We start from the raw sequence: 144,179 nt of genomic DNA on the forward strand, positions 1-144,179 counted from the left end.
CGGTGAAGTATAAAAACCAGGATTTGTAGCAAAGAATTGAACCCATGCCTTGTGGGTCTCAGTGACTAACTCATTAACCCTTCCTAACATAAGACTAACTATCCTATGCTTGCTGTGAAAGATTTTCCTATCTGCAACCTCAAGAGTCTTGTCCAACTCCTCTAGAGTAATGGATGCACAAGTAGTTAACAACTCTTGAATCTTTATATGCTTTTCCTCCTCCATAGTTGATAATTTTCTAGCATCTAAGTTGTCATATAATTGTGTCGGTATTTGATTTTCAATTTCCAACAAAGATTTCTTATATATATCCAAATATAATAAAAATACTTCCACAACTTCTCTCTGTTCATCATTATCTAAATGCTCATAATAAAATTGCACATTTTTCAACATACCATCCTTAGTTATTTCATCAACCAATTCGGCACAAGTCTTGGGTAAAATAATAGTTACATTACAAGTGACAAGTGCCAGATCCATTTCATCCATCTTCTTTCTTCTTCCAGTACCAGATGGAGTAGAAGGTGTTTCCTTTGGAGCTCTCTTCTATGCTGGTAACCTGATTGTAACCTTCCTAATTGGTTGCTTCCTAGCTTCCTCCTTAAACACTTCACCTTTCTTCCTTAATACCCTCTTGAATGCTAAGGGTGTGTCATCATCAGATCTAGAGTTTGATGGAATAGGCTCAATAAACATTTCAGGCTCTTTCTGCTTCCTTCCTTTTTTTGGAACATCATCAATTAATGCCTTGATATCCTGTGAAACATGTTCAACAAATTTGCTTGCCTTGCCCTGTTGTTTCTCCCTCTTCTTCTAGTTACCTATTGTTTCTCCCTCTTCTTCTAGTTAAACTCAGTTTCAACCTCTTGCTTTTTCTATTTAGCAGTACCAAAGGATTTCTCAACTTCATTAATAGGTGCATCAATTAACAACTTTTCATAAGCATCTAGAATTTGTGCATCAACTTCATAACCCATCTCTTTAATCCATATCTTGGGGGGCTTGACAACTTCCATCAAAGTTTCATCTTTCTTAGCCATGAAGCATATATCGGTTGAGTATTTCTCAACAATTTTCTTTGGAACCCTCACTCTAGAATTCATATCCTTCTGGAATGCCTTGAAGTAACCCCAAACTTTGTTATCTCACTGACTACCCAATGTAGCAATAGATTGTTTCAGTTGCCTTCCTACCGAGATATCAAATGCCCATTGTCTCTTCCCAAAACTGGGAGTTTCATTAATGAAAATAGCATCAAATAGACAATAAGATTTCCATACCAGAATGTCCCCTTCTTCTCTCCTTTTATCTTCCCTAGGTTAATTAACAATTCATCTAACAACCATCCACAAAGATCTAACTTCTCATTTTCCCTCATCATCTTACGTGTTGCATAAATGCGGGAGCTGGAAACAGAATTCAAATGGCTTGATTGAGTTACCTTGTATCCAATAATCATGCTTCTGAATCTGATATCTTTATCGGTGATAGTGCTAACCCTCATCGATCGTCGGTCTGATGTTGTGTCGGTGAGCTGGTTGATCTGATCATTAGAAACCCTCTTCTCTGGACGTTGTCCAATCTGCGGCAAACCGGTGATGGCCCTGATGGCCTCCTTTGAAATCTTATAAGGTTTGTCCAACCAGATGAATTCTCCATGCACTCTTCTCAAAACATATCTGACAATCTCATCCTCGAATTTGGGGATATCCAAAATGTCGGTAAACCCTAGATCCTCAATATGCTTGTACTCGGGCTTAATCTTTCTAGAATCTCCCATTAACTTGCTCATATACATGTTCTTAATATCATTGGTTCCCAAATCCTCAATGTGGTAATGAATGTAAGCTCTAACATCTTCAACATATACAACTCCTTCCAGAACACGGTAAAAAGCACCAACCGAATCATCCAAGGTGGCTATATGCGGACATCATTTGAAAATTGGCCTAGGACAGTTCTTGACCTCAACAACAGTAGGATTTGCAATAAAAGTTGGTGCAGGGGATGATCTCACTTCCATGATGAAAGATAAATACCTGGGAAACAGTTGTTGGTGAAACCCCTAAAGAACTCTTCTGATCGCTGGTGAAATCACTCAAGAAGATATCGATCGCACTGAATTGCCTTAGACTCGCTCTAAATTGCTCTGAATTGCTCTGAATGCAAAGTGATTAGAAATAAAGTGGATTCAACCTTTTAACCTCCAAGAAACCCTAATTTGTCATTGATATGAATGACTTCTGGTGAAAGATACCATATCTCAGTCGAATATCTACATGTCGGATAAGCATTTCCAATGTCTGGAGCATCTTCCAGAACCTCTTCCTAGGGCATAAGCAGTATTATCATAAATTTTTCCTACCCCTAAGGCATCTACCTCAATTACTGGATGAGCTTCTTGTCAGTGCAGGAGCAATCTCTTATGTCGGTTGAGTAACCTAAGCATTTCCATCTGTTGATTGATCATCTGACTTCCTGACCCATTTCTTGATATGATCTTACTAGATTTCATTGACCTTCTCTTTTCCTTTATCATTTGATTCATCATTGTTAACTAGTGGATTTATGCTTCTACAAAACTTAGCTATGTGTCCAACTTTGTTGCACGCATAGCATGTAACATTGTTATTTTGAATTGCTTTGCTAAAACTGGTATAATTGCTTGACCTGCACTGATTAGCCATATGTCCAAATTTTCCACATGCATAACATTTAACATTCATTTTGCACTTTTGTCTTATGACCATACTTATTGCATTTAGAACATTGACCGGGAGCAGAATTATAGTTTTGATTTTCTCTATTTCTACATTGCCTAACCATGTGACCAAATTTATTACAAACAAAGCATCTACCATTACATTTGTAAGCATTAAGATGCCTTACCGATGCCTTCTGATTTTGATCTTCATTTGCAGCGAGAGCTCTGACCTTGTTCAAATCCAAGTCCACAGGAATCTCCATTCCATCTTTGACTTTTCAATAACTCATCAAGTTGTGCTAAACTAACCTTGATTTTTTCTTTGTACTCACTTGCAACAGTCAGATCATCTCTCAATATTATCATTTGTCTCTCAAGTTCTTGTTCATTACTCTGGGATTTCACTAAATCAGTTCTCAACATATCATTTTCATGAACCAACTGGGTGCATTCTTCAAATTTGTCTTTTAGAGATATAGCAATATTTTCTTCCCTCTTCTTCCAGTCTTCAATCTCCTTTGACATCCTTATAGTTAGGGCTTGCATTTCATTCCTCATGACCATGCTCTCCTGACTCAACTTCTGACATCTTTCATTAAGGGCATCCTTCTCATCATTATCTAGATTTTGCAAAAGTTCCTTCCTCCTAGCTTGAACAGATGACAGCCTCTCCTGTAGGATAAGAATGAATTCCTGAGTAGAATTCAATTCATCTTGTAACTTCAAGTTCTTCATCCTTTCAACATCATAATCTTCAAGTGCTACCTCAAGTTTCTTCTCCAAACTCATATCCATGGATTCTGGATTCGGGATCTTCCTCAAGCTATTAAACTTCCTCTGAGGCACAAAGATCTGATACAAATTGTTGGAATCCAAGAACACTGAGAGGGGGGGTGAATCAATGTTCTACCAGAATGATCAATTTTAACCTTATTAAAACTTGCATTCACCAACAGGTAAACCGGTACATATAAGATTGAAAGGAGTAAAGCAATCAATAATCCAATCACACAAATGAATACCATAACACAGAGAATTATATGTGGAAAACCTCAAAGAGGAAAAACCACGGTGGGATTTGTGACCCACAATATCAATCCACTGGCCATATGAAAAGATATTACAAAATATGGGGTCCTACACTTGCGGGAAGGCCTACATCCTAGAGAACACTGCTCAATCACAAAAAGAGTCTCACTGACTACACAAAAATCCATACTACAATCTGGAGAAATGAGTGAACTGCAATGATAGCATCTTCTATGCCTGAATACAGTTCCGATTAAGCTTTGTTTGTTCTGGTCTGAAACCTTAAACCATTACCAGAATAACCTCTTACATAAATGTCCTCACATACATGATCTCTCTCACATATCTCACATTGCATTCTCCTCTATATCAAAAATGATCTAATCAACTGACCTATATACCCTTACAATTCTTCATGCCTTATGTCGACTTACATAGATAATTACAAAATGAATATACATGTCAGCTTAATTACATATATACATAAATATCAAAATCAATTGTCGATTGTCGGATCTCCCAAAATGATGTCGGCCTTCTATACCATTATCCTGATGAATTCATGTTGGCCTGCAATGCTGGTACCCAAAGAATTCCTCCGATTGGTGAAGATACCTGCCCGTGCCGATGAAGTGTCTGTCGGTAAACAACCAAACCAAAATATGAAAGTCGAAACATGTTGCCATCAATGACATCATATTGAAACCAATCAAATGAGTGTCAATTGCCAACAAAATTTAGCCCCATGGAGAATGACACCCCTCTAGGAAATTAATTGGAAGGTGTGCATGACATTAAAACTATAGATAAGGCACTAAACATACCTAAATAGGAAATGAGTAGGAGACACGCTAAATTAGGGGCACAAAAATGAGGTGTGTTGGTTCCAAATTCAACAAATTCTAAGTTCTAAAGGAATAGCCACTAACTTATCAGCAGACTCAGAAAAGGATTTGGCCAACAAACGAGATTCAGTCACAAGACTGAGATCTCCTACACTTTAGGCTCTGCAAAAACAAGGTGGGTCTCCCTTGCAATGTCTTAATGACCTATAACAACTTTATGCTCAGACATTGAAAACTACAATAGATTATCTCAATGAAAATATACCAAGGAAATATAGATAAACTCCTAGTTTTGGCTATAACCTCAGTTTATCAGCATCTATGCAACCATTGGGACTAGTTTCTCTACACTACTACTCCTAAAGCAGAAATAAAAGGTTTTGAGAAGGTTTGGGACCAACTGAACTAGAACATGCAAAGCATTGACCAGTGCCAAAGACAGGGCAACAGAGTCACATGAAAAGCCCCCTATGTTATTACATCCAAACATGCTTTGAAGATAAATGTTACTAACTTGTAATAACAAGATCACTGAAACAGTATCACATAATCGTTCTTAACAATCCATTTGAAACATAAACATCCCATTGTATTCATGAAAGTATTTACTCTATCTCTTAGATAGACAACAATCATAGAAAATACAACTCAAAATAGCAAGTGTGCTTGAAGATTGAAAATAATCCTTGATCATTTTAGTCAAAGAAATTTACATTCCAGAATGGAGACAATCACCTGATACAGTAAAACTATGAGACATTTTCAAAGCACAAAAACTTCACAACATAGGCTAGCTCCCATATCTCTAAACCTAAACTAAAACACTTAACAATCTTTTTACAATGCTTATGTCTACCTTATCAGAAAATTAGGGTTGGAACCCCTCAAAATGAGGAGAAAATTGAATAAATAGACAATAGAGACAACCTAAATGAAACCCTAGAATGCATAAAAAAATGACACATGTCTCTATCTCTTTTGTCTTCAAATTCAAATCTACATCTTCCTCCTCCGAAAATGGGTCTTCAAATTGCACTCTGAAACTGGAAGTGACTCTTCAAAAATCTGGAAAAATTTGCAGTAGTCACTTGTCACAACCTACACTAAGAATTCGACATCTCAAAAATCTGAAAAAACTTGAGTAGTCACTTGTCACATTCAACTTTGCTCTTAAATAAATTTTTTTCCATATTTGCACCACTGCACCTTGCTGGAAACTCCAAAAATCAGAAGAATATCACCTACAGGCACATGTCAATTCAACTTCCTGCACTTTGACCAATATTGCCATATTTGGCATGTTGTCCACTTTTCCTCTTTGCAACTTACTTTTTCTCTCTTTGCTTGAAAACTAAAAATTACCCCTTTCATGAAAGTCAAAAATTGACTTTTACCCTACAACATCTTTCTGGTCAAAGTAGTAAAAACTCTCTCTTGCTGGAAAATGTTACCCTATTACTTGAACTTTGCCTCTGTGTAAAATAATCCATCTTGCTGGAAATATCTAACTCAACAATATTTCCATATTCTATGAATAATGTTCAAATTCATCAAGAGCATCATATCACTGCAATTTCCTACTCAAAGCATCCATTTGAAATAAATTCCCCTTTATATGCGAACATACTTAGAAAAATAATTTTTACCCCCTTTGTGTGAATAACTCCCAGGTTGAATAAAAAATGCCCTCTTTTGCATGGTTGTAGCTATTCTGGCTCCAAAATGGCATGCCATGATGCGGCTCCCCAAAATCGCATGCCCTTTCATGCCATACAGCACCATACAAATGTTCCAAGACCCACCATCGGGCTTCTGACGTGGAGGCATGTTTCCGTTTGAGGTTGACGGAAAGCAATTGCGCGTGGCTAACATTTGCTGACCACTCTCCCAGTCAAATTTGAATTTCAATTTTAAAACTCCTCTCTCTCTCCCGCCCAAACATAATTTCAAACATATTTTTTGAATTAGACTGCTATTGAATTCCATTTTCATTTTCTGATGCTCAGGTTTAGAGTCAGGGTGAGGGAATTGGGGTTTTCTATTTGTTTGATTTTGTTTGGTGTTGCAGAATTTTTAGATGGAGAAGACAGAAGGAAACCATGGATCGGAGTTTGCTTCTGCAAGGCAGAGTGTTTCTGTGTGCAGATCAACGGTCCAACGATCTGCAGTGAAAAGATCAATGTCTGGTTTTGGTAACGCCTCGTACGATGTTGCAGAGCTTCGAGTCTTTTGGGGGTGAAGAGCTCAACAGTTGAAATGAGACGGAGGTAGCGCTAGTAAGGACCGCAATCATGTTTTGCCATGGAAATCATCTCTCCTTACCATGTTTTGCCAAATCGCAATGCTGTTTCTTTCTTATTTTCCGTTTCCTTGGATATTTCATCGTTGATTTTGGTTCTTTTTTTCTGTTTGCTATGGTTAGCAGCAGCCCTTATCAAATTTTGGAATTAGTCAAATCTCCCTTTCAAGCTGGGAATCGATCCCTTATGGAATCAACTCACTCCAGCCTTTCTCTTCCCACCACGCCTGGCTGGGAATTGTATCGTGGGTTTTCTTGGATTGTTTTGATCAGTGGGTACTAATGTGACCCAGTACCAAATTGTGAAGCTAAGCAAATGTCCACAGACATGCGTACATTTTGGAACGTTGAGGAATCCATTCAGCTGTAGCTATTCTGGCCATATTTTTACAAGATATGGACAAAATACATTTGTAAAAGATATAGAAACCTTCAACCAAATGCGATTGGCAGGTGTAAATCCAGACTTTGCGATCTTTACTATCGTCCTCCTAGCCTGCTCCTAAAATGGGAGCTTTGGAACAAGGCATGGACATGCAAAGCTGAATCAGCTTCATAGAGAATAGACCACAATAGTTGATGTTGTTCATCCTCAAGACAGGTTTGGTTTTGCTGAAATTCCAGCTATGATTTTTTCTTCATTTTTTTCATTTTTACTCATTTAAACTGTAGAAAAAGAAGCCTTGTTTGATACTCTACAATCTCTTTTGAAAGAGACGTTAAATAGTTCAAAATTAATGAAAAATAAGCCTTGTCTCGCTTGTCTTGCAGACCCATTGAAAAGGGGTAAAACAAACAATAAATGGAATGGACAAGCTTAGTTTTGGTGAGAATCCAGTTGCAGCATTCTATTATATTGTTCATTTTTGTTTTGTCATGGTATTCACAATCTCTTTTTAAATAGATGGTTTCATACCCTTGATGGAGATGACCAAAGATTGGATTTTTCTCAACAAGACAAACTACTGAAATAGATGGCTTTACATGCAATATGGATTCAATTGCTGCAAGCTCATCCACAAAGTTTGCATGATATATCCTTCCTTCTTTCTGATCTATAAATTTATAGATTTGAAGAGATTTTGTTACTATAACCTTCTCAACTGTAATTATTTGTAGACAAGCATCTTTCCAGTAGAGTAAGGATTGGATGTGGTTTTTGAATAAGAAAAAATAAAATATATAATTCGTTTGGTTGGTTTAGTTTACTATTGTTAGTTCTACTTTTCTATTTCTATCATATATCATAATAAAAAATGTGTATACAATTTATAAATTTAATAGGTAGATTTGAATTTATCATTTCTAATTTGTATGTTGGAAATTATTATTCAATATGTTTTGTAAATGGATTTTTTAATTGTTTAGTGTGATTTATTTATTTTCGTTTAGACTAATACTAATTTTAAATTGTATGTCAAATTATAATAGTTTTTTCATTATTTTTTAATACATTATTTTAATTACACAAAAATTTGTTAGTCATCTTAATATCTTTTTATCTTAGTTAATATTATAGCCAAATCCTAAAGGATACAACTTTTCCAAAACCTTATGTTAAGAGACTCGATGTAATCTCTTAAAGAAATTAGTGAGCATTTTAAGGTTCAACATTCCAAGACAAGAATAATAGATTAACATAGCTATAATAATCCCCGATGCATGGCATGCGATCATTCCTATCTCTAGATGACATGGATATTAAATGTAGGTCAATCCCATCAAACTAGTTATTATTCCCTCCTATTGACTTGTATTATATAAAGAATTCAAGTTTAAGTGATGATCTTGGGACTATTACTTTTTTGCTTGCATTATGAAACTAACCCCATTAGAAGTAATTCAATGTAGAACAAGTAGTGGTCAAAGCCTTTTGCTTGGTTAAGAAAAATAAGCTATATGGGTCTCTTTATTGATCATACTCATCAAAGATGAATCTTGATATATCTTGCTATTGAGAATAAATTGGAACTACTCCCATATATGCATCCCTATCATATAGGATAAAATTATTCTTTTCTCAACCCATTTTCAATAATTTACGAAGAATACCCTTCTTTTATAATGTTTAATTATATCTAAAATTTAAAATTAAATTGTAGATTTTAATAGATCTTTTGTTATTATAAAATTCTCAACTAAAATTATTTTTATAGGATAGAAGAATGAAAAGTTGCAATTGAATAAAAAAGATTAAGATATACAATTATTTTGGTTTATAATATAAGGTCCTCTAATATATTATGGGCCTAGTTTATAAATAATTTTTGGCTATATTTTTTTTTATATTAGAAGATTAAGATACATAATAGAAAATATGTATATAATTATTAAATCTAATATGTATTGGTTAAGATTTGAATCTATTATTTATAATTTATATGTTAGGTTTATTATTCAATTATTGGTCTATTTTGTGGTTGTCGGGGAAGGCCCCCCAGATAGCTCTCCCAAACTTCCCCTACCCTAACAACAACTTCTAGATAGTTGATAGTGTTGGGTGGGATACTGTTTCTGAGATCGACGAACGTATTATATTGATCTAACAATAAGTGTTTCATCTAAATAAAATATAATTGCTAAGTATTTTAAGGATCAACAATCCAAGGCAATAGCATAGATTTTTTTAGATATGTGAATTCCCTAAATGCATGCATGTGATCCTTCCCATCTCTAGATGGTATGGCTCTAAATGTCAACCATTCCCATTGATCATTACAGTGGTTATTTTTCTTTAATAACGGTATGCATTATATAGATAATTCAAGTTTACATGATAAGCATGGGATTGTCATTAATTTCATTATCATTATTTTGCTTGGGATTTTCACTAATATATAATATATCCCTAAATAGAATAGGCCCTTAAGGTAGGTTAACATCACCAAATTCCCTTTAGAAGAATCTAATCTACACTATATCTCCAAGATTTATTAGTTCACATCATACTCTTCACTTATCCTTGTAATGATATTTACCTCCTTTATGTATACTTCATAATAACATAATGTGGGATTAAATCACTAATCCCACTGTAAGCCTACTCATCACCTAATCTAGTAAATTACAAAAAAAAATTATATGATTTAATATAAACAACTTAAGAGATGTGTGTCAATGTTGGCATCCCTATCCACCTATTAAATTATAATATAATCTCTATAGATGCATTACATTCCATCTCTCTTTAACATGTTTCAACTATCAAACATGGGAGGAAGTCAATAGTAAGACCACTACAATTCATTACAAGTATGATGAAATTCCCTATTATCAAACCATCCATAGGTGATCTTGTAATATTTTTAGCTTGATGATAGAAAGATCTAAAGCTTGATCATTATTTTAACCTCTATTTTATTCTATTATTTCCATAGCTATTCTTTCTTTTCACCTTAAATTTAGTCATTACTTCTATTCAATGTCAATATTTTTTGTAGGTCCATGTTGATTCTATGTTGATCCATAGTGATTTATTTAATTGTTATATTTAGTATCATGCCTCCATGTAGGTTTCTTCTATGAATCTTTGACCTCACAATCATGTGGATGTTTTTATATTGTACCTTTTATATGTCTATAACCCTATTTAATTCATCACCATTTTTTGCAACTTATTTTGTTAGCTCATGAAAGGAAATATTTTTTCAATCTTTATTTTAATTATATGATTCTTGGGTGTACTCTTCATTATGTTCTTAAAATTTCCCTACCTTGAATTTTATTTTGTGTTTACTAAGTGTAATATCCTACAGTATAGTTTTTATTTCCTTCTATACCAAAGCTTCATAATATTCTACACATTAATTTTTGTTGTCCTAATGACTCTAACCAAATATATCTAAGAGAAATAGATCCAATCCATCAATATCTAAAAAGATATAATTTAAATATAAAACATATTTATCTATAAAGAGCTTCGTTTTTGGATTTTTTCTCACCCTTTATTTGGCTATCCTTGATTTATTTTCTTTTATTTATAATTGGTTGGTCATTTTTTTTGCAAATTAATTCATAACTTGTAGGATTCATATAAATAATAATATTTTTCTTTTGAATAAAAGCATGAAATTAAAGAATTAGATTTTCCTTCCTTGAAGCTCAAATTCATGAAATGTTATCCTTTGTCTTTCCTTCCTTCTCATCATCTCATGCTTTTCATCATCCTCCCCATTTTCCTTCTCCTTCTCCATATTCTTCTAATTATTATTATCCTTCTTATCCTCCTCCACCTTCATAATCTCCTTCTCCTTCTCTCATTTCTTTTAGTGCCTATCTATCTATAAAATCTTGTTTAAGTTCACCCTAAAAGGAAATATTAGTAAACCATGACACATACCAATTGTTAGCTTCATCTTTATGAATACAAAGAAAGATAATTTCTATAGAACACTTTAATCATAAAATATTTTATACCAACAAAATAAGAACACTCCATCAAAATAAGGTTTCAAAAAGATCAATATAGCTTTTTTACCACCTAAGAAATGAAAGCATTCATAATCCATTAGAAAAGATCTATCATGGGAATTTACATCATTTATTACTTCCATATAAAATCCAAAGTCTTCATGAGAACTATGTTGAAGGAATACCTAAGTGTACACTAGGTCTAGCCTATTAAAGTTAATTTTATCTCTACTTTAGAAGAATAAAATTGAAAAAAATAGAGAGAAAAGAAATTCCAACTAAATCATGTCTATCATGATACATAGGTGCACCAAAACAAAAATGCTAATACAAAGGCACCCCCTCAATATGAGTTGCATCACATTGATATGTATCTTCATCTTATATTGCAACTCATCCACATCATTGTAACTAGGTCATGATTCATATAAAATTAATAGATCCACTGTCACATGCATTTTTACCAAACTCATGGATAGAAAGTTGTAATATATTACCACTACAAATGTTGAATTTATTTTTCATTTTACACTCAAAATTAAAATTCAATCCTTCAATCCAAGCATGATGTAAGTCTATATGAAATGTCTCTGAAGAAGAGGTAAGGATTTTAGAGTTTTTATCCAATTTAATTCCTTCATAAAAAAATATCCACAATAGAACCACCCTTGTGGATAAGTTCTAGAATGATTTTGCCTTGAGTTCAAAACCTCTTCACAATCAACATTATTAGGGTCAACACATTTAATTAATGAATTTAAAGAATAATCTCAACATCATTTGCACCATGAATAACTAGTATTTCTAACTCATGCTCTACAAATTTACCAAGGTAAGAAGCTTGTTCATTCATAGAAAAACACTTTTCCTTATCAATATTCATATTAGTAAGATTTTTATGTGAAGGTCAAATCTCTAATTTATCATCATAGGAGAAATTACAACTTATAGAAATACAATAAAATAAATTTATCATCACAATCAACAAGAAATATTTAGTTTGAGATCTTCAAATTGAGTGCCTAAACATTTATCTTTAATAACATCATTAAATAAACTAAAAAATCATTGTCCATAATAACATAATCATTTTTAAGTAATCAAAAGTCCACTTCACCCATACGTTTGCAAATTCCCTCAACAAAGTAATGGGAGAGAGACAGACCTAAGAGATGGAGAGAGGGGGAGGAGAGGGAGGGAATGGGAGAGAGATAGACCTAAGAGAGGAGGAGAGTGAGATAGAGAGGTAGAGACTGAGAGGGAGAGACTTGAGAGATAAAGAATTGGAGAGAGAGAGAGAGAGAGAGAGAGAGAGAGAGAGACTTAAGTGAAAAAGAGAAAGGGAGGGGGGGAGGTAGGGAGAGAGTGGGAAAGAGATACACATGATAGAGGAGGAGAGTGAGATAGAGAGATAGAGGCAGAGAGGGAGAGAGACTTAAGAGAGAAAGAATGGGAGAGAGGGAGAGAGAGAGAGAGAGAGAGAGAGAGAGAGAGGGAGGGGGGGAGGTAGGGAGAGAGTGGGAAAAAGATACACTTGACAGAAGGAGGAGAGTGAGATAGAGAGATAGAGGCAGAGAGGGAGAGAGACTTAAGAAAGAAAGAATGGGAGAGAGAGGGAGAGAGAGAGAGAGAGAGAAGATTCATGGAACATTGTTTAGGCACATAGCGTGTTGATGGAAGATTCGACTAACATAGCGTGTTAGTTGCTTTTGCTGATTTGCAGACTGCATGGCTGCCATTTCCTTTTGCCCCGCGAAACAGCAAATTCAACTAACATAGCGTGTTAGTAGATTTCGTTGATTTATGGGTTGCGTGGCCGCCATTTTCTTTTTCCTTGCGAAACCTGTGAATTCGACTAACATGGCATGTTAGTCGGTTTTGCTATTTCACGGACTGCGTGGCCGCCATTTCTTTTTCTTCACGAAACAGCGAATTCGACTAACATAGCGTGTTAGTCGCTTTCGCTGATTTGTGGGCTGCGTGACACAAACAAAGTGACTACATCGGGGAAGCATACGCCGATAAGACCGAAACAACCCAATAAGGAGAGTAAGGTTAGTCAATCGCAGCCGTTCATTGCACCTTACAGCGACAAGTTAGTCAATCGTGTTAGCGACAGGTTAGTCAATTGTGTTAGCGACAGGTTAGTACAGCGTGTTAGCGACAGGTTAGTACAGCATGTTAGCGACAGGTTAGTCAATCACAGGCGTTTATTGCAAAATCGACGGTGTAAAACGCGCGACTAACATGCGTGTTAGTCGATCTGTACTGTCATTTTGGACCTAGAATAGACGCGTTCGGTGCAAGAAGACTCATCAGGATAGCTTACGCTATCAGAGAAACATTTTTAGAGTTGTGTCAATACCCGATGGGAAGAATGCCACAGAGGTTAGATCTATCGGGGAGACTATAACTATCGGAAGCAAGGAAAATACGCTATGCCGACGCCCGATGAAGCAATCGGTGAAAGTTATGCCGATCAAAAATAAAGTTAGGGATGTCATCTGGCTCCAAAACGACAGTACAGATTGACTAACATGCATGTTAGTGAATGGGCTGAAGCTATTTTGGCTCCAAAAAAACCTTTTCGTACAGCGTGATAGCGACGTGTTAGTCAATCGCAGTCGTTTATTGCAAAATCGATGGTGTAAAATGCACGACTAACACGTGTGTTAGTCAATCTGTACTGTTGTTTTGGAGCCAAATAACATCCCTAACTTTATTTTTGATCGGCGTAACTTTCATTGATTGCTTCATCGAGCGTCGGCATAGCGTATTTTCCTTGCTTCCGATAGTTATAGTCTCCCCGATAGATTTGACCTTTGTGCATTCTGCCCATCGGGTATCGGCAGAACTCTAAAAATGTTTCTCCGATAGCGTAAGATATCCCGATGAGTCTGCTTGCACCGAACGCGTCTATTCTAGGTCCAAAATGATAGTACGGATCGACTAACATGCGTGTTAGTCGCGCGTTTTACACCGTCGATTTTGTAATGAACGACTATGATTGACTAACTTGCCGCTAACATGTTGTACTAACTTGTCGCTAACACGATTGACTAACTTGTCGCTAACACGATTGACTAACTTGTCGGTGTAAGGTGCAATGAACGGTTGCGATTGACTAACCTTACTCTCCTTATCGGGTTTTTTCGGTCTTATCAACGTATGCTTCCTCGATGTAGTCACTTCATTTGTGCCACGCAGCCCGTGAATTAGCGAAAGCGACTAACACGCTATGTTAGTCGAATTCGCTGTTTCACGAAGAAAAAGAAATGGCAGCCACGCAGTCAGTGAAACAGCGAAAGCGACTAACACGCCATGTTAGTCAAATTCATAGGTTTCGCAAGGCAAAAGAAAATAGCGGCCAAGCAACCCACGAATCAACGAAATCTACTAACACGCTATGTTAGTCGAATTTGTTGTTTCACGGGGCAAAAGGAAATGGCGGCCACGCAGTCCGCAAATCAACAAAAGCAACTAACACGCTATGTTAGTCGAATCTTCCATCAACATGCTATGTGCCTAAACAATGTTCCATGAATCTTCTCTCTCTCTCTCCCTCTCTCTCCCATTCTTTCTTTCTTAAGTCTCTCTCCCTCTCTGCCTCTATCTCTCTATCTCACTCTCCTCCTTCTGTCAAGTGTATCTTTTTCCCACTCTCCCTACCTCCCCCTTCTCTTTTTCACTTAAGTCTCTCTCTCTCTCTCTCTCTCTCTCTCTCTCTCTCTCTCTCTCCCATTCTTTATCTCTAAAGTCTCTCCCTCTCATCCTCTCTATCTCACTCTCCCCTTCTCTCAGGTGTATCTCTCTCTTATTCTCTCCCTCTCTCCTCCCCCTCCCTCTCTCCCTTTCTCATTAACTCTCTTTCTCACTCTCTCCCTCTCTCCCTCTCTTTGCACCAATTAGGGTGACCTCCAATGGTTAAATTGAGAGACCAAGATCCAAAATCACCAAGAAGGGGAAGTGCACTAACATATTTAAATTGAGACAACCTATGACCCCTTAGGACTCCATATGACATCTTATGTATCGTGACAAGTCATATGGTGTCCTAAGGTCTCATATGGTGTCCTATGACCTCGGAGGACACATGCATGGATCCCTAGGATACCATATGAACCCTAAGAATACCATATGACCTTAGAGAGGGAGAGAGGGGTAGGAGAGCGAGGGAATGGGAGAGAGACACACCTAATAGAGGAGGAGAGTGAGATAGAGAGATAGATACTGAGAGGGAGAGACAAGAGATAAATGAGAGAAAGAGAGATGGAGAGAGAGAGGAGGGGAGACCGAGATAGAGAAAACATAATATTGATGAATCAACACCTTGAGGTTAACATAATTTGTATTCTGATGATGTTTCAAAATCATTGTTGAATTATTATAGATGTATCTTCTTCTTCATCAATAACATACAAAGGTAGCTTATTAAACAAAACAAGCATTATCTCATCATCTTGCTCAATATAACTAGGTAACTCATTAAACAAAACAATCAAAAACTTGTTATCAACACTTTTTCCTAGCTCTTTAACCTATTGTTCTATATCATCATACATATCATTTTATTGCAATAAATTGAATTTTTCTATTTCTACATCATTTGCAGGTGTATTGACAAAAGATAACTTTGTTTCTACCTCAAAAAAGTCTCTCTTTTGTTCAACAAAATATCTCTTTAGATATATAATAGGACCTCTTGGACAAAGGCAAATGATGCTAGGGCATGAAAGTTGATTTGCAAAAGGACTTTGATAAGATTTGGGGATTCCTTGAGGTAGAGACATCTCTTTAAAGGGTTTCTCTTGGGGAATGATGACCTAGTTTTCTACATACATATAACATCTTGCATGTGTTGAAAGCTTCTAAATCTTGGGATTTCAACTTTGGAAGAATCACTTGAAGGTTGAATAGGCTTACCTTGCCCAAAACTTTTAAATTTTTACTTACGAACCTCATCTTTCATAAGATGATCTATTGTAGTTGAGGGAGCTTGTTTGAGGATAGGAATTGAAAGAGTTGATTAAGTCTCCAACCTCTAAAATTGAGCAAGAAAAATCTTCATCTATTTCTCCTTGGTTTTTATCTCACTGCAAGATATTATTCATACTGCTTCGTTTGAGCCTCTAAATATTTCTCATGATGATAGGCTTGATAAGCCCACTCATCCTGTTGCAAATCAAATTCCCTTGATAAGTACACTTATATTCAAGTTCCCAAGGAGTTTGAGCAGGGATGGGTGGGTAGTAAGCATATTGAATATGTTAATAGCTTGTTGTAGAAAGTTTGTCTGGGATAAAACTAGCAGTGTTGTGGGTCTAATATAGATAATATGGTGTAGGAATATTACTCTCACGAAACAGGGTTTGATAAAGTAAAGACATATCTATTCATTCAAAGAGTCAGAGAATCAAAATAAAATAGATTTTCTTTGAAACATACCAACACTTGGACTATTGAACCAATAGATTTGAACTCAGAGTCACTAGGCATGTGAAGATATTGCCTCAAAAGGAAGATATCATTGATATAAATACCAATATCAATAATATATGGAAAATCCTTGGACTGAAACAATCCGAACTACCCCACTTGGTGTGCCAAAAGATGTTGTTACTAAGGATTGTGCCCAAATGCTAAGATGTAAAACTCAGTAATCTTGCACAACATGGGGAGTTTCTCAAGCTATGAGTGACCTAAAACAAGGATGAACCTCCATATTATGAGATACTTCCCTTGGAAAACCTCCTAAAATTATTGCACTTGACAAGAGAAAATGATAGAAAGATTGCTTTTGAATTGAAAACTACTAGCCCTAGGAGGTGATGCACAAAAATTTTGAGATTCTACTTGCTATCCTAAAATCACAATCAACTTCAATGGAGATCAAATTCATTCGCAACTCAAATTAGAAACATGTAGTATATAATTGGTTCATAGGAAAGTTTTAAATTCAATAATTGCTTGAAGTAAAATGATTGTATTCACAACTTCAACTTGTCAAAACACTCAACAAAACATACAACATCTACTAACATGACACTTCTTGCCTTGAAAATGCATAAATGAGACAAAATTGAAGGATCTTTAAACAAACCATAGGAACATCATCATATCATCCATTTATGAGTCAAATAACAAGTTTAGATTCTATTTATTGGTTACATGTTATCTCTATTAGCTACATCTATGGAAAACTATAAAATTTTGTAGGCTAGAGCAAGTGTAGATTATGTCATTCAAAGACTCATTCAAAATAAATAATATTGAACCTTGGGGCACACATTAGTGTGTCCAATTGTGATCAAAGATAAGAAATGATTTTGTGTGTGTGTATGTGTGATAGATTCCATCAGTTTTGATGTTAAACCATTTGTGCATATTTAGGATTAAGATTATATATGCTATATACACAAAAATGTGACTATACATAGACAATTAATGCATGAAGTTAACCAATATAGCTCACATGGACACACAATGAAGTCTCTCCCTGTCATCCTCTCTATCTCACTCTCCCCTTCTCTCAGGTGTATATCTCTCTTATTCTCTCCCTCTCTTCTCCCCCTCCCTCTCATATGGTGTCCTAGGACAACATAAGACACATAATGACACCATATGGTGTCCTAAGGGGTCATAGGACACCATATGACCCTTAGGACACAATATGACCCATAACGACATCTAAGGGGTCATAGGGTGTCCTAAGGGGTCATAGGACAATATATGATCCCTTAGCACACCATAGGACCTATATGATCACTAGGCATGTGAAGATATTGCCTCAAAACTATGAGTTTCTCAAGCCATGAGTGACCTAAAACAAGGATGAACCTCCATATTATGGGATACTTCCCTTGGAAAACCTCCTAAAATTATTGCACTTGAGAAGAGAAAATGATAGAAATATTGATTTTGAATTGAAAACTACTAGCCGTAGGAGGTGATGCACTAAAATTTTGAGATTCTACTTGGTATCCTAAAATCACAATCAACTTCAATGGAGATCGAATTTCATTCGCAACTCAAATTAGTCACATGGACACACAATTTAGTCACAATAAAAGAAAATTAATATAATGAAAGCATACAAAATATTTTTGTCCACCGTGCCTTATCAATGCACCAAGCTACTTCCAAAAGTTGGGGATTTTTTGTGGATTTCTCTTCATAGTAGAATCCTAACGGGTGATAGACTCAAAACTATTGGCATTCCGAGCCCCAATCGCTGTGTTATGTGCTATGCAGATGAAGAATAGGCAAATCATCTTCTATTCAATTGTCCGGTGGTAGAATATTGTTGGAACTGATTCATTGAAAGAATAAATTGGGCTACAGTAAAAAAATGAAAGACTTTTTGACTTCATTCTCTCTTGGCCAACTAGACAGAAGTCAAAGTGGAGTGGTCAATGGATGATTGGACCATCCATAATAGTACGGCACATCTGGAAGGAAAGGAACAAAAGAATTTTCAAAGAAGCATCACTGTCAAATCTCATGCTGGTGGACAAAATAAAAATGGCAATAGAGGAAGTATTAAATGGAAAGAAACTAAAAGGTAGTCCTAAAATATACAATTTCAATCTAAGCCTAAACAAAATCTTACTATAATTACAATCTAAGCCTAAAATTAACTCTAATCCTAGAATTAAACCCTACCTATAATTTGAACTATAATCTAACCATAATTGAACCCTAACCATAAACTAAGCCCTAACCCTAATTGAACCATAATTCTAATCATATTATATCCCAAACCCTAACCCTCAATTACTTATAACCCTAATTTAACCTTAACCCTAATGTAATTGAATCATAACCCTAATTCTAATGTTGATTGAACTCTAATACTAACCCCGACTATAGTTAAACACTTACCATAATCAAACGCTAGCCTTGATAGTATCCCTAATCTAAATTAAATTGAATCCTAACTCTAATTGAACCTTTGGGTTAACATAACCATAACCCTAATTAAACCTTAACTCTAACCTTAAAATCAACCTTTATTGAAGGAGCCTAATCCAAACATCATGCTTCATACTTAAACTTTGACTACATTTGAATCCTAACACTTACTCTAAGAGTAATAAAACCCTAATTAATAAAACCCTAACCATAAATGAAAAATTATGTGTATAACCTTATTGAATACTAATCCTAATCTTAACATTGATTCTAACTGATCACCCACCCTAACCCCACACATTAACCTAGAATAATAACCTTAACCATAACCTAACCTTAACACTAACCTCAATATAGCCTTATCTCTGGCCCTAATATAACCCTAATTGAACCCTAACTATAACTCAACCTTAAACTTATCCCTAATCTTAACCCTAACACTAATCATGATGTAAACCTAACCCTACATACAATCATAACAATAAAAATATCCCTAATCCTAATCCTAACCCTAACCTAATAGTAACCTTGAACCCTAGCCATAGAAACAATCCTTTGTCCTAACCCTAAAGATTAACCCTAACCCTAGCAATAATTCTTTGTCCAAAACCAAAAGCCTAACCCTAACCATAGCCCTAACCATAACCCAAAACATATCCCTATCCCTAACCGTAAACCTATATCTTAACTCTAAACTAATATCTTAGCCCTAAACCCTAACCCTAACCCTAACAATAAAGTAAACCCAAGCCAACCATATACCTAAACATAATCCTTAGCCTCAACCCTAGATGTTAACCCTAACCCTAACTACTATATTAAATCTTATCCTTAACCATAACCAAAATGCTAAATGTAACCCTAACCCCAACCATGATGTAAATGGTAACCGTAACCCTAACTACTGTGTAAACTATAAGCCTAAAATTAACTCTAACCCATACCCTAAACCATAATTCTAACCCTACAAGTTTGAAATCAACAAAGGCCAAGCTACTTGCCAATGGAGCTATGCAAAATAGTAGAGGGCCAACGCTATTCAAAATGTTTGAATGAAAAGCAAATTGCCGCCCTTCTGAGAGTTATAGGTCAACACCCTAAAGACAGAGAGAAGGACATTTTACAAATTGTCTACCACAATGCATATGCTCAAGATCCATATGCAAAATAATTTGGACTTAAAATCAATGACAAGCTTGCTTCAGTAGAAGCTCGAGTTTTGCTTGCACCTTGGCTGAAGTATCATGAAGTATCATTATACTGGAAAAGAAAAAGGATGGAAGCGACAACGTTGTTGTTTGACCTGCAAATGAGAAACAATTGAAGGAGCTTGTAATTTTAGTTGCCATGGTAAGCTCTTATTAGAAGGAAACAAGTAGCACAACTGACATGTGTGAAAGCATCGAGACTAGTGAACTTATTTACCATAGATCATAGGAAGTTGTTCCAAGCACGTTGTGAAAAAGGAAAAGGTCATTGCAAACCATGATTTTCAATCCTTTGCAAGCATCGCTTGTGCAGATAATAACCAATTTCATGTTGTGTGTCTTGATACATCTTCTCCAATATTTTACATGAATGACACATCACACATGATCATAACACTCTTGAAGGATGTAATCGATTTGAAGAAACTCCATACAAATTATAGTGCATTTCGCAACAACCACCCTAACCCTAACCATCGGGTATTGACATAGCGAAAATGGCATTGCTCCGATACTATATGTTTTGCCGATGGAAACATTTGGTAAGAGTTTATTTCTTTCTTTTCCATCAGGTATTGATGTAGCCGAAAAGGCCTTCCCCAATGGACCAAGTTATGCCGATGTAAACTTTTGTTATACCAATGACAAAGCCAAAGGAGAAGACTTCATTGCCATCGGGTATCAGTGTAGGATATAATGTGCTATCCCGAGAAGGTATGCTACCCCGATGGATCCACAGTGAGGTAATATATTTTTAATTTTTGTTTTGCAAAGGGATACTATAACACAAAATTATATTTCTTAGGTTTGCATAAGAAATTGAATAGAGTATTTTATTTTCATAATGATTTTTTACCATTCATGTAAATACCATAGAAAAGGAAAATTATTATTTTAAAAATTATATTTTCCACATTTTATGAACTTTGAATTTTTTTTTTTGAATTAATAAGTGGATTTTAATGTTATGATCTTTTAAGCTTTCATAAATATTTTTACCTTAAAAAATTAATGAGTTGAGTATATATTTTTTGGTAAATTTTATTTATGAATAATCAAAGAATGAGTACATTTTTATTATTTTTCTCTTTTGTTGATTTAGAGAAATAATATTTCCAAATGGATTTGTTACTATTGGAAATTTTCGGAATTTATTAAGTAAAAATTTCTCTAAACATTATTAAATGTAAATAGACAAATTTTGGAGAAATTTTAAAATGATTAGTGTAACTTTTGAAAGATATCTTTGAAAATCATTTGAATGTTAGGGAATCTTATTTATGTAAACATTTGGGCAAATTATTAAATATCTCTGGTGTAATATGAATTTTTGATTACATTGTTTGGTGTGCAGCTCACATATGAAAGTTTGAATTTATTTTTCCTAAGCACAAGTTGAGCAGGGAGTATTTCTCACCACATAATGATCTTTATTTACTTGCAAAAGCACTTTGAAAACAAATCTTATTTGTAGTCTTTAATATAATTATGATAATATTCTAATTGCCTTTGAAGAAGTTATAAAAGAATATATTTTGACAAAGGTGAAATTATATTTATACATAAGTACTTTCAATATGGTGACCTAATAATATTGTCTCTCATCATGTTTTTACCCTAATTTTTTGAATTGAATCCATATTAGGGTAAATATTATTCTTTATTTTATGAATAATGTATTTGAGGATTATATTTTGTTCAAAGAAGAAAATCTATTTTGAAAATTTCTTTTTACCCAAGGTAAAATGATGAATAGCATTTATTAAAATGGATTTTGGTGTTTTGAGGCAATCTTTTCATATGCATATTATTTACCCTAAGTTAATAAATTGAATATGTTCATTATAGTAAATTATTTTTTAATGATTTGATTGATTTTTGCAAGTATATATTCTATTGGAATTGCCCTAAAAGGGTGAAAATGAGTTCTTATCACATGGTTGGAATATTGATTCATGGATGTCATTTCCAAAAGGGAAATATATTCTTATCATATCACACTACCTTATGTTATTATTTGAACGCACATCAAGATGAAACTTATATATGTTATTTACCCTAAATAAGTGCTTTGAATATATATACACTTTGGTGTATTATTGTATTTATGCTACAAAATTGATGAGTTCATATATGATATTTAGAGTTTTAAAGAAAACATATGAATTGTGTATTTATTAGATATAGTTGCATATTTGCATTTAGTGATTTCAATGGAAAGGAAATTATATACAATGTTGAGTTTGTTAGGGTTTATAATTTTGTTTTCCAATAATCTTTGAACATAATTAAATATATATATGACTATTTCTTAGATCAAATTTTAGGACTACATCTAAAATCAGTTTTGTTCATAGATATTACTAAAAGACCTATATGAAATTCTTGTTTTGCCATAACTTTGGCTATCATAAGCCTATGAATTCATTTATAGAAGTCAGTTTAATATAAAATATTTCTCATCTTGACTACATTAACTATCAACAAGAAAAAAATTTAGAACTTGACATTTTTTACCACATTGACTACCTACATATAAAGAAAAAAGGATAGAGAAATAATATAAAAATTTTACCAAAAAACTTATAATTAACTAATAAAAACATAATTTACCATTATATTGATAAGAGATGGCCAAAAATAATAACATAATCAAATATATAGTTGTTGAGCATTCTTTCTTTCCATCGGAAATTAGTTTCTTTCTTTCTGACGTTTTCTCTATCTGGTTCGGGCACATACCACCGGGCCGCACTCTTTCTTTGTTCCTGTTTCCACCTCTGCTACTAATAATGGGGAAATATTAATTTAGTTCGAAAGCTCCCATTTTGTCTTACGAGCGGGAGAAAAGAGTTTGAAAAAATCAAACTTTGAGCAAGATTAGGGATGAGGGAAATGGTCACCAGTAACGGGAGTTTGAAAAAATCAAACTTTGAGTTTGAAAAAATCAAACTTTGAGCAGGATTACGGATGAGGGAAATGGTAACCGGTAACGGCGAAGCGGACAGGTCAGAGGGGCCCACACCAGCCAATCTAAACGGAACGGTCAACCCTTCAAGTGCGTTCGTTAAGCCTCCTGTCAACCGGAAAGGGCAAAATGCCTCCAGATCAACCTGATGGTGGGTCCCAAAATGTGACTTATCGTGTCATGGGAGGGCATGGGAGGGATGTATGTCAATGGATTCCGGATGCATGATGTATGTCAATGGATTCCGGATGAAGAAATTCGATTTGCTTCTAATTTACCCAAGAAATAAGTCCCACCCTTTATGAATTAATATTTATGCATTATGATTTTCACTTTCTGAGCATATCCTTGTCGAAGGGATTCATTAATCTGTAAACACAAAACCCATTGTTCGGTATGAACAATATTCACTGCTTATACACTCCCCACTATTTGTTGCACTTCATGTGCATGCTCTACAATTATGGCCGGGATAGGAAACTGCATTTCTCCGAGGCATTTTCAAACAGGTCGCGTCCCTGGACTTGGCATTCAGCCTACAACTATCCCACATTGCCTTTTGAGTAGAATTTACACAACCATAAATAAGATTTGATCACACGTTTTGGTCCTCTGGGTGGCATAAGCATCGTATTATTCCACAAAAGGCTTCGATACCGCCAAACTATGCTTCATCTCGGACACTTGGTTGAATGATCAACAAGAATTTCAAAAATACATCCATGCGGCTCCATTAATGTTGTCCCACACTCATCAGCCAAACACCCTCATAACAAAGCTTGAGGCAATCCTTAGGGCACCACTCCTTCATTTTCCCATCGCTAGTTTATACATCATGAAACCCTCTCCTCATCGAATCACTCTATAGTGCAAGATAGATTTACTATAAAGGAAACAAAAAGATTCAAAGAATACCCAAATCCGCAGCTTGACACCTGCCATTGCATTCGTTTAATGACTTCCAAAGCTCTCTCATGTATTAATTCGCGCAAATCCTGTGGTCATGGCACCTACGAGATCACGCCATGTCCAGAGTCCAGACACGATGACCTGAATGGAAACCAACACAAAACATATAGTGTCGAGCTCCACATTCGTTGCAAATAACTTATGTATGAATACCAAACCATGCCATTATTGTTGCCTTAAACACTACTTGTTTTTAATTTTTTGCCGTAGACATACAAAGTCACTGCTGCTTGGAGGTGGATGCAAAGCTTCTCTCTATGAAGTCAATACATGGCATCTTCTAAATTGGGGTTCGCTCTCAACCATTCATCATGTAACATAAGCTTATCCATTGTGTTCCTTGGTTCCAGTCATTAGGATTTCGGTTTTGATGAACGCGCTCTCGTAGCCACTACTCGTACAATTTCTTTTACACCCAAATCCCTCATTTGTTCCCGCTTTCACCTTTTCCTTTGCTCAAATTTTATCCCGCACGTTACCATTGGTGACCTATTTTCTGCTGCAAGGGCGTGGGAGGTATTCTCCCTTGCATTCCTTGATGTTCCCTCCGTCTGTTTTGAATGCCTCAACCCTGCCTGCGGGCTGGCGGGAGGGGCTCATTATCTCATCTCTGTTTCCTGGAATCTCACCCCGCAGCGCTTCTCATTGGCCATGGTGATGGTGCGGGATGGCGGGGTCGAGATGCATGTGCATCCTTCCTTGCCACACGATGCGCATTGGATGCCTCCCCTCGAGCCGCATGATGGTAGGGAAGGCTTTCCCCGCCGCTTCTCGCGGGCCCGCAGTTCTCTTTGCTTACCCTCGCATGTCTTGTGGGATGGCAGTCCCTCCCCGCTAGCCCGCATCATTTTCCAGCTGCTCCCACAATGGCGCGGGGTAGAAAGATTCACAAGACCCCCTATTTTTCCCGCTATCACCATCTTATGTTTTTCACTTTACCAGAAAGGTCTCGAACCAGCACCTTTAATATAATAAAATGTTACAAAATAATTTAATATATCTAGATTTTCTATATTTATGCTGACCCATTATTAGCCTCTCCATCTTCACATAGGTGGCAGGGTTTATAAGTCCCTAAAACCACCAATGGGATAATTAGAGCATATATCATCTGCGTATATCATTTGAATTAGCATAGCCAATCCATCCCATTTACGTTAAATCAAATATGATATTATTTAAATCAAGGGGATTTCAATAAGGATTTAAATAATATCATATTTGATTTAACTGGGTCATAGCTTTAGTTGGGCCCGATTAAAAAAAAATTTGTTTCCACGCAACTGAACTTTGAACTGAACATATGACTAATATGATGTGAGAAATCAATTGAACAATCATTATAATTGATGTTTATGCCACTTTGAACTTTTTCTCAAAACATCAGAGTGAGTTCAAAGTTCAGTTGATTTAATAGATCATGTTAGTCATATTAGTCATGTCAGTCATATTGGAGGTCACGAAAAAGTTTCTTAACCATTTATAAATTTATTCGTCATTTTTCAAATGGTAATTGTAGCGTCGTAAATTGTCACCGGGCCAATTTACACCTCACGTTTGTGCCTCTACTTTAGCATGCCCTATCCTCATCTCCTATCTAGGTTCATTTTGTGCCCAAATCTCCAGTTTTGATGCCATGTACACCCATTGATGAACTGCCTAGAGGGGTTTCCTCCCTAGGGCTTAATTGTGGTCCCTTTTTTAGAAGGACCAGGGTGCTCATGCCTTGGTCTTGGACCAAAACACCTAGCACCCTGGTCCCTCTTAGTTGGGCCTAATTTTGAAATGTGGCAAGGGTCCTACCTCTTTTGCGAGAATTCAATTTCATGGTGTTACATGACCATTGGAGGTCAACTTAATCAGTAAATGACCTAGATACCCCCATATAAAGACAGTTGATCAGCCTAATTTCATCTATCTGTTCTAAGTATTCATCCTAAGCATTCTTACAACTGTGAAGCATTCATCATCAAGCATTATTAGAGATCTTCAAGGCTGCATATTCTTCATTCAACCACTGTGAAGAAAAATTACATCATTCTTATGCAAAAATGTGTTTGTGATTAGGGTTTTGTCATGTTCATGCCATTTCATACAACATATGTGATTACATTAAAGAAGCAAAGCATCATCATCAACAATTGTTGATCTGGGGTATATCTTTCCATTATTTATTTCGGTATTTGTATTATTTCATTCAAGGTTAATTCCTAAACCGGGGTTTGACTTGGGCAAACCCATATTCCCAACAATTTCCCCTTTCTTTTTTTGTGTGAAACGGGTACAAAGATGTAATTTTTAGGATCAACATTATTTACAAAGATGAACAGGTTACCTTTTGGATGACAAAAAGTTCAGAGGACCAGAGCGACTGGCATTCTTGTCCCGACAATTCAGGTTGACCTTCTGGGAGTAGATCCGAACACTCACATATTGCTTAGATCCAAGTTTGTGGCTCCGTTTGACGACTGTAGCTCACTGTTTATGCATAATTATTTCAATTTACACACATTTTACCTAATTTCAAAATCTTTAACAAATTTAAATCAAATCAACTCAAGAGAAAGAACAGGCACACCTAAAACCCCTTGAATCTGATAAGAATCTAGATCTATTAGGTTTAGATCTATCAAATTCCTATCTTTCCCTAATGTGATGGTCCCTAAGCAAAATTAGTGGTTTTATTACCTTAGCAGTGGAAACCCAAATTTTCAAGACATCACAGTAATAGGGTATCTTTTTTTTTTTTAAATTAAAAAAAAATAGAAATGACAGAGTACATTTTGCGAGTTTGGAAACATACAGTTGGATTGTAAAGCTAGAAATTTGAGAAAATTTGATTTTAAATGATCATAAAAAAATCATTCCTATTATAAATGAAAGGAATTAAAATGTTCAATCCAATTTAGTAATTGTTAATCTCTATAATAAAAATTGTTGAAACTATACATTTTTTTAATTACAATATTGTTTTTATTTTAAAAGTCCATAAATAATAATACCAAACAAATAAAAAGCCACATACAAGAGAACCATATAAAATTATTAATTAGTAAGTTTCTATAGATACGTGACATTTTATTAATCTTACACATATATAACCAAAGTGTATGTGTTCGCTGCTGAATATTTATAGTATGATCAAATGAATAATTTGTTCATATATATAGCTCTATTGAACAAGACTTTTACATCTTAAAAAATACATTGTATTTGAGATGAATTGATTTTCATGAGCTTCTTTGGACTTGAAAGCCAAAGTTACACCATAAACAATTGTCTTACCTTATGATGCAGAAAAATCAAATCTTGTCTACATGACATTATTAATTAGTAAGAGTTTGAAATAAAATTATTATGAGAATATAATTTTAATAGTAGTTTAATATTAAATTTTTTTATTATAGGCATAATAATTATAGAAATATTGTTTTTCTAATATACATTTTAATATTAAGATGTCATATATACATTTTAATATTAAGATGTCATTTTAACAGATTTGCATTTGAGTATTGTCATAATTTTTAATAGTTTTCAATTATAAATTTTTAAGAAGGAAATTATATTGTATTTTTTTATAACAAATTATTGTATCATTCTTCGTGATCTGTATCATTAGAAAGAGAAGATGTTTTGGATCATACCTAATTTATCATCTAGAAGATGAGCTATTATGATCCATCATCAAAAAGAGGAGATGTTGACATCTCCTTCTCTCAACAATTGATCACACAATATGATTTGAATTATTGACTATAAATTACAACATGTTTTTTTATAAAAAAATTATAACATCCACATATACTATAATTTTTTTTTAATCACACCACTTTAATTTATATTACATTTCATGTTACACTCTCTGCTTATTGCTCATGTTCTACTCTATCCTTCAATGGTGGATTTTTCACCTCATCAACATCCTGCTCCTACTATTGGCGGTCCCGCCAAGGAGATTCCCCCCCTTGTGTTAGTGTTCCAAATGCTAGTGTTGTGTGAATTGTTGTTCATCGTAGGAGGAAAGATCATTCTTCCTCTTCTTCCCAAAATCTTCCTTGAGTTGTGGGTGAAACTTCTACCCACCCTTGATGTGGGTTACTAACAACGCTTATAGTGTGTTGTAAATGAGTTGTTTTTTGCCTTTATTGTTAAAGGTTTGTTCTTGACTAGTTGTATGTAGCCTTCTTGGCTTGCCTTTGTATAGGGTCAACACTCTTGTTTTGTTGTTTTTTTAATAAAAAATATTTTATATAACGCTATAATATGAAATATTTGACACCTATTTTTTGAATGGAAGAGCTTTAGATTTAACATATACCTGGGTATCATTGAAATAATAATTCTACATTGCTATATTTTACATGGTTGATAATTTTCTTGTTTCTCATAGACTTTTTTTTAATCTATGTTCATGATTATTCTACCTCTGAAATAAAAAATTACTCAAATATCTAATTTTATCTAATTTTAAAGTAAAAAGTTTGTGTTTAGTTAATAAGGTCATGGGTTTTAAAATAGAGATTCAAATTTGAAATCTTAAAGCAACATTTAAGCTTGAATTTATAAGTGATGATTAAGACAATAAGTAAATTGAATATATTGAATAAAATTAGATGTTGCTTGAGTGAAGGATGTCCCTCTTCTAGTCTCTACAGTATGGGTTGAGAAAAATTGTCATCTTACCAATTTATAATTTTCTTAATGTCTAAGGAAATCTAATAAGATATATCTATATAAACATAAATCAATTTAGATTTAATAATAATTTTAAGTACATATATTAGGAAATTAACATATTTAACATTTATCATAGAACATAAATGTGAAAAAGAGAGGTACTCAACTCTAGATTAAAAGAAAAATAATTTTAATATGAGATTGAAATATAAATTGCCTTAGAATCAGAAATATTCTCTTTATTTATATGTTGTATTAGATCTAAAATGGTTTATGTACTCTATGAAGGATTGAGTTCTCAAGTATGAATTACTTTTATGTATGCAAAATTCATCACTAACCACAAATTTAAGATTTGATCCAAAATAATGTGAGATTTTGATTTCTATTGCTCCCTCACCCTCTTTCACTCTCCTTCCATCTCTTTTGTCCATATTCCTCCTATCTCTGTCCCCCATCTCCATCTCTCTCTTTCCCCTATGTCTTTCCCATTATATCTATCTCTCTATCACTCCCTCTTTTTATCTATATCTCTCCCTCCCTCCTTATCGCTCATTTTTATATCTCTCTATTTCTCTCCCTCCCTCTATCTATTTATATATGTTTCCCCCTCTCTATCTCTATCTCTATATCCATAGATCTCTCTCTCTCACTCACATAGACACACTCCCTCTATTTGTACCTCCCTATCTCTATCTCTATCTCTATATCTCTATCTTACTCTCACTCACACATACCCCTCTCTCTCTCTCTCTCTCTCTCTCTCTCTCTCTCTCTCTCTCTCTCTCTCTCTCAACCTTTCTCTATATCTCTCTATTTCTCTCCCTCCCTCTATCTATTTATATATGTTTCCCCCTCTCTATCTCTATCTCTATATCCATAGATCTCTCTCTCACTCACATAAACAAACTCCCTCTATTTGGACCTCTCTCTCTCTCTCTCTCTCTCTCTCTCTCTCTCTCTCTCTCTCTCTCTCACTTCCTCTTTCTATATCTATTGAATCCTCTCTCCTCTCTATATTTCTCTCTCCCTCCCCCTATCACTTCCTCTTTCTATATCTATTGAATCCTCTCTCCTCTCTATATTTCTCTCTATTTGTATATCTATTTGTATGTCTCTTTATCTATCTCTTTGTTTGTCTCTCTCAACCTTTCTCTATATCTCCTTATATCTCTACCCTCTATCACTCTATCTCACCATCTAAATATCTCTCTATCTCTTCCTCTTTATCTCTCTATTTCTCTATATTTATCTCTTCCTTCGCCTATCTCTATCTTTCTATGCATTTCTTGCCATTTAATCTCTTTGGCTCTCTATCTCTCTCTCTCTCCCTATCACTATCTCATTCTCTCTCTATTCCTATATATCTTCTTCTCTCTACCTCTCTCTACACATCACTTCCTATCTCTATCTTTCTATCTCCCCCTCTTTCTCACTCTCTTTATATTTATCTGTTCCATCTCCATCTATCCCTCTCTCTTCCTCTCTCTTTATCTCTCCCTCCCCTCCTCTCCAAATCCCTCTCCATCTCCATCTCCTTCTCTAACCCCTATCTCTATCTCCTTAACCCTCTCTCTACCCCTCTCTCTCTCTCTCCTTCCCCCTCTCTATCTATCCCTCTAAATTATATCCCAATTCATCCCTTTCTCTCCCTCTCCCTATTGCAAGCATAACATCAACCTCTTGCTAATGGAGCATGATTACCTTTCTGATTTAGAGGTTTTGTTTTGATCATGTTTGGATTCTTGTAAGTGAATGCACAATTGATTTGTAGCTATCACCTCTCCATTGACATCTTTGTTGTACACAAAAATTATTTGCTAAATGGCCCCAATTGACCTCGTGTAATACACAAATTTATGCAAAAAAAACAAACCACTTTTTTCCTAATTAACCTTTCAGACCTCTTTGGCAAACCCATTGCACCACCAAAATGTAATTGCTAGTTTACTAATATCAGTATAATTATGATTAGAGGCTTACCAGAACCCATGTCTTGGGAGCTAGCTTACTAATATCACTATGATTATGATTATGATTAAAGGCTTATCGGAACTCATATCTTAGAAAAATTCTTTTTCTCTTTCTCCTAAAAAATTGTAGGACATTCTGAAGCAAGAATGTAAAAATTTTGTGCTTATTGGAAAGTAGGGCTGTAATAGTAATGGACCAATTTTATATTTCAATTGTGTAAGTAAATAATTACATCAGTAAATTTTAGATAAAAAAAAATATTATCAAGCCTTGAGTTGATTGGTGCAAAAGAAAATTCCTCAACAGAATAGGTATCCATGGTAATGTGGAATACAGATGAAATTTAAGAGTTTTCACGGTCTGGATTATTTGAACCAGTTTACAAGTTGCAATGAGCTCTGTTGTAGGGGCTACCTGTTAAAATAAAGTGCTATTTCTAGAACCAATCTAAATATAGAAAAGTAAAAATATCTCCAATCTGTCTGTAAAACCCTAGGTTACACTTTTGCACAACCCATCATATTCATGTTGCACCTAATTTCCTTCATGGCAATTAATCCCTTCTTTTACCTGCTAATATCTGGGCAACAACACAACAAAGAAACAAATTAGATGAGGTACATATCATCGAAGTAAAAATAGGAAGAAAAAAATAGAGGCAGCCCTCTGTGAAGGGCATAGCCCTGCCAGAAAATTTGCGGGCCTTAATGTAATCCTTGTTTTTCTTAGCTTGGCTTTGACGACAGAGATCCCTGCTCACACACCCTTCAACGAATAGTAATAAAAAAAATGCATGGTATTTAAAAAAAAAGAGAGAAAACTTCCATAAATTTGTTCGCTCAAATTTAGATTTGTCTGATATCCTTTGTTCAAAACTATATCGGCTTGATACCCTGCAAATAGCTGCCCAACAAATTTTTTCATCCTGGCGTCTAATTAACTTCATCCTTGAGGAAACCATCTGCCCATTATGGTTCAGACGGCCTACATAATCTATCTTGTCACCTAGAATACCTAGGCGTAATAAAAATGAAACTACCACTGTTCCCTCTCTTATGCTGTGCTTATTCAAGGGGAAACAAAAAAATTGAAGTAGAATCGCACTTGGGATGGCCGATCTGCTCAAATAAACTTGCGTGAAAACCTAATAGGAGGACATATTCTGATAATAGAAACAAATCTAATCCAGGAGAGCCAAGGTTTACATTGAGCCTCCAAAAGGCCATTTAAAACATTAACCTTTGCAGAAGTTCGATGGAATAGTGGAGAGGCCATCTTGGAGCGCCTTGCAGGCACGCCAGTGAATATGGGCGCTACCATGCAAGCAAAGTGGCCGCTATGCTTCCTACTAGGCATTGCCACAAGGGGCTTTACCAGAGCATTTCAAACTGTTATATATGACAGTAACCGCCCTTCCATTATGAGCATTTCTAAAGGGGTTTCGTGCAAGTTTTAGGTCTATGCTTCCATATTTTTTGCATACATGTTTACCAGAGCATTTCTAACTTTGGTATATGGAAATAACCGCCCTTCCATTATGGTTGGATGGATGTCTATACCTGTCCCAAAGCTCCTGTTTTGGCACAGGCTGGGATTAGACGGGAAAATGAAAATTGCTGGATTGGAAACATACATATGGAGGTCTGTCTGGACGGGAGAAGCACTTTTGAAATTTTTTACGGGACAGTAGGGCGGATGGAATAACGGTGAGGAAACGGTGAAGATGACGGGTTGAGAGGGCCCCGCACCAGCCATCTAAGCGGTCAACGCTTAAGTTTGCTGTTTAAGCCCTGCGGCATGGAACAGATAATTGATCTTGTGCTTCAATTAAATTAATTCTCTTGTTCGAATTCTATACAGGTTTGCTTTAATTTGATCAATCAGTTGGAAATATTTATCAAAATGGTTTTATTCATTAAGAAACTTCCACTGCTTGTGCTGTTTTTAGATTTAATGGGCATACAGCCTTGTTTATTTTTGTGGAGAAGGAACCTGATATAACTTATTTTACCAATAAAAGAATTAGTTATTCATGATCGATTACCTTGGGTTATTAACCATATATAATAACTCTAACTTTTTCTTCATTATACGAATTAAAATACAATGGAGAAAACATCGAGTTTCCCTTTGACCTCAGTTCTTTCTATCTGATATTTGGAATATGGAATAGAGCAGCGAGATGTATTCTTCAACTCATGAACACCACTTTAGATGACCTCTCAGCTCATATCCATTACTTTTAGACCGACCGATAAGACTGGTTAGTAGCACATACTGAACCATTTTTCTTTGTAGGCCAACCAAGTTAAGACTTGAGAATTGTTTGCTTTGATCCGAGTTGAACCCCTCAGCTTCCTTCTGAAGTGCGTTGAAGTACTACTGTCGCATATGTTTTGTTGGGATCCTCACGCTCTAAGTCAGAAACAATATGCAAGGAGTTCAAGCGCTTCATCCTTTGAGGTTTTGGAGCTTCCAGTTGAATTTCTTCAAGTTCCTGCATCAAACGGGCAAATGACAATTACGACCTCAGAAACAGCAAATTTCTCCGCTTAACCACAGGCATTAGTAAAGAATCGAATTAAAGTAAAGTCTAGATTTGATATAAATAAAAATTTGGGAGTTGTACTCCTAAAGAAATCTTTCCAAATTACTTTTGAGATAAAAACATGGAAATTTATAAAAGTTTCTTTGAGAAGTAACAAGGGAATATAAGTTGATGATTATTTGGACTTTTTAGGATAATAAATAAACTTCCAACGGATTTTTATGCCCTACTTAGAGTAGACTCTTATCATGTTGCTTATATAACATTTTTCGAACATTTCGATGACAAAACAATGTTTTAGACATTTCGTACCTTTATAGCCTTGTTCGAAAATTCTATATAATTAAGAATATGATGGTCTCGAGTCACTGTTGAAGAAAGAACGAGCCTTTCAAATCGACCCTCCACTGGTATTGCAGTTTTAATGCGACATGGCCTTAGAAGACTACACCAACTGTAAATACATCGTCATCATACCAAAATATCAGGAGCTGGCTACGATAATTCCATGCAATGAGTAAAGAGAAGAAAATTGAAAACAATCATGTGTGGAATAATTCTGCCTTAAATGACAAAGTGGGCCGACAAATTATTAACTACCAAAAGAAAGTCATAAGCCAAAACTCCACGAGCACAAAGCATATGGCAAATTGACCCAGAATTTCTGCTTTATAGATTAGGTATAGGTAACTCTAAACGGATGTTATCTGAAAAGATAGAATTGAACAAATGAAGCACATAATACCAACTAGCTTAATGAATATGACAAATTTGAATAAATTTATATGCAGCAATCTACAAGGCACATCACGGTATATCGATTCCCATTCTGGTCCCTAAATAACTTTACAAGAAGAATGTCTAAGGAAAGTAGGTGCCCTGTTATGTCTGCTTTAAGGTGAATAAATTTATGTATATCGATTCCCCTTCTGGTCCCTAAATAACTTTACAAGAAGAATGTCTAAGAAAAGTAGGTGCCCTGTTATGTCTGCTTTAAGGTGAAGAAATTTATATTAATCAAATTGCACTCAGCCCTCGTATAATTTCAAGACATGTAGCACCTAAACAAACTGTATATATAAGCACGAGGACCTTTAAATTTGCTGATGAAATTTATTTTAAAGAGAACTCAGCTTTTCCACTATTAATCTCCCGGGAACACTTAAAGAGAAAAGGAAGTTGATAATTATGAGATATGATACAACAAAATCCTTGGTGAAATTAAATTTCAAATAAAAACATTAAATATTCATCTGATGCTCTAAAATCATAAATAAAGAGGCTAAAAGTCTTCAACTAATTAAAATAATAGCAATGGCTTATCATAAAAACTTATTTGTTCTTAAATGGAAAAGGAAAGCAATGTATTTTTAAAATTCAAGATGATATGTACAAATCAAAATCAGGCTTTTTCTTCACCCCTATGAGCTTCAGCTTGCTGAGATGACCTAATTACATAAACTTACATTATAATATTGTATACACTATAATAAACCAGAAAAATTTAAGTATTGAAACCCACCATATTAATGAAAGTGTAAATTTCTGTCACATCCGCTACCCAATTGTGCTCCAGATATAAGTGCCAAAATTGGAAATACCAAAACAGAGAGATCAATCACTAGCCTCAGTATTCAAATTCTGAAAAGTGCATGGTCAATGTGCCAAGGCTTTTTCATTGTTAAAACCTGCTTGAACTAATCAGAGATGATGTGGGTACTCTATCCATTATAGAATGACCTGACAAGCCATTAGCACTCGAGGTTTTAATTCAGTGAGTGACTAAGTAAACTATATTCAGACCTTGACATGAAAGACTAGCTACTCAGTACTCAGTCAGGACAAAAGTTGAGTTCAATCCCTGCTAGATGCAGCTATGAATTCTGACTGCTAAATTACATTTAGAATTCTGACTGCTAAATTATGTTTAGGCTGGATCAACATGCTAGATGTAGAAATTCCTTAGGAAGTGGCATAAGCTTCAAATTATTGTAAACATGAGAGAATTTGATAGAAGCCAATAGGCAAAACAGTTTATATATATGAAAAGAATGAATAAGACGATAATGAATGAGGTTGATTTGTGTGTATACACATCAAAGTCATTGAAATGTGATGAGACAGACTTGACCCAAAATAATATTACATATTATTATAAGTTGTGATGGACCAATTTGACTCAAAATAACTAAATAATATTACATATTATTATAAGTAGTGATGGACCGATTTGACTCAAAATAACTAAGTTACCAGTTTGGGTATGGGTACGGGGTACGGCAAATTTTTGGGTATGGATACAGGAATATATACATGTGTGTATGTGTATGTGTATGTATATATATGTATATCCACAATTACCAAAAACATGGTTACTTGGGTTTGCTGGATTAGGAGATTCATGGGCTTTCTTATCCTTTCCAATGGACTTCATATTACCTCACTGTACTATTTCAGATTTCCATTTATAATCTGTATAGGTATTTGACAAAAAAAGCCATTGCTGGCGTCTAACCATAAGGCTGAGTAATGGCTTTTAATCCATTATGATGTTCCCAAACAAAGGATAGCAAAGAAAACAAGGCTGGAAGTAATTCTAGGTTCACATATAGAATATTCTGATGGAACAATTCAAGGAGGCACTTTAGTAGTCACAACAGAAAGACCAGGAAGGACCATAGTACTGGATTTGAGACAATTTATGAACAAAGACTAAAGTTCCATTAATAGTATTTTTTTTTTCAGGCAATGAAGTACACTACTGTAATCTAGTTCTGCTTTCATAATTGAGGTGGTCTACAATTCAAGGAGGCACTTTAGTAGACACAACAGAAAGACCAGGAAGGACCTTAGTACTGGATTTAAGACAATTTATGAACCAAGTTCCATTAATAGTAATTTTTTCTTTCAGGCAAGAAAGTACACTACTGTGATCTAGTTCTGCTTTCATAATTGAGGTGGTCTAAGATCATTAAATTATTTCAGGTACGTGGTGAATGCTCAGTACAGAGGGTGTATGTAATCTTCCAAACACTTGGTATTCGACACCTTTGTTTGACTGAGTCAAATAGGAGGTAGATTTATAGAGTCTTGAAACTAAAATCTGCAGGATTGAGAACAAAAATTATGCAGGGGTCCTTCCCAAATACACCCAGGGTACTGCCTAGGCCCCCCAGGTTCCATGTGGGTCCTTCACAAAAGGACCCATAGGGAACCAGGGTATTCTGGTAGTACTTTAGTCGTACCACATCGGGACAATTCCAGTACATATACCTGAGCTTAATCAGCATTAACCAATACCATTGCAAAATAAGATTCAATATTATTATAAGGGGTCTTGAGTCTGACTTGATTTAATATGTGCTATGAAAATTGGAAGTGAAGATTACACAAATTCCAATATCCATCTTTTATGTTGATTGCCAAATTTTTCACAATTATGCTGCTCATCCACCTTGAGGGAGGCTCATGAAGTCCAATGTGCTTATGCAAACTAAGAAATGTATTCTTTGGAAGTGCTTTGGTAAAAATGCCTGTCAGCTGACGCTCAAATGGGACATGCAGATCTAAAACTTATTTTGGACTTTTGAGCATCTACAAGTAGAAGCTCCTTAACCACCTATTGTTCTGTTGCATTAGGGGCAACAGTCTCTTTTGACTGATCAATGAGGATGTCCTCATCGGAATACACAACTTCTAGAGGTGGATATTGCACCATGCAAGTGTCTTCTTCAAATGTTGTAGTTGGAAGACAGAATAGTATGAATTGATCCTCACAAGCAAGCAAACTTTGTTGAAAATGACATCTTTATAAATGAGAGGATATGAATACCAAATCATGTAGTTAATATGCCTTGGATTCTTCACCGTATCCAACTAGAACACATTTGTGACTTTTTATTTCTATCAAATCATAAATTCATTCAGAATGTGGATCAAGTTTCATATCCAAAAACTTGAAGATAAAAGTGTTGAAAATAGTAAGGTGTCCTTTATACCAACTTGCAGGGTCTTACTCCAGTTAGAGCTAATGTTCTGCAAGAAGAACTAAACCAGTTCTATTGCTTAATTAAGATTATAAGGCTTTATATAGAAGGGGTATACATGCATTCATATACACAAGTGCATTGATATTTCCCTGATCAAACTCTCTTTATACAAACACACACATAAATCATACTTACAATCACAATTTTGTCTCTATATAAATTCCAATGAGATACAATACAACATGATAGGACACAACTTTTAGTCATGTCTCTTTTAATTTCCCGCATTATACCTTGTCATGAAGTACTATACAATGTTACAGAACTCTAGAGCTCCTATTCCCCTATTCTAACTTGAGGTAAGCCCATAATGTGTAGCAACGTCTTTAGGGCCCTTGCGATATCCAAAATGCTCTTTTGTCATGTCCCTTATCCCATAGGGTCAACTCTCTCAACACTTAATTATAAAAATGTTTTTAAACACTGTAATAATAATAATAATTTATATATAATAAAGATAATAATATTATTAATTATTTTAATAATAACATTAATTTTCCTTTGGTGGCCGACCTGATTTTGAATTTCCCTTTGGGTGCCAACCCCTTTTCTTGGCCAACCTATCCTTGTTATTCAACTTGGCATTCAGGTATAAATAGAAGTCTTTTTCTCATTCAAGAGCATTGATTTGGAGTTTGCATTGAGAAGACTTTTAAATTCTTAGGAGAACAAGACGCAGGATGAAAACCCCAAGTCTGAAATTCATAGAGGTTTGGATGAAACCCCATTCCTCTCCTTGGTGAATCCATCCAGGGGTAGTAGGCAGCACTGATTCATGGGTGTGATTTCTCCAGGCCACAGCCGTAAGGACTTCACCCATTAAATGTTGGATGTGAACCTGCAGGTCATCCTATAGGGCGACACCTCAATTAATCTGGTTTTCCTCCCATACAAATTTGTCGAGCTGAAGAGCTAGATATTTAGCAATTGAGGTATCATTCTGCTGAGTTGACTTGTAGAGGAAAATCAGGACTGTGGTTGCAACAGAAATTCCATAATTGGTAGTGGTTTAGAGCTATTATAATCAATACAGGCAACCAAATTTCCCTCTTGCAACAACCATATACCTTGGGAAAGTGCCATATAATCTGTATGTATTAAATTATGTTTCACCTTGTTTAATAATCAAGAGTTTACAAAAGTAAACAGTAATCGATGGAACATCAGCTCATTTGTATTGAGGAAGTCATGATGACTTGAAAAGATCCTTATGCACAGTTCCTAAGTTTGTTTCAGTCTAGATCTGATTTTCTGTATTCAGTATTTTGTATTTTTCTCCTTGAAATAGTTCACATTGTTGCTGTAATCTGTTTTATATCAGTAGGGTTTTGGATCAATAATGATGTTGCTTAGGAGTGGATTATAAACAGTTCAGATTTGACAAATTTAAATTGCAGTCATTCATTGTGATAATTGTTGGTGTATAGTAGTATGCCCTAACACTGTTGTACCTTAAGGGCAAATTTGCTATTAGGAAATAAAGTCAGTTCATAACCCAGTTAGAGTTGAAGCTATGTCAGGGATATTACAGTGGTATCAAAGCACCTTTCTTGCCAGCCTATGAGTGTATCGGTATGGTGATGTAGGTTCACGAAAATAGGTGATTTGGAACTTGAGTACTTATGGAGGGAAGCTATGGGTTCAACACCATTATTTCCACTATTCAGAGTCAAACTGCTAGAAAGACAGGAGACAAAATCCCTAAAGGAAGAACGACAACCAGAAGAATCTGCTAAAAGCCTAAAGAAGTAGCAAGATATCACACTGAATATATGAACTTAGGTCCAACCATCTGTCAAGACATGACCTTTGTTGTATATTTTGAGTTTCAAATGAATGGACAAAGGAGAAGAGGATATAGAGAGCAGTCCCCTGGGGAGAATTCTAGAATGAAATGATTGGACCAAGTAAGGTGCCCATTTTAAGCCACCAAAATCTTTGATAAATATCAAGGAATTTCTGATGAAATCAAATCTGTATTTCCTTTTGGTTATTATTTGAGATATCTTGAATGGATAAATCTCAATAAAAGAGACTTTATGACTACATAAGAGGAAGGAGAAAAGAAGAGGAAGAGTCAAAAGTAGCTGAGGAGGATACCAAAGAATAGGAACCAAAAAATTCGCTCTTGGAAGACAGAGAACCCAAGAAGGTGGAATCTGAAACATTGAAGAGTACGCCAGAGCCAAAACCACACAAGGAGGTCAAGAAAGAAGTGGTGATAGTAGAGCAAGAAGAAAGATCAGAGTGATGTCAAACAAGAGGACTCCTCAATGATAGAAGATTGTAAGGTCCAAAATCTACACGACATCGCCCCTAATGAAGAGCATTTACTATGTGTTGAAGATGTATCAATAATCACAAATTATGTCCAAGAGACATCGGCCCAATTTTCAGGTATGGACATAATTGCACCATGTAATGATTATTTATGATGCATGGGAATGATTGGACCATGTGATGATCTGCAAGATACTGGTTATGTTGTTGTGAAAAATGATTTGACTTGGATTGACTCCCATGTAGAGGAATTGCTAGCTGATAAATCCTAATGATGGTGGAGAGATGAAGGTCATACCCTATAGCTTGGGGCATGAGTATCCCTTTCTTCATAATCAAGGACACTAACATTTAGTGGAGTGGGATCCAAGAGACTATGTCTTTGATGGAGCTACTCCCACTATCGACCATAGATCTCCATCCTTTATATGTGGATAGAACAATGGTTAATCTTAATCATAAGCAAGCACAAGTTATGTGGTAATTTGTATTTTGGGGCTAACATGTTGACACATCCTCCCAGTAAGACCTCACAAGTTTATAGGATGCTTGATGAAGGTCTGCAATATGATAGAGAGTTGCCCATGATAGATACTAAAGGACAATGGACACATTCACCAAATTTCCACTTCACTCCACATGAGGACCAAATGGAGATAGTTACCTCGACATATTTGATGATAGAAGGTAAGCAAAATAAGTGCCATTTTGATATTCAAGATTTTGTAAGTAAATTTGGCATGGTATTGTGGGTATTGAGCTACAAGCAAGTTAGTATTTTTATAAAAGATAAGGCACTTAACATCCCTAGCACCATGAAGGCAAGACAATTGATCATTCTTTGGGATGCACAAGAGATGTGCAAAGATTTTTATATCATGGATCTTGGAGAGATCAGCAAAACATGGAGATTGCACGGGGAGCATTTTATTGGAAAGTTCATCAAGAAATTGAAAATCAAAAGCAAAGTGATAGTGCTACTAGGCATCAAAGAGGAAATTCCAAGATGTGTAATGGCAAGGGTAACAGAACATCAATGGGCAGTGATCACCACCACATCCAAAGGTGAGTCATCTTTTGGTGAACATACTTTGCTTATATTGGACCAGCATTGCTTGATGCTTAAATTTTCAAGATTGAGTTGAGGGTACCATTATGAGTTTAGCAGGCATGGTGTTCCCATTAAGAAAGTTAGGGACCATAGGAAGATTTCAAGGAAATATACTTCATTACAGTAATGTGTGGTTTGTCTTGAATATACTCAAGAACACTCTCCTAAGGAGGTTACCCAATGATAGGGATAAGGGTTGACTGCATGATTCTGAACCAAAATGGTGGAAATGGTTTACAACCTTAAACCTGCTGTTCTTGAGGTGTTCAGCCATTACAGTGCACTACTAGCTGATGACCAAGTATTTTCCATCACAAGGTTGCTGATTTTGATGGATTTCAGAGGTGTGCAGCTATTTGTGGGAGGATTTTTGGTCTCTGATCATTTCTTTTAAGGTTCCAAATTGTTGATTTTACTGATTAATGACTACTGTACCAATGTTGTACTGCTGATCTTAATATTTTCAGACTTTGGATTGTTGATTCCAGTCCAATACGCACACAAGCTGATTTCATGAGTGTGGCAGCCCATGGCACAATTAAGGAGGAGCTCTCCTGAATGCAAGGGTAGTACCACATGAGTATGATGTGAAGATTCCAAATCAAGATATTGGTGCAAGGGACTACCAAGTTCCAACAAAGCACAAGGAGGTTGAGCAGTAATGAGCTGCTATCCCCATATGATAGCAGAAGCATTCCCAGGATAGCTAAGAACCCTAATTCCCAGCCTCAACAATGCTGTCATTCCTGCTATCAGCCACCAAATTATGTCATTAGCAATTACACAAGCAGTTTTGCAGGGATTCCCAGCCATGGGAAAGAGTAGATGCCAGTTGGTAAATTCAAATGGAGATTTTTTAGTTTGGGTGTGGCTGCCGATGCTTCTACATTGATCACATTGCTGCTTTTTTGCACAAGTTTGTCATCTTTGCAGTCATCGCACCATGTTCATGGTACTGGTTTTGATGTCTACAGTTATTGATAGCAGTAGATTGAGGAAATTTGAGGAGATTTTATTGCATGGAAATGTTATTGGAAGAGTTCCATTCCGGAGGGCAACCAATCCAGCCATCCTAGCACTGTTTGGGATGAGATCCTGAGTGAATCGTGCTGATCTATTTCCAGCTAATTTACATTATACCTTGGAGGGACCAGCCCCCAATAACATTAGGGGCCTCATTGGAGCTCAAGTGTATAATCATGAGGTTCAGTTAGGCTGTTTGGGAACCTTCATCAGATGAGGAGAACAAGTGGCAATGACAACTTGCCAATGTAGTGGGTGGGAACACACAGTGCAACAACTTTTATGCTGTAAGAGAGTTTGATATAGTATGGGGAACACCAAGGACACATCCTATTGGAGTGTTCATCAAGGAATTGAAGCCCAAGAGGAAAAATGTAATGGCTAAGTGGATAGTACATCAATCAAAGACATCCAAGACTCCATTTATGGGTAAGACGTTTCACCTTGTTGATGTCTGTTCCAAGTTGGGTAGGCCCAACATGATGGTCAAGATTGTGTCCCCCCGGAACCATTATCAAGTAAAGGGTTTCATCAAGATTTGATGAGGAACATGTAGCTTTAATTAAGGAAGCAACAAATACCACCATGACAAGAATTCACAAAGATGATTTGCAGTGCACAGCAGATTCAATGATTGCTGATGTGAAAAGAAGAGGGGATTTTGGAGATAAGAACTATATGCATGTTCTTTTCCATCCCAATATTGCGGTTTTCTACACTCAATTTTTCTCACAGTTGGGACAACTGCCAAGGCCAGTATGACTACATGGAACATGCATTTTCCATCGTTTGTTTTCAAGGAAGTATTCTAGTCTCATGCATGGAGGTTTTCAGCTATTGCATATTTATTTCTGAGCAAAGGAAAGAACAGGGACAGCCATGACAAGATGCTGCATCTGATTGTAAACTGTTTGGACAGTGTTAAACCTACATTCCACGGCGTTTCAGGGATGGGGATGGGGGGACAGCAGGGGATGGCGATATATATATCCCAAATATATTAATATTTAATAGAGAGAGAGAGGGAAAGAGAGAGATATGTCAATAACTAATAACAACAATATCATTATGTAAATAAATCATGAGAGCAGTAGTATAAATTTCAATAAAGCATTGTAACAGCAGTCTCAAACATAAACAAACCATGGTCTATCAATATCCAAAAGTCTCAAACATGTATCTAGAAGTCTCAAACATCAAAATACATCAGTCTATTAAACTAAGCCTCATTCGAGCTATCAATATCCAAAGACTCAAAAGCATCCGAGTCACTATTACCCTCTGGAAGAAGTGGATCATCCAATGGTAGCTTGACCAGTCCAGTTTGTTGGGTTAGTGTTTTGTTTTGGTTTAACTCTTTATGTCATTTTAGGGTTCCTTTGTGGTTTAGACGTCCTTGTGGGCCCCCCATGGGCCAATAGAAGCAAAGAAAATATTTTTTTTGTTTTTGTTTTTGTAAGCCTTGAATCATTCCTAGTCGTAGGGTACAGCTACCCATTTTGGGGACGGGGGGACACAAAGGGGACATCCCCTTGTGGTTTTGGGGAGGGTGAGCAATCCACAAACAACTGGAGATGTTTCTTGGTGTTTCCTGGGGTTTTTGGTGTAGTGGGGACAGCAAGGGGACATCTCCTTGGCATCTCCTCACCCCCGAAATGGCTAGGGAACGAGGATGCCGGGTTGAACGAGGATGCCGGGTTCTAGGGCAGGGGACATGTCCTTGTGTAAGCTAGCATTAAACCAGCAAGTGTTGAAGAGTTTTTTGAATATAATGTGGGGACATTGTTGGGTAGCATGGTCAGAAATAAAAAATCCTCCAAAAAACTTCACAGCAGTAACTCAGGAGTGACAATTGCACAAGATATTGAAGCTTACGCATATGATGATAAGGACACTGAGGAAGCAAGAGTGATGAGGAGGCCAAGATTTGTGAATATTGCTACTAAAGAGGATAGTTTATTTGTTGCATTGCTTAGGATCAATCAGCAATGTCCCGAGAGTTGGCATTGCTTGAGGACAAGCAACATTTGGGACAGGAAGACTATCATGTGCCTTATCCCATAGGGCCGACTTTCTCAACACTTTAATTATAAAAATGTTTTTAAACATTATAATAATAATAATAATTGATATATAATAATAATACTATTAATTATTTTAATAATAACATTAATTTTCTTTTGGTGGCCATTCTGATTTTGAATTTCCTTTGAGCGCCAACCCGATTTTTGAGCCGACCCATCCTAGTTATGTCATTAAGGTATAAATAGAAAATGTTTTCTTATTCAAGGGCATCGATTTGGAGTTTGCATTGAGAAGTTCTTCAAATTTTTAGGAGAACAAGACATGGGGCAAAAACTCCAAGTCTGAAATTCATAAAGGTTTGGAGGAAACCCCATTCCTCTCCTTGGCAACTCCATTCAAGGGTAGAAAGCAGTATTGATTCACAAGTGTGATTTCTCCAGCTCAAGGGCGCAAGGACTTCACCCATTAAATGTTGGAAGCAAACCTGCATGTCATCCTACAAGGCAACATCTCAATAAATCTCATTTTCCTCCTTCCTCCCATACAAATCCACAAATTTGAAGAGCTGACTATTGGTGATGGAGGTACCATTCTGCTGAGTTGACTTGTAGAAGAAAATCAGGACTGTAGTTGCAGCGAAAATCCATAATCAGCGGCAGCTCAGAGGCATTGTAATCAATACAGGCAAGCAAATTTTCCTCCTGTGGCAAGCATATCCCTTGGGGAAGTGCCATATAATTTTTATATATTAAATTATGTTTCACCTTGTTTAATAATCAAGGGTTTGCAAAAGTAAACAGCAGTCAACCCTATACTGAGGAAGCCATGATGATATATGATTCATTTTTTTGAAACAATCCTTATATACAGTCCCTAAATTTGTTTCAGTCTAGATTCTGTATTCAGTATTTTGTATTTTTCTCTGTAACAGTTCACATTGCTTCTGTAATCTGTTTCATATCAGTAGGGTTTTGTATCAATAATGATATTGCTCAGGAATGGATTATAAAAAGTTCAGATTTGATGGATTTATTTGCATTCATTTCTTGTGATAATTGTTGGTGTATACCTTAACGCTTTTGTACCTTAAGAGCAAATGTGTGTAATGTCCCCTACTAGGTTTAGGCCTGTTATAACCATAATTAACCTATTTCAATGTACTTATGACTTAAACTAAATTGATTAGGAGACAATTCTATCTTAACATGAATCAAATCAGTGATATTCCATAGTTCAATCAATTAATTTATTAATAAGTAGCTTGCTCATCTATCATACATCCGTAACACTTAATGCAAGTGTCAAACTTTATTACTACTTCAGTTTTAAAGAAGAAGAGGATGCAAATGTTACAAAAGCGCTTAGATACCAAATACAATAGGTTCACTCAAAGTTTACAGATCCAAGCCCTTTCCCTATCTTGGGACCCTGTCCCTCAAGGTTCTCGGGACGCTGATCCCCACCCTCTCTTGGGAATCACCCTATTGCCTGGATTTAGACTGCCCCTCTTTGGAAACATCTCAATTCCCAACTTCTTAAATACTGACAGTAGTAACAAGAATTATATATAAACAAATTCTTCTTACTGTTTATAAGATCTTTCTGATTTACAATCTAGTATTGTTATTTATCTGATTAATGATGATATATATAATAATTATAATTATTATAATATTTTCTGGAAACTACTCTGCAGTAATATATATTATAATAATATCTGAAAATAAATAAATAAATAAAATATAATATATATTTATAATACTATTAAATCCTCCATAAGAACATCAGCAGGCTTCATATATTGATCATATATATTAAGTGCATACCATGCATACTACCCAGAACAAGAATGTTACTGCCTGTAACTTAATATCAGTTCCGATCTGATTTTATTGGTATTATTTGTTTAATATATATTTTTTATATTCCCCCTATCCTGTGAGTGCCGATCTGCAATATATATCTCTCCATTGGTATTGGAGAGTCATGTCCTCATAGCCACGTCCCCTTCTAAAAGTAAAGTTTTTTTAATTATAACCATTACCTCTTGCTGACTAATCCGTTGTTTGTTATCTTAATGAAATTACCCGTGCCTTTGTACTAAGAACCGGTTTGCTGTTTGAGTGTAATAACACATGCAATAATATAGGTATACCTCTTATTCTTATTGCTACACTACCCTTGCCTTAACCTTATTGCTGCATAGGAATTGTTGTATATATTTCAAGATATAGGAATCGCTGTATATACTTATGCATATGCATCGATAGCTGTAATTATTATTGATTGTAAATTAATATTTATTGTGTCTATTAATAATTAATATTAATTGTTATTGATAGCAAATTAATATTAATTGGGTCTATTTAATAATTTTTGTGAATATCAGTTAATAATAATTATTGATTGTGATTATAAATGCAAATCAATATTTATTTAATAATTATTGTGAATAACGGTTAATAGTAATATTTATGAACAAATAAATAAATGTAAATACTCAAAAATATAAGGGATATTACAATGTGCTATTAGGAAATAAAGTCAGTTAATAACCCAGTTAGAGTTCAAGGTTTGTCAGGGATATTACATCTTTATATCTCCAATGAAAACCTACCATTGTTTCCCTAAACTTGAAAATGTTGTCTCATCCTCGAAATAAATCTAATGAAGAATTTGTTGAGTAGACTACAACTAGATATACGGTATATATAAGATTTCACAAAATGCAAATCATCATGTACATGGCAAGATCTATTACAATCTGTTTAGAAACTATTTCATACATCTTGAATGATAACCTTAGGAGTGCAATTGCACAAAGAGACAACCTTAAAGATAATCTAAGAGATTTTAACTTCTTTTCAATTCCAACCACTTTATAAAATGGCTATAGTGATGATGAATTTTTGCACTTGAAGTGCCATGTACTAAAGAAAATCCACTTTTAAGGTGCTAATCATTCCCCACTCCATGCTACACCGATCAATATCATAGAATGGGATATGATTTTATAATGTGGATCTCAGTGTTGTAGGATAAGGTGGAATTTGTCTGATTGATTAGCATATAACCTTATCCTCTCTTGTTAGGTTGATTCTAACCTATCTTATCATCTTACTTCTATCCTATCTAATCCTAGGATACCTTATTTGCAATATCCTCCTTTCTCTTAATATACCTATAACATTAAAAATTATATTTATAGAAGTGAGGACAACATCAAAATTTCTTATTGAATCCAGCAAATAGGACTTTAAAGACCTCTTCTTGAAGTTAATATTTTCATTACCTCAAACATAACTAAAACCCTGGCTTCACAATGATGATATGCATCAGCTCTTAGTCACTCACTCTTCTATTTACAACTTGAACTTTCACACTATTTCCTAATTTTTTCTTTGTCACTTCTCCCCGTACCCTTGTTTAGAACTTTTCCCTTCTTCACTTGATTGGATAATTCTTGAGGTCCACATCTTATTCACTTTTTCCCTTTCAATCTTCAACTTGTTTGTTTTAATATTTCCCGTTTTCACTTACCCACTTCACCACTTGCTCTATTTTTGTTGTTCCTCCCTTTTCCTTTTTTATCTTATGCTCAACCTTTGTAACTTGTCAAGTCCCCTCTCTATCCCCACTTCAGCTCAATTACAATGTGACCTGTCAAATTATTTTGTGCCATCTTAACTTGTTCACTTTTGTTAGTGTTTTAACTTGTTCTTTTCAGGACAAATCAAACTAGAATAGTATCTGAGATAAAATCCGACTTCAAATTCATAGGGGGAACTCCTTGAGATCTAAACTACTCCTAAATCCTAACGAAACAAACAAGCTTATGACTATGCACACTATACAAATTCGTGATCTGGGGTTTGCATGAAAGGAAATGACATGAAGGTAAAATTGACCTATCTTTTTGATCTTAAAGGTTGAGCACAAAACCTAAAAGTTCTTATCCCACAATAACGTTTTTATTTGCAACTAAAAAATAATACGGATTGAAATCAAATTTTTACTATTAGTTAAAGCAAAGACCAACAGATCAACATCAACAAGAAGAAATGTTTTAAACAAAAGAAACTGACTAGCAACAACAACTGTATTGCAAGTTTTAAGAGAAGCAAACCACGTAAAAGCATGCAAAGTTACTTCCAAGAAGGGGGGCAAGTGCTAATGCAAAGTTCAATACCGACTTTACCATAACGTAATTCTTACAAAAACACAATACTTGACTTCAATATTTGAATGGCAATCTCTACAACATAAGTCTAAGTTCAACTATCATTAACAAATTATGTGCTCAAAGGGTAGCTCTTAGGGATTTATGAACAAAGTACAGCTTTAAAGCAATTCTACCCCTATCTACAAAAGAAGAGGAAATACAACAACTTTAAAGCAATTGAATCCTAAAAAAATTAATTAAATTTTAAAGTTTATAATAGGCTCATATCCATCGCCTCAAAATAGCCACCGTTGATTGTGACAACTACCAAATGCAACCTTACTAGAAAATAGAAATTTGGCACATGAGTGATTCTTCAAAAAATCAAAAGCAACCTATGCTTGTGATTGCCAAATCCTCTAGAACCTTTAAAATATGGAAAATTCTCTATAGCCTCTGAAAGATTATTGAAATTCTATGAACACAAATTGATAAGTACCCTACCAAAATGAACTGGTCTTGAAACTAGAATTCTGAACATGATAAAGCCATTAATGACAACCAACCTAAACCGTCACTTCAAGTTTCTGCACTTTGCTCAAGGATATTTATGAAATCCAAAATTTGATGATATGCCCATTCCTTTGAATTTTCCATGGTAGTGAATCAGTGTTTGAAAATGACCTCTGTTTTGCTTGTCCCAAGACCTTGGTATGAAAATTGTGATTAATTCAGCTTATTGAAAAGAAAGGTCATTTGGAAAAGAGACAAACTCAATTTAGGACTGAGTATCAGCAGAGCAAATAATGAAGAATACAAGGATAGAAGAGTTATGCTGTCGAAATTTGAAAACCCTTCATGGATAACCTTAAAAACCTTCAATCATGGCACTGGAAACTACCATTCAAACTTGCAAAAATCACATAATATGCCATGTTTCTGCTGAAAGTAACAAAGATGAACTAGCCGTTGAACTTTGAATGAAAAACAACCCTCTTATAAAGATATGATACATTACTTGTATGCTATAAAACTTAGGTTTTCTGCTTTAGTGGACTAAGTATAGGGGCGGAGATTTTGGCTGGTTGCACTAAGCAAAAAGCATGCCAATTTGTCATGTTTTAAACTATCTTTACATGAGGTGCCTTTCCTTAGTGGTTCTAAGGCTACCAATCAAAAGTTGTATTTGAGAGAAAACAAAAGTGTCAAGGTCCTACTAGAAACATACATATGTTTAGTTTCAAAGCCTCTTGACCTTGGGCATCATCTCATAATGTTATCACCACATTTTAAGTGTTGAGCAGAGATTTCCTCAACCTAAACACTACAAAATGGCACTTCATTTCAATGATTTGTTTCTCCTCCAATGACCAAGCCCTAATTGCTGGAAACCTTGCCACTTATGTGTCTTAGGCACAGTTTTGAAGGGGTTTTGAATCTTTTGATATTAAATAAATGTGCCTACGATTTATTTCATAAGCCCTTTCCAGCTGAGCATAGCTTACTTGAACATTTGCCACCCAATTTTCCTTGGTTGAAACTTAGCCCTATCTTTGTCACCTTAAAACAATTTTCGGAATTTGCTAATTTCTTCCCTTCTTCTTTGATGTTGTTTTCTATGCCCTTCACCACCTTTTGGCACAAATTTCTGTTGGTTTTTCCATTTCTTTTATGTTCCATAACTTGATCATTCAAGCACCTGTACCTAGGGCTTGATTACTTCAACAGTTCACCACTTTTTATTGTTATTGTTATTTGGCAGAATTTTCATCCTCTTCTGCCCAAGCACAGATTTGTGCTGCAGCTTGCCACCTTCTAGCTTCTGGGCAAAACTTCTCCTAGGCTTTGCCATCCGCAACTTTTCCTTGGGCATGTCTGAAAGAACTATTGCATCTGCATTGAATTTGTCCTTATTTCCTCCATAACTTCTTCATTTGTTACACTATTGTGATGACAATTTTCCCTGCAAATTTGTTATCTGAAAGGACCAAAGACACTATAATCTTTGTAACCTGATAAGGAAGATAACCACTAACTTGAACTTGGTGCAAACTGAAGGAGTTTCATAGGGGTACCAACAACTTTGTCATTATAACAGATCTCACCATAGGCCCATTCATTTTCTTTTGATTTTGTCATTACTCTCATACCAACAATGCATCAATCTCTTCTTAAGCCTTGGCAACAAGCATTACTATATTTCACTCATTTCAACCTTATCTCTTATTGCATCTCAAACTTTTTCTTTTCCATTCATCTCCAATTATCTTCTTGCTACTCCTTTTCTTTATATATATAAAGATATAAACTGTATTGTCTCATGAGTATTTTCCATCTAGGTTTATGAAGGAATGCTCATGTTCTCTCTTTAATGTTGATCTCCTAATTAAATTCCTGACCAATCTACGCTACTTGTTTCTTTCTTGGCATTATTCACTTTGTGGCTCATATTTAGACTTACCCATTCTTTTTCTTCAAAGCTTAATGGTATGTAAGGTATTCTAGTGATTTTGATAAGATGTAATAATTTAGTGACCTTGGTTGCTTTGATGTTTGTTGTGGAATCACTCTCCCATGTTTCACAATCTAAACTCATCTCACCATAATCTCTCATGTCCATATCAATGTTAGGTAATGGGATTACTCATAGAATATATGCCCTTTGTTTCATCATGATCACACTCATCATTCCATACCTCCTATGCCCATAAACCTACAATTATAGATACCATTGTTGTTTTCAAACCATTCCATATTAAGTAGGGTAAGGCATATTTCTTGGTTTTCATATGCACCCATGACTTTGAACCCCATTTTACACTTTATCCCCATAATGTCATCTTCAACACTTACAAATCTCCTTGGGAGATCCTAATGGACCATCAACCCATGCTATGTCATGTTATGCTGAATGTAACTTGTGTTTGCCTATCATCTCTGAAGTACTTTGTGGCAAGAAATTAATGTCTATCCCCAAATCTAACAATACACCTTTCACTTGTTGGTCGTTAACATTCACATCTATCAGTTTATTTTTTTCTTCAATTGGCACATTATCCAACAAAAGTTTCTTCCTTTCCATGCAGACCCCCCTCTACTCTCCCCTTCAATCTATGTTACTTGTTTACCCTGTTTTTCTTTCAATCAATATTTGCATAACTATTCTAGATTCTGTGTCAGTCCATTTTCTTCTCTCAAACCTCAACTTCTTTATCTTTACATTTTTCTCCTAAAAGCCTCCTATACCCAATATCCCCCTACTTTGCAACACCATAGCTACCTTCATGCTATCATAAACTTTTTATGCACTACACTGTTAAGCTATTCACCCTTTTGTGTTTCTCCCCCTCCATTAAGTCCTCGTCTATTGCAATGTTGGTTCCTCTCTTGATTGTTGCTACTAGGTGACCTTTGTCCCATCTTTGGTTCTAATACAAAGGTTTTTAGTATTTTATTTGATAATTCATTCCAACAATATAAATCCTTGTTATAGCCCTCCAACTTCTAGAAATCATTCGAAGAAAATATCACGCAATTCATGATGTGCCCAACCTCCCAATTGTGTGGTATTTTCTTCAAATGATTGGCTCCTAAAGATTATTTTATATTTGGGGGCTCTTCCAATTTAGCCCTAGAGAATTGTTGTCATTGGACAATTGAAATAATCATGTGTAGTATCTTTATAGAATCCACACTAGTCTATTCTAGCATTAGTCACACAATTCCTTGCATATGTCCAAGTTTCCATTTAAAACAAATGGATCCTTCTGCATATCTTCTACCCCTTCCTTGGCATCTAGGGCCAAAGAAACAAGAGAATCCCCTGCAAGAGGCAGGGCGTGCTCAGAAATGTGAGCATGCCGTTTTGGGGCGAAAATCATGCCCTAAAACATGAAAAATCAGAAATATTTGATGAAGGAAGAAAAACAATAGGGACAAGTGTGAGGACAGGAAGACAGGCCATTTTGAGACAAAGGGGATTGAAAACTCAGAAAACAGATAAAAATCAAAAGACAAAGTAAAAAAAATTAATCTACTTTTACCTAAAAGGAGAATGCCTAGGCATGGAGGTTAGTGTGATTGGAGATAGAATGACATAATCCAATGATATGGGTTGTTCCCAAATGCTGTGATGATTGTGTGGAGAGTGAGAGAACTAGGTTTCATCCATCCTCAGTGATGAACAGTCCCTTTGTTAGATTCTAGTATTCTGTAATAAGCTTTGGCTTCTTTCAACATGTTTTGTAAGCCTTTCTGAAGGCCTATTTTCATAATATAATGCAATAAAACATTGTCTTTGCTTCTTTTTTAGCATATGAATTTGTTGGTGAGTTTTCAGGCTGCTAGGACAAGGTGGTTGTTCAGTTGACCCCCTAATGTAGACACATCGAATGCCCTCCCCTATCTTTTTCCGTGGGGCACCTTGAAATATAGTTGCGTGTAACCATATCAAGGAACCTTCTCTATGAGCTTCGTCCCAAACTTACCTTGACATTACCTCCAAAATTTGGGTAATCAAGAAAAATAAAGAGTGGCCTTTAATCTCCTAGAAGAAATCATTGGATGGAGTTGTGAAGCTGAATTTTGATGGTGCTACTATGGGCAATCTAGGCCCTGGTGTTGAGCTTCCTTCTAAGGGATGATGTTGGCCACTTTATTCACGGTGATCCATATTTCTTGGGAACTAAAACAAATAAGAAGGAAGAATTGGAGGAATCATTGGAAGATACGGAGCTATCTCTTTTGTCAATTTGCAAGCCATGTTTCTCTAATTAAAGCTGAAAAAGGCAAACAGTCAATACTTGCCTTGACACGGTAGTCTGCACTCCTATTTCCTTCCCTAAAACAAATAAAAAGAACATCTCCTCCATCTTACTATTGTCATTTTATGACACCCTTGGTCCATCAGTGAGAACTGATTAGAGATATGTTCTATGGACTAGTGCTGCCTCAGTTGATAAAGAGAAGACGATGGAATCATGAAGTATGAAGTGTTCTCTTGTCGGAAGTTCCTTTCCTAAACCTTCTCTTCCTCTCTCTTTCACGGAACTCCGAAACCCCGAGGATCCAAAGTTCCCTTCCTTGGTCTCTTGTTCTCTTGCCCTGGAACTCCAGAACCCACCCCGAAGTTCCCAAGTTGCTAGTTTTCCCAACTTCGGTGACCCAAGTTTCCGAAGTTCCCCCAACTTCGGTAACCCAGGTCTCCGATGTTCTCCCAACTTCAGTGATCCAGGTCTCCGAAGTTCCTAAGTCTTCTCTTCCTCAACCCCGGAACTTCAGAACCCCCAGGTTCCCAAGTTCCGAAGTTCCCAAGTTGCTAAGTCTTCCCAACTTCGGTGACCCAGGTCTCCGAAGTCTTCCAAACTACTTCTGGCTTGCAACACTTCCGGATGGCATGATCGACACTCATCTTTAAATGCTCGGACAACTTTGGTGACTTATGCACCTTCTTTTGTGGAGCCACGGGGGTGTATTTAATGTTTTTGGCAGGATTTCCATCAAGGGAGGTACGGGGCCATGCTTGTTGTGGTGACTTATGTCATGACATACAGGGGTCATGATCACTCTTGTAACCATTTTTCTATATAAAGGCTGTTAAGCCTCATTGTAAAGGGTTCTCTCCCTGCTGGCTTTAGCTATTCCATGCTCTCCCACTTCTCTTGTATTTATCTTGCATTTGTGCAACTGTAAGTTTGGCCATTGGCCTTATAATTAATTGAAATCACCATTCTTGCCTACTTTCAACTTATGTATGCTGTGTATGTTTCCTTACCTTCATCATAGGTGTATGTTTTGTGGTTCTTCTTTCATACATGCTGTGTTAAATTTATTTCTGAGTGTGACTTGTGGGAAACCTTCTCCCCTCTTGGGATTCAGTGAATTCTAACCTTCATACATGCATTGGGGTCACTCATACAATTGAATTTTGTGCATCTCTTGGGTGTTTCAGTTGATTTTTTGTGTCATTTCGGGTAGGGAGAGGAACAATCCCTTCTTGGTGCATCACCTCCTTTTATTTCAAGCATTTCTCTCTTCCCTTTACCTCTGCAATTTGTTAGGATAGGCCTAGGAGTTAGTTTTGAAGTTTTGAGTTGGCACAACACCTGCACCTGGATTGAGAAGGAAGTCGGCCTTCTCCAGAGATTCAACCCCCTTGTGCAAGGTTCCACACTTCGGGGTTGTTTCCATGTTTCACAAGGTTGTTGAGTTGATAGCTCAGCAAGGGTGCAAGCTTTTGTGATAACAGTTTCTGGCATGCCCAGTGGGACTTAGTTCGACATACATGCTAAGGATTCAGTGCTAATTCTTAGTGTTTCAGCTTTTAGAGGCAATCACCTTTCAAGCACTTGGCGACTTTGCTCAAAGTCCAGTTCTTGTTCATACGAAGTTCATAACTCTGGGACCCTGGAACCCCCAGGTTCCCAAGTCACCAACTCCGGAACTCCGAAGCCCCAGGTTCTGAAGTTTGCAAGTCCAGAACCCCGGAACTCCCAGGTTCTGAAGTGCCTAAGTCCTCAACTCCGGAATCCCGAGGTTCCAAAGTCATGCAGTCCTAAGCCCAAGCCAACTAAAGGTTCGGTGTGTTCTTCAGTTCATCAAGCCTTTGGAGGCAACATCTTTCAAGCACCTGGCAACTCTGCAATCATTTGGTGGATCTGTGGTATGTTATCAATCTCTGGTTGAGAGGGTCTATCTGCTCTTTTAAGCATTTTGTTAAAAAAGCTCCATCTCTTTCAAATGCTTTAAAATGAGTTCATATCATGGGTGTAACTTCTATTCACCCCCATTCTATGAGAATGCCAACCATTTTCCCCTTCCTTACCAATAAGACCGAACTAGGACTGCTCCTAGTTTCAATCCAAACAACTTCACTTCAGTAGTAGGTGGGTACTTTCCTAATACCTGCACTCACCCACCCCTACTCAACCTTCTTGGCAGCCCAACTAGCCCCGAGATGACAAAAAAAGGCAAATTGCAGAAATCAAAAGTGTGTTGCTTGATTTCACCAAACAGCTAGAGGAGTTGAAGAGACAACGGGAGTGGGATTTACAGCAGGATCAGCTTGCTTATTAGACTCAACTTCAACAACAACAGATGGGAGCCCAAAGACAACATGAGGAGTTCCTTGCAAGGCAGCTTGCCTCTTCTAGGAAGAAAGAAATTGAGCAACTAGCAGCCATAGAGATGCGGCTCATATTGGAGGAGGTTTCTGCCCCTAGGGTTCCTAAGTTTGAAATCCCAAGCTTTAGGCAGGGGATACCTCCCAAGCCTTCAACTTCCCCCCCTAGTTTTAAAGTTCTAGGTTTCAAGGGAGCTCCAGCTGTTGTTATACAAGAGCCTTCTCCTTAGTGTCTTTTGCAAAACACCCCACCACCTAGGCCCTTTCTTGATGCTATCTCCTTTTTTAAGGGCGGACCTGTTGTATGGAGGATAGATGGTTCCCATCCTCATCATGACGAAGGGGTTCAATCAGCCATTGGGGAGTCTTCATATGCTCTAAAGGAAGAGGAATCGACAATGCTGCAGGAGGATATTGAGAACAATCAGTTGCAACAGCAGGTCATTGAACATGAGGAGTGTGAAGGTAAAGAGGAGGAGACTGTCCTCTCATTTGACAATCTTCCTTTCTTTATTGATCATGAGGAGAAGGATATGTCTACACCTCCCCCGGTGGTAGCTCTGGAGCAACATGCTAGTCTTGAGGAGGGCACAAGGGGTAATGTTTTTACTACAGATTGCATGGCGGATGGATTGTGCCATGAACCTGAGGTTGTTGCATTATGTTGCCAGGAGGAGGAAACAAAAACAAAGAGACAATCTGAAGACTTTAGATCTTCTTGTGAGGTGTCATAAATCTGAGATTTGTGCTGATGAGTTGGATATCAGCACATGTGATTATGATGTATGTTGGTTCTCCCCTATCCCTGAAAGTGATGATGTTGAATATGAGATCTTCATTCAAGGTGAAGATGTTTCTTTTGGCATTAGGGATGATGTGCCTGAGCTTGAGTGTTTCACTTGGGACCAACATACCAAGTTTGATGACGTTGAGCAACAACATGTTGGTCATGGTGTCTGTCTTTTGGTTGCTCAACTTGACATTATACCCGAGCTTCAAAGTTTCCAATTTGATGTGTTTAAAGAGCCCCCTTGTGTAGGCCAAGCCAGAGATATTGTATACTTTTCATCACCATGTGAGTTCGAGGCCTTTTCTTTTGGTTTCAACTCACGCCAAGAGGAGGTCGACTATTGTGGAAAAAATGATGCCCCCTTGTACAACAGAGATGTCTTCTCTTTTGCATGGAGTAGTTCTTTTGATGCTAGCCGACTCCTAAAAAACTCCCCCCTTGCTACTATGTGTATGCTTCATGCATCCCCAGATGTCTCAGCTGGCTATTTTCTATGGCTTCCTTATGGTGGCAAGGTAAATGGTGAAGTGTTCTTTCACCACATGAGTAGTATGTGTGATCTAATGCATGCATACAAGAGATTTCAACCATTGCAGCTAGATGGTGAATGTAACAATGGTATGAGGGGGATCAACTCCTTCAAAAGGTTCCTCTTTGACAGAGGCAAAAGCATCAGTTGCCTCTTATTGTAACAATGTAAATATTAGTTAGGTTTCTTGTTTTCCAAGAAGTCCACGAGCACAGGCCGTTCCCCTTCAAAATGGTTGATCTTGATCCTTTGCAGGTTATAGAGGAAAGAGTTTTCTTCTTCTTGCAATTGTGACTCAGTGCCCAATGTATTACACAGGCTACTGATCTATATGCTTCGCAGGCAAGCATCCCGCAGAGGTCGCCAAAAATGTTGTCATTTTATGACACCCTTGGTCCATCAGTGAGAACCGATCAGAGATATGTTCTATGGACCAGTGCTGCCTCAGTTGATAAAGAGAAGACGATGGAATCATGGAGTATGAAGTGTCGTCTTGTCAGAAGTTCCTTTCCTAAGCCTTCTCTTCCTCTCTCTTTCCCGGAACTCCGAAACCCTGAGGTTCCGAAGTTCCCTTCCTTGGTCTCTTGTTCTCTTGCCCCGGAACTCCAAAACCCCGAAGTTCCCCAGTTGCTAGTTTTCCCAACTTTGGTGACCTAGGTCTCTGAAGTTCCCCCAACTTCAATGACCCATGTCTCCGATGTTCTCCCAACTTCAGTGACCCAGGTCTCCGAAATTCCTAAGTCTTCTCTTCCTCAACCCCGGAATTCCGGAACCCCCAAGTTCCTAGTTCCTCAACCCCGAAACTCCGGAACCCCCAGGTTCCCAAGTTCCTAGTTCTTCAACATCAGAACTCCAGAACCCCCAGGTTCCCAAGTTCCTAGTTCTTCAACCTCGAAACTCTGGAACCCCCAAGTTCCCAAGTTCCTAGTTCTTCAACCCCGGAACTCCGAAAGGAACCCCCAAGTTCCCAAGTTCCTAGCTTCCTAGCTCTTCAACCCTGGAACTCCGGAAGGAGCCTCCAGGTTCCCGAGTTCCTAGCTCTTCAACCCCAGAACTCCGGAACCCCCAGGTTCCCAAGTTCCTAGCTCTTCAACCTCAAAACTCCGGAACCCCCAAGTTCCCAAGTTCCCAAGTTCCTAGTTCTTCAACCCCGAAACTCCGGAACCCATTGGTTTTGAAGTTCCTAGTTCTTCAACCCCGGAACTCCGAAACCCCCAGGTTCCCAAGTTCCTAAGTCTTTTACCCCGGAACTCCGGAACCCCCAGGTTCCCAATTTCCTAGTTCTTCAACCTCGGAACTCCAGAACCCCGAAGTTCCCAAGTTGCTAAGTCTTCCCAACTTCGGCGACCCAGGTCTCCGAAGTCTTCCAAACTACTTCCGGATGGCGTGATCAACACTCAGCTTTAAATGCTCCGACAACCTTGGTGACTTATGCACCTTCTTTTGTGGAACCACAGGGGTGCATTTAAGGGTGCATTTAATGTTTTTGGCAAGATTTCCATCAAGGGAGATACAGGGCCATGCTTGTTGTGGTGACTTATGTCATGTCTGCTTACTCTGACTTTGGAAGGTCAATCAATCCAGCCTTCTCAAAATTGTCCTTTGTGGGTATGGCTAGGTTGCTTGCATGTACAAGTCAAGTGCATGCACTTCCTTGCACTCCCAAACTGACATACAGGGGTCATGATCACTCTAGTAACCATTTTTCTATATAAAGGTTGTTAAGCCTTATTGTAAAGGGTTCTCTCCCTGCTGGCTTGAGCTATTCCATGCTCTCCCACTTCTCTTGCATTTGTGCAACTGTAAATTTGGCCATTGGCCTTATAATTAATTGAAATCACCATTCTTGCCTACTTTCAACTTATGTATGCCGTGTATGTTTCCTTACCTTCATCATAGGTGTATGTTTTGTGGTTCTTCTTTCATATATGCTGTGTTAAATTTATTTCTGAGTGTGACTTGTGGGAAACCTTCTCCCCTCTTGGCAGTCAATGAATTCTAACCTTCATACATGCATTGGGGTCACGCATACAACTGAAATTTGTGCATCTCCTGGGTGTTTCAATTGATTTTTTGTGTCATTTTGGGTAGGGAGAGGAACAATCTCTTCTTGGTGCATCACCTCTTTTTATTTCAAGCATTTTTCTCTTCCCGTTACCTCTGCAATTTGTTAGGATAGGCCTAGGAGTTAGTTTTGCAGTGTTGAGTTGGTTCAACACCTGCACCTAGATTGAGAAGGAAGTGGGCCTTCTCCGGAGATTCTGAAAAATAAATTGAATGAATGATTCAATAATCGGATAATCTATTCAACAATATACAAGCATATATATAGAGATTACAAGACGATGTTCTAAATTAAGAACAAGTCGTTTAAAGTGAACTTCTAAAAAGCTAAATGCTAAATAAAGCTTAAAAGCTAATTAACTAAAAAGAAAAAGCTAAACGCTAAATAAAGCTTAAAAGCTAATTAACTAAAAAGCTAAATGACCATTAAACAAGGAACTAAATATAGGTGACTAAAATATAATTAAATATTCTAATACCCTCCCTTAATGGTCATTCTATCTACTAACTACCCTACAGAAGGCACTGCAGGTCTTTTGATCACAAATGAAAAGAACACTTTGTTGCGATGGAGACCCTCCCTGGATCTGAAAAGTGTTAACGACCAAGAATACCAGAATCCATCCAACCTGATGTTGGGTAACCAAACTGAAACCTGAAACCATGATTTTGAGGAAAAATCGGCAAACCCTCCAAAACTGAAGATACAAATCATCATTTTTGTGGAAAAAAATGGTAAAAACCCTTAAAACGATTTTTGTGGAAAAAATCGAACAAAACCCTGAAACTTCGCATGGCAAGACCCAAAACACCACATGGTAAGACACCAAACATCACACGGTAAAACATCAAACATCATGCAGGAAAACACCAGACAACATCACGTGGTAAAATACCAGACATCACGTGGTAAAACAGCAAACCTCACGCGGCAAAATAGCAGACATCACGTGGTAAAACAACACTCCCTGATTTTTGAGGAAAAATTAAGCAAAACCCTCCCATGATTTTTTTTGTGGAGAAAAATCAGAAAACCCATCCAATGACAAAATCAAAAAGCATAGAAGGCTGACTCCTTCTCTTCAGAATGCTCTGCAACATGACCCTGTACCTGCTCCTGAGACCCTCCCTGGTTGGACTTTTGATCATCCAACCTCTTTCTGCAGAATTTCTGGATATGCCCAGATCTACCACAATAGTGACATGTGAATCTCTGCGTGAACCCCTCCTTAGAGTTGTGCTGCCCTTTCTGCTGTGAGTAATCACCTTTGCCCTTTTCCTTGGCAGTAAAAGCTTGTTCCGCATTGACACTGTTACTACCAAACTGTTGCTTCCATCTATCTTGTTGTAGAAGCTTGGTGCAAAGATCGGGAAACTTCAAATCAACACCAGTAGAAGAGATATTGAGTGTGTCAATGAAATGCTCGTAAGAGAGGGGAAGACTTTTCAGCGTGATCACTACCATATCCTCTTCCACCATGGTACGACCAATAGCTTCCAACTGGTCACGAATCTCCTTGATCTTCGTAAGATGTGCCTAGATAGATGTCTTGTCATCCATCATGATAGAAAACAACATATTCTTCAAGAAGAAAGCTCGGCTCTTGTTAAACGTTTCATGAAGATCCCTTAAGAGATCCCAGATCTTTTTAGTTGTTTTACCTGAAGGCACCTGAGGGAGTTGATCATCTGTGACGGATAACTTGATAAGCATGACAGCCTCTCGATTCTTCACATCATGTTTGTCTTGATCATCACCTCCTGTTGTAGGACAAGATTCCTTGCCCAAAACAATCTGATCAAGACAACGATACTCAAAAATTGAGAGCGTCCGTTGCTTCCAGGTATTATAGTTCTTCCCATTAAACTTCTGACTGCTCTCCAACATGATGTTGGTTAATGATGCCATCACGGAAATCGAGGCTGGTTAAGGTCAATTGAGTGAAAGCAAGAGACAGAAGAATATGTTTTGTTTTTTTAATTTAGAATAGAAGCAGCGGCTGAAAAAAACTGAAACCCTATAGGAGAATTCTGGCACGAATTCCAAGGCACAAATTTCGAGGTTTGGAAAACAAGGCACCCACAAAAATCTGAGACCAACCCAGAAAAGCTCTCGAAAAACCCACCAAGAATCTGAAAACAGAATGCAAATCCGATGGCTCAAAAATCGAGACATGGAAAACGATGCACCCAGAAAAATCTGACAACGACCCAGTTGAGCTCTCGAAAAACCCACCAAGAATCTGCAACCAAAATAAAATTTCGACTTGAACAGAAGGGTCAAAACCCTAGTCGAAAATTGCAGAAACCCTAGGAAAATTGTCAACCTGCAAAAAAAAAAAAACTGCCCAGGAAGAGAAAAAAATCTGTTTTTTAAAAAAAAAAATAGTTTTAAAAAAATCTCTTAAAAAAAAAACTTCGAAAAAATTTAATAATAAAAATTTTCGAAATTTTTAATTTCCATGCTCTGATACCATGAAAAATAAATTGAATGAATGATTCAATAATCGGATAATCCATTCAACAATATACAAGCGTATATATAGAGATTGCAAGACGACGTTCTAAATTAATAACAAGTCGTTTAAAGTGAACTACTAAAAAGCTAAACGCTAAATAAAGCTTAAAAGCTAATTAACTAAAAAGCTAAATGACCATTAAACAAGGAACTAAATATAGGTGACTAAAATATAATTAAATATTCTAATAGATTCAACCCCCTTGCACAAGGTTCCACACTTCAGGGTTGTTTCCATGTTTCACAAGGTTGTTGAGTTGATAGCTCAGCAAGGGTGCAAGCTTTTGTGATAACACTTACCACATAGAAGATCTTTCTCCAATCCTTTTGGAGTATGGCCTTCCAAATTGAGTTTTAGTTATTTATAAAAGCCTCTTTTAATTACAATTGTATACTATAGCACAAACATCACAGAGGATATTCACAATCTACACATTTAGGCATTTTCTAATCTATTCCTTCCTTCGAAAATTTTAGCTTAGATAAAAATTTGTCAGTGTCTACTACTCCACCTTATGTGGTGAATGCGGGAGAATTTCAATTACTGCCGAGAAGTTTACCTGTAGGTATTGCTTCGGTCATCTTTTGTTTTCTAAGTACTAGTTATTTGGTTTGAAGTAGGTGCAGGCTAGAGGGAAGAGGAAAATTGAAGCTTCCAATGAGAGGAAAAGTAAGAGATTCCTTTTAAGGTAGAGCTGCGTCGGACAGGGGTCTTAAAAATACCTTCCTCATTTCTGATTGAGCTTCTGCCAAGATTATTCTGGATCAGGAGCGTTCAGCAAACACTAGTCTGAAGATAAAGGGCTTTTATCATGGCAGATTTCAGGGACAAGTCAAATGCAAGGGTGGCAGATCCTGGTTCAAGAGTGGATTTTTTAATTGTTGCTGCCTTCATCTGTCATTATTTGATACGGTCATTCAAATGAAGAACCCCTTTCCCTGGAGGAAGGACTGGTGCGAAGCTTGACAAAAGAAACTTTGACCCTTAGAAACAAAATCCACACCATCTTTGAGCAAAAGGAAGAACTAGTAGCTTAATGTAAAAAACTTGCACCATGTGGACAGTCTTTGGGTCATTCATCTGGAGGATAAACTGAAAGCCTCAAGCATTTTCAAGCCTGCATCCTTATCTTGGGAAGGCCTCATGTGCTCCAAAAATACCCCTTCATGGAGCCTAGAGTGAAAATCAAAGGCTACAATGAGAAAGAAGAAAAGGATGACCATGGAGGAGAAGGCAGTGGGATGTTTTCTGTTAAGCATGTGGATGGGATTGAGTTTTCTTTTTGCTACTACAGGCAGGGTAAGAGTTCAACCAATTGAACTGGGTCTCTTAGGGAATGCAAGTGGTTTCAGTTTTGTTGGTGTTTTCCATTTTTCCTTCAAGTGTTGCTAGATCTGGATAAAATGGTTTTTACTGATTTTTTGGTTAGGGTAGTCTAGCTCTCCTTCTTGATCTGCAGGAAATTGTGGTTTCTTTTTTATAGTTTTGTACTCAGTTGTATGACTGACAAGGCCCAGACTTTGGACAACTGTAATGAAAAATCTGTAATTTACAAGTGAGGGCACCAATATAACCGACAATTTGATGATTGATAAAATTATCAGAGCATTTATTAGAGAATATGGGCCAGGTACAGATCTATAGTAGCCTAACCGAAATATAAGATTATTAGAGCCCAGTGCGGGGATCTTGGCCAACTACTTACACTGGATGACTCAAAGTTCGAAGTCATGTCAGTAGCTTATGGAAGAATGGTATGGCAATGTTGAGACTGACAGATCAGCTATATGGATGTGAAAGTTCAAAGTTCTGATTAGTTATAACTTATAAAGGAGGGCCACCCAACATTATTGCAATGAATAATTTCAAGTATTCATCTGAAGAACAACAATTTTGAGGAGATAACAAGCAATAATCCTCTCGTGTTCTTCCTCAATTTGATGGTTAACTTCTAAACATCACTGGTAATATTTATATTGCTCCTACCCATCACTATAAACAGAAAAGAGCAAAAACAGAGAAGCAAATAGCTCATGAACACAAATCATTCACAAGCTTCTGGCATAAGTCTCTTATGATCCTGCATCAGTGAGAAGGACATTGATAAATTTAGTTTTCTTCAAAGTTCAGGCTAATGTGTCCTCATCATGTTGCCGTTGGTCATTGTTTGTGCTGATGCACAAACAAACATAGTCATTTTTCATGTTTGCATGTCAGTCAACAAACTAATGCTTTGTACTTACATTAGTTAAATGGCTTTAGATACCTGTCTTATCTTATAACTCTATAATAAAGTTTAAGCTAAACTTAATATGACATTTTTGTAACCCATATTCTACTAATTGCTCATGTTGTATTTACTATTTATAATTGAAATTATTTTGGTTTGGTTTTGAAAAATCAAGTACATCTCTTTAATGGGTAAAAAAGGCAACTTAAGATTTTCAGAATATGGTTAGTTACACCAAGAAGATATCAAATTAAAAAGGCATTAGATTGTCATTGTAATCTACAATCAGAGAGCACAACATGGTATGTTTTAAGTATGCTAAATTCAATATAGAATCCTCATTTTGTTTGCAGGATAATGTCTTGCATAGCCTTACTATGATTCTATCAACTTGAGAACCAAACATATATGAAACCATATACACTCCCAGTTTTGTAGTTAACTATATTCTCTGTTTGCTTAAAGAAAATTCCAGACTTCAACCATATTGCTTCCACAGAATTACATTTACAAACACCAAACAATACTAGTAAATAAACAATCTATTTATGTGGTTTGGGACATGAGAACAGAAGACAAACCAGCAACACGGTTCTTTGTAAGTTATGTGGTACAAACGTCCTGGAGGGTAAAGCCTTTTATCATCATTGAGCATAGTCCTCTCTGAAATACATGTGTCCACAACACATCTCCACCAAATGACAGCAACAGTGCTGGAAAAAAGAGCACCTCTGTTATGGTTTATCTAACATAACTAAATTGCAGCACAGGGCTACTTTTGCACAGGCCAACCATGGATTATATTACTGATATATGCTGTTTTAATTATTAATAGTTGAAAATATGCAAGTGTTTGACCAATCAAACATTTAAGATAACAATCATTAAGATTCTTCAAGGTACAAAATTAAAGGACAAAACAGGTGAGAATAAGATAATTATAGGGAACAAGTTAAGGAAAGTAATAAAATAAATAAGTAGAAATCTGCATCAAATAACTGCTACATGTAGAGAATAACTAAGTTCGAAATTTCAACTCAAACTCCTTTTTTGTTGACAACTAACCAATTTTTAGCAGATAATACCAACTAACTGAAACATTAAACTTGTTTTATTGTTTAGCTATCTATTTTTTATGCTTTCAAATCTAGTCGCAGATCCAGATTTTCTTAGACCACCTAAGTGTTCAACAAGCAAAAATATTTACCCACAAAGATATCCTTTGAAAGTCACATCACAAGTCGGGAGATACACCATAAGCTTCACAATTATTTATCGGTGGGAGAAATATGGTCATGAATGTTCAATATTCACCAAACGAGTGATTCTCCAGAAATAAAGAATTCCTAAATTATCAGAATATCCATGGGACAAGTATGAGTCTAAACAACTAACACAGAAAAATTATTATCCCACAATGCAGCCCAAACCACAATGGATGATGTGGTGGTGACAAGTTTGTCCTGGTAATCAAAGAGGCTTACATCATCTTGACTCTTCACAATAGTATTACAAATGTACATCTAGAAGAGTTATTGTCAAAGGGCACTAATGTGATCTTGATGCTAATGAAGAGAGGTAAAATTGTTGCTTACAACCCACGTACCAAGAGCCTTTCTTATTATAAAAGGAAGTATCATTTTTTGCATGTGTATGCAAATAAAATCAGAGTCTCTTAGTGAAACACTTCTCAATCTGTATAGTTACTTTTATGTCTCAATTGAGCTCATAGTGCAACATGTCGCAGATCATACACTTAATGGCATTGAAACTTGCATGCATCACATATTTCATCCATCACGGTTTGAAGCTTGAATATGGAAAAAGTTACACAAAAACGACACTTTGCTACTATTAAAGTTTTTAATGAGAAAGAGACATTAACACATTGAGGGAAGAAGCAACTTAACATGAAAGATAAAGCCCTCGAAAGTTATCAGGTAATCAGACACATAAAATACCCCAACAACAAGCAGATATAGTCAGGATCCAAACAATATTCAATAATTATGAAGCCAAGAGAGAAAATAACCTATATAACAATATGGTTTGTCAGGAGTTTGGAAAGCCTATCTTTTTGGTTCCCTTTGACTAACCAATGCTTGTAATTTACCATTAGGTTGTGTGTAGCTTTAGGTGTAACTTGCATATGTAAATATGCCAAGCATGTACAAATTGCACTTATTATCAACTTCAGATTTGTGCTTTAATGGATTGCCCTGCCCTATTGTAACTTGTTGACAAGAGTATAAATAAAGACAACGCCTCCCCCTTTTCAATCACTTAACTTGATTTATTTTGGCATCATTTTATTAAATATTGAGATTCCTCTTTTGTGTATCTTGACATTGCCACATTTTAGTGTTCTTATGCTTATGGAGTTACTCATTTATTAGATTATGTGGCTATGTTTCTAAATCTCACATAGTATAAGAGCATATGGACTTAAGCTCCCTATGTTTTGATCAATTTATTGCTACAAGGGTACATGTTGAAGGGCCAATATCTTAAAAAGTGGTCACAATTCTGTATGTTTGTAAAGGGTTGATTTTCTACATAAGAGAGAGTTCGAGAAAAGTTTGTAGGCAAAGGATATATTCTAATCTCATATATGAATTCTTGCAAGTTCAAAGGCTGGAAGAACTTGTTCAAAAAGAAATGGGTTTATGAGGTTTGCTTGGCACAAGTTTTTTTTTCTATGTAGGAGAATTAGCCTAATATCACAAATATATATGGTATTTTCTCTTATTTTGTTTTCAAAAGTCCAGTAATCACTTTCTAACCTGTGCATATCAAAGGATCACTAGTTTTTGTTAAGCTTTCCAACTTTCTAATATTTAGAAGTGAAGTATTTTAGCTTGCAGATTTTTGGATTAGACTGTGATCATTTTTCTTCATTGGCATTTTGGATCACACTCCATAATCTATCAACAGAATGAGTAGCTGACCAGATAGCTAAATAGATAACTGGAAGGGGTTACTCGAGAACTAAGACAATTTATTGGGAAGGTCAATAAAAAAAAATTGTCTTAAAATCTAGTTGACCTTCCCAATTAATAGTCCCGATTCTTGAGTCGTCCCTTCCCCCTATCAATTTAACCATCTGTTTTGCCACTCATCTCTCAATTCTCTTATCTTGCTTACTCATCTTGATGATGGATCATGGAGTGGGATCCGAAACATTGATAAAGAAAATGATCACATAGTCTACAAAAATCGGCAAGCTAACATTATAGCTGTGAAAATTTCATGTCTTTAAGTGAAGTATTTGATTGTTTTTTTTTTTCCAAAGACTTGAGGAACTCTCCAAATACTATAGTTTCACAAGAAATGGGATTGGGATGAGTACAACAATTTTAAAAACTGTTGAAAATTAAAAATTGTCGTTTTCTTCAAAGACTTGAGGCACATTCAAGACTGCTCTTCAAATACCATAGTTACCAGGAAAAATGGGATGGGGACAAGTTCAACAATTTTCAGAAAACAGGATGCACAATTTTTGTCACTGACATTCCGAATCAGACTCCATGATGCATCATTAGGATGTGTTAAAAAAAATCTATCGACTTTCCCAATTAATTATCTTGGATCTCGAGTCACCCCTTCCACTCATCTACTTAGCTGTCTGGTCAGATACTTATCTCTCAATTCTCGTCTCTTGCTTATTCATCTTGATTATGGATCATGGAGTGTGATCTAAAACATTGAAGAAGAAAAATGATCACAGTCAAATTCAGAAATCTGCAAGCTAACATTATAGACTGGAAATTTCATGTCTTTAAATGAAATATTTGATAGTTATTTTCTTAAAAGACTTGAGGCACGTTCAAGACTGCTCTTTAAATACCATAGTTTCACAAGAAAATGGGATTGGGATGAGTATAACAATTTTAGAACTGTTGAAAATTGTTATTTTCTTCGAAGACTTGAGGCACATTCAGGACTGCTCTCCAGATACCATAATTACCAGGAAAATTGGGATGGGGACAATTTACCAAGATTTATGGTCTAGCTTTATACTACATTGTTAGCCATGGATGAACAATTTTTAAGATATTTTTGCAGACGACAACAACTATAGAGAATCTCCACTTCATGTATTTTCGTTTGTTTCAAGAAAATCGCAAATGCAAATCAGACAACTTTATGGATTATCAGCACAAGATATTAATGTAGATTTAAAGGGAATATTCGGGACATCCTGAGACGTCAATTGAAGTCTCCCGTCCCGATGTCTGGAGACAACTCCATATACATCTCTATGACAGGGATGTGCCTCTGAAATAGGAGACAAGTAATGGTGTTCAGGATACGAGTTTCCAGGTTCCCATGCCAAACAAATTAATTGGCATGGCCAAAAGAAAAGAGGATCTAAAATTTACTAATTTCATTTATAATACAACAGCTACAATCAACATTCCAGACAGATATCCTGTACTCCAGTCGAGACTGTCAAACTACATAAAAAAATATTCAGAACCTTCATGGTGGTGGTTTGTAGAGTAGTCTCATTTCTATAGCACTGATGTTTTTGTTAAGGAAACAAATTGACAGTACCACTTCGCAAAGCCCGACACAGCAAAACTAATTCTGACAAAACAAGCACAACTTTAATTTAATCGCAGTTCAGTATCTTACAAGTACCGGAAGGCTGAAACATATCTAATTTGATAAAATGCAACCAAGCACTGTACCTGGAAAATCATTATTTCTATGAATCATACAAAGTATAATAAAGCAGAATTATTACCATGGATAATATTTGTTCATCTATTCATTAAAATTGTGTCGTCAAGTTTTTATTATGTAAATGTTTATAATAATCACGTTTCGGAACCACAGATATTGGTTTGAAATTGTTCGTCCAGTAATGGTATTTCGCTAGAGGTCCTACATCGATATTCTTTCAAAATAATTACTTACAAGACTAGAGATGTGAGGAGAAAAATCTTCACTATGGGAGTCGAAGTCCTTGCCAAAAAGTCATCCTGATTCAAGCAAACAAAGGGAGATGCCAAACGTCAAAAACTATTAGGCGTTGTCAATTAAAAATGAATCTGATGCACATCTTTATCTAAAAGAAAGATGCAAGAAATTAATGATGTTGATCCCTTTGCTAATAAATTGGCTTTTGACTAATATATATATATATATATATATAATGGGCAGCCAATAATTTGCCAGCAAAGCTTGTTGGCCATTATAATTTCAGCAAACTATATATTCTTTATAATTCCCCATGTATATACCTCAGTTACATGAATACTAAAAATATATTTTCCCACAATAACATACTTGGCCATCTAAATATGTAAGTTTAACTTCTCAGTTCCATTACATAAAACAGAGAAAAAATGTTTCATAATTTCCATGAGCAGAATGTCCAGTGCTTGGGAATTTCAAATTTCCTTCTAAGAAGAAAATTAGAGAAAATTAAAAATAAATAAATAAAATTTGACTCAAACCTCCCTAAATAAACTTGTAATTGCTTTGAAACAACTCCCAGTTATGCTTTTGTTGAAATAATGCATTATAAATCAGTGATCAGAGTTTCTTCCAGAATGAGACAAGCAAGGATGGTATGCTCTAAATTTAGATGATGCTTCAAAGAAAACCTAAGAAATACTAGTGGGAAAACATCATTGAAGACTAACAAGGTAAGCCATAATATTATTCTCACTTATGCTTTATGATTGACTATACCACAAATAATGTTGCAGAGGTTCAGGCCTTTATACATTAACTGGAGATTAGACACTTTTTAGATGTTAGATAACTTTATCATGAAAGGGGAATCCATGTCAATTGTTGACAATATTAGTAATAACACGACACAAAAAAGGTTGTTATTTACAAGATTATTTTGTAGGAAGGTCAATCATTTTGAAGAGCTTTACATTTTCCCATACAGCTATAGCACGTGTTAAAAGTTTACAGAAATAAGTTCAATTTGAGAGAATCGTCGACAGGATTATGAGATTTGGGTTATTAATTGATAACTTTATCGTGAAAGGGGAATCCATGTTAATTATTAACAATATTATAGTAATAATACGAGATAGAAAAAGTCGTCATTAAAAGATTATTTTGTAGGAAGGTCAATCATTTTGAAGGGTTTTAAATTTTCCCATGCAGCTGCAATATATGTTAAAAGTTACAGAAATTAGTTCAATTTGAGATAATTGCCAACAAGATTATGAGATTTGAGTCATTCAATCAATAATAAGATTTTTTTAAGATTCTGGGAAGCTAGACAGGTATCGTTTAGTAGTAGGTATGAGTTGTTTGCAATAAAATGGATTACAGATAAAACCTCTAAAAAGAAAGAGAGTTGACAAAAAGACCAAAACTGAGGGACAGGGAAGAAAAGATAAGGTAAAAAAACAAAAGGAAACAATTAATATATTAATTAAAAAAATAATAATGTATTAATGTATAAATGTAAACATTTATATAAATCAGAAAATATGTTATTAAAAGTATTGATATGTTTAAATACAATCATAAAGTTATGACAAAATGGATAAATATTGGAAAATCCCTGTAGTGAGATGTTGAATATATCAAATATTCAACTTTGTAGTTATATGGTAATGAAATACATATATGTGATATAATAAAATAATTGTATGTCAATATAAAGATATATAATATTAATGTATATAATAAAAACAAAATTTTATCCAATTGATTATAATTATGACTCTTAATGATATTAATATTATGCAATTTTGATGTATTCAACATTTGATTATATGGCACAAATTGTCAAATACATATAGTACTTGAAAAATAAGTTATAAAAAGATGTGTAAGGAATAAGTATAAAGAATTGTAAATGAAACTTTGCCACACAATGTAAAGTTTATACTTATAAACATTAAAAACATGACAATGATTGTATAGAAATTTGAACATTAACAATGGTGGACAGAGTTTTGGAACTTTAGGAGTGAACCAAGAATAAGTATAAGCAATGATTGCATTAACAACAAGAATGGTGGGTGGAGGTTTGGGGTCAAGGTGGGGAAGAGACCCAAATGGGATCAAGGGACAACGTTCCTTGTGGGGGGTTTGGGGGCAGAGCCTCTTAGTGGGGTCGAGGAGTGTTAAATTTAGTGATCAGATTAGATAAGCAATAATTCAAGCACAATAACACAGGATGTACCCTGGGAAAACCTTCCTCCTGAAGGTGAAAAACCCAGCAACAAATGTCTTGTAATGTATTAACAAAATGTCTTTACAAATGTTTCACACTTTGAAGCTGTACAACAAGAAGATTCTCTCTAGAATCAAGCAATAAATATAGGTTCGATCTGCCTTATATCAGAATCACAATTAGCTGTAGGAGATATCAAACTGCTGGAGATAAAACCCAATCTTGAAGAAGATGATATATGTACAATCTGCCTGAATGTGAAGGAGAGATGACGATCTGTTGTAGAAGATTACGAACTGCAGAAGAGATACGATCTGCTTGTGTGTTGATTCGATGCCTTGAAGGAGAGAAGGGATGATTCTATATACCCATACACAAGGTGACGCCAACCAACACGTCTTCTTGGAAAGTCGGCTCTCTATCAACACGTCTTTATTAAGAACCGATTAATGCTAGGAGACACTTCTTAATCATCGGTTAAGTTATGATTAACCCAACCTTTCACTAAGCATGGTGGGGTTGCATTTAGTTACAATATTAAATATAAAATCGGCAAGAGTGAATTAAATCGATCTCCTGAAATGTCTAAGACCGGAAGGCCAATTAGACATTTAGTTTTTGCATTGTCGGTTTAGAGAAGAATGCTAACCGATGCTATAAACATCAACACTCCCTCTTAGCTAGGGAGGAATTATTCTCGATATATGAGTCACGTAGTGACATCCACCATGGCTACTCCCAGAGGGTGGGTCCATCTTGGCTACTCCCATGTATGGAAATGTAAGTGAACACAAGTGATCATCACGGAGTCACTCAACGTGATGTTGTCATCTCAACACGACGTTCACCATGGCTACTCCCAGAAGGTGAATAAACACAAGTGCCAAGTCATGGAGTCTCTCACATGACATCCACCATACCTACTCGCAGAAGGTGGAACAAGGGCTTACACCTCAAACTTCTCTCACAGAGAAGAATGCATTAACAAGGGCTTGCACCTCAAACTTCTCTCTCACAGAGAAGAATGCATTATGATACATATCAAGTAATCACTCATGCTGAGACTCCCTCTCAGCAAGGGCTTCATTCTCCACAACTCCAAGCTTGTCTCGAAAATGCACAAACTTCACTTTGGCAAGAGGCTTGGTGAGAATGTCAGTCGTCTGCTCCTCAGTACAAATGTATCTCAACTGAACAACATTCCTCTATACCATATCTCTGATATAGTGGTACTGAATCTCAACATGCTTTGTTCTGTCATGGAACACTGGATTGACTGAAAGCTTCACACATCTTTGGTTATCACAATGAATGGTTTTAGGCTCCAATGATTGTCCAAACAATCCTGCAAGGAGCTTTCGAAGCCACACTGCTTCGCGAGTTGCCACACATGCTGCAATGTATTCGGCCTCTGTGGTGCTCAGTGCCATTGAAGACTGCTTCCTGCTACACCAGGAAATCATAGCATACCCCAAACTGAAGCAACAACCAGAGGTGCTCTTCGGATCAGTAACACTCCCTGCCCAATCAAAATCAGAATAGCCTTCAAGAATCAAGTCCACACTGGAAGAATATTTCAAGCCATATCCAACTGTGCCACCCAAGTATCTCAAGATATGCTTGGCCGCAACTGGATGTATCTGTCTAGGTTCACTCATGAACTGGCTAAGTGCACTCACTGCATAGCAAATATCTGGTCTAGTGTTAACTAGATGCATCAAGGATCCAATCAATTGTCTGTACATAGTAGGATCCACAAGATTTGAACTAGCTACAGCTTCCCTCAATTTCTTCAAGTTAGTTTCCATCGGTGTGGACATAGATTTGCAATCTAACATTCCAAATCTCTTCAAGATATCAATGGTGTATTTTCCTTGACTTAGGATAATCTCATTGGGCCTCTGCCATACTTCCAAACCTAGAAAGAAGTGCATAAGTCCTAAGTCCTTCATATCAAATTCTGAAGTCAACTCCTTGCATCTATGAATGAGATGATCTTCTTCGGTAATAAATAGGTCATCAACATAAAGTACCAAGATCAACATATTACTATTGAATACCTTGAAGTAAAGGTTCAGATCAGCATCATTCTTGCAAAAACCCAAACCTACTAAGTATTTGTCAATTCTTTCATACCAAGCACGAGGCGCCTACTTAAAACCATATAGGGCTTTCTTCAATTTGCACCCATGAGACTCTTTCCCATTAATCACAAACCCCTCAGGTTGCTCTATGTAGACCTCTTCTTCAATCACACCATTGGGAAAGATCTGATGTAACTTCCATCCCTTAGCTGTTGCAATGGCAATGATGGTTCTAATGGAAGTATAGCAAGCAACAAGAGCAAATGTTTCTTCATAGTCTATTCCCTCTTGTTGAGAGAAACCACGAGCCACAAATCTAGCCTTGTACTTTTCAATGCTACCATCAGCTGCATGCTTAATCTTGTACAACCACTTGGAAGATACAACAGACTTCCCTTCAGGTCTAGACACAACATCCCACACATCATTCTTGATAATGGATTGATACTCTTCATCCATTGCATCTTTCCTAGAGAATCTCTATGGTCTTTTACTTTCTCAGAATGTGCCTCTAGGAACTGTGAACTGTTCAGCCTCTTGCATAGTGTTCCTTGCCCAAAGAGGTCTCTTTCGAGTCACAACAATATCTCTAGGCCCATCAGTAGGATCCAAGGGTTCAATTGGATCATCATTCAATTCAGGTTTTGTAGACTCCCTCTGGATCTTAAGAGCATGATCAACATCCATGTCTTGAGGAGTCTCATGGTTTTCATCATCTATCTCCATGCAAGAACCCTTTGATTTTTTGAATGCAACATCTTCCTCAAATGTAAATATGGTAGGCTTTGGAGGTTTCACTATAGCCCACAAATATCCCTCTCTTGCCAGAGGGTTCCAACTTGGTCCTATTGTCCTTGGGAATATGAACATACACAGGACAACCAAAGATTCTCACGTGACTGATATTAGGTTTAATCCCTTAAAAGGCTTCTTCAAGAGTCATTTTGCAATATCCAGTGAGGACATCTGTTTTGAACATACACTGTTATTCTAGAAGCTTTTGCCCATAGAAAAGTCTGAAGGTCTTGATCATGAATCATAGCTTTTGCAGCTTCAACAATGGATTTGTTCTTTCTTTTTGCAACCCCATTTTGTTGAGGGTTGTAAGGGACACAAAACTCCCTCTTGATCCCTTCCTCAATACAGAAATCACGAAAGCTACCTAAGGTGTACTCACCTCCATTATTGTTGTCCTCATTTTTGGATTCTCAAAAATGTGACAACCCCTACAAATTTTTGCCTAAAAAGTGTCATTTTTGTCTCCAAGGCACGTTTTATGAGGTACAAAACTCACATTTGATAGTGTCAAATCATTGGGGGTGTCTTTGCCATCATTGTCCAAGTTTTGGTGAGTTTTGGTCTTCCTTTTCCTAGCTTTCTGTGCAATTTCGGGTTTCAGAACAGTCATTGCAAGTTGAAGATTTTACTCTATGGCATGCTTCCCGAGGCAGAAATTCGCCCCATCCTTGGGCTAGATCGATCGTTGATCCATCCCCAAGCTACGTTTTGAATTTCGTCGCGTTTCGAGTCCGTTTGCTATGTTTTTGCTTCAATGTAGGGGAATTTTTCGATGATTACCAGTAACTGGTAATTTGTTTTTCAAACCCCCCTTGAAGCTTTTAGGTTTGTAGGGGAATTTTTCTCCAATTGCAAGTTTTTATAAAACTTGTAATGGGGGTTTTAAAACCCCCATTACCAGTAGCTTGACTTGTGTTTAAAAACTTGTAAATGGGATTTTAAAACCCCTTTACATGTCTTTATAACTTAAAGTTGTTTTTATAATGTTAAAATAAAACTTGTAAATGGGATTTTAAAACCCCTTTACATGTTTTAAGTGAAATCACTTGTAAAGGGAATTCTATTTCCCTATTACAAGTAATTTTACTTGTAATTTCTTTTCTAAAACTCGATTTTGCTCATAAAGTGCATTTTTGAGGATTTTAAACTTGTAATTGCATTTTTAAAACCCGATTTTGCCTTGTTGATGAAAAAGAGACAATTTAAAACTTGCACTTTATTTCCAAAAACCCGATTTTGCTTATAAAGTGCATTTTTGAGGATTTTAAACTTGCTATTTGGTCAAAAAATCCCGATTTTGCCTAACATGTTGAAAAAGTGAAATTTTAAACTTGTTATATCCTCCAAAAAACCCGATTTTCATTGTTTCATGCATTTTAAGCTTGCTATTTGTTCCAAAAAACTCGATTTGCAAGGAAAAACGTTTTTTTGAGGATTTTTAGCAATTTTTTGTGGAAAATTTGTTGGAGGAGGAAGGCGTTTAGGATTCCTTCCTATTTCCATGCATTTTCAAACACCTTTCACGCCACATGGAGGTTAAGATTGCTGGTTTTTATGTTTTATAACAGCAGCCATGTTTTTTCAAAAAACCACGTTTTTTTGCCATTTGGAATGCCACGAATCAGCAATGTTATGAATCGTTTTGGCTTGGTATGCTAAGGCGTTGAGGTTAGAAAGAGTTTTGGCCATTTTCCATGCCATTTCTCATGCATTTGCTGCCACGTTTTTCAGTTTTGGGCATTTTTTCAAAAACGTGGCTAGGGTTTGGGGATTACGGTTTGTGTTTACTTAAGAGTTTTTCTTTCTTCTTTCAAAGATTAATCATCTTGTTGAAGAAGCATTTTCAGACTGGAGCAAGGTAAGATTTCTTTTCTTCTTGTTTCATTTTTCTAATTTGTAAATGGTTGGTTCTTCCCCAAAAATCAGTTTTTGTGAGAGGAAATTCCCCATTTTACAAAGAAATTTGTAAAGTAAAGTTGTTCTTCCCCTTTGGAATTTCTCCTTCTTTACTTGCATTCGGGTTTTAGAAACCCGATTGCAAGTAAGAGGAAAATTAGTGTTCTTCCCTTTTTGGACAAAGACTTAATCTTCTTTGGTCCAAAAATCAAGTTTCAAAATAAAAAAGATGTGTTCTTCCCAAATTTGCAAAGAGATTTGCAAGTGTAAAGAGTTCTACCTCTTGATGTGTTCTTCCCAATCATTTGCAAGAGGAATGTTTTGAGTGTTCTTCCCTTTTTGGACAAAGACTTAACCTTCTTTAGTCCAAAAATCAAGCTTCAATGATGAAAAAATCAAGTTCTTCCCAATTTCGGGTTTTGAAATCTGGATTGCAAGTTGAAAGTTCTTCCCATTTTTGCATTGGCAAAGTTCCAAGTGATCTTCTTGAAATTCATTTTTACCTATCCGCTTCCAATTCCCTCATCCGTACATACCATTTCATCCACTCATTTCACACATTCATTCATTTTCCCCATTTAAAGTCTACCTACAGTCAGCCATCCAAAACCCGAAATTGGTCCAAAATGCACTCAAAAAACACTCGAAAATGAGTTTTAAATGTCCAATTACAAGTGCAAACTTGTAGTTACCCATTACACATATGAAGTTGCATGTTTGTTTCCACATTTGCAAGTTAATGCTCTTGTTTTTCCCACACATGTAATGCAGCTTCCAAAACCCGAAATTCACTTGTGAGCCCATTTTTGCATCAATTTATCCCTTCCCTTGTTAGTCCGGTTTGCACACACGATCTACCAAATCAATGGATTAAGGCATGGGCCTTATTTTGCAAGCAAATTTCAAAAATGGAGGACGATACAAAGAAGAGATACGACAACAATTCATGGTTGAGAGCATAGAATGCTTTCAAGACAAAGATGGTCATTACATGAAAAGAGGAAGGCGACCCTTTCCCTCCTGAAAAGGTAGTACTACCCCAAGCAAGAAGACAAGGATGCAAGTTCCCGTTCCGGTTCAAGATGTCTTTACCAATCCAAAATACTTCAAGTTCTTGCATCCTGAAGCAGCATGAAGATCATCACAGACAAAGGATGATGCAGTTAGAGTCGTGTCTTTAAACACATGTAATAATTTTAGTTATGCATTTGTAATTTTGTTTTGACAAGTTACATGTAAAAGTATTTTTGTAAAACGCAAGTTACACATTACTTGCACTTTTGTAATTACATGTAAGGCAACTACAAGGTGTGTCCAATTAGGGCTGCAGTTGGAATAAGTCTTAGTTAGTTAATGAAGTCTTAGTTAGTTATTGAATAAGTCTTGGTGGTTGAGAGAATCTCTCAAGTTAGTTAGGATCCTCCCACCTTTTTCTCAAGGCTCCTCTCTTATAAATAGAAGAGAGGGTCCATTGTAATTTATATCTTTTGGGAAAGCAAGCAAAACACTCTACCAAATTTACAGCAAGAAGTCTTTGAGCTTATGTATGTGAATTGAAGGTTTTGAAGAATAATAAAGAAGGATTACTCAAGTTTTGAGTCTTTGAGCTACATGTTTGAGTTTGAATCTTTTTATTTCTTCTATGCAAAGTGTTTCTAAAGGAGCTTACTCCAATCTAATTTGAAGTCTTTGAGCTGCAAGTAGAGAAGATTAATTAAAATAGGAAAATCTCTAGAAGGAGCAGCAAGTCTTTGAGCTTGCGTCTATTCTTGAGGAAAAATTACTGTTTGATAAGAAATAGCAGCAAGTCTTTGAGCTTGCATTAGTTCTTATCTTTGTGTTGAAAGAATAGATTATTCCAGTCTTTAAGCTGTTATCTTTTATTCATTGTAAAATTTAGTATAGCAAAGGGTAGATAGGACTTCCAATAGTCAAGTCTCTGAGCTTGATATTGTTGTCTCGTCCCGAAGGAAGTGACGGAAGTCTTTGCACTTTCAGGAAACTTCATTTCCTTTCTCTCATTTTACTTAAAAGTGGTTACTACTGTTCATATTCAATCGCTATCATTTTCTGTGAAGAGAAAAGGATATTGTCTTTCTTGAAGAAAGAAGGAAGACTGCTGTCCCATCCTGTTTTTATTTCAGTTTTAGTTAGATAGGGGGAGCCTTCCCTTAATTAGGAGAGTTTTTACTCGTGTGCTGTGGTTGAAACCACAATTTTGTATATTTCCCCAAGTGTACAAAATTTTCAACCAACAATTATCAGACCTTAAAACTTTAATTCTCTTTCCAGATAAATTTTCTACTTGAGCTTTAAACACTTTGAACCTACCTAGGACTTCATCAGACTCTTTAGACCTTAATAAATAAATCCAAGTCTTCCTAGAGTAGTCATCTATGAAAGTTACATAATACAAAAATCCACTTAGGGATGGAATTGACATTGAACCACATAAATTTGAATGTACAAGATCTAGAATTTCTTTAGACCTACTTTCACTACTATGGAAAGGACTCTTAATATTTTTACCCATAGCACAACCTTTACAAATACCATCATGTACATGATTAAGTTTAGGAATACCTTTCACCATCTTTTCTAGTGATGGAAGAGCCCTGAAATGAAGATGCCCAAGTCTTCTATGCCAAAGTTCATTGAAACTGGAAGAATCATGAAGAAGAGCTTGGACTGGAAGAGTGGAGAGCTTATACAAACTCTCATGTTGATTTCCGATCACACGAGCAGTCTTGATGCTGGAGTTCTTTGGCCATGCTAGAACTCTTCCTTCAGAAAATGCAATTTGATAGCCCTTATCCTCCAAGGCTGAAATAGGCACAAGGTTTCTCTTGATCCCCGACACGAACAAAACATCATCACTTAGGTGTAGTGAGACTCCAAATTCTAGGTTTAGAGATGTAGCACCAAATCCTTTTACTGAATAGTGTGCATCATCTCCAATGATCACTTGAAGATTAGACTCCTTCTCCACCAAATCTGAAAGGTGCTCTTGATAGCCGATGATGTGTCTAGGACTCTAGAGGCTCCACTATCAATCAACCAGGTATCACTGTCCGTAGGATTATTGCTTGATAATGCTGATATGAAAAGAAAACCATTGAAGTTATCTACTGCCTCCTTCTGAGATGAAACTTCATTGATGTTTGCCCCTTGATGCTTAGGTCTTGTCAAACAATCCCTTGCATGGTTACCAAATTTGTCACATCTAAAGCACTGGATGCGGGAGAGATCTTTCTTCTTTTTCTTAGAATCAGGTGTGGAATATGATTTCTGATCTCTGTTCTTTTTGAAATTGCCCTTCTTCCAATTCTTTCCTTTCTTGGTAGATTGAGTGGCAAGAACATGAGTATTTTCATTTTGAGAACTTTTGATAATTCCCCTAGCTGCCAATCTTGATTCTTCTTGAATGTAGTCCACACGACGTCGATCAAACTTAGGTATAATTTGGTTCTCCCACTTATGCTTTGAATAAATGGCTCCCATGAATGAGGAAGGCCATTCAAAGCCAGCATGACAAGTGTTGATGATATAGCGTCGGTAGAAATCCTACAGGCCGACTCAACAAGATCAAATGTGTGAATGGCCTATTGGCCTTACACATTTGATGAATCTATCAACTTATATTAATCCTTTAATATCTTTATTAATTCACATATGCATTATCAGGTTTAATGATTAAACATACTTTATCGAGTTTGACTTATCGGATTTGTTTCAAAGGGGCCGACTTTTGGTTAAAGTCAGCCACCCCTCATTTGAAGGCATGTGATGCGTCATGAAGGTCGTGCCTCCTTGATGAGAGCCGACTCTTGGATATCTCCTTTCGACGGATATATATGGACGTGGTCTTCTCTCTTTGGAACTGAGATCAAATAGCAAGTTCAATCATAATCAAGCAGATCGAATTCATGTACAAGCAGATCAATTGATGGTGAGAAATTTATGTAGTGTGCTCGAGGGTGACAATAAGAGCTTATCGTCTATGGTTGGGAAGGCAACAAATCTAATGTTTGTCTGTGGTTAACGAGCACTACCATAAAATCAACAAGAAGGTCTTTATCAATCACTTGATCTCCAATTGCGCTTAGTTGGTCTCTCAATTCTGAAATTTTCATGAAGAATGACATAACTGATTCTCCTTTTGCCATCTTTACTTGGTGGAGTTGTTGCCTCAAGGCAAGAACCCTACTTGTGTTGTTAATCTCATATAAACCCTCCAAGGTCTTGAACATATCTCTCGCAGTTGTCATCTTGGAGATGACAGCCACCAAGTGATCCCTCACGAAGTCGATTAATATCTTCTTTGCTTTGATGGCATTTTTCTTAAATTGAAGTTTCTCCTCATGATCTTCAGGTTCGGATAAATCCTTTTCCTCCACAAATTGAAGATCATTTTCTTCAAGTGCAATGAGCACTCTAAACTTCCATGAGGTGAAGTTAGATGCACCTTCAAGCCTATCCTCGACTTTAAGACCGTTCACCATTTTCGAGGCTTAGTATATACTTCTTGAAGGAGAGAGAGGAGAGAATACTTAGAAGTTATAGGAAATCTGATCACGATCTTTCTTTCACCGTGGCTCTCATACCGTGTTAAATTTAGTGATCAGATTAGATAAGCAATAATTCAAGCACAATAACACAGGATGTACCCTGGGAAAACCTTCCTCCTAAAGGTGAAAAACCCAGCAACAAATGTCTTGTAATGTATTAACAAAATGTCTTTACAAATGCTTCACACTTTGAAGCTATACAACAAGAAGATTCACTCTAGAATCAAGCAATAAATATAGGTTCGATCTGCCTTATATCAGAATCACAATTAGCTGTAGGAGATATCAAACTGCTGGAGATAGAACCCAATCTTGAAGAAGATGATATCTGTACGATCTGCCTGAATGTGAAGGAGAGATGCCGATCTGCTGTAGAAGAATACGAACTGCAGAAGAGATACGATCTGCTTGTGTGTTGATTCAATGCCTTGAAGGAGAGAAGGAATGATTCTATATACCCATACACAAGGTGGTGCCAACCAACACGTCTTCTTGGAAAGTCGGCTCTCTATCAACACGTCTTTATTAAGAACCGATTAATGCTAAGAGACACTTCTTAATCATCGGTTAAGTTATGATTAACCCAACCTTTCACTAAGCATGTCGGGGTTGCATTTAGTTATAATATTAAATATAAAATCGGCAAGAGTGAATTAAATCGATATTCATATAAATCGATCTCCTGAAATGTCTAAGGCCGGAAGGCTAATTAGACATTTAGTTTTTGCACTGTCGGTTTAGAGAAGAATGCTGACCGACGCTATAAACATCAACAAGGAGCAGCACCCTTCGTAGGGTCTGAGGGCAGTGTCCCAAGTGCACTCCCTATCGTGATACAAGGTGGGGTCAAAGGGCAGAGCCCCCGCCCACAAGCACAAATAAGGCCTCCAAATCCTCAGAAATATTCATTAAGAATGTCATTTTCACTGTTTTTTGTTTAGGGTGGAGAAGTGGACGCCACGGAAGACTCCTAAGTGTCCCCAGGACAGCCCAGCGATGTCTCGTCATCCTCGACATCTTGGCAACATCCTGACAGCAGTGGTGATGGTGACAGAAAAACATTTCCCCAAATCCCTGCATCCCAGATTCGCAGGGATTTTGGGGGTACACATTCCCATGGTTCAATGCTCTAGTCCAAACAGCCAATTTTCTGAATTAATATGAAAAGTTTTGTTCTCATTCTAAAAATGCATAAGCAGGTAGAAACGGTATGACTCAAGACAGTCTAAGACTCTAAACAAGTAGAACCATCCTTAAAAATATCTAACAGTTTGAGATGGTTATAATGACCTAGTGGCTGATCTATTGACCAAATGGTAAAGAATATCTGCAAACTGAGTAGCTGTAAAATGTTTGCTTCGTTTGTCGCTATAGATTTATGTGCTTCCCTAATTTAGCTGCCAAGTGTAATGAAAGCAAAATAAGCTGAAGGACTCTGAGAAGGCCATGTGTCTTTATTTTCTCATTCCTTTATAATCATTGCTCTTAGACACTTCCTTCTAGTGGCAGATTTAGTTTCTGCTTATTCCTTAATTTTTTCATCAGCATTAGTATTAACTCTTCTAATTTGCCAATTAAGAGAAAAGATTCAAAGCTTAATCCAGGGATTATCAAATCTTGTGTTTACTAGAAACATGCAGATACATCCCCTGGAGTTTCCAACAGATATCCCTTTAGTCACAACATTATCATTAAATGTAGAGATGTCAATAATTTATTTCTATATAGTATTCGATTTATATTAATATTTATGTAATATTATATTTATATCTACTCATTTCATTTTCATATCTATATTGACACACTAATAGATTATTTTATACATTTTGTTTAATTTTTGATAAAATAATTTATGCTTCCCTTTTATTTTTATCATTTCTCCTCCTTTTTTGCTCCTCAGTTTTCAGTCTTTTCGTAACCTCCATTTCTGTTTAAAATTTTTATCTGCAATTTATTTCGTTACTTCCTTTTTCTGATGATATATTACTGAATGTAATCTGAAACATATATATAAAAATACAATTGAATGCAAAAGCACTCTACACTAAAATATCATTGAAGATAAAGCCTCTCATTATATTAAGATTTGTACTCCAGCTGCTCATATGAACTAGTAATATAATGTAATTGTATCCTTATTACCGTTTCACAAGGGATCCTCAAAGTCGATTGATACAGAACAGTACTGATAAACAAACAGGTCCAAGATGTCTGAAAATCTTTTGCTAGTTCGAAAGGGCAGAAGAACAATGACATGAAAGATCTGGAGATCTCAAGGTTTTGAAAGACGTGTGTGTCTTTAGGAAAGAAAATTTGGCAACAAGCCAAGGACATTCTATCATAAATGGGTGATACTGTCAGAAAAGTGGTTTGTATAATTCCAGATATGCTGTGGAGGATTGTTGAGAACTAAGAAGGTGCTAGAGAATGTTGTGAGATAAGATGTTGATGAGGCATCTGCAGGAGCTGTTTGAAGAGGTGGAAAAGAAAGTGAACACGGTGAAAGGACCACTGGACTATTCAAAGCCAACAGCCGAGGAGCGGTGCAAACTTTACCAGATTTCCATCTTTATTTTGCATATAACTCCACCAGCATGAAGTTTTATCATGTGCTTCCTTTTATCAGTTAGCCAATAATAACCTTGAATCAATCATAGGTCTTAGCACAGTCAGGTGCTATAACTATAATGCATAGCATGTGATCAAAGCACGTACACTCTAATTAGTTATTCTCGTACTTGAGCAGACCAAACAGCCAATTTTCTGAATTAATATGAAAGGTGTTTTTCTCATATAAAAAAAGCATAAATGGGCTTAAATGATATGACGCGAGATAGTCTAAGACCCTAAACCACTAGAACCAACCTTAAAAATTTCTGACAGTTTGGGATGGTTGCAATGGCCTTGTGGCTGATCTATTGACCAAACGGCAAATGTTATCTGCAAACTGAATAGATGTAAATTATTTGCTTCGTTTGTCACTATGGATTTATGTGCTTCTCTAATTTAGCTGCCAAGTGTAATGAAGTCAAAATAAGCTGAAGAAGAATGTCTGAGAAGGCCACGTGTCTTTATTGTGTCATTTCTTTATAATCATTGCTCTTAGACACTTCCCTCAGGTAACTTAGTATTTTTTTTGGCTCAACATTAATATTAAATCTTCTATTCTGCTATTTATAAGAAGAGATTCAAAGCTTAATCTAGTGATTATCAAATGTTGTGTTTCCTATAAACATGCAGATACATCCTTAATATGTTAGTCAATGAGTAATAACAGATTTAGGATCAATCATGACATGCACATAAATTGGCATTCCGATAATTAAACGTCAATTAGAATATATATTTATAATTTGATATGGCGGGAATTTTTATTGTAAAGGGTATTAAATCTTCTATTCTGCTATTTATAAGAAGAGATTCAAAGCTTAATCTAGTGATTATCAAATGTTGTGTTTCCTATAAACATGCAGATACATCCTTAATATGTTAGTCAATGAGTAATAACAGATTTAGGATCAATCATGACATGCATATAAATTGGCATTCTGATAGTTAAACGTCAATTAGGATATATATTTATAATTTGATATGGCAGGAATTTTTATTTTTAAAGGGTAACTGGGAACATCACTGGGCCCAGATCGGTTCTAGAGATGAACAAGCCCTAATCCTACACATGCCGAGTTGTGGATCGCTTTATTATGATATGAAGATTTGAACCTGAATCTCTCTCTTTATGGATGCACCATTTACATTATACTAGGACCCCTTGGACAGCAAGATTTTATTTTTAACCATGTGCATGTTATGGACCTGCTTCCTAGTGCATGCAAACTAGGTATGGGTGTAACATATAAAGATAAGAATAACCCTATGAGTGTAATGTTTGCATTTGCATCGGTAAACTTGGTAGAACAACCAGATGAATGCAATTGGCAATGGCATGGGACTGAACTACACTAAATGTGCCGAATCTGTCGACATACATCTCCACAGGTGTGAATCTATGGCATAAATGTTTCCATCCTCCACCATTCATTCCATCCACATTCACCTGGCTATAAAAGCCAAACTCTCGGCTGGATAGTTATGTAATGGAATATGTTTGCATTGACAAACTCAACTGCACGAAAAAAGTCAACATCCGAATAAAGTAAACTAACAATAATGCTAATCTCTCAGGATAAGTATAACACCTGGGAAACCCCTTGAGACCCCAAACAAACCTCTCTTCCAGGATTTATTCGCCCTTATTAGGTTAACCCTGGAAAACCCCTTGAGACCTCATACAAACCTTCCTATTGGATCTGTCCGCTCTTTTCGGATTAGATCTCTATTTAGTTAAGAAATTTTAACGTTGGTTGTGTTGGAATCCTTTTAGCCCTCCTGATTACCTGTAACTTACTGCATTTTTTAGGCTCGTTGTCCTGCTTTAGTTATTTGTGGAAATAAAAATTGATGATCTATTTTATTTCTTGTTCCCTCCCCCAAACAGTCCAATTCATGTAGCCCTTGGAAAACCATACAGGACAAAGTACAAACAAACGGAACAATGACAAAAGAAAGAATCTTAGACGAAAGCTTGCCTGAAGAACAACACCATTGATGACATCGGAATATCTGATAGCCAGATTGAGAGACATAGAACGCGCGGGTGCTATGCAATAACACTGAATTTGTTCTCTCTTGATATTTCCTACCAAGTTCCTGTGATTGACAAGCAGCACAGTCAACAGCGAAGCAACCCCTGCGCCGAGAGAGTGCCCAACTATGGTTAGCCTGTAGTCTGGATTGTTCTCAAATTCTTCCTTGAGAGTGTCACTTTGGCTGTCCCTCAACCATTCTGCAGCATTGAGAAGCCCCCTGTGAACATAGCCTCCATCGAAAGGTTGGCTCCCCTTCCTTGTATCTGCTAATACCAAGTAATTCACGGGCTCTGCCAGATTAAGCCCTCGAATGCAAACAACAATTTCTTTTCTAACTGGATCTCTCATGATATAATGAGGAGGGCAGTGCCTTGAAGTTTTGGAGACTAACTTGACTATCCAATCTTGTTCTCCATAGCCTGTGGATTTTACCAAATCTAAAGGAGTCTTTTCGTAGACACCTTGGATAAGTTTGCAGTAGTGAAAGATGTCTCTGGCATTATCTGCAGTGGCCAATGGCCAGGTCCCACTGTCTAGAGAGCCATGGCGCTTCAGTCTGTTATATAGCCACCTTCCGCATGACCCTGCCCATACACTGCATGCCACCACATCCATGTTGCTCCAGCAAAAGTAGGGTAGTATTAGCCATGCTGGTGCCATTCTTCTACAAACTTTTATGAAGTAGGTTTTGACTTTCCACGTAATACAACTTGGACACGATTTCTCGAGTTTATTTGACTAAGCTAAATTCCATGATCCTGGTATCATATTTTATGGTGATAAGTCAATACATTCAAGAAGACTTGATCTCTGTAAATGCTTTGTGAACAACTTCATCCTTAAACTAAAGTTCAGTTGAAGATGCAAGAGGTTTGATACTGTCAACTAAGCAAGAAATTTGATCCTCTAGACAATGAATTTGCAATTCCCAGTTAGTTTCTGGCATCTTTAAATTGCATGACGTTGTCTCAAAAGACTGGAACAATGATACCCACCGAGGTGTCTTTTGAATCCGTAATTCAAACAACAATGGCCAGCAAATGTGTAATGTCAAAATTTATAATTCGACCAAAGCATGATGGAACAAAAATACCTGGGAAGGACCGATTCCTCAGCTTCCGAAAAGCAACCTCTAATTGATCAGATAAGGTTACCAATCAAATATTTCTGAACAACATTCAAAAAGACATAGGCATTTGAACTGCATTATCTTGAAATGTAATTGAAGTTTGAAAAGATCGGCTAATCACCATTGACAATGTTTGATGGTTTTACAGACTTAAAATACTTCTCTGCAAGACCCTTCTATTCCGATTTCAATCAATCCAATCACGTCGCCTGATTAACCTTCTCCGCTTTCCTAAATTTGATCTTCCAAAGTTTTCTGTTTGCGTCTCATGGGGATTAAAGAATATTCTTCATTTAATTTGGATGACAGAGTACCAACCATGATGTACTTTTACAAGGCGAATCATACTTTCTATTTGTTTATTTGTCAGACACTGCGTTGTGCGTCAACTTTCATGCGTGTAAAGATGAAAATTGTTTTTTTCTTTTGAAAAGAATTAAAATGCTTCTTTTCTATTCTAAATTGGTTACGTGTGAAGGTAGAATTTTTGGTTTTTAAGTCAATGATAAACGTGGGTGGGGTTTTATTTTTTAAGTTGATATACAATTTGAATTACAATTTAATCTCTCTCTCTTATATATATATAGTTAGATTATCAATTTGTATAAGTAATTGATGTGAATTATGTAATTTGTGAAAATGATTTTAGATTTTCAAAATTTTAACATAAATTTTAAGTAATCTAATATTTTAAATAAATAGTGTATACACATAAAAATGGTCTGAAGATGATTAATTAAATCCCTTCCCAATTTAATTGAATTCATTAACAATTTGATTAAATTCTCCCATTCATCTACTTATTAATAAATCTAAGGATTTATTTAATAGGTTCATCTCAATAGTCCCCTTTGATTAACTAATCTAAATTAATTAATCCTCTCTCCGTTTAATTCATTTTTTCTAATCCCTTAATTAATTAAAATAAATCAATTTATGAGTTGTTGAAAGTTAATTAGCCTTTTCCTATTATTGAATTTTTAAATTCAAATTACCCACATGCCTCCTAACTTCTAACCACCTAACCTAACCATCCCTTAACCTAACCCATTCCACCTAACCCTGGGTTTAACTAACCCTATCCTATCTTGCACATCCTAACCTCCTTATTCTAACCTCCTATGGGTTGGATATTCTCCCCTTGAGACACATGGCACTTAGGCCACATGTCTCCTCCCTTGGACACTTGCCCTTTTATGAGCAAGGCTCCTTGACACTTGTCACCACGGAGATGACAAGTGTCCCTCCCTCCAACCTCTTCTCTAACCTCCTCCAATTTGACCCTTGATATCTTCAGACTCAATCTTGACCGTTGATTCCTGCCACCTCACCCTTGGCCTTGGAAATCCTATAAATATACCCCATTTTGGAGCACAAAGAATCCCATCTCATACCATTTTAGGCATTGTTATTATAGGCACATCTCATCTCATTATCATTTAAGCATTGTTATTATAGGCAATTGCATCTTAGATCTAGCTTAATTTGATCATTTTCTAGCATAATTGTTCATCATATGGCATAATCAATCTCTTTTTCTAGCATAATCAATCTCTTTTTCTAGCATAATCAATCTCTCACCTAGCTTAATCATGCATCTCATTAGCTTAATTAGTTTTTTGGATCAATCTAGCATAATCATACACTCATCTAGCTTGCATATCATATCCTTTTAAATCCTCCATCTAGGTGTAGTCAAGTCACTGGGATTGCTCATCTAGCTCTGAGAGAAAATTCATACTCACATCTCTTAAGAGGCGATAGGTCGCTTTGTCATGGTTTATCTTTCGTTTGCTATTAATTTGCTAACCATGCTTGTAATGATCTATTGAGTGTTTGTGTTGTAGCTGTAGGTACCCTACTTCACACACATGACATTTTGGCACCCACCGTGGGGCAAGAAATCTAATTTCTTGGCCTCTCTCATCATCAAATCTTCAATATCACGAGTTTCTGGTCGGGCTTGTTTCAAAATCTCGTACGAATACCTTTACAATACCGTACGAGTTTCTTTGTGCACTTGTACAAGTATGTGAGAATACTCGTATGATCAAGTGATAATACTTGTATGAATTTTTGCTTCTGTTTTTTCAAAGCAGTTTGCATTTTAGGGTTTTTGTGCTTGAAATTTGATATCACTAATGCTAACCCTTGCTTGATTTTGAGTTTTTTAGCAGTCTAACTGGTTTTTGCAGGACGATTGTCGAAGATTACGCTTGCCAAAGATTCAATTTCTCAAAACAGCATGATACTAACGTATTTGTTTTGCAGGTTGTCTAAGGAAAATCAACAAGACTTTGTATATTCTTAAGTTTTCTAGGCACACTTATTTTGCTAATGGTTAATGAACATCTTGTTTTCTATGTCTGAGAAGTTGTCTAAAAGGTAGGAGAGTATGCTCTTGTCCATTTGGACAATCAGAAATCCCGACCCTTGAAGCGCTTCTATGTTTGAGATTTGAGTACCTTTAGCGGGCCTGTCACAGTGGGAAAAAGTAATCACCCTATGAGAATGACCCAAGTGAGTACAGCTAAACCTAAGCCTTCTGACTCACTCTAAAAAATAGGCCTCTCAGGATTAAAGTCTCGGAGGATGGGGTTATTTGAGTCTTCTCTTTTGAGATCTCTCATATCGAACATTTAGTAGGGCCTCGCAGTCTCAATCACACTTGCGTGACTACTTCTTGTTTCGGTACCTTGTTGGGCTATAGGCCTCAATCACGCTTGTGCGACTGCAAGGGGTAATTCCAAATGAAAATCCTTACTACGAACCCTGAGATAGAAGCTACCTGATTCACCTTCGAAAGGGGGATAATCTTTATGCAAGAGAGATAGTAACTCTCCCAAGACACTTGTCATATCGTGCCCCCATTAGCATTTGGAGTCAGATAATACAGCGTTGAGAATCCATTGCGTGAGACTCAACGGTCGTATTTTGATTAGCTATTGGGTGTGTACCTAAGTTTGCAAGCCAAGGTTTTCTCTCTCAGCCAACTTCCTTAGGATTTAGCATGTTGTGCTTGAGGTCACTTATCATATCATGTGTTTGTTGTGTTTTCATCCCTAAAACAGAAAATCAGACATCTAAAACTGGAAAACATAATCAAAACATCAAACATTTTTGGTCAAAAATCTGTCAAAGCAAAAAATTTGTCTCTGTTATGTCCTTTGTCGTACGAGCTTTCTAGTTTGTCATACGAGAAAGCTAGTTTATCATCTGGTTTTGTGGGAATTGTCATACGAGTCAGATTAGCAGAGGCTTATTTGTTATCAGTTGTCATCTGGTTCTATGGGAAGTGTCATACGAGTTTAGGCCTTTGTCGTGCGAGATTTCTAGTTTATTGTATGGATCTGTCTAAATTGTCGTCTAGGGCTGTATAAATCATCATACGAATTTTTGTTTTTGTCAGTCTAGAGTTGTCTTCTTGCATGTCTTTTTTAGATTTGTCATGTTTTCTTGGTCAATTTACAGTGAGCAAATACACCTGATATCTATCATTTTGTGCTCAGATTGTCTTCTTGGTTCACTCAATCAAGTTATCTTTTGTCAAATCGGATTCTAGAACTAAACACCCCAAGATTTTCAAGTATTCACCTTCAACAAGTTCAAGATCTAACATCTCAAAGTGCATTATCACCTTCTTTGATAAATTGATCACTCAACACATAGTTTCTCATCAGGATCTATCATCTTCTATCACGGAACTACAACGTTTGGTCAGGATAACCTTGTCCCATATCGTTCCTACAATATGGGACAAGGTTATCTCATCAGGATCTATCATCCTCTATCACGGAACTACAACGTTTGGTCAGGATAACCTTGTCCCATATCGTAGGATATATCGTACCTATTGGACTTGGTCTTATCAAAATCACCATCATTGCACTCCAAACCGAAGATCGAAAAACTTGCAAACTTTCAAATACTTGAGTTATCTTTTTGTGTCATATCACTCTATCATATCTACGTTGATAGCTGGTCACTTATCGAAACACCTTCTAGACAATTGAATCCTTGCACAATACTTTAGCACACGTGTATGCTTGTTTTAACTAGAGCGCAGAGACAAAAAATTGCAGAAATGAAAATCAAAACATTTGAAATAGCTGAAGATCATAGAAACGTGGAATACCAAAGCAAAATACAAGAAGAAGACATAACAAGTAAACATATCAGAGAAATCAAACAAGTCCAAAATCAAAAGCCAACTATGTCAAAACCTCACAAGGATTCAAATATATCTCCAAAGAAAGGTGGCTCTTTTATTCAACTCTTAAAGAGATCCCTAAGGGATTTTGCTGAGGAAGATCAAAATCGTGCACCTATGTCTAGCAATGGCTCATCTCCCCATAAGAAAATTAACTCTCCAAAGGCATCTATTCCTACACCTCTTGAAAACTTGCAAGAACCTTCCATAGCATCTAAACCAAACAATACATCCAAGGATGAAGTTCCTCAAGGGATATCCATAATGACCATCAAACCTATTTCAGAGGATCATATTCAAAGCCCATCCCCTTCATATCTAAGCATTGATTCCTTGCAACGTCCCCATAATGCTCCCTTGCAAATTGAAGTCCTCATTCATAGAACGCTCGTTAAACATGTCCTAATAGATGGTGGATTTGGCTTAAACATTTGCTCATTAAGTCTTGTTCGTGCTCTAGGTTATTCTAAAGATGTAGTTGATCCCCAAAAAATATTACATTCAAAGCATATGATGAAGAAGAGCGTTCCTCTAAAGGAATTGTGATATCACCCATCAGAGTGGGACCTTTGTAGAAAGACACAACATGCCAAGTTCTAGACTTGGACTTACCATACAACATACTCTTGGGAAGACGATGGATACATGATATACAAGTTATTCTATCAACATATCATCAGTGCCTGAAATTTCCCTACAATGGGCAGGAAATCACGATCTCAACAGACTCAAATCCCTTACAGTGTTGTAGTAATCTAAAACCGGCCCCAGAGGTTATTGTTCCACATAACAGAGAGGCATCATCTTCAAGCACACAATCCTAGGGAAAATCATTTGCCTCAATTTTTTCAAGCATGGAAAAATAAATACAGCTAAGAGATCGAGGGAACGTAGAATATTCACTATCACAAATACCACTTTCTCCTCAATCTTATGAAAAAACATCAAACTCTAAACAACACCCCATTGTGAAAAATCTTCCTATATTTGATGGAGCATCTATCAGTGTTGGAACCTTATCTGAAGAAAAAAAAAGACAAAGATATGCTATAGTGGCTATACAAGGATGACGAAGTCCAACAACAGATCAATCATATCAGAATACCTACAGAAAAATATGGCATAGGATTTAACATCCTCCAGAAAATGGGATACACTGGAACAAGTCCTTTAGGAAAAAGGAAGGAAGGTATTCTAGAACCAATAGAACCTCATACTCAGCAGGCTACAAACAAATCAGGCTTAGGGTATAGACAAGCTACCCTACCAAAGGACACATCTTCTAGCCAACAATAAGATGAACATGATAACAGACAAGAGCAACTTGAAATTGAAAGGGAAGAAGAAGATGTAGATGTCAATGTAGTTCATGCATATGTAGGGCAAACGTTAGAAACTACCTCACTTGAATCATAATCACATTTAGTTGACTTGGACTTAATCGAGGACAATTAGAAGCTACTTGTGAGAGGTCATTCTGACGAAAGTATTGTTCCAGACATTGAAATGCATATTGAAAGCTCTGACATCTCTATCATGACCCCTAATATCTTTGAAACAATTCAACCTGAGGATCCTTTACCCTTGATCCATCCTGAACTTATGGATTGGAAAAATGAAAGACATACATTGATACCTTTCCTAATGACCATGCCATATCCTTATGTCTTAATGCAATCGAACCTGTAGTAACTTTCACCAGGAATTCCAACAACGCATCTTCCAGTCAAGTGGGTCTAAATCTCCTAGTCACAAAAGTGAAAATAAAGAAAACAATACCAGGTCTATTGTTGAAAACCATTTATTGGCAACATTAGACCGTGAAAAAGTAAAAAGAAAGGATGCATCTAACGGTGAAAACCTCCTCGAGGTGCCATAAGATGGGAGATTTGACACCTTACCTGAATACTATCAAGAGAGGTCATCTATCCTGATAGAACCAACAAATGTAGTTACCATTGGCACTATTGATCTCCATCTAGTCATCTCTCTATCAGAACACGAAGTGCAACAATATTTGGAACCCTTCAAAAGATGGCAAATCAATTTTGCCTGGCCATATGCATACATTCCAGGGTTAGATCCATATCTTATAATACATCACTCAAATACCTGTCCAAGAGCAGGCATCAATAATCATGGAACACAACATGAATCAGGAACAAGCATTCTATTCATCACGCCGCAAGGTCATACAATTCCAAAAGCATACAAATTAAGATTTCCATGCACCAACAACACAACAGAATATGAAGCTTTGGTCACAGGAATCAAAATGGCCATAGAATGAAACATTACACAACTTTAGGTCTTTGGAGACTCTCAGATCGTCATCAATCAAATCAATGATGATTATCAAACAAAGGATGAAAAGATAATGCCTTATAAGAAGATGGTTGATGATGTCAAGAAATACTTCATCGAAATAACTTTTCAGCAAATTCCAAGGAATGACAACAAAGCAGCAGACACCATGGCAACACTTGCTTCTCTACTTCAGACACATGAAAATCAAGAGCGTTATGAATTCCTGGTGTAAGAGTTGTTTTACTCTGCACATAATTGTCGTGATTTCCAAACTATCTGTGACCTTGTTGGGCATGATTCCTCCCACTGTGGCCAAACTTACACATACTTGAAAGATAATATCCTCTCTCCTGACTTGTCGAAGAACCAAAAGAGAAACGTTATTCGCCAATCCTCCCATTATACTCTTGTCGCAGATACCATTTTTAAACGAAGTCTGGACGATACTCTCTTAAGATATCTCGAGCAAGAAGAATCTGAGAAGGCCTTAAATGAAGTCCATTACGACATTGGTGGCACTCATTCAAGTGGTCTTACCCTTTCGAAAAAACTCATATGCATGGGCTATTATTGGCCAACTATGGAATGAGATTCTTTTCAGATAGCTAAAACATGCAAACAATGCCAGATCCATGGAAATTTGATTCATGCACCAGCACAAGAGCTTCATGTTTTGGAAACCTCTTGGCCTTTATGCCAATGGAGTTTTGATGTAGTAGGAAAGATACATCCTTCTTCATCCAATGGTCACAAATTCATCCTTGTAGCTATAGAATATTTCACAAAATGGATTGAGGCAGTACCTCTCACAAATATCACAAGAAAACAAATTGTTGCATTTATCTTGAACTACATCATATGTCGCTATGGCATACCCATGACCATTATCACTGATAATGGGCAACTGTTCAAGAATCGGGATGTACAAGAGCTATGTGAGAAATTCAAGATCCAACACAAATTTTCCATAGCCTACTATCCACAAGGAAATGGGAAAGCAGAAGCATCAAACAAAACTATTCTGAAAATCCTCAAAAAGACAGTGAATGATGCTGGCAGATATTGGCATATTCAATTAAACCCTGCTTTATGGGCATACTGTACCAGTATCCGCACACCAACAGGTGCCACACCTTTCTCTTTTGTCTATGGATCGGAAGCAATACTGCCAATAGAAGTAGAGATACCTTCTCTACGTGTATCATTAAAAGGCCTTATCCCAGATGAAGAACAACGAGTATCTAGACTGCATGAGTTAGAATTGATCCATGAACGAAGACAAAATGCCTTTGATCATTTGAAGGTGTATCAACAAAGAATGTGTCGCAGTTACAATCACAAGGTCAAACCAAGAGCATTTCAAGTTGGAGAACTAGTACTAAAGGAAAATCCACGCAATCAGGCAGATCGAGAAAAGAAAGGGAAGTTTGAACCAAACTGGTTGGGTCTGTTTGTAGTCACAACAGTATTTGGATCAGGAGCCTATCAGCTATCAACACAGGATGAAGATCAACTCGAAGAACCCATCAATAGCATGCATTTGAAGAAGTTTTATGTTTAAAAAAGCAGAAAAATACAAAAAAAAGTGGAAAAGCATAAAAATACAAAAAAAAGTAGAAAAACAAAAAAATCAAAAAACAATGAAAAAGCAAAACAATAAAAAACAACGGAAAATCAAAAAATACAAAAACAATGGAAAAAAAAATGAGAAAAGGTGCAATAAATGGTGAAAACCTGGCAACATGCGTTATCTGTCAACTAGCTCTTCCATCTATTAGTTCATGCATCCTTCCACTTGCATTCATTTCCATAAACGTTGTCCATATCCACAAATAAGCCTTTGTACATACACAGGCATCATGAGTGATTTCTCACCATGGTTTGGATAATTGGGTATATCATAATAAATTTGTTTCTAGACTTGGGGTAAAATCTTGCACCTCACTAGGGGCAAAAATTTTCGATCGTTTTGAGCTTCATCAAACATGTAGACTAATAGTTAGGCAACTATTGTCAAGCGAAACTGAGACACATGTAACATTGAACATAAGATCAAATTATTAACCATCAAGCTATCACGTGTTAATCTAAGCACACCACACACTTTTCAATGGATGATATCTTTTGCCTAATGATTTTCGCACTTTAATCAATGATTGTTCAACTTTTATATCTTGATTTTTGCTATCATGATTTCTAAGTGACTCCAAGATGTCTTTGAATAGAGGAACAAGGAAGGAACGTGATATTTTTCTTATTTGTTGTCTATAAATTAATCATTAATATGTGCAAATTTGTCTCAAGACATGATCATCGGAGTATCATCTAAGACATTTCCGATTTGCGTATAGAAATGGTTAATACTGCCTATTTTACGCAAGCAACACTCAAGTCATCTTGGTTCAATAATACCTCGATGCTTGTGCTAACTTGCAATATCAAAATCCAGGAAAGTAGTGTTCAGGTCATCATGGTTTAATTATACCATCGATGTTTTCACTCACTTCCCACATTTTAAAAAGCTCAATGATGACACAACGCAATAACCCAATGACTGGTCAGATCACAACTTTGCATTTCATTTGTATTTTGCATTTGCATTTCATTTGTATTTTGCATTTGCATTTAGCTTTGCATTTCATTCTTGCATAGGATCACAAAAGCTCATCTTATCCAAGGCCAAATCTATCACAGGAATCATCAATGTATCATCAAAGCTGTATACACAATCAAAACAATGACTCATCTCTCTCCAGCTATTGTCGACCCAACACAAATATTATGCTACTCCCTCGAATATGCCAACATCAACACATCTAAATCTTCCTGCAACAGGATATCAACAAAATGTCAGTTCTTTATCTCATCAATCTTATCAATTCTATCAATTGATCTCATCCGATCCATCCTATCATGACTTATACAGGATGTATCTTTCGTGGAACCAGTTATTTTGATCAAGTCTTATACAGGATATATCATTTCCTAAACCAGACACTTTGATCATCTTTGTCTTATACAGGAGGTGTCATTCCTGAAACCAGACTAGATCTCAATCTTATCAATCTAATCAATCTTATCAATTCAATCAAACTCTATCAATCATCACATCAAGAACCACATCATAGTGATCGAAGAACTCACACTTTCATCAATCAACATTGCAAAAATCAAATCATTTCTAATCGGGAAATCAATTTCACAAAGATTCAAACACTCCACAAGTCAATTATCTCAATTGATCTCTCAAGGGGGCATCATCATATCACAATTTATCAATCAATGTCTGGGGCATCCTATTGAACCAAGATCACATCAACATCATCAATACGAGATTATTCTTTGAATCAATGCGTCATTACACCTCACTTCAAAGAGGGGCAAAATGTATACAACTAAAAATGGTCTGAAGATAATTAATTAAATCCCTTCCCAATTTAATTGAATTCATTAGCAATTTGATTAAATTCTCCCATTCATCTACTTATTAATAAATCTAAGGATTTATTTAATAGGTTCATCTCAATAGTCCCCTTTGATTAATTAATCCTCCCCCCATTTAATTTATTTCTTCTAATCCCCTAATTAATTAAAACAAATCAATTTGTGAGTTGTTGAAAGTTAATTAGCCTTTTCCTATTATTTGAATTTTTAAATTCAAATTACCCACATGCCTCTTAACTTCTAACCACCTAACCTAACCATCCCCTAACCTAACCCATCCCACCTAACCTTGGGTTTAACTAACCCTATCCTATCTTGCACATCCTAACCTCCTTATCCTAACCTCCTATGGGTTGGATATTCTCCCCTTGAGACACATGGCACTTAGGCCACATGTCTCCTCCCTTGGACACTTGCCCTCTTATGAGCAAGGCTCCTTGACACTTGTCACCACAGAGAAGACAAGTGTCCCTCCCTCCAACCTCCTCCAATTTCACCCTTGATATCTTTAGACTCAATCTTGACCATTGATTCTTGCCACCTCACTCCTGGCCTTGGAAATCCTATAAATATCCCCCATTTTGGAGCACAAAGAATCCCATCTCATATCATTTTAGGCATTGTTATTATAGGCACATTTCACCTCATTATCATTTAAGCATTGTTATTATAGGCAATTGCACCTTAGATATAGCTTAATTTGATAATTATCTAGCATAATTATTCATCATATGGCATAATCAATCTCTTTTTTCTAGCATATTCAATCTCTCACTTAGCTCAATCATGCATCTCATTAGCTTAATTAGCTTCTTGGATCAATCTAGCATAATCATACACTCATCTAGCTTGCATATCATATCCTTTTAAATCCTCCATCTAGGTGTAGTCAAGTCACTGGGATTGCTCATCTAGCTCTGAGAGCAAATTCATACTCACATCTCTTAGGAGGCGATAGGTCACTTTGTCATGGTTTATCTTTCTTTTGCTTTTAATTTGCTAACCATGCTTGTAATGATCTACTGAGGGTTTGTGTTGCAGTTGTAGGTACCCTACTTCACACACATGACAAATAGTTATTGTGTGTCTATTTAAAACATTGAATTTATATCATTTGGAGTTGTATTTAAGAATTAATCCTATTTCATTACACATTAAAAAAAATATTCAATAATTGCATTAAGATACATTCACTGGCATAACGAGAGCATATATTACTACATTTCTACTTATATTATAATATAGAGCAACTTCTTCACACAGGTTTATTGTCTTCATTTGTTCCAAAAGGATACTTTTCTACTTACATCATAATATAGAGCATCTTCTTCACATTTTTTTATTGTCTTCAATTGTTCTAAAAGGTTGTTGACTCGATATCCTTAGAGGTCTGACTAAAGGGAGACAAATTCCATGTCATTGGACAACTCTTTTACCGCACACACCCAAGTTTTTACATTGAAAAATATAAGGCATCAAGGCAAATTGAAAGTACACATCAAAATATTTATATAGATTAGATTCACACTAGATGAAATCCACATTTGTGAAATGATTGATCCTAAAATTGTGGAAGTGGCCCACAAGAACATACAAGGAAGGTGGACTCTAAAGAATTCATTTGGTTTCTCTTATTTTCTCTACACATCAACAAATTGTTGTAGGTTTATCTATCACAACCTTTCCACATCGAGTTTCCAACTAAATATAGTTTTTTAATTAATTCCAAAGTATTTATTGTAATACATTTTATTCCCAATTCTTAGTCCTTGAATATGTGTTTATTAATGTTTATATATTTATTTAGCCTAGGATTAATCTAGATAGATGCTCATTTCTTTATAAATTGGGGAACTCCTTCACTCTCACAACCTCTTTGTAATGTTCCTTTTGAGAAGTAATCTGGAGCCACTAAGGGAATAATTTAATATAATTATTTTATATCATTTGACAAAATAATGTCAGGTGTCTTCACGAATTTCTTTCCCTCTTTTATTTGCCACCAAAATTTTCTTTTATTTACAACCAAATTTTATGTGAAAATTTAATATTAATACTATTAGCAACAAAATAAAAATGATTGCTTAAAAATAAGAAGCAAAATTAGTAGTTGCATGGGGCCACTAGCTCCACAAATTGCTCCTAAAGAAATTGAGTAGTGCCTACTAACCAAAATAAGCTAAGAAACTGCATAGGGCCTTGCCCTAAGGGCAACACAAGTGTTTCCTAACTTTCCATAGCTCGTCTTTAAGTCATTTCAACCCCCAAACAAAGTGAATGTAAGTAAATACGGAGGGCATTTGAGACTAGTTTGCATTTTTGTATAGTGCATGAGACTTTTGTGAGATATTGACAACACTATACATATTTCAAAGGAGTAGTTTAATTCCAAGTAAAGCATTACAATGGTCTACAATCAACCAATGTTATATACTTGGAGGTGGGACTAAGATTCTGAGCCATTTTGTGGTTCAATGCATTTTATGTATTTATGAGAACTATTACAATATTAATTTGATCAAATTTCTATAATCCATAACTGAATCAATAAGTTATTTCTGGATTTGATTTTGTGTATCTTTTTTGCATAAACGTTTCGGATCACACTCTATGATCCATCATCAAGATGAAAGAGAGTGGCAAGAGATGTAAAAATAAATTGCAGACAAAGGTTCAATTAAGGGGTAATTGAAGGGGGAGGTTTTGGGAGGATGCACAAGGAACGAGGAGGAAAGGATACAAACTTAAAGAAAAAGAAGGAAAGGAAAAAATTATAAAACTAAGTTTAAAAATACAAAAAATAATAATGCCAAAGAAAATTAAATGAGACTAAAAACCAAGAAAGATAAAAAGACAACAAAGCTAAAAAAAGAAATAAAAAGGAATTAAAAATAAATATAAAAATATTATATATATATAGTATGTATGTATGTATGTGTGTGTGTGTGTATGTGTGTGTGTATATGCATGCATGTATGTATGTATGTACGTACGTACATACATGTATGTATGTGTGTGTATATGTATGTATGTATGTATGCATGTATGTATGTATGTATGTATGTATGTATGTAGGTATGTAGGTAGGTAGGTAGGTAGGTAGGTAGGTAGGTAGGTAGGTAGGTACATACATACGCACGTACGTACATATATACACACACACACATACATACATACTGTAATATCCCCACAATTTTTTTTGAAATTGAGTAGTTTACAACACAACAAAGACCCATTAGGGTTAGCAATGAAAATACAATAGAAAACTGCAACCCTTCCACTTTTTGATCACCAAGTGCCCAATCTGGGAAGGTGAGAGCATATAGTGTTGAGGGGATCGTCAGCTGCAAATACTGAAAATTATTACAAACTTGGGCGGCAAGCCAACCCCTTTTTCCTATACAACGGGTGATGGAAGTTCTGAAACTTCCTATTGGTAAACTAGCTAGGAACAAACCAAAACAACTGAAACAACAATCACTCTACCACTTATGCAGCTGGAGGACTAGAAATGAAAATTACTATCAACTCAATCGTTTATTCAGCGGGAGGACAACATTACAGATATCTCAACCGCTTATGCAATGAGAGGACAACATTACAAACAGAGATAGGTGGCATGGCCAACCTCTTCCACTTATGTAGTGGGAAATACAAGTAAATTGCAACAAAGGGATTGATCAGTACTACTGAAACAATCTTACAATAATAAAATCTGCAACTATTGTCAGAACAAGAGAATTATCAACTTTAATAGAAAGAAAATTCTACTGGAGGTCAAAATGGAAAACACTGAAATAGCAACCCAATCACACCTTAATCAAACTAACATTAAACTACTAGCAACACCAAAATGAACTAGCAACAATTAAATGCACACAACTCACTCAAAACTCCACCAAACAGCTCCAAACTGGCGGCAAATGGATGCTAGAGAGTAGGCGATCAGACCCCCAACTCAACAATCCCATCAAATCACCATTGAAAATGTTGCACGCTGCCCTAAGGTTGGCTAGAAATGTACGACCAACAGGGAAGTTCGATCAACAAGTTAAAAATGCACACCAAACCAAATAACACGAGCCTCTAGATGATGAATCGTCCAGCATAGAGGCTTCCAACGAGCTATTACCCAGAACAAACCGTCACTCGAGCAGGAAGATATGACTAAAAAACTCCTACAGCCACTCCAAAAACCAACAAACTGGAAACACACCAAACTAAAAATCTCTCAATCTTCTTCGATCGACACAATCTATCTCTCTGGATGAAAGATAGTCATAAATAATCAGCTACATATTGTGTTTCAAGTATGAAGCTGATGGTTGCTAGGAAGCTCTCAACTTCAAAGTGCAATTCTAGCAGCATAACATTATCATTCAACAAGCATAAACCAAATGAGAGCTCAACACTCTTATTTATAGATTTTAGAGGCTCAAGTTCAAATTCACATGGCGCCCAAATTCACCTTTTTTTTCACTTGCATTTCATTTCATGACCCCTCAAGGCTTGGTGTCCCCTCTTCAACCCTTCCTAGTTGAACTTTTCCAAGGTCAATATGTTATAATATAGAAACATCATAAAGCATGAAATATTTTTATTCTTGGTGCCAGCTGACTTAGGAAATAAAATGAGACTTGGGATAAAAAACATATATTTCCCTTCCTAAGTAGTTCCTGCACAAAAATAAAATATTAGACCTTAGGCTAAGATAATAATATATAATAAAATCACTTTTAGTTCAACAACTAATTAATGCCAAATTGAGCCAGAAAATGAAGTACTGAAACCATCAAAACTGAACTAGGTTGAAGCTCTGCATTGAACTACTAAGAATAGCACTACCTGATATAACACTTACTAAAAATAGTAAGTCCTGAAAACAACTCCAAAAATATTGCTCTTCAAACCCTGTGGATGAGCTCAGAAAACCCAGAAAAACCCAAAAACCCTGACGACTATCGTCGACTTATTAAAAATAGTAAGTTCTAAAAACTTCCCCAAACAGAATGTATGTCACACCTTTGTGAAGCTCTTAGAAAACCCAGAAGTCTACAATTTGAATTATAGAATTCCAACTAATCCATCATCAAACAACACACAAATCTCCACAAAGTTGGAAACCCTAATTTTTGGTTCTAGTCATCCTACAGGTCTCCGGAATAGGTTAATGGCCAACTGAACTTCTCATCACTAAGAAGGGGACATTACAGTCCGCCCTTCCCAAGATTGCTTTCCCACAAGTAATTGCAAGCTATGATTTTGTAAAATCTCCTCACTCTCCCAAGTGGCATCCTCTGTAGGTAGGTTCTTGCACTTCACCAAATACTCCTTGATTGTCCTTCTTCTCAAGGAGTGCTCTCTGAAATCAATAATCTCTTCTGGAATCAATACCAACTGTCCCTCCTCATCCAAAGGAGGCAAATCTAAAGAGACCACAATGTTGTGCCAGAGTGCCTTCTTGAGGTGAGACACGTGGAAGACATTATGCACCTTGCTACTTGCCAGAAGTTCTAACTCATAAGCCATTGCTCCAACTCTCCTGATGACTCTGAATGGCCCATAGAAACACAACTTAAGCTTCTCTGCTCCACTCTTCTTGAGAGTGGACTTTCTAAAAGGCTGAAGTCTAAGATAGACCATGTCTCCAACCTCAAATGAGCACTCTACTCGCCGCTGATCAACGTACATATTCTGCTGATTTTGTGCAATCTGGAGGTTGTTCTTCAAAACCTTCAAAATATCCTAACATTGTTGCTCCATGTCCCTCGCTTGAGGGGATTTTCCATCACCAAACATCAAATCAACAAAGTTGGGAGCCTCGTAACCATACAGTGCCATAAAAGGGGACATCCTGATGGACATATGATAGGAGGAATTGTAGCAATATTCCCCCAAATGTAGCCATCTCACCCATGCTTTTTGTTGCTCCGAGACATAGTTTTTGAGATAGCCTTCCAACCATTTTTTCAAAATTTCTGTTTGCCCATTAGTCTGAGGGTGATAACGTGTGCTTAGAGTAAGCACTGTGTTGCACAATCTGAAGACTTCCTGCCAAAAAGTGCTTAGGAACTTGTTGTCCCTATCACTTTCAATGTTTTTAGGTAGCACATGCAGTCTAAACACCTCATGAAAGAATACATTAGCAACCTAAACTAATGTAAATGAGTTGGTAATTGCAAATAAATGAGCAAATTTAGTCAATCTGTCCACAACCACCACATAGATAGAATCCTTTCCATTAGCCCTAGGCAACCCGATGATGAAGTCCATTGAGATACTTTCTCATTTCTGATTGGGAATAGGTAGTGGTTGCAACAAACCAGCGGGTGCAGTATGCTCATCCTTATTCATCTGATAGGTGTGGCACTCCTTAATGTACCTCAAGACATCATTCTTCAACCCTTTCCAAGAGAATCTTCCTTGGATCTACTTGTATGTCTTGAAAAAACCTTGGTGACCAGCAAGGGGAATGTCATGAAAAGTCTGTAAAATCTTCCCTTTCCACTTGGATTCGGGAACTAGAAGAATCCTTCCCTTGTACAAAATCAACCCATCCACCAATTTGTACTTTTCATCATGAAAAGTGCCCTCTATGATGCTAGTTGCAAACTGCCTTTTTTGCATAATCAACAAGTAACAAGTCCCTCAAATCAGTCGTAAGCTCACACAAGGAGCTCAAATGAAGTCTTTTGGAAAGAACATCAACCATAATGTTATTCGTGTCTTTAACATATTATATGTCAAAGTCATAAGCCTGTAGCTTACTTACCCACTTCTGTTGTCTCTCATTCAAATATTTTTCATGCATAAAGTGTTTGAGACTGTTATGATCTATTTTAGCAACAAATTTACTCCCCACCAAGTATTGTCTGAACTTGGCTAATGCATGCATGATTGCAAGCATTTCCTTGTCATAGATAGAGTAAGAATTCTCAGCTCCACGTAACTTCCTTCTCTCAAACGCTATTGGATGCTTCTCTTGCATCAAAACAACACCAAATACTTCTCTTGATGCATCACACTGCAATTCAAAGGGCTTGGAGAAGTCGGGTATAGCCAAAACAGGGCACGAACTCATAATCTCCTTAAACTTGTCAAACACACCTTGTTCCTTTTCTGACCAGCTGAAAGCTCCCTATATAATGAGATCGATGAGGGGGACAACAAGTTGTGAGTAACCCTTCACGAACCTCCTGTAGAATCCACATAACCCCAAGAACCCCTTAAGATGTGTCAAATTCTTAGGTGGAGGCCAATCAACAATAGCCTTGACCTTTTTGGGATCAACCTTGACTCCCTTTGTACTAATGATGTGACCAATGTAAATTAGTTCTCTCATTCCAAATTCACATTTGGACTCCTTAGAAAACAAGGATTCTGACTCCAGTATACTGACTTCATCTAAGTCTTGCAAGTGCTCTTCCCAAGTCTTGCTAAAGATGAGGATGTCATCAAAAAATATTAGCACAAACTTCCTTAGCTACTTCTGAAAGATCTTATTCATGCAAAACTGGAATGTTGCAGGAGCATTAGTCTAACCAAAGGGCATGACTAGAAATTCAAAATGCCCAAAGTGGCACCTAAATGTAGTCTTCTCAATATCTGACTCCCTCATGCAAATCTGATAGTACCACGATCTGAGATCAATTTTTGAGAAGAAAACCGCTCCATGTAGCTCATCAATTTGGGGGACGGGGTATCGATTCTTGATAGTCTTTTGATTTAATACTTGGTAATCCACGCACATGCGCATTGTCCCATCTTTCTTCCTAACTAAAAGCACTATTGAAGCAAATGGGCTCTTACTTGGACGGATAAACCCCATGTCCAAGAGCTCCTTAATGGCCTTCTCTATCTCATATTTTTGCTTCTTAGGATACCAGTATGAAGTGGTAATAACCAATTTTTCTCCTTCCTCCAACTCAATGATGTGTTCAGATCTCCTATTAGGAGGTCTCCCAGGTGGTAAGTCCTCAAAGACTTTACTTCTTTTTGTGATCAAATCCTGAATATCTGAAGGATAGTGCCTCTTTACGTCAACAGGTTTGGTGGGCATAATCATTCACTCTGTTGCCCACTCAACTTGTCCATGGCGAATAAGCTTTTCCATCCTTTTTAGTGACACAATATGAGGACCTCCATTTGACATCTCTCTCAATACTACCCTCTTTCCTTCAGACATGAATTTTAACTGCATGGTTTGCAAGTTAAGGGTGATGTCTCCAAGAGATCACAACCACTGTATACCAAGGATCACGTCATCAGTTCCTCCAATGTTGACAACATAGAAGTCATCCTTGACTTTATAGTTACCCAACCAAATTGACATATTGGAAACCATCCGTTTGCAACAAATGGTTGACCCACTAGCCACCATGACCTTAAAGTCTTCAAATTCATCAGTGACAAGGCCTCTCTTTGTAACAATTCTAGCATCAATGAAGTTTTGAGTTGCTCCAGTGTCAATTAGAGCAACCAATCGGTGCTCTCTCAATTCTCCTTGAACTTTAAATGATTCATTCTTGTGAAATCTTGAGAGTTGGGCAACTATACCCCCATTCCATTGATCACTTTCAGGCCCTTTTGGAACCTCTTCATACTCACTCTCCTCCATGTCAGTCTGTTGTTTTGAAATTTTAGAATATGATCCTTCATCAGAATAGGCTTCCAACTGATGTGCCCTTCCCTTTCCATAACACCTATGGGCCCAAGGCTCCTTGCAAGAGTAACATAAATTCTTCCTTCGAAGATCTTGGTGGAGCTCATCATCCATCCAAGAAGGGAACTTTTTGGTCCGATTTGTAAATTTGTTTTTGTCTTTTTGATAGGGGAAGGGCTTAGACTAAATTTTGGACTTAGGGGCAACCAACTCCATGCTCCTTGCTTTCTTGACTTTTTCAGCCAATGTGGGTGGATCAAAGGCTTTAACCCAACCTTTCAATGGCTGTTAAATTCCTTCAGTGAATAGGACCACTAACCTCTTCTCAGAAATACCACTAATCATAATTGAAAGACTTTGAAACTCAATTATGTAAGTGTCCAAAGAGCCCTGTTGTTTGAGTTGTGCAAGCTCTCTGAATTTCACCTCTGGATCCTTAGTATCAAATCTCTTGATCAACTTGTTGGTGAATTTTGCATAGGTATTGATCGATCTATGGCCAAGGGTGACCAGCCCATGGTACCACCACTTGTGAGAAGCCCCATCCAAGTGCAAAGTAGTAAAAATGATAGAATCTTCTTCATGCACCAACCTCAAGGACAAATAGTTGTCCAACTTCTGAACCCAAGCTCTAGTCATACACTTATTGTTCCCATCAAAATGAGCTAGAGTCACCTTTCCAAGAGCTTATTGATAGTCTCTCAGAGTGGAATAATGGTTATCATATCTCCCTTCCCTTCTCTTCTTTTGATTCATGAGTTGGTCCAGGGTTAGGATGTCCCAAATCTCTGTTGGAAGAGAGGCATACTCCATGTAGCTTTCTCTTATCTCATTAGCCATGGGTACATCCACTTTAGGTGGTGGTACTTCCCTTGGAAGGAATACGGGTTGCAACGGTCTTGAAACAAATCCAATAAGTGTTCGACCATGGTTTCTACTCTGGTTGCTTCCATTCCCATTTCCTCCATTCCCATTTCCTCCAGAGTTGTTAGAGGTTCTGGCATTATTTCCATTGGTGTTTTTATTTTGAGTCCCACTAGCATTCTGTGTTAATGTAGCCAACAACTGGGACATCATATCCATCATAACATAAAAATTATTTTCAACTCTCTCTGTAGCCCCATTTGAATATGACGTTCTCTCTGCCATAGTATCAACTGAATCGGTTGAATCCACTGCTTTCTCTATGTTTCTCAATACCTCTGAAAATGTCTCTTCCATTGGGACTGAAGGAATCTGATACTACTACCTTCTCTATTCTCTATTGTAATATCCGATGTCTATGTCACTCATGGAGAACCCTTATCACACAGGCTGGCAGGAAAGTGGCTTTGATACCACAGTAATATCCCCACAAATTCATATAAAAATTTAGCAGTTTACAACACAACAAAAACCCGTTAGGGTTAGCAATGAAAATACAATAATTATGAAAACTGCAACCCTTCCACTTTTTGATCACCAAGTGCCCAATCTGGGAAGGTGAGAGCATACAGTGTTGAGGGGATCGTCAACTGCAAATACTGAAAATTATTACAAACTTGGGCGGCAAGCCAACCCCTTCCACTTATATAGCGAGTGATGGAAGTTATGAAACTTTTTGGCGATAAACCAACCAGGAACAAACCAAAACAACCGAAACAACAATCAATCTATCGCTTATGCAACTGGAGAACTAGAAATGAAAATTACTCTCAACTCCACCGCTTATTCAACAGGAGGACAACATTACAAATATTTCAACCGCTTATGCAACGAGAGGACAACATTACAAATAGAGATAGGTGGAAAGGCCAACCTCTTCCACTTATGCACTAGGAAATACAAGTAAATTGCAGCAAAGGGATTGATCAGTACTACTGAAACAATCTCACAATAATGAAATCTGCAACTACTGTTAGAACAAGAGAATTATCAACTCTAATAGAGAGAAAGTTCTACTGGAGGTCACAATGAAAAACACTAAAATAGCAATCCAATTACACCTTAATCAAATTGACATTAAACTAGCAACAACACCAAAATGAACTAGCAATAATGAGATGCACACAACTCACTCAAACCTCCACCAAACAGCTTTGAACTAGCGGCAAATGGATGCTAGAGGGTAGGCGATCAGACCCCCAGCTCAACAACCCCATCAAATCACCACTCAAAATTCTACACACTGCCCTAGGGTTGGCTGGAAATGTACGACCAATAAAGAAGTTCAATAATCAAGTTAAAAATGCACACCAAACCAAATAACACGAGCCTCCAGATGATGAGTCATCCAACAAAGAGGCTTCCAATGAGCTATTACCCAGAACAAACAGTCACTCGAGAAAGAACATATGACTAAAAAACTCCTACAACCACTCCAAAAAGCAACAAACTGGAAACACACCAAACTAAAAATCTCTTAATCTTCTTCAATCAACATAATCTATCTCTTTGGATGAAAGATAGTCACAAACAATCAGGTAGATACTGTCTTTCAAGTATGAAACTGATGGTTGCTAGGAAGCTCTCAACTTCGAAGCTTAATTCTAACACCTTTCTGGCAGCATAATGTTATCATTCAACAAGCATAAACTAAATGAGAGCTCAACACTCTTATTTATAGATTTTGGAGGCTTAAATTCAAATTCACATGGCGCCCAAATTCACCTTTTTTTTCACTTGCATTTCATTTCATGACCCCTCAAGGCTTGGAATCCCCTCTTCAACCCTTCCTAGTCAAATTTTTCCAAGGTCAATATGTTATAACATAAAAACATCATAAAGCATGAATTATTTTCATTTTTGGCATCACGTGACTTCGGAAATAAAATGAGACTTAGGATAAAAAACATATATTTCCCTTCCTAAGTCGTTCCTCCACAAAAATAAAATATTAAAACCTTAGGCTAAGGTAATAATATATAATAAAATCACTTTTAATTTAATAACTGATTAATGCTAAATTGAGCCGGAAACTGAAGTACTGAAACCATCAAAACTGAACTGGGTTGGAGCTTTGCACTGAACTGCTAAGAATAACAATGCTTGATATAGCACTTACTAAAAATAGTAAGTCCTGAAAACAACTCCAAAAATATTTCTCTTCGAACCCTGTGGATGAGCTCAGAAAACCAAAAAAAACCCAGAAACCCTGACAGTTGCCATCAACTTACTAAAAATAGTAAGTTCTGAAAACTTCCCCAAACAAAATTCATGTCACACCTTTGCGAAGCTCTCGAAAACCCTAGAAGGAATATACAATCTAAATTGTAGAATTCCAATTAATCCATCATCAAAAAACACACATAGATCTCCACTAAAGTTGGAAACCCTAATTTCTGCTTCCAGTTAGCCTACAGGTCTCCGGAATAGGCTAATGACCAACTGAACTTCTCATCATTGAGAAGGGGACATTACACATACATACATACATACATACATACATACATACATACATACATACATACATACTTCTTGTATTAATATAAATACAAGAAGAACAAAAAAGGAAACAATACAAAAAGAAAGAAAAAAGTATACAAACAAAAAAATAATCGAAAAGAAAAATAAGAAAAAAACTCAATGCCAACACATGTGTGTGTGTGTGTGTGTGTGTGTGTGTGTGTGTGTGTGTGTGTGTGTGACACCCACACAGATATACAATATTTTAATATTGGGTAATGTAATGTGAGATTGATTCTTTATTTTCCCAAGCATTGCAAAATCATTCCATACTGGTTTATGCAATGAAATGTAAAAAAATTGGGACCCCACTGTGTAATCATAATTCAATTATTGAACAATAAAAGAAGCACCATTTTTTAAGTCTTTTTGCAAATACAAGTATATGATATTTCTTCAAAGCATGTCTACTTCCTTTTTGAAAAAAGAAATCTATTCATACAAACCGATTTTAATATCCTTGCAAAATATAAAATTGTGCACATTTACAATCAAACAAACTACTAGAAGGGCAAAATTCTTGGGTCAAAACCAACAAGGAATTTTACAATGGTATCATAGCCTTAATTCTTGCCAGCCTAGAGGGTTGAATGAACAACAATGACATGACTTAGGAATGAGTAATGGAGCCTTTTACAAACCATGAAAACTTAAGAAGAAATAGATCAAACCCAAATATTGAAGACACATCAATAATTGATCCATTTGTCGAAGGTGAAAGGGTTGAAATAAACATGGGCGATAGAGAGAACAAAGACAAAGAACATAGAGACTTCCAAGAACTTAGTATAATAGACATTCATAAATATTTAGAAAGAAGATAGTGTGAGTTACAATAAAACATTGCTTAAATGTGTACCATGATGGCTCAACATATTTTGGGCAATGATAATGTAATAACGGTGGAAAAAATGGTTAAGGAGATCGCCTAGTCAATAATAGGGCTACAAATCAACATGTTATGGCTAAAACAATCAACTCTAGGACTCTTATGTGTAACTTTCCTCCTAGAAACAATCCACAAGTTGAAAATGAACCAACATGGCAAGAATTGCATGATCAAATATTGTTTGATTGGGGAGATTTAGGTGTTGATTTTTAGGCTGAATTGTATTTTTGCGATTATATGGATGTTAAGATGACAAGGGTAAAGATCACATAACAATGATTTGTAGACGAAGGTTGGAACGTTAACCATTCCATACTATAATGGATTTGAAAAAAATGCCACTAGAGCATAGGTTCAAAAGTTAGATACTTATGTTTAGCTCAATCCTATGTCATAAGATGAAGCTATTACATATGCAACTATTCACTAGGATGGTAGTGCACATGAGTAGTGGCATCAAAAGAGTGTCACATTAGGTCATGATCAAATTGATTCTTATGCCAAGTTCACTGAGAGGTTGATTGATAGATTCAATAAAAAGGACCCCAGGCTTCGCTTTAAGTATTTGGCATAGCTTAAGTAATGGGGTTTTATTAATTCATATATGTCTAATTCATAGAAGCTATCAATTTTGGTAAATGACATATTATAGAGGATAATGATTGTACTATAGCATCCTAAATTGTACTCGCTTACAATTTTGTCCTCACTTGGACCTCACTTTGGCGCTTCGACTTCCAAGGCCTGACTGAAGTGTTGATTCTTCTCACATAACCTATCAAACATGCTTATTCAATATCTTCATAGTCTCCCCCCAAACCTGGAGCCTTGATTTCTAGGACCATGGTGTTGGCCCCCTTGGTCCTAAATTAGGACCATGGCACCATGGTCCTCTCAAAAGGGGCTCAATTTAGGGCCTCATAATGGTCACATAATTTTATTAAGGACCTAGATCCCGTGTCGGCTTGTGTCAGAAATTTAATTTGTTTTTTGACAAGCAAGTATAAAAGAAGGTCTGCCCCTCTCATTTTAAACCTAATGAATTGAAATCAAGATCTACACTCTAGCAAATTTAAGTGAGCAAGAAATTAGTCTTTCATCAAGCATTGGAGTAAAAGTGAAGTCAAGTTTCAAACATCAAAGATGTCATCCATGATCTATGCTTTATGAAGACATAATACATGAAACCCTAATTCCTTTGTGAAGGTCAAACAAAATTTCATTGAGGTATATCATTAGTGTTAGAGTAATCTTTTATTAGCTAATAATTATTTATTTAATTATTAGTCTATTATACTCTATGCTTAAGCTAAACTTAAGAATCTTATAATTCTTTAGGGTTTTTATCCTTTAGGGTTTTGAGTATCCTCTTATAAGGATTCTCTCTTTGTATTTTCATAACAACTGTAATTATTAAATTGCATTCTTTTTGCACAATCAATATGATTCCTCTTTTCTGGATCTCTGAATTCTAGCCTCCATAGCTATTTTGCTTCTCTCTTTCTGTGACAAGTTTGCATGCAGGTGATCTTTGGGAGCTATAGAGTTGATTTTTCCTCAACTCCAATATGGTATTAGAGCTCTAGATCTACATGACCCTGGTCTCTTCATGAGAAATTTTGGGTCGTGTTCTTCAAATATGTGTATTCGGGGGTTTGTGTAGTTGCTTTTTTTTTTTCCATTTTTTGGGGTATCTTATTTTTTTGGTACATTTTGGTGCCAAAAGGACCTCTTAGTTGGTTTCAGAAGGTTGATTCCATGAATTTTTATATATAATTTGCCTATTTTCGGTGACAGGGGCATCTGGAGCATGATTTTCTATTCATATTTTTCGAGGCACAAAAATCCGCACGGTTGTACCTGCAAATGCGTCAGAAAATTTTCATCAAAAAAAAATTTAATTTAATAATTTTTTAACCCTCTTTATGCCCTAAAAGAGGGGTTTTTTCTTTTGGTCATAACTTGATCATACGGAGGCGCTTTTTCAAAACCCTTATATCATCAGATAACTCTTTCTGAGCTCTATCTAGCTCTGGAGGTTTGAACTTTTGATTTTACTTTTTTGATGGTGTTTTTTGTTGTCAAAGCTAGAGGTTCATTTTTGCACTCCGGGAGACATAACTTGAGCATATGAACTTCATTTTTGGAAAACTTTATATCGTTGGAAAGCTTGTTCTATGTTCTTTCCATTCATATGAGTTTTCTTTATAGATTCTGCTCGAAGTATATTTTATTCATTTTTCTTCTTTTTAGCACTCTGGTGAATATCTTGGATGTTTCAGGTCCTGGGATCTCTTTCTTTGACTAAGATGTCTTGTCTTTGGATGTTCTTTCTATTTCTAGTCTTCTGTCTCTTCTTAGCATTTTATTTATGCAAATACACTGAGATAAAGTGCCACCATGCATTGTATACTTGGGATCTTGCACATCTTGTGCCTTATTGTACATGCACTACTTATAAAGTGCCATGGGGGGGTTGATGTTTGCCTTTTGTTTGCCATCTACCTTTGTCACGTAAGTGTTCCTTCCACAAAATTAGCCTCATGATGTGTGTCCAGTGAGTGTTCCTTCCACAACACTATGTACTTTCTCTGCACCTTCGATGTTCCTGGTTCTTTGTCATGTAGTTCTTGTTGGCTGTTCTTTTTAGTGTACCTGTCCCTCTCCCTTTTCAGCATTATGGGGAGGTTTGTCCTGTTGGTTCTAATGTTTCCTTGGTTCGATTGATCAGCTCTTCAGGCTTTGGTGTTTCTTGCTATCTGTATCTTCGAGTTCAGTTGTTTGCCTTTGTTTGCCATCTGATTCGAGTAGTGTCATTCGAGGGCACTCATGCAAATTACAGTCTTCTCTACTTGATCATGTTTTATTTCAGTGAAGGTTCTTCAGATCAGCAATTACTCTTCGACAGTGTTTGCAGCTATTTCATGCCTCAGTGGTGTTCTTTATTCTCTTCTTTTTTGTTCCTATCTTCTGGAACACTCTTGTTTGGAGGCTTCTTAGTCCTTCACTTGATCTTTCATCTCTTCTTGGAGAGGAGTTTTGTTCCCACAGGGTTTTCTCATTTTTCTCCACTTTACAAAGATTTTATTGTACTTGGGTACCTCATCAAACCTAGTTGTCGGGACCCATTGTTGCTTTACTACATCTTTTACATGCTTTTTAAGTCCTTAGTTGTTTTTTAGCTACTCCCTAAGTTCATCTTAAGGGGGGTGTTAGAGTAATCTTTTATTAGCTAATAATTATTTATTTAATTATTAGTCTATTATACTCTAAGCTTAAGATAAACTTAGGAATCTTATAATTCTTTAGGGTTTTTCTCCTTTAGGGTTTCGAGTATCCTCTTATAAGGATTCTCTCTTTGTATTTTCATAACAACTGTAATTATTAAATTGCATTCTTGTTGCACAATCAATATGACTCCTCTTTTTTGGATTTCTGAATTCTGGCCTCCATAGCTATTTTGCTTCTCTCTTTGAGTGACAGGTTTGCATGCAGGTGATCTTTGGGAGCTATAGAGTTGATTTTTCCTCAACTCCAATAATTAGTGTTTCAATCATTTTCAACCTTTCCCTCAAAAGGAAAGCATTTAACTGCAGCCTTTCATTTACATTTATCAATTCAATTTCATTATTAATTCCAAAACTGGGGTTTGACCTAAGGCAAAACCCTATTCCCAATAATTTTCCCTTTCTCTCAATGTGTAGGAACATGTACAGAGCCACACTTAGGAGGATCAACATAGTTCACATAAACGAACAAGTTTAACTTTCAATGATGGAAAATTCATAGGACCATGGCAAATTGATACTACCTGGTCTCAAAAATCAAGCCAAACTTCTGAGAATAGATTCTAGACATCTTATTTTGCTCAGATCTAGGTCTGTGGCTCTTTGTGACATCTATAGCTTACTGATTACGTTAGAATACTTCAATTATCACCTATTTTCCCCTAATTATCAAACAATTCAATCAATTCAATCTTGGAAGGAGAAAGGCCCTACCAAAGAAGCTGGAATTTGACCAGAGTCTTAGCCTTTTGAGGCTAGATCTATTAGATTATCTCTCCTTCCAGTTGTATTTGGTTAATAAGGTTATTTAGTGGTTTTATTATCTTAATTTAATCCTAACCCTAATTTTTCACCATTGCATTTTGGTGAACCCAAATTCTTGCACCTTAATTTTTGATTTGTGATCTCATATCTGATTTGCATGCATTTTCAAATTCAAAAATGTACTTGTACGTTTTAATTTCAATTGAATTACATAAATTTAGAGGTTAAATTCACAAAAACTCTAATTTATAATTCTAAAATTAAACTTGTAGGTTGCATAATTTTGGTTTATTATATCATATTTTATTGTTTATGCATGTTAAAATTCAAATTTACACTCATAGATCTCATTTTCAATTGAATACATAAATTTAAAGGTTAAATTCACAAAAACCCTAATTTATAATTCTAAAATTAACTTGTGGGTTGCATAATTTTTCAGGTTTATTTTCAGATCTGGTCTTTATGACAAGTTATGCTATGATTTAGAGGTATTTATCATTCAATTTCACAATTCAATTTGTTTAATTAATTGGTCAATCAATCATTGTTACAAAAAATTGCATTGCTTAATCATAATTTTTGAATTTGACATTCAAATTTCCCTCCTTTGGGCATGAGTTTTCTTACCATTACTCCTACCTACAATATTCATGTGAGAAGAAGTTGTAGAATTAAGGCTTCCCAAGGTTTAAAGGATATGGAGCCTAATTTGGATAACTTATTTCATGAGAATGTTGGCGCTTCCTCCAACCCAATAAATGATATCATTTATCCTCATTCTCCTCATAATTCTCATGATGTGGATGAATCACTAACTAGGGTTACCGTTGACCAATTGGAGAAGATTGACAATGTATTTGAAAATCTTCAACAATGGATGAGTCAACAATACCCAAAACGAGAGACAATCCCATTGATTGAAAGATTATAAAGAATGGTGCAAATTGATAAAATTGGTGTTTATTTGTTGTGTGGCCTTGCTCATATTGTTGACACTAATATCATGTCAGTCAAAAGTTGTGCCGAATTCCTTGGTTACTCTTAGCCCACTAGTCAAGCTAATCATTCTATTCCTTTACTTACATTCTTGCCTAGTGTACCTACATATACATCTTCCATCATGGCTACTTCCACACAAAATGTTGATTCTACACATGTTAGTCATGGGGTCAATCATATTAATCAATATTCTTATATCTCTCCTTCCACGAGTCTTCCATTTGTAACCCAATAATCTCCCATACACACATATCATAATGTTCCACCTCCTTATTCTCAACCTCCACCCACATACAACAACATTACTCCTAAATATCAATCCAATTTCAATCCTTCTATTGAAGCAACCATCCACAACTTAGCTCAAGCTGTTACATCCTTACAACAACAATTGGCTTCCATCACTCAATCCAAATTTAATATCCCTATATTTGATGTAGTGATCCCATTATCTGACGACATTGTCTATGTTGTCCCTCCTTAGCATATGGAAGTCCCTCAGTTGGAGTTGTACAATGGAAAAGGTGACCCCTTGACTCATGTGACAATATTTCAAACTTTGTGTAGTGATTTTGCTCATGACTAAAGACTTATGGCTAAATTGTTTACTAGAACCCTTAGAGATAAAGCTTTGCAATGGTATTGTTCCTTATCTCCTTATTATATCACTTGTTTTTAACAATTGGCCAATGCTTTTATTCAACACTTTCAAAATAATATTGGTCCTAAGATTACTTTAACTGGTTTGATTCTTTGTAAGCAAGGAGTTAAAGAAAAAGTGACTGATTTTTTTGGTAGATATAAACATTTGTATTCTCAAATTGCTTATCCTATGCCTGATCATGATGTTCAAATAATTTTTATTGCTAATTTATAGAAAGACATTAGAGATAAGCTTCATAACTATGAACTTCAAGTGAATCAATTTGAATCGTCTCCTTCAATGGCTCTGATTGATAAGAATGAAGGTGGTCAACAATCTTTTGCAAAGTTTAAAACTAACTATTGGCAATTGACACTCATTGGATTCATTTATTTTTCATTCATGGCAACACGATCAGATAGAAGGAAGCAAGACTTGATGGAAGTCACAAATCGACACTAGGAGGCATATATCGATAGATACCGGTATTAGAAGCATTCAGGGCTACACCAGCACCAACATCCATACTTCAAGGAAATCGACATCAAGAAAGATTTATTTTAGTAAATCATTTTGTAATTATTGTCGAGGCTGACATTGAATATTCTTTGTAAATGCATTGTAAGCCAACATAAGGCATATCATATGTAATAGGTATATAAGTCAGTCTGCTAGGTCAATTTAAGTGATAGAGAGATGGTATAGAGATAGACATATAGAAGAATTGTGAGATGCGAAATATATATATGGAGATCATTTTTGTATGCAAACATCATATCATGCAATGATCTATAGATAGCTAGGAAATCACTCTTGGAGGAGAAGTAATATCGGTAATAGTTCAAGAATGTAAACTGGTACAAAGCAGAACCAGAACCAGAACTCTATTTGGCATGGCAGATGCATTCTTGAGTTCATTTTCAGTAATTTAGTTTGGCAGAAAGCTTGTAGTCAATGAGGCTCTTTAGTGATGAGCAGTATTTTCTAGGCAGCATGCCTTCCTGCAAGTGTAGGCCCCTGTTTATGTAATATCTTTTCATATGGCCAATGAACTGATATTGTGGGTCACAAATCCCACTGTGGTTTTTCCTCATTGAGGTTTTCCATGTATAAATTTTGTGTGTTATGGTGTTTATTTATGTGGATGGTTTATTTTCTTCTTGTTATATGCTTATTTGTTTACTAGTACATACATGCATGGTTTAGAAAGTTAAATATTGTTGATTCTGGCAGAACACTGATTCAACCCCCCTCTCAGTGTTCTCCTATCCCAATAATTGGTATCAGAGCTTGGTACCTCGGAAGAAGTTTAATAGCTTGACGAAGATCCTGAAACTGGAATATTTGAACATGGCTATGGAAAATCAACTTGAGATGACTCTCTAGGATTATGATGCTAAAATGATGAAGAACATGAAATTGCAAGAAGAATTGAATTCTACAAATGAATTCATTCTTATCCTTCAAGAAAGGTTGTCATCTGCTCAAGCCAAAAGAAAAGAACTTTTGCAACAACCGGATGATGAGGAGAAGAATGCTCTTAAGGAAAATGTCAGAAACTAAGTCAAACAAATATGCTCATGAAGAATGAAATGCAAGATCTAACCATGAGGTTATCAAAAGATATTGAGGACAGAAAGAAGAAGGAATATAGTCTTACTTTATCTTTTAAGAACAAATTTGATGAATGTGGAAGATTGACTCATGAGAATAATTTGTTGAGAATCGATTTGGCACACTCCTAGAACAATGAACAAGAACTTGAAAGGCAAATAACTACTCTGAGAGATGATCTGACTACTACAAGCAAATACAAAGAAAAGTTTAGGATCAGTGTTGCACAATTGGATGACTTACTAAAAAGACAAAGACATATTGATGATTCTAGAGGACTTGGATTTGTACAAGGTGAAATCTTCGATACTGCTAATGAAGATCAAACAACCGGTATATAGAACTCATCAGAACAGAGGAAATTGGTAACGCAATATAATGCTTATAAATTCAATGGTAGGTATTTTGTTTGCAATAAATTTGGACATATGGCTAAACAATTTATAAATAAGGCAAATCAAAACTACAATTCTATTCTCGGTCAATGCACAAATTGCAAGAAATATTGTCATAAATCAGAATACTATAAAATGAATGTTAAATGTCATAAATGTGGAAAGTTTGGACATTTTGCTAATCATTGTAGGTCAAGAAATAATAATAATACCGGATATGTCAAAGCAATTCAGAAGAACAATGTTACATGTTATGCATGCAACAAAATAGGTCATATTGGTAAGTATTGCAGAAGCAAGACTCAATCGGCTAATAATGATAAATACAATGAGAAAGGGAAGCATAAGGTAGATGAAATACAACAAGATCAAACCAAGAGATGGGTTAGAAAATTTGAAGAACAAAGTGGAGATGGATCTATATCGGCAAATCCACCGGTAGAACAGAGTATTCCTCCACCGATAGGAAATTCCACCGGTAACCGAGGCATAAGCCTTAGGGGTTGGCAAAGTCACTGCTAAATTTTGCATATTACCCCGGAAGAGATCTAAGAAGATCTGGAAATAAATCTAGAGAACTGTGTTTATCATCGATGAAGGTTACCCCGACACTTAATTGTGAAACCAACATCCGTAGGGTTGTTGGTGAAACATTAATGACAAAAATTAGGGTTTTATTCATTGATAAAAGAAGCTAAGTGAATTCATTTTCACTCACCAAGCATTCAAGCAATCAGAGCGAAGTAAAGGCAAACTAAGAGAAAGCAAAGCACTGAGAGAGGATTTCGAGCAGTTATCTGAAGCACTCCAATCGTCCACTGACATTCACTCAAGTATTTTCCGAAATGACATCTGGATCTTCTGCTCCTACTTTTATTGAAAATCCGACAATCATAGAAGTTAAGGATAGGTTAAGTCTAGTCTTTAAGGAGGTTCCCAAAATTGCAAAGAAGGAAGACTCCACAAAAGCGTTTTCTAGGGTTCCTGAAGGAGTAATGTATGTTAAAGATGTGAGGGCATACATCCATTGCACTCTTGAGGATCTGGGCACTGAAGACATAAAAAGAATGTATCAATCAGTGATACTGGGAGACACCAGAAAGATCAAACCATAATTTAAGGCAATTGAGGATCTAGGGTTAATGGGTATTCTATATTTACCAGAATTCAAGGATGAAGTTATCAGATACGTCCTGAGAAGGGTTCATAATGAATTAATTTGGTTAGATAGACCCTACATGATCACAAAGGAAGCTATACAAGATGTCACCAACTTACCTAGGGTTGGACAAGAACCTGGTAAGAAAATTTCCAACACAGAGGTTCAAAAACTCACTAGTTCCACACCGGATAACAGATCAATGAGGATAAGCACAATAACCGACTAAAACATAAAATTTGAAAGCATGATCATAGGATATAAGGTAACTCAATCCAACTGATTGAATTCTGTTGCAAGTTCATGCATTCATGCCGCATATCAAATGTTAAGAAATAATGTGAAAAATGACATGTGAATGGATGAGGAGTGAGTTAATGTTAAACCTTAAAAAGATCAAAGGAACCAAGAAAGGCACATTCAGATATGGAAACTTAATTGTTTGTTTATTGCTTTATTTCCTGAATGAGCTACCCGGTTTAGGAAAGAAGCAATGGGTTCATGACATACCGGTAGGTATACAAATCAAAACGGTTATCATCAGTCTTGGTACCGACAGGGATGAGAAGCTTTGGGGGTACTTTAAGACATTTCAGGAGAACATGAGGCAAAGGGAAAGAATCTCTAAGAATATTGTGGAAAATTATTCCACTGACATATGTTTCATGGTGAAAACTGATGAAACACTCATGGAAGCAGTTGAACCCAGGCAAATCTGGATCACTGAGCTTGGATATGAGGTAGATGATAGTATTTTTGAGCTTTATGCAAAGATGTTGTTAGATGCCCCATTAGATGATAAGACAAAGCAATAGGAGAAAAGGCTCTTGAAGTGAAAACAGGTTTCAATAGAAAAAGGAGAGAGAAAAAAATTGATAAAATGTCTGCATATGTGTAGAATGTGATTTACAAGATAGATACTCAACTAGGTTCCAAATCTAAGCAGGCAGTCAAACCGATAGAGGTTTCTATTGAAGAAGTGAAGAAACCACAAGTTCACATTTCCCCAATCACTTATGACTTTGACCCCGAGGATAATGAGCCTCTGGCTTTCAGAAGGGTGCAAAGGAAGGATGTGGTAAAACCACCGGTAGAGCAACACAAGGCAAAAACAAGGAGGAGACTTGTCAGAAAGACAGCTCAGCCTACTGCACCTCCACCATCGGTAAGGAGGCCTATGCAGAAGAGGAAACCAGTCACACCGAAAACAACAAGGAAAAATAAGAAGGGTGATGATACTGGATCTGGTAAGACAACAATGACCTGTGCTGAAATTATTGATGAAGTGACAAAAGATGGGATATTAAAGAATTTATCAAAATATTATGAAGTTTTTGAAGAGAGTGAGCAAAATGAGTTAGAGGAAGCTATTTTATTGTATATAGATATCTATAAGAAGGCATTAGTTGAAATTTTGAAAGAGATACCTTTATCTCTATACAATAAACTTGAAGCTAGGAGACTTGATTCTATCGAGAGGGATAAGGAAATAAAGGAAGTTGCACTTTTGGAACAATGTGGCACTATAAATAATGAAGAAATGAAAGATGTATAGATACTGCTAATAGGACAATTTTTAGTAGTAAAAACCTACAGACAAGTCTTATGATGGGTAGAGTGAATGAGGTGGTAAATGAGACAAGTAAGGGGTGGAAAAAATTCTTTCTGAAAAACCTAGACTTTCTCACATCTCAGGAAGAATTTGCAAAGGCAACATCCCCTACAATTCCTGACAAATCAAAAGGAAAGTGTATTTTAGGTAGTTCTACTCCAATTTTGACACAATCACAACCGGTTGCAACTAAAGGAACACATCCACAAACGACAATCACAAAGAGTGTATAGTTTATATTGGCACAAACCAATTTTGAGCAAGAGAGTGTAAAGGACACTGGAAACACTATGGATAATACTCCACCGACAGTAACCAACACTTCACCAAGTGGCAAAGCCACCTGTTCAAAAGAGGTTGAGATGGACAAGGTTAAATCAACTAAGTCCATACTGGCTGGAAAAATAGATTCACCAATCTTTGGCATTAATGTCAAAAGGGGGAGTATGTACATATGTGAAAAATATCAGGGAATATGTTATCAGTTGAAGTATGTTGCTCAGGGGGAGCACATCGACAAGGAATCCATTTTTCACATGAGTGTTGTCATTAATGCCAAAGGGGGAGATTGTTGGCAATTGACACTCATTGGATTCATTTTGTTGTCATTGATGGCAACAAGATCAAATAGAAGGCAACAAGACTTGATGGAAGTCACAAACCGACACTAGGAGGCATATACCTGCAGATACCAGCATTGGAAGCATTTAGGGCTACACCGTCATCGACATCAGTACTTCAAGGAAGTCTACATCAAGAAAGATTTATTTTAGTAAATCATTTTGTAATTATTGTCAAGGCCGACATTGAATATTCTTTGTAAATGCATTGTAAGCCGACATAAGGCATATCATATGTAATAGGTATATAAGTCAATCTGCTAGGTCAATTTAAGTGATGGAGAGATGGTATAGAGATAGACATATATCAAAATAGTGAGATGCAAAATATATGTAAGGAGATCATTTTTGTATGCGAACATCATATCATGCAATGATCTATAGATAGCTAGGAAAACACTCTTGGAGGAGAAGTAATACCAGTAATAGTTCAAGACTGTGAACCGATACAGAGCAAAACCATAACCAAAAATCTATTTGGCATAGTAGATACATTCTTGAGTTCATTTTCAGTAATTTACTTTGGCAGAAAGCTTGTAGTTCTTTAGTGATGAGCAGTATGCTCTAGGTAGTATGCCTTCCTGCAAGTGTAGGCCCATGTTTATGGAATATCTTTTCATATGGCTAGTGAACTGATATTGTGGGTCACAAATCCCACTGTGGTTTTTCCTCATTGAGGTTTTCCATGTATAAATTTTGTGTGTTATGGTGTTCATTTATGTGGATGGTTTATTTGCTTCTTGTTATATTCTTATTTGTTTATTGGTATATACATGTATGTTTTAGAAAGTTAAATATTGTTGATTCTGACAGAACACTGATTCACCTCCCCTCTCAGTGTTCTCATATCCCAACACTAACAACCTGGATACATCAAGATAAATTTAAACATCAATACTCAAGTGGCAGCCATGATATCAAGTGTGGCCCCTTTATTCAAATACTTTAGAAAAGAATTAACTCCTCTTTCTGAGTCTTTTCATGGTATAATATCGAAATTGATAAATGCTAATGTGTTGAAACTTCTTTCCAATAGACCAATAGACTTTTCTAAACCATTGCTATGCTATCATGATCCCAAAGTATTTTGTCAATATCGTCGTCAACTTGACCATGATACTAAAGAGCGTTATACTTTGAGGAATAAGATTCAAGACTTCATTGATAACAATACTATAATCGTAGCTGGTGTAAATGACAAAGGAAACAAATCCGTAGCACCTCCTATTCAAAATCTCTAAATCTTCACCAATTATTTACCTTCTCACTCTACTAGAATTTTGTTGAATCAGAGTCTCTTGCCTTTTCTCCCGATGACCTTGCTATAGAATCTAATAATGTTGTGAATCTTGTTGACAAACCTATACCTCCTAAGAACCTATGCATTATCTTTGGTCCTAGTGAGACTATTGTTGCACCTGATGGCCCATTGTATATCACTACGAATGTCAAATACAAACTCTCATAAGGAGTGCTCATTGATCCAATGTGTATAGTGAATGTGATCACTAGAGAATATCTTTACATTTTGCAATTGCATCAAACAACATATGATAAATTTGATATATGGGCAAGGTGTATGATGGTTTCTCTTGCCCTACTATTGGTTCTATTAACCTTCCTGTCGAGGTTGGTACTAAGTGCTTAGATGTCACTTTTGCTATCATTCCTACATCAGATCAATTTTGAGTGAAGCTGGGACATCCTTGGCTCTCTTCCATAAAAGCTATCCCTTATACCATTCATAAATGTTTAAAATTTCCTAATAATGGAACTAACATAACAATTCATCATAGCCTTTACCAACCCATGATGATTCATGAAAACTTCACCCTTGATTAGTTTTAGCCTAAACAACTTGAGCCTCTTAAGCCTCATAGTGATGCCCTTTTTCTATCTTATCAAAAGTGGAAAAATGAGATGATCATATTTTTGAGTAAGCCCAGTAAGCCCAGAGACTCTAGACCTAATCCTCCTTCTCATGATGGACCCAGTATCCTTCTTACACCTTCTCTTCCTCCCATATATGCCACAGTCTCACCTTATACATCTTACAAAGGAAATCGCTTAACATCTTCCATGTCTCAACCTATTGTGGCTTCTTCCATTCCTCCTCCTTTATAGGAAGAAAAGAAGCCTATGTCCATTGATCCTAAAACTTCACAACCCTTGGCTAAAATTAAAAGGAATCATTGTGCAAAAGAATGTCTATTAAGAAATCATGCTAAGGGTTGCGAACTTTCTTCCCAAATCATTTCTTCCCCGAAAACACCAAATGTTGACTTAGTCCCATTTTTCCAACCTTCACCTAACCCTAGGGAGGAAGTTCAACCTAATTCACCAAGATTAAAAATGCTTAAGAAAAATGATGGTTCATGCTCTTTTAATGTTAGAGATCCTATTTTTATTAATCTAGATGATGAATCAAATGATAATGTTATTCATGATAACAATGTTGATTCTAATGATTCTGATAATGTGTATGAGATTGTTGATGTTAATCATGATCTATCTTCACATTTTTCAAAAGCATTAACCCTATCTCCTAGTGACAAATAAAGTGACTCATCATTAGAGCATGGTCCTTGTTTGGAACTTATGATAGCTCCATCTACCATGATTGAAGTAGATCCTCTTGCATCTTGTCCACCTTCCCAAAATAATGTTCAGTAAGATTGGGAGGCAGATGATTTGCTTGATTAACTTTATTCATACTACAGATCCTTTCTTGTGTGTTTGATTGTTTGTAGAGTGCTTCCCTCGTGATGTGTTTTTGTGTTATCTTCTGTTCTCTTTAGATGATTCTTGTTCCTCTGTTGGTGCAAGGTAATAAAGAGGCCGAATCTATTGTGGCATTCTTCTATTTGTATCTTGAGTCTTCTATATGTTGTCCCTTATGTTTCCTACTTGGGGACAATGCAAAGCACTGGGATCTCTTTTAATCTCTTCCATGTTGACTCAAAAGACACATATTCTCTTCTCCCATTGTGTTTGTAGTTCCACTACCTTTGGGGGATGAGGTAAATTCAATAAAAAATATTCATGATATACATATGTATCATAAGAGCACACTGACCCCAAATATAGTGGATCCCTTACATGTTTTTATGTTTTGTGACCATTATCCTTTGGTTTGTCCTTTCTTGGGAGTATCTCATTGTGGTAATGTGCTTGTCTTTCGGATGCATGCTACCTTAAAGAAATTTCTTCTGATAAGTCATATGAAATCACTTTAACATGGAAGCACACACTCTACTCAATGTTACACTTTATTCTTACACCATGACATGTTTCATACTCAAGTTACTTTGCAAACTATGCCTTTTGAATTGTAATTTGGTGTTTTTCTTTTTCATGACTCATATTAAGAAAATATTACTAGGCTAGTAGTCATGTTCTCTCTTTTTTCTCTTTCTTATGATGTTCCTTTTATATTGATATTAAAGTAGTAAGATCCTAAAGTCCATAGAGGCTTAGTGTGTCTTACATTTTTTATATCTTGATGAAAGTTTTCAATGCAAAAATTTGTACTTTACCATTAGTATGCTTAGTATCATACTCTCGCTAAAGTGTGGACCAAATGTAGCATCCTAAATTGTACTTGCTTACAATTTTGTCCTTACTTGGACCTCACTTTGGTACTTTGGCATTTCGCCTTCCAAGGCCCGACAGAAGTGCTTATTTTGCTTGCATAACCTATCATACATGTTTTTTCACTATCTTCAAAGTCTTCCCCCAAACTTGGAGCCCTAATTTATAGGACCATGGCACTGGGCACCATTGTCCCTCTCAAAAAGGGCCGAATTTGGGGCCTCATAACAGTCACATAATTTTAGCGGGGACCTAGATCCCATGTCGTCTTGTGTCAAAAATTCATTTTTTTCAACAAGCAAGTATAAAAGGAGGTCTACCCCTCTCATTAATTTTAAACCTAATGAATTGAAATCAAGATCTACACTCTAGCAAATTCAAGTGAGCAAGCAATCAGTCTTTCATCAAGCATTGGAGCAGAAGTGAAGTCAAGTTTTAGACATTGAACATGACATCCATGATCTATATTTTATGAAGACAACATACATGAAACCCTAATTCCTTTGTAAAGGTGAAACATTACTTCATTGAGGTATATCATTAGTGTTTCAATCATTTTCAACCTTTCCCTCAAAAGGAAAGCATTTTATTGTAGTCTTTCATTTACATTTATCAATTTAATTTCTTGGATAACTCCAAAACTGAGGTTTGACCTAAGAAAAACCCCTATTCCCAACAATTTTCCCTTTTTCTCTGTGTGTAGGAACAAGTATAGAGCTATGCTCAAGAGGATTGACAGATTTCACAGAGATGAATAGGTTCATCTTTCGATGGTAGAAAATTCGGAGGACCATGGCGATTGGTACTACCTAGTCCTGAAAATTTAGGCCAAACTTCTAAGAGCATATACCAAACAACTTATTTTGCCCAAATCTAGATCAGTGGCTCTGTGCAACATCTGTAGCTTACTGTTTCTTTCAGAATACTTAAATTATCACCTATTTTCCCCTAATTATCAAACTATTGGAGTCAATGAACACTAAGAGGGGGGTGGGGGGTGAATCAATGTTTTGTAACTTACTAGTTTATTAAACCGATTCTTAAATCACCAAATGCAAAGAGATAGAAAGTATAATCTAGAAACTCAAACAAAAATAACCACACAACCAAAACACCAAGATTTTTACATGGAAAATCAGAAAGGGAAAAACCATGGTGGGATTTGAACCCGCAATATTATTATACTATGGCCAGTAGTAGAACAATATTACAAAAGGGGAATGCACTTGCATTTAGGCACACTGCCTAGAGCTCACTGCTCAAATACAAAATAGGGTTGCAACCCCGGAGGACTCACTATCCTAAAAATTAGATATAAAAGAAAATACAATGTTTCAACTGAAATACAACATCTACAAATGCCAAGAATCAGTTTTGGTTAAGGTCAAAATGATCTGCTGCCACTGCTCTATTCTTCTCTGCTGCCAAATATCGGATCACCAAAACTCAAGATGCACATGTGAAACTGCACTCAATCGCTCCAAAAACAATCACACATATATTCTTTCTGAATTGATCACCCAAGTCTATCTTATATATCCACATCACCAAATAGATCTCCAACAGGTCGACTTCACAAAATTACAAAATATGAAACGTATAGTCTCATGTTGGCTCAATCCATCACAAATCCATATACCAGACCTAAAACATATGATCACAAGCTTCACTCACAATGGAAAAAACTCCTCGAACACAAAACCACTCACAAAAATCATCCCTACAATTCCACAACACACGTTACCCAAATTGTCCACACAATAGCTCTGCTCTTCCAAAATCACCGGATACCAGACCAAGAATCATACATTGGAATCAACACCGGAGGTTGGAATTCCAAAGTGATCTGCCTTAAACAACCAATCAACTATCCAAATCACCGCGACCAAAACTACATCACCATAAATGAGTTGTGCTCACTAAATCTGTAGATTGTGTTCACATTTTGTCAGACTTATGCCTAAAGTCAATATGAATTCTAGTAGATCAAATCTATAGGTACTGGATAGGATTACTAGGCTGAGCTACCATCAATGACAACCCCTAAGTAATCTCCATGCATCCAACATCACCGAAACAATGTCTCTTACCAACAATCTCCCCCTTTGGCATTGATGGCAACATTGTGAAAAATGACAAGTGCTCCAAAATTCCAAAACTTAGACACAAAAGAATGTATACAGTGATCTACAAAAACCTGAAAAATATCTGCATAAGTTACCTTCAAATACTTCATATACTCATTCCATCCTCTTAGGAAACAATCCAAAACATTGATTAAGGTGCTAAACATGTATGTATGTACTTTTACACCCTTAAGAGCTGATGGTACATCTTTTCCCAAAGCAGTAACTGCATCCTGCTGAGATCCAAGCAAAGTGCCCAACTAGGGAGTGATTAGACTCCTCAATTATCCTACTTAGCTTATAATCCGATCTTTCTCTTTATACAAGATCTTTATTTTATCAGTTAGATCTGTTATTTGAGCTTCAAAATTACTAGGAAAATCTGAATGAGGGGCAAAAGATTGTGCAATGTTGGCTAACTGCCCTTCACGATCCCTTATTTTATTGTCCATGTCTACTCTAAATTTAGGCAAAAAGAGACATGACTTATAGATTTGACCACCTTCAGTTAGGGAATCCTCAACACTTTACAACAATCTTCAAACCGACTCTGTCACCTTCAACCACTTGCAAAGTTGTTTTCAATCTTATGTCATTAAATATTTTTAGAACTACCTCATCTGCTGCTTTCTCTAATAACTCAAAATCTAATTCAACTTTATGTAACATACTCTTAAGCTTACCAAAGGGTGTGTCACTGGAATGCTGCTTAAGGTTAGGCAAAATTTTCACCAAAACTGTAGTTGCCAGAGATATAACCTCTTTTTTTTATTAGATGCAGAATTAACTAAGTCCTCACTAGCTTTTATTTGAGCAGGGGTCGCTAATTTTAATGCTTGAATATGAGATAGAATTCTCAAATCAATTGGTTCATGTGAAAATTCATATTCATCAGCAACAATCTGCTTCCCTTTATCAGTGGTTCTTGTCATGGACACTGGAGCCTCATCAATCTACTCTTCTCCTTTCTCTTTCACTGCCTCTGCATTTGTGCTCACCCCTACATCCTTCTCAGTATTTCCTTCTTCCTTCTCATCTAAAAATTTTCCTATCTCCTCAGTTTTCTTCTCAATGTTAATCTTGATCACCAAAGGGTCTTCTACAACATCACTAGAGTCATCAACTAAGAGATTAGCAGTAGTATCATCTGCAATTTCCTGCTCTACTAGATAAATCTGCTCAGATGAATGATTCCTTTAATCATAGGGAACTTCTGCCGGTACTTCCAGAATGGAAGTGTCTTCTGGTAATTGTTCTTTAGATAGGGAATCATCCTTCTCCATATTGATCAGATAGTTATTTTCTTTCAAGATTTTCTTTAGAATACCCTCTGTATCTTTAACCACTTCATCGACTCTTCCAAACATTATTTTATTTACTTTGTGTTTGCTCTAGAATTTTTCCTTAGCAATTCCCAAAATTCTGTGTATTTCATGCTTTGTTACATCAAGACATAGTTTTACTAAGGTATATTCTTTCAACCTCTCATCCTCTAAACTATCTATGTGTCTACGGGCATCCAAAATATCATATAACTCCTTTGGGATCATAGATGACAACTCAATCAATGATTTACTAAAAGAGATCATATAATGTACGACTGCTTCCTCAATTGCTCTCTGAACTTTTTCATTGGAATGCTCATAGTATACATAAAGGTTTGTCAAATTGCCTTCTTTTACTATCCTATCTATAATCTTTTGTAATGGAGGCACAATAGTGTAAGGACCTTCAAGCTTACCTGATTTGAGAGATTCATCTATATCTAATTTTTTCTTGCCTGCTCTCATTCTTCTAGATGGCTCGCCTTGTGTTTTAGCTTTCTTTACTAGTGGAGCTTCACTGGATAAGGGCTTTCGGACTACCCTGGCATGTGTGGTAGTCTTCTTCACTTCTCTAACCTCTTCACCTAATTCAGTTTCTTCTTCCACAACAACATCCTTTCTCACCGGCTTCTCCTTCTTCTTCTTTTCAACTCACCAATAGAGGATGATTGTGGCTTAGGTGGAGGGACTACCTTTTGCTCATCAAAGATGGGTGTAGACTTACTTTGCTTACCCTTGGCCTACTTCGGAGGAGGGGGAACCAGCTTAGGCTGTTGCTTCACCATGTCTTCCTCCTTCAATATATTTTTCTCTTTGGCCTTGTGCACAACTTCTCTAGTTATACTCATTTCCTCTGCCAGTTGTTCTACTTCCTTTCTGATTTTCCTTTTCTTTTCAGGTCCAGTAAATTGCTTGTGCAGAATCAAGTCTTTTTCTTTGAAAGTACCAAATCTTTCCTTCTTTTCATCCACCAGTTTGCTGAGGAGGTGCTAAGCATAGGTGTCAAGTGTGAATTCATCCACCTCATAACCCATCGACATGATCTAAACTGTTCTAGGCTCAACTGCTTCCATGTGACATTGGTCTTTATCTATCATGAAGCATATTGTGTTTTCATACTTTTCAACTATAGCCTTTGGAATCCTTTCTCTGCCCTGCATCAAGTCTTGAAAAGTTTTAAAGTAACCCCATAAGGCATATTTTTGTGCAACTGCATCACCAACACCCTGCAAACCTTCTTTGATTTGAACTGCCATCAGTTTTTCATATGCCCATTGAACCTTTCCAATTTCAGGAATCCCATTCATGAAATATAGAGGCAAGCAAATGATCAAGGAATTGAATTTGAACACATGCTTCTTGTCTTGTTTGATCTTCTTTATGTTTCTCATTAGCTCACTAAGAAGCACTATACACAAGTCATACTTCTTGTTTTCTTTAAGCATCTAATAAGTTGCATAAATTATAGTACCAGATACTAAATTATGCCTACTTGATTGATATACCTTGTAACTAGTAACCATCGAGCCAAATCTTACATCAAATTTCTCAATAACACTAATGGTCATTGATCTACTATCATGTTTTGAACCTGTTACCTCCATTACAGTAGTGTTCTTCACATTTCAGAGTGCATGAACTTCACCGGTTGCACTCAGACAGGTAACTATTGGAATAGCTTGCTTTGAGATTTTATAGGGTTCGTCTAGCCATAAGAATTCATCATGGATTCGGCTTAGTACATACCTCACCCATTCGGGCTCATCAAATACCGAGAAATGAATGAACTGAATGAAACCCTTTTCCTCCAAATTCTTAAAATCTAATTTCAGATTGCCAAAATCATCAACAATGTGCTGAGCGTACAGGGATAGCATGTCTGAATTCCCCAATTCTTCAATGAAATAGTGTATGTAAGCCCTAATATCTTCGTTGTGTAAACATTTGTATAGTATAGAAGAAAATGCATTATTTGGATCATCTTCTACAGACTTAAATGGATGCTTCTTAAATACAGGCATTGATCTTTCAGTAATTTCCACAACAAGAGGAGTAGCTACGTCGGATGATGATGAAATTTTAGAATTTTAGAATATGTACTGATAGCTTGAGAATGGATAAATACCTTTTCGATCACAACCGGATGCAAGGAATCTCTGTCAAATCACTGAGGGCTTGGATTTTGCTGTTAAATCTTATTTATTAGACTACTCTTCTCTTTTTCTTGTTCGCAAATTGGAGAAATGAAAGACAAAAATACCCTTTTTATCATTTAAAAACCTAACTTTGAGTTGCAATAAATGCTTAACCCTAAAAAGCTTCTGGATGCCTCGATCTACATCAATTCACTCACCAAAATCTCAAATCGCCATGAATTCTTCTGGACAACATCAGGACATCTAATCTAGATCTTCTGCAACCTTCCAGAACTGGTTACAGATCTTCGCAAGGGGGTTCTATGGATCTGCATGATAATCTTTCCCCTAAGAAAAAAATGCCCTAGTTATCGAATGAGCTTCCATCACCGAATTCAGGTGTGGAGTTATTTTGCACATTTGAATCTTCCTTTTTCACCCACATCTTCTTATGTTGATCTGCGATCTCTTCCACTTTAGCTTTTCCTTTTTCATCTAATTTGTTCTTGTTCACCGAAGCATTCTTGCTTTTGCAACATCTTGCAATATGACCAGGTTTGTTGCATGCATGACAAACAAAATTCCTTTGCATAGGCCAAAAGTTCATCTGATTTGGTCTCATCCTGCATTGGTTAGATATATGTCCAAACATCCCACAAGAATAACATCTCTTGTTCTAAAAATTATTTATCACTGTTCTACACATGTTTGACTTATGACCAAAATTATTGCATATGAAACATTGGTCGGTAAAGGTAGGACCATTATTCATCATGTTGTTCATCATCCCATTATTCATCTTACTTCTACATTGACTTGCCATATGACCAAATTTACCACAAACAAAGTATTTACCATTGAATTTATAGGCATTAGGCTGTCTTACCAGAGGTTTCTTGTCCTTCTTATGATTACTCTAACCAGAACTAGAGGATTCTCCTTTCTCATATCCAAGTCCTTGCGTATCTTTCCCATGTCTCTAACTTTCCAACATCTCATCCAACCGGGCTGAACTAGCTTTGAATTTTTCTTTGTACTCATTAGTAGTAGTCAACTCATCTCTCAAAATTATGATCTGCCTTTTAAGTTCTTGTCCATCATTCATGCATTGCACCAATTCAAGCTTCAGCTGATCATTCTCATATGTCAATCTGCAACATTCATCAAATCTATCCTTCAGTGACTGAGTCAAATTTTCTTCATTCTTCTTCTGGTCTTCAATCTCCTTTGTCAAGTTCATTACAATAGAGTGCATCTCATTCTTCAAAACTACATTCTGTCTAGCCAGCTTCTCACATTCATTTGTCTTGTCTTGTAGGGCTTGATTGCCAGCACTTTGATCTTCTTTCTCCGTCAGCTTATCCATCAACTCCTTTCTCTTTTCTCTAGAAGTTCTCACTTGATCTTTCAAGGTTTCAATGAAGTCTTCAACTGCATTTAGGTTTCTTTTTCAAGGAACTCACTTCATTTCTTTTTGCATCAAGATCTTCCAGTGCCATAGTAAGCCGTTTCTGCAAATCAGAGTCCATTGATTCAATCTTCCAGATCTTCCTCAAGCTGTTAGGCTTCTTCCGAGGAACTAGGCTCTGATACCAATTGTTGGAGTCAATGAAAACTAAGAGGGGGGGTGAATAAGTGTTCTACAATTTACTAGTTTATTAAACTGATTCTTAAACCACCAGATGCAAAAGATAGAAAGTATAATGTAGAAACTCAAAGAAAATAACCACACAACCTTAACACCAAGATTTTTACGTGGAAACCTAGAAAGGGAAAAACCACGGTGGGATTTGAACCCACAATATTTTTATAATATGGCTAGTAGTAGAACAACATTGCAAAAGGGGAATGCACTTGCATTCAGGCAAACTACCTAGAGCTCACTACTCAAATACAAAACATGGCTGCAACCCTGAAGGACTCATTGTCCTACAAATAAGATATAAAACCAAATACAATGTTTGAACTAAAATACAACATCTACAAATTCTAAGAATTAGTTTCGGTTAAGCTCAAAATGTTCTGTTTCCACTACTCTGAGAAACTGCTCTGTTTTTCTCTACTGCCAAATACCGGATCACCAAAACTCAAGATGCACACGTGAAACTGTGCTCAGTTGCTCCCAAAACAATTTTGTACACATATATTCTTTCCAAAATGATCACTCATGTCTATCTTATATATTCGCACTGCCAAAATAGATCTCCAACAGGTCGGCTTCACAAAACTACAAAATATGAAATGTGTAGTGTCATGTATACCAGACCTAAAACATATGATCACAATCTTCACACACAACAAAACAAACTCCTCAAACACAACACCAATCATGGAAATCATCCCTACAATTCTGCAACACATGTTATCCAACTTGTCCGCATAATAGCTCTGGCTCTTCCATAATCACCAGATACTAGACCAAGAATCATACATCGAAATCAACATTGGAGGCTAGAATTCCAAAGTGATCTACCTTAAACAACCAATAGACTATTCGAATCACCACAACCAAAACTGCATCATGGGAAATGAGTTGTGCACACTGAATCTATACACCGTGTTCACATTTTGTTGGACTTATGCTTAAAGTCAATATGACTTCTGGTAGATCAGATCTATAGGTACCGAATAAGATTACTAGGCCAAGTTTCCATCAATTACAACCCCTAAGTAATCTCCATGCATCCAACATCACTGGAACAATGTCTCTTGCCAACACAAACAATTAAATCAATTCAATCTCGGAAGGAGAAAGGCCCTACCAAAGGAGTTGGAATCTGATCCGAATCTCAATATTTTCAAGATAGATCTATTATATTACTTATCCTTCCAAATGCAATGGTTAATTAGGTCCTTAAGTGGTTTTATTATCTTAATTTAATCTTACCCCTAAATTTTTCACCATGACATGTACTATTTTTGGATGGCTTATCAGATCCACTGAGATGATGGATTAAAGCACTTAGCCCACCCACACTATAGGAGGCAATAAAAAAGGCTAGAGACATGGAATTCTCAACAAAAAAAAGTAAATTTTAGACAAAAGGTTTTACACATAAAAAAGATAAGAATAAGAAACCTTTTCCAAAGGATTGTTCTAGAAAGGATAAAATAGATGATGAGTCTGAGAATGAATTGTGTACAAAAAAAATATCATCTTTATATGTAAGGAGCCTTCAGAACAGAGTCACGTATGTTTGAAGAAATGTAAGGTACATTATATTGAGGTAGTATGTGATAGTGAGGAAGAAGAGAATGAAGAATAAATTTAGGACAACATAGTGATTCCAATGATGAGCAATTGAGAGATGAGGAACATTCACCCAAGGGGGTGAAAGGTGGAACTATTTCCACCCTATCTATTACACCTAGATTTAATTATTTTAGAGCATGTGCTGTCTTGTAGGGGTAGCATGTGACAGTCTTAATAGATAGTGGAACAACCCATAATTTTATAGACTTACCACTAGTAGAAAAAAGGGGTTCATAGATGAAAGGTTTTAAGAGATTCAATGTTATGGTGATAGATGGTTTTAATATGGCTTGTACCTATTGGTTCCCCTAATTGGACATTAAAATTGGAAAATACATGGTTATTGATGATTTTTGTGTTGTGGACTTAGGAAATACAAATGCTATATTTGGCATCCAATGGCTTCATTCCCTAAGAAAGTACTTTTGGAACTTTCAAATTATGGAGTTGAATTTTTTAGTGGATAGGAAGAAAGCATGTGTTGAGAGGTATGTCCAATGGTGCTTCCAAGATCATGTCAATAAAGAGAAGGGAGAGTAACTAGACATAGTGATGTGGCATTGGTAGAATAGTGTTTAATTCCAACTAAGGCTCCTATAGATCATAGTGATTAGTATCATGTGGAAATTCAAGTGGTGTTGGATAAGCACAAATTATTTTTTAGAGAGATTCCTCTAGGGAGACCTTTGGATAAAGGGTAGATCATTTCATTGAATTGGAGGAGAAATCCAAGCTTGTCATCACTAATCCTTATAGGCACCCTAAGAAGTTTGAGAAGGATATAGAAAGGCCATTAAGGATTTCCTAGATAATGGGCACATTAGACCCAGTTCATCTTTGTTTCTTTAGTTATCTTGGTGAAGAAGGATACAACCATGAGAATGTGTATATATTATAGTGTCTTGAACTAAAAGACTATTAAGAATGGATACAATATTCCCAAGATCAATGAGTTATTGGATGAGTTTCATGGTGCTATATACTTCTTGAACATTGATCTTCAATCAAGGTATCATTATATCAGAGTTAGGGAATAGGACATTCATAAGACAACATTTAGGTGTCACCATGGGCACCATGAGTTTTTGATCATGCCCTTCAAGTTGACCGATTTTCTTGCCACCTTTCTGTCCTTTATGAACCATATTTTTAACAAACAATTGTGAAAGTTTCTTTGATGTTCTGTGACAACATACTCATATACAACATGACTTGAGAATAACATATGATACATCTTGATGAGGTTTTGAGCGTAATAGAGGTACAATATTGTATGATAAGGCTTCCAAGTGCAAGTTTGGAATGATAGAGATCCTCTACTCGGGACATGTGATCAATGCTCAAGGTGTTTAGGTCCATGAAGAAAAGACAAAAAAAATCAGATTGACCACCACTAAGGTAATTGAAAGAGTTACGAGGTTTCTTTAGTTTATGCAACTATTATAGGATGCTTGTTAAGGGGTTTTCATAGTTAGGTGCAACTCTATAATCTTAAACTAATAGTTAATAATTAAATTTAAGATTAATTTTATCATTATAAGTATAATTATATAATTTTTAAAATTAAATTAGCATTGTGTTTTTAAGAAAAATATATAATTTCACTATAATGTTTATTTTATATTACAATTATTAATATTATTTTATTGAAGTGAGAGTTAAATAGTTAATATTAAAAAAATTTAATCAAAATGATATAATTTTAAAATAAAAATAATTCAAAATTATAATAATTAAGAATTACAACAACTATTTTTATTACAATATTATGAAGACAAGTACTCACCACTTTGTGGCTCTTGTTATTTACTGTTTTGATTTTTGAGATTAAAGCATAGAAATAAATTGAAGATCAAAATTGCACTTAAATAATTAACAAAAATCTTTTTGTATCTTATCTTATGAAAAATGATTTTATCCTTAACAATTAATCCATATTTTTAAAGAAAAATCTAGATTTGTCTAAGTTTATTTCATTCCACTACACTTATTATTAGTTATTTTAATTTATAACATAAATATATGAAATAATAGAAATCAGAGATAAAAACTCAATTAATATGTTGCAATATGTCTGAAAATTTAAAAAAAAAATTTGAAAAAACAATTTTGCCCTTGAAATCTAGATCTGTCTTATTGTATTTCATTCCACTAAACTATATAAACATGCATTCCTTTTACTTGAAGTTACTTTCAAATTTACCACAATTGTTTTTGCTTGTATATTGAAACCAAAAACTTTTTATGTTGTGGAATATTGCTACTAAGTTTTAGTTAACCATTATTAGCAATACAAATTTGGCTGACTTTATTTCAAAAAGAAATTAACCACGAAAATGATAAATATGGGTATTTGGAATGGTACATAATTTTATTTATTTATATAAAATTTTCTACTTATCTGCAGTTTTATGATTTTTTGTCAATTTAGCAATGTTTAAGCATGTTTGAAGACCCCTTTTCCTTTTCTAGATTTCAACAAATCTTGTTTAATCTATTGATCTACGAAAGCTAATAGATTGGTGGAGCTACTACTAACCATATCAATGTATTCATTGTACATGCCACTTAAATCTTGCTCTCCTATTGTGAACTTTAAGGTGACTTCTTACAAAGGTCTTGCTTTTACCAATAGATCCTCTTACATTGACTTTTCATCTTTACACCAAATGTGAGCCCTCTACTTTTTCTATTATATATCCATAACAGTAAAAAAAAATCATTCTAAAGAAATCCTTGTTTTGGTTGTTTATATTAAAACCTCATTTTTTAATTTTTAAGAGCAAGTTTACTTTAATGGATTTTCATCCAAAAGGAAAAACTATTTGATAAAATGACTAGTTGTTATTTCCCTTATGATTTTATCTTTTCCTTTAAACTGTCTATTATTTTTTATATTATTAAGCAGCAAAATAAGGGTGTTGGTCCTTACAAAAATAACCCTTAGACAACATAATCACTAACAACACATTAGCACAAAACTAGCAGAGATAGCTAAAGTATTGAGAGTATAAAATTAACAACGGATATAAAAACCAATATAAAACATCGAACCAAAGTTTTAGAAATAGCAAGAGACCACAAAAAGATCATAAAAATTAGCCTAATTAGCCTACTTGAGCACATTGCTCCAATCTTTGGTAAGGAACTTAAACAGTTCCTTATAGTTCCCTTCATTGTCTGCTTCCTTGCCCAGAGCCTTCTTCTACATCAGGCACATAGAGATGGATGAATTGTGCATCACCTGTAGACTGAACCTGGAGATACGAGCACCATCTTTTGTTCTAACTCTGTCATCTTCTTTAAGGTATCCAAATCTGTCGTTGTAGACCTGCATTTTGCATAATCATTCACATTCACCCCTTTAATCTTCACCTTAGGCTCACTTATTTTGTAAGGTTTAGGGGTTCAATCCTTTGACTCTGATCTAAATCCTCATTGGTTGATTTAGCTGAACTGCTAGCTTTCCAGGTACCATCCCCAATCTCCTCAATTTCCTCTACATCCTCATTCTCAACAGATTTTGCATCTGAATCCTCCTCATACTCCACCAGATTCTATTTCATAACTTTCCATTGGGAAACCAACCAATCTATCAGAACACCTAAAATTGGTGCTAACACTCTTACTAACATCCTCCCAGGTCTCCATTTCACCCTCACTATCAACCTCAATTCTCTATTTTTGTGCGGGGTGTAGGACCTTGGGTCTTTCTCTTCTTCTCAACCTCAGAGAAGGTTGCTTTCTACGAGATAGTTATGGGATCAAGATTAGGAGTTGCCAGAGAGCCAAGGTGAGAGGGTTTTTTAACAAAAAGGCAATTTTAAACATTTCTTTCTACCACCCCAGGGAGTCAAGGATAGTAGCCGCATGGGGGAAATAGAGCCAGAGGCATGATTCTTAAGAGTTAATTTTGTCTAAGAGAGCTAAGAGAAAGATGAAAATGGTACATACAAAAAATCAAGCCCTAATGGAGCAAAATAGGTTTTCGACCATGGGATCTAGCCACCTCTAAGGATTTGAGCACAAAGCTCTCGAGAGATGTAAGAAGGAAAAAATGAAGAGAGAGAAAGTCATGATTGTGAAAATGGTTTAATAGAGGGAAGTGATAGAAGTAGTAAACCTTAAACCTACCCTCCAAAATAAAAAACTTCATAATCAAAAGGCACACCTTATTCCATGGCTCTAGCAATTTTTTATGAGCAAAGCCCCACTACAGCTTCACAAGTTCTTCTTTCTCCCTAAAGAACTAGTTTAGACTCTCATTGTTTGAAACATGGCTATGCCTTTTCCATTTTTTGCCCTTGGTGGAAAGGCCTATAGTAGTGACAATATAATCCTCAATAAATTCAAATGAAACACCACCAATAGAAACTTTCCTCGCATCCAAAGATTTATCAAGTTGAATTGACAGATATTCATCATACCTAATAATCCCCTACAAAAACTCAATTACCCCCCCCTCAATGAAAACATGCCAAACAATAGGGTCTTTTTTGAATTTAGAATGTACACAAGGCTCAATTCTAACTCTCTCCCCACCCATTATGGACAACACAAAAAGAACAAAAACAAGATAGAGATCTAGGCCAAAGACTTAGCACTTTACACACTTAACAGGTTAAAATGAGCTGCTAACAAGGTAATAAGGTCCTTTGAAATGATCACCTTTAAACATGGAGATGCATATGAGCTATAATAATTAAAAATCCATCCCCATAAATTCAAAACATGTTAGTCATTTCTAGTAGTACCCAACAATAGATTTTGGCAATAGTTTTTGGCCTACTCACTGCCACCCCAAGAGAAAAATAATAAAATATGATTATTTTTAAAGGTTTTAGTCATATCAATATTAAACCACACGAAAAATGATAATAACCAGTTATCATAGATCCATCTTTGGAAAGAGTCACACAAGCTTGTCATGCATGGGGGAGACAACAAATCTTCTTGATAATGTAGGGATCCCATCAAATCTTGGAGCCATTCCCATTGTCTCTCGAAACATGATTCCACACCATTTGTATCCCAAAGGTAACACAATTATCCCACATGATCCTCCACATCAGTATCCCTATCAACAAGAACAACTTTTGCACTAAGCTAAGAGTGAAGTATAATGAGGGCCCCACTCATTACACCCCCTCATCATTGTGGCCCACAAATATTGGGTTCACATCATCACCATCTCAAAGGTAACCCCTAGTTCCCACCCACTCTTCGACCTATATGTCCCCATAAAAAATAACCTCCTCAACTAGCAAGCCATAAGCCAAGTGTAATCATGACCCCACCTACTTCGCCACTGAGGCGAAGCCAAAAAGTTGGAAATAAGTCCCTTCTTGCAAATAGTTGTTCTACTAATTTGAAATATGTGGTGCAATACAAATACACTTCTCGCCTCAGCCACAAAATAACTAGTCATTTGATATGAATATTAAGAAAGGCAACACACAACCAGATACACCAATAACTAGTCATTTGATATGAATATTAAGCCTACTCTCCTCCAAGAGGAGTTTTTGGGTATTATCTGATAAGCATCTCCTCTTCAACCAACATCTGAGACAATTCAACCGCAAACCCAGAGCCACCATAGCATCAACCACTTTATTACCCTCTTTGTAAGTGTGTTTTAAAACATAAGTATCCTGGCCTAATAACAAATTTCAAATACCTCTTATTATTCTATCAATCGACCAACCAACCTTATTATAGCCATTAGCTATGTCAATAAAGAGTTTAGAGTTACCCTCAATATCCAAGTTGCGAATATCGATAGAGAGGGAAAAATTCAAACCCCACGACAAATCCATAGCCTTATCTTGGTTGCTAGTGCCGACCCCAATACTCCTATAGTAAATAGACACAAGAAAACCTATCTCTGAACTTATGATTCCTCTAGTAGCAACCAGACCCTACCTAGCAACACCATCAAAATTGAGCTTGTGTTTCCCCTCTATAGGAGGAACCCATTTGGTATTCCGCCTCTTTAGCCTCTTAGAATTATCAAATCTAGTTTATGAGGGGGGAAGATTCCAATTATTAGCCATTATATCATCAAAAGAAACAAGGGGAAAAGAAGAAGAAGGCCAATTGCAAACTAAGATATTCTCTAGGAGTAGCTTGAAAAAATTACTGAACAACTCATCAACAGATCTTTCCTCACCCCTAAATATTCTATTACTCCTCTCTTTCTAGGAGCTCCACATAAGATGCAGAGGGATATGCCTCCAGAGTTCAACAATGAGGAGGTGATGGGAAGGGAAAATCCAATCAAGGGTAGTAGCTTGAGGGTCATGATTCATGACCCAAACTATCTCCAAATTATTATGAACTTTACCCCATAGATCGAAAGTGAATTGATACTTGACAGTGGAGGACAATGTGGGGGATGGATTCTTCCTGTCACAACCCTCCTTTATCACTTTTTGATTTAAATAAAATTCTATTATATTTTTGGTTAAGCTATTTAAAATGATTGAATAAATGTTATAAAAGAATAAAAATGAACACACACACACACACACACTTGGAGAATATAATTCAAAAGGCATTATTTTTATTTATTTTCCCACTCCCAATTATGGCACATGTTGTAGGAGGAATTAGAAGCTTCTAGAGGAATCTTCAATGCCTTGCATGTAACTCCCCCACTAGGTTTTTAATCAATTTGCATGAGTCCAATATTGGAAAAGAATCTCATTTTTAATTAAATTCTCTAGATAGTGGAATTGAGGGATTTTTCCTATATATTGTATGCAAGTTTTCAAAAAAGGGGGTTGATTATGTTTTGAAGAAAATTTCCCAAGTTTTTAGTAGTAGGATCTTCTTTGGTAGTCTCATTTTCGTTGCAGAATTGTTAAGTTGTTCTTGAAGATTTCTCTCAAGTTGCAAGGAAGGATCTAAAAAGGATAGCTAGAGCATTCAACTTCGAGCTTCGATAAAACCAGGTTCTCTTCTTTTGTCATATGAGAAATTTGTATTATCAAAAAAAATTTATATATATATCCTCCCTTATATAAAGAAATTTTTATTAGATTGTAAATCTTTTCTTCTTATTTAGGGATAAATAATGATGAAAATACTTTCATATAGTGCATGTAAAAGATAGATTTATTATTATTTAAATTTCTTTAGAAAAATATATATATGATCTTGCTTTTGCTTTTCCCAAAAGTTTTTTTGATATGTGCAAAAATAAATAAATCATATTTTCCCTTATTTTAAATTTCTTTTTCTGATATTAAAATCTTCTCTGTCCTCGTTATTCTTCTCTTAAATTCATTACTGGATTGGGAATTTAAATATAAATATGTTTCTTGCATTCAACCTTACTTTCCTGTGAAAAATCTCGCCTCTATGCGAATACAAGATGATATTCTGCATATGAAATTATTTAAACCTCATTGTATTCATTATTCTCTGTGAAAAATGAAGTACAAATCTCTCTGTGCAAATTGGAGTATAAATCTCTCTGTGAAAAATGAAGTATAAATCTCTCTGTGCAAAATGAAATATAAATCTCTCTCTCTGAATGTAGATTTGATCATAAATTTTGAACTCCTTATGAGCAGTCTTACTTCTCTATGAACAGAAAATGTCTGATAATAAAATATAAATTGTATTCATTATTCTCTGTGGAAATAAATCTATCTCTTTGTGTTGTAGTTTGATCATCTGTGGATTGAAGTCATTTTTCTTTTATTATTTTTCCTTCAAAAAATTCCTTCTCCCTCTCTGAATATAGATTTGATTAAATCTTAAACCCTTATCTCTCCCCTTTGTGATCATCCTTATCTCTCCCCTCTGATCAATCTTATGAGAGAATTTCATTTGTATTCACTGTGTAAATTATTTCCCGATTAAACTAACTCATGAATGATCTATAAATTTTATGATATTATCATTATTATCTGTATTATTATTATTATTCTCTTGGAAAAGTTAAAAGTCCATTTTCATATATTGTAAATAATTATAAATAAATAAAAACATATATATATTTGTTTGCATCTTTTTTTGTTTCAATGAATCGCCGTACGAAAATTATATTACATTACAAATAAAACACCGTGCGAAAATTAAATAGGATTTTACAAAATTTTAATGGGAGTGGGCGTTCAAAAGTTAGTGGAAGGTGATGCGGGCACGTGGGGCCCCACCAACCCCGCTCCTTGCAGCCTCTGCTAGCGCAGGGGGCCCACCTTTCCATTCCCTCTCCCCTCGTTTAACCCCCCCCCCCACCTTCGCCGCCTCATGCATCCGTTTTTCTTTTCTAAAAATGGAACAAAATTCAATGGCTAGTTAATATTGTATAAAGCGATGGGTAGTTAATTCCTTTTTTTTTTTAGTTAAATTGCAAAATGGAAATTGTTAATTTAAATTTTAGTTTAGTAATGATAAACTTGGATAAACTTATAAGTAAACTTTGAGTCATTGTTAGCTAATACTTTCAAATAAATCTTTAGTAAAAAATTATAATTGTAATTTTAATTAAAATTACTAATTGGAATCTTTCAATCCATTTGAAATTTATTGGGACACTTAGTTGGCATCTTAAGATTCATTAAAAATAATTAATTTATAGGATTTGATCCAAAATTTGTTTAATGTCTAAACTAATTTTGCTTATTTTGAACTAGTGACTCTATTTCTAAATAATCTCGCAATGGGAATGAATATTGCTTAATCTTGCATGTAAATTTCACTATACTTGCATCATGCGAATTTCTATACCTTATTAGTATTTGTTGATTAGCAAGTTACGCTTTCTTCATCTTCATGTAAAATACACATTTATTGATATCGCATACGAAACAAATTTATTATTAGTATGCAAATTTCATAATTGTCAGTATTGTGCAAGTTATATTTCGAGTTGGATTATTAATAATTTAGTGGTAGAAGGAAGATGGTATTTTTTTTCCAAGTGAATTATCAACCCCATAGAAGTAGTTATTTCAATTGATTAATCTTTGCAATGTCTATTTATGCATTCATTTCATAAATTATTTCAAGCACGATGCTAGTTAAAAGTTTTCATAGTTCTTAGTTAGAAAACTAAATAAAGGAAGTCGGAAAACTAAAACCTAGCAACGTTCGGTATATACAGTGCCTCTGGGTCATGCTTACGGGTAATGCCATCATGTTGAACTACTGCACTTAACGCCTAATAAAGTTGCATCAACGACGTCTGTGGCATCATCCCTATAAATCGTCGGGGAGTAATAAGGGACACTTGGAAGTTAAAATCCAAGGGGCGGGCAATCCCCCTTGGATCGATAATCTAATAAGATAATCCTTAAATGATTTTACATCCGCTGAGTTAAACCATAGTAAACCCCTAATAGGGTTGATTGAATGAAATGCTTTTATGAAATTGATCTAATCTTGAAGAGATATTGGCGATTGACAATTTGGTCAAGGGTGACGCTTATGATAGGTACTAAGATCTAGTTGTTTTTGGCCACAAGCAATAGGCTATCTTGAGCCTTTGCTTAAGTGCTACCACTGTGGGTAGCAACCGCAGAGAAACTGTATGGGAAATTGACCCTAAAAAAGGGTTGTGTACCCACTAATCAATTTACATCAAACCATAGAGTAGAAAATAGAACTACATACTCTACGCCTTGATCCCGTGCTGAAATGGGTATGTAGGCAGTCTTGGGATGAAGTTGTCCCTAGTACTCAGGCATTCATGGGTGGGGTCTAGGTTTGGTAAGAAGAAGGATTGAGTAGAATCCTAATTTGAAAGATAAGTATAATAAAAAGGAAAAAGTAATTCAATGCATACTCGAAAGGAATCCCGTATGGATTCACTTGAATTCCCGAGGCTTTAAGCCAAATTTTGAGGCGGAATTCAAGCTTGTATTATGTTATTTAATTACTCCTAAGGATGGTGACCTCAGTGCACTTCTATTAGAAGAGTGTAGTACTTAGTGAGTGGCTTAAGACCCGAATGGTCCTGATGAGTCTAAGCCTCTGGCCAGAGCACCTCCTATCCCGATTGGATAGATGCCTACCCCATATGGGTAGATGCCTATCCTGTATTGGATAGATGAAACCTCCTGCTTCGTATGGACAGATGCCTAACTCGTAAGGTTAGATGCTCATCCCGGATGGATGAATTCCTAATCCTAATGGATGGATGCCCAGAGTATGCGATTGAATCAAACACAAATGATTAAAGTAAACAAAAAAAAAGAGGTCAAATTTTGTTGAGTTAAGGAAGATGGGTTATTACACTTCCTCACATTTACATAAGGTGCATATGTTTGGGAGTTGAAAGACCCTTTTATTAAGATTTTCATGTGTGAGGATCTTGTTATGCATCACTGTCCACCAAAATAAGTGGGCTTTTGGAATGAGATGAGGGATCCAGACTTTCCTCCAAAACACATTGAGAGTACCTTCTTTCAACAACAAATGGTAAGCTGATTTCACATAGTGTAGCGTTATAAAATTGTGACCCTTGCAATTATTGACTGCATTTAGGTCTTTGCATTAGCAGAGGAATCCCTAAGCCTGATCAAAGACCCGAAACATGCTCATGTCATCAAAATCTTGCATTTTCCATCATTCTACACTTCCTTTTGCTGTTGCCTGTCCTAAAGCAGGGTAGGACAGAGGCGTGGCGTGGCACCCCTGTCCTCTTAGGAAAGAGGCATGACACCCCCGTCCTCTTAGGAAAGAGGAATGATGCCCCCGTCCTCTTAGGAAAGAGGCATGACGCCCCTGTCCTAGCCCTATTTTGGGCCCCCTTTTGTACCCCCTTGCATTGGGCTTGTCAATTGTGAAGCGGGAAAAGTTTCTCTATGCCGGCCTAAGATAGGAAATGACCTAAACACACCTAATTGGCAAGTATATAAGGATCACTTCCCCTCCTATTTGTAAAAGCGATAGTAGGGTGAACAAGTGAGAGGTCTCCATTATTGTTATCAAGCATTCAAGCATTGAGCATTCCAAGTCTCCTTTTAAGGCTAGGCGTTGCATTCAAGACAAGGATTCAACCATTGAAGAGGAGATTTTAATCAACATTCAAGACATCATATTTCGCATACCCATTCAAGAAAATTCATCTACAAAGGTATCAACCTTTCAATTACATCCCCTCCTTGAGGTGGATTTACTTCAAATGATTCCTTTCATTTACTTCCAACACTTTTCAACCACTTGGTTAATTTCAATATGGGGTTTGACCTGAAGGCAAACCCCCAATCCCAACAACATTTCCCTCTCTTTTTTGTCTATAGGTTGCAGGTGCACAACTATAATTGCAGGTTTAGGCTTCATTTTCAGAGACGGAAAAACCCTTTTCAGCGCACGAATTTTTCGAGGACCGTGCATACCTTACACATGGTCCCTGCAACTTTTTCTTAGATTTGTAAGAAAGTTTCATCTTGACATTCTATTGCTAATTCCAGGTGCACAACTTCATTCTGCATCTTTATCTCAAGATATAATTGTTTCTTTGTCATTTCTGCACTTAGTTTCAATTTGCTTAATTCAACTAGTCTATTACAAAAGAGGGTTAATCTACTTTTCTAATACCTTCCAAATTTACTGCAATTCACTTAGTATTCAATCTCTTACCATTGGGGATTGGATCTAGTGAATAAAACCCCTCTTTTGAATGTAATGTGTGAAAAATTGAAGGGAATCCTCTATGAAACTTTCATCCCTCTTTTGAGGGGAGTAAAGCTTTCCACTTGATCTACCCTCATCATTTTTTACCACATTACATTTTGGTGAACCCGATGCCTTACATGCTTGACTTTAGAAATTATTGCATACTTTTCATTTACAAGTTTATTTTTCTTGCAATTTACACAAACTTAGTGGTTAATTCATTCAAAACCCTAGTTTCTAAAATTAAAATTGAACTTGTATTTTGCAAAAATTGCTATCTATTGTCTTAGATCTAAAAATTACATTTCTTGTCAAATTCAATTCTTTCA

The 144,179-nt window shown here is 36.1% G+C and overlaps 3 protein-coding genes across 4 annotated transcripts; all 3 read right to left on the reverse strand.

The window, feature by feature from the left end:
• Window positions 1–31,249: 31,249 nt before the first annotated feature.
• On the reverse strand, window positions 31,250–86,079 carry LOC131078395 (uncharacterized). 2 transcript variants are annotated; one of them, XR_009113779.2, is made up of 6 exons: window positions 84,545–86,079; window positions 68,374–68,438; window positions 64,032–64,163; window positions 33,861–34,002; window positions 33,279–33,497; window positions 31,250–31,580 (listed from the first exon to the last, which is right to left on the reverse strand). XR_009113779.2 is itself a non-coding variant. In XM_058016070.2 (5 exons), the coding sequence occupies exons 1-5, from the start codon at window positions 85,262–85,264 to the stop codon at window positions 33,351–33,353; spliced, it is 1,206 nt and encodes a 401-aa protein (XP_057872053.2). In that variant the 5' UTR covers window positions 85,265–86,078; the 3' UTR covers window positions 33,063–33,350. The 2 variants fall into 2 exon arrangements, 1 of the variants encoding a protein (XP_057872053.2); XM_058016070.2 differs by lacking the exon at window positions 31,250–31,580 and having other exon boundaries at window positions 33,063–33,497; window positions 84,545–86,078.
• Window positions 86,080–100,887: 14,808 nt separating this feature from the next.
• Window positions 100,888–101,385, reverse strand: LOC131874241 (uncharacterized). Its single transcript, XM_059217522.1, has one exon. It carries the CDS (start codon window positions 101,383–101,385, stop codon window positions 100,888–100,890), a length of 498 nt encoding a protein of 165 aa, XP_059073505.1.
• A 1,045-nt stretch (window positions 101,386–102,430) lies between these two features.
• LOC131874243 (uncharacterized) lies at window positions 102,431–103,759 on the reverse strand. The gene is made up of 2 exons (XM_059217523.1): window positions 103,427–103,759; window positions 102,431–102,718 (listed from the first exon to the last, which is right to left on the reverse strand). Exons 1-2 carry the CDS (start codon window positions 103,757–103,759, stop codon window positions 102,431–102,433), a joined length of 621 nt encoding a protein of 206 aa, XP_059073506.1.
• Window positions 103,760–144,179: the final 40,420 nt, after the last annotated feature.

Source organism: Cryptomeria japonica, chromosome 3, assembly GCF_030272615.1.
Source record: "Cryptomeria japonica chromosome 3, Sugi_1.0, whole genome shotgun sequence".
Taxonomy (NCBI): domain Eukaryota; kingdom Viridiplantae; phylum Streptophyta; class Pinopsida; order Cupressales; family Cupressaceae; genus Cryptomeria; species Cryptomeria japonica.

What these genes read in the sequence shown, in the direction of transcription:
- LOC131078395 (XM_058016070.2), bottom strand. Translation starts at nt 85,264, where the DNA reads ATGGCACCAGCATGGCTAATACTACCCTACTTTTGCTGGAGCAACATG. An exon ending in CTCCTCACATCTCTAGTCTT is followed by an intron (nt 64,164 to 68,373) that starts GTAAGTAATTAT and finishes TCTTTTTTCCAG; the next exon opens with CACTGTTGCTGTCATTTGGT. An exon ending in TTTCGAACAAGGCTATAAAG is followed by an intron (nt 33,498 to 33,860) that starts GTACGAAATGTC and finishes CGTTTGATGCAG; the next exon opens with GAACTTGAAGAAATTCAACT.
- LOC131874243 (XM_059217523.1), bottom strand. Translation starts at nt 103,759, where the DNA reads ATGATTATGCCCACCAAACCTGTTGACGTAAAGAGGCACTATCCTTCA. An exon ending in GCATGTGCGTGGATTACCAA is followed by an intron (nt 102,719 to 103,426) that starts GTATTAAATCAA and finishes TTTGAATTGCAG; the next exon opens with TGTGATGCATCAAGAGAAGT.
- LOC131874241 (XM_059217522.1), bottom strand. Translation starts at nt 101,385, where the DNA reads ATGTACGTTGATCAGCGGCGAGTAGAGTGCTCATTTGAGGTTGGAGAC.